This window comes from Strongylocentrotus purpuratus, unplaced genomic scaffold (genome assembly GCF_000002235.5).
Source record: "Strongylocentrotus purpuratus isolate Spur 01 unplaced genomic scaffold, Spur_5.0 spur5_scaffold_16, whole genome shotgun sequence".
Classification (NCBI taxonomy): domain Eukaryota; kingdom Metazoa; phylum Echinodermata; class Echinoidea; order Camarodonta; family Strongylocentrotidae; genus Strongylocentrotus; species Strongylocentrotus purpuratus.
Genome location: NW_022145601.1, coordinates 2,790,992 through 2,935,170, shown reverse-complemented (window position 1 = coordinate 2,935,170; position 144,179 = coordinate 2,790,992). Strand labels below are relative to the sequence as shown.

Genomic DNA, 144,179 nt, shown 5'->3' with positions numbered 1-144,179 from the left:
ACTTAAAAAAAAACATCATCATCAACAAAAACAACAAAAACAAAATCAAATAAAAGGTAGGTAGGTAGGTGATGATCTGCATGAAGTAGTTCCATGAAATATGCCTATCAAACCACACATAGGAAACTTAATTTGTTGGTAAATATCTAGTAGATGGGAATCTATATTTCCCATATGTTACCAACCACATCTAAGATTTCAGTTGATCTGATGATAATGATATCAAGCTGATAGCCCTACTACTAACGCTTGAAACGGACACAAGTTAAAATGATTCTTCTATTTTTTAAATTTATTTTCATAAATCCCTCCTTTAATTCAGAAATATTTGGTAATGAATGGTACATACCTGAAATTGCCCAGAAACAGGTGTCATTGCAGGGCATTAGAATCCAGAGAGTTGGAACTAATGCCTTCTGGTTGAAATCTGCAAATTCAACATTCAGTTTTTCTGTTTTTCTGCAAACTAAATCCTTTATCTTACACCTACACTACCATAACCATAAAGTGAACTGTATAACGTACATTTTTACAAAACATGATGTCAGTTTATTTTACATCGATTAATGGGTCTAAGGAAATAATTATCTGTAGGTGTATATGCTTTAGTACCTCTTTAAGATTGACATAGCTACAAATGTAACGTTCAGGACACACTGTTCAAGATATGCATGCAAATAGGTTTCATAAAATGACCTACATATTGTATGATCACCATGTAAATGTAGTATGTACCGTGTTAGATATTGTGCAAATTTCTTTGATCCCTCTATGCATCTCCTTGCAACTCTACTAGTGTACATTGCATGTATATAATAGATGTTTGTGTATTTTTTTCCAGTTCTTCAGCTATTGCACCTGGTTAATATTTGCAATATCTGAAACTTAGTCTTTTAGATGCATAGTCTGTTAAGAGCCAGAAGGGCATTAACTCATATACTAGTACACAGAGTTAAGATCCTTCTTACTCTATGCAGACTATGTGTATAACTATCCTTGTCTTGATGACTGTTATCAACTTGTCATGGTAATGTAAGATTGTGATGTAAGTTGTTTTGTGCCAAATATCTACCCTACACGTTGGATAATACATTAAAAAGACTAGATGAGGTAACATCATTTTTCTAGATTTGATAAATGTTTTAGTATATAAAGGTCAGTCCCAATAATGATCCTGTTGTTGGGTCAACATGTTTGATTTGTTCCTTTTCTGCCTTTTCAGACTTTCAGCATCCAAGTCAACATTTTAAAGTTTTTGAACAGTTTTCATTAAAGATTGAAAGTGTCGTAGATAAACTGATAACAAATAAAGTTATATATTACTGAACATAGTACATGTGAAAATGGCAAGAGTTAAAAAATGTCTTCCTTATAAAAACAGTGTACAATCTTTATTCCCCTTAGAATATACAAAGTATAATTGGACTGGACTGTCTTAGATAACTGAAGGATTGTCGTAGAAGTCTACAACTGTGCTGTAATTTTAAAATCAAGCAGAAAACATGGATTTACTTTTCCCTCCTCTCCCTCCCCCATCATTTACATATAGATGCATGTACCTATACATGTTCTTGTTATAGAAAGCATCAGTAGATGAATATCAAGTTTGTATTATCAGTCGTGGAAATGCATGATCATTGTCTTTAAAATGTTTGGTTGTGGTGGTAATATTTTGTATTTGACATGCATGTGTTTCGGTGGATCTTGCTTCTTTTATTTAGGGTGCATCCTCAAATAGTTCCCCCACAGCATCCCTAGACTATAAACGTGCATCAGTGTTTGGCAGACAAATTAGATTGGTGAGTTTGTGCTTGATGTTCCTTTGTTTTGCATCTTCCGCGCCTCTCATCATTATCATCATTGTCATTATTATCATACATGCAATCATCATCAACATCATCATTGTTATTAGCATTATCATTATCACCATCATCACATTACCATAATAATCATCTTCATCATCATCGTCAACAACATCAGCAGCAGCATCATCATCATCATCATCATTATCACCATCAACATTGTCATCATCATCATCATCATCATCATTACCATCATTATCACCATCATCATTGTCATCATCATCATCATCATCATCATCATCATCATCATCATCATCATCATAATCGTTGTCATCATCATCATCATCATTGCTATCATCATTATTATCATCATCAACATCATCATCATCATCATCATCATCATCATCATCATCATCATCATCATTACCACCACCACCACCATCATCATCATCATCATCATCATCATCATCATCATCATCATCATCATCATCATCATCATCATCATCATCATCATCATTACCACCCTCCCGGCTCTCAAGAGACAAACGCATATCACCAAGCTCAATCATAATTATTATTTACTCTAATCTCTTAATTTTTGATTATATCAATTGCAAATACTAGAAATTATCAGCATATAATCAATTATTGCTATATTTCATAGTTAAAAGAATACAATTTGAAAATGAAGGCTCTTGTACATTGGAATGGACAAAACAAAATGTCTGGAATTTTCCATGTTTCTAGCTGTTTCATGGTATCAATGATATTGTCTAGATAGAGTCACTTCATATCGTGCCCATATGTACAATTGCTTTTAATCATTCACATTTTTAACCATATTTATAACACTTGTTTAAATTACTTCATTATTTGAGTCATGCCTATATACAATCACTATTTCATCACTCACTATAGCACTCTAGGCTATTTATAGTTATGATGCTTGTGTGATAAAAGAGTTAACACTTTTTCTATACACATAGGCATATGATGATAAACTATAATACGAATTTATTTCAATCATGGAAATTGATTTAATGTTTAGTGAATCCAACAATCTGCATATACATGTATTTTTTCAGTGCACACATAAATCATGCAAAGCCTTTACTTTCTTTAGATGGATGTAGCTTTTTTTCCTCTTTGAATTAACTCATGTGAGACATGCCTTAAATTCATGCAGTGGTATATTTATTGACATTAATGTAGTGTACTGGCATATTTCATAACTGCCCATTCGATAGCTAGTATGTTGTTGTTGTTGTTGTTGGTAATAGTTTAATGGCATTCATTCAGTATTGAATATATACGCCATAATGTCTTCAATTTTATAAGAAAATCAGTTATATATATAAGAAAACTGAGAATAAAGATTTGTAATCATATAATTAATTAATAGCTAGTATACTATGAATGTGATGAGATTCATTTTATATGTGCTTGTAAAAGCTCTGCTGAATGTCTCACACATTTTTCAAAAATTTATGAATTTTGTTTTCACCTTCACAGTTGCAATAATCCATTAGTATCTTTGATAATTCTAAACTACTCTATTTTATGCCAATAAACTTGATTGAATGGTTAATGTGTTGTAAATGTACAATTTTGCTTCTAACAGTCCAACACATGTACCTCAGTCTGCTAGCACTCTATACAAATATAGAAAAGAAGGAAACCAAGGTTTTGTTTTGAATTCAAAAGAGATGAGAGATTATGTGTGGGGTTGTTTTTCCGGGAAGTGTTGTGACTTGTCCCCCACAACGTTGCCTCTTGCCATTCATCTACATGCAAGTTTCATGCAACCTATTACCACACTTTTGTTAATAGGATGTTTGCTGTGCCATGTCTGAAAGTCATTTTTTCTGTATAAACGCTACCTCAGTCACACTGCCGAATGGACTCCAATCCAACTACCGTAATCCTTGAGTCGTTCTGTTATCAGGCTCATCAGTGCGACTGGGCCATGGCCTCTGGGTACTGGGCTTGTTGTATTCAAGTGTAATCAAGTAGTTTTCACTTTAGCACTGCTTTTTTTTCTTTCTATCTTTCTATTTGGTTGATAAATTATGTGTGTTTCTATCTTCTACTCTACTACTAGAATTCACGGAAAGTAAGTAGCTTTGTTGATTTCTGGCCTATAATCAAATATATATATTTCCTTTATGACAAAATTACAATGAAAGAATGCATGAACACTTCATGCTATTATCATATGTGCATGTATGGAGTGTGTACTTGCTTTGCATGGCTTTCAACTTGGAAACATAGTATTCAGTCATGCCCTGAAAAATGTATTTTAAGTTTTTCTCTGACAAAACGAATGTAATATAAAACATGCAGTGGTGAATCCAGCAATCTTATCTGAGAGGAAGGGGGGGGGGGGGGGGAGATGTACAGATACATGTTTACAAACGTTGCATGTAGCTCTATCCCTGACATGCTTCATATTGATTGCCCAAAAGGTTGAAGGGTATTTTTTTTTTTTTGAAGCAAAATGTTTCAACCAGTAACATGATACCCTTCTTTGGGATCATAACCTCCTGCCCCCTTCATCCCCTCCAGTAAAACTCCTCACCCCCTCACCCCCTCCCAGAAGGAAAAGTATATAACTGTATATATTAACCCCCTACCATAAAAAAGAGAGAAAATATAGGGAGAGTGAAACGATCCTTGTCCCTATCACCCTACCCCCCAATAGGAAAATGTGTTTCCCTTTCTTTTTATGTCATATGCTTAAATGCCTGCATGTATACTTAAATATTGGATTGTGCTTGGTTGCTTTTTCTGCATTAATCTCTTAGTAAAATACATTTACATCATACATGTAAATATACACATCCCGTGCAGGGCTCCAGTTTCCAGTGGGACGTGTTCATCGGTTTGTTGTATTTGCATTACTCTTTGTATGGATAAAAGTATACCAGTAAACATGCAAAGGTGCATGGTAATTTTTATTTACTGGGTATGCGTGTATATGTGTATGTATCTGTCTGCTTTAGCAAAATTAAACATGAAATTTTGTAATTATATAGGAATAATAATATAACAATTATATATTCCATTATTTTTCATTTTCATTCTATTGTAGATGTACATGTATGCTACATTCCTCTGAAAGAAGTAGTTTTTCATGTATTTTGCATGGTAAAAAATAATATTTAACCTTGTCATGAAAATACATGTATGTGACATTTTTTTTGTCTATCTGCCTTATTTAGCTTGAGGTAAATTACTTGTGAACTAAACTTTACATATATATTATTCTAAAGTTTAAAAAAATGTAAGCATTTTTATATAAAGTAACATTCATGTCAATGTATGCATGAACATTTTGTAGATACTTGCTTGCTTCTACTAAATGTTGAAGACATATTTTATTCGAAATTATTTTGATGATATTATATCATTATTTTACTGTTAATGAACAACACCAAAATGTTTGAATATATTCAGTGTTTTTTTTTTCTTTCAGTGTCATTACATAAAATATCACAGTAGTACTCAAAAAAGTTAACAGTTAAACGTTAATGGGTTTGTTATGTTGTTCAAGTGTTAAGCCTTTCAGTCCTGCATTAAAGGTACTATGTCCCATTTGCAGGCCAAAAAAATGAAAAGGTTAAATTCCAACAGCATTTGAAAGATAATACTGGTTAAGAACTTCCCTTAAAAAGGGGGACTTGAACATTTTTTAAGTGGGAAAATAACAACTATTTGTTGTCAAATCAACTTGAGAGCTACATGTATAGAGCCAATAAGTAATAGTCTGATTTCCAGACCATTGTACCGAATGGTTGTACGTTTTATGCTGCACAAAGATTCAATCAGTTTAATTTTGGCCATTACAAGAAGTGGGTTATTGATGTAGACAAATGCTCATGTACCTTTTATAGCTCATTTTATGTATGTTATTACCAAAGCAGAAAAAAGCCAGACAGTCACTCAATGGTGTCTGACAGTGAAGTCTAGCAAGTAAACGGGTTTCCTTGCCTAATTTGAATATTAGGACACTGCTAACGTTTAAATTTCACAGATAGGAAATACATGACATATTCATAATTCCTGCAAAGTTCTACAGAATTTGATGTTGGCTGCAAAAGGGACATAGTACCTTTAAAGCTTCATTGATACAGTGTGTACATGTTGTGGTAAACTATTTCCCCCCCCCCTCCCCCACCCTGAAAAAAAGTCTACCAAAATGAAAGAAATTGTACATATAAGTGAGTGCAAGAGGATCGACTGTACTCATTAAGAGGAAGAATAATGCTAGAGGCAGTACAACACCCTCCTTCACCCCCCCCCCCCCCCCCCCCCCCCCCCCCCCCCCCCCCCGGAAGGAAAAGAACACATACCTGTAGCTAACTACAATGATAGATTATTTCTTTTCTCTCCTACTGTTCTGATCTTTAACTGATCTGTAATAAGATACAGATATTTAATGCACTCAGTGCTATGTCATTTTATTGTGCCACATGTTTTTTATGCCTCCGTTACGAAGTAGCCGGAGACATTATGTTTTTGGGTTGTCCGTCCGTTCTCGTGATCGCGTTATCTGATCAGATTGATGGATTCCTGCCAAACTTTGGTCATGTATGTATCTTGCAGAGCCGATGAACTGATTAGATTTTGGGGTCACAAGGTCAAAGGTCAAAGGTCACAGGGCTCATTATGTATGCAAAAGCAGCTCGTGATCGCGTTATCTGAAGAACCGATTGATGGATTCCTGCCAAACTTTGGTCATGTATGTATCTTGCAGAGCCAATGAACTGATTAGATTTTGGGGTCATGAGGTCAAAGGTCACAGGGCACATTATGTATGCAAAAAATAGCTTGTGATCGTATAATCATTAGAACTGATTGATGGATTCCTGCCAAACTTCATTTATGTATCTTGCAGAGCTAATAAACTGAGTAGATTCTTGGTTCATAAGGTCAAAGGTCATGGGCTCATTATGTATGCAAAAATAGCTTGTAAATGCATTCTCATTAGAACTGACAGATGGATTACTATTTAACTCAGGACATCTTGCAGAGCCAATGAACTGAGTATATTTTAGGGTCATGAGGTCAAAGATCAAAGGGTCATATATGTATATGAGAAATTGCTTGTAATCACGATATTCTGAGAACCTGTTAATGGATTACAATTGAACTTGAATTAAAAAAATTTCTTCTGTTTTGGTTTGTAAAATTGCTCTATGACGGAGGCATCATATTCGACTGCGCGCAGTCGAAGTTCCATCTAGTTTCAAATTAGCTTAATTTAATGGTTTACTGCAGCAGGTCTTTATTAGGCATTACCATGCCGACCATAGAAACATATATTAAGGTAATAAATGGCCATGACATTATTAATAGGGAATATGATAAATGGAGTCTACTGTCTGTAGCACATTAACCTGTGGACTACCCGAATCCTTTCATACTCCTGTTTCTCGTACTAGGTTATTAGGATTGATGGACCGTCCAGGAGGCAAGTTGTCTCTTTGTCTTCCCAAAATATCCTTTCTGGGGGGTGTTTCACAAAGATCCTAAGTTGGACTTAATTGAAAGTTATGGAAAGCTGTTAGCATCTTTGAAAATAGTTTGTGAAAGTTATTTTAAAAGGCATAAAATGTTGACTCAAATCATTCATATTTTCTATTATCAAGGAGATTTCATGTTCTTGATGTGGAATTTATAAAAAAGTCTAAAATACTTAATTTTTTGCTTTTGAATATATTTTATTTGAAGATTACAAATGGCTCTCCATAATTTTTAAGACCAATTTAGAGTTAAGTTCGACTTAAGATCTTTGTGAAACACCCCCCGGGGGGGGGGGGGGGGCAGGTTCATTATTGGAAATACAGGAGTGTGATTGTGGCTTGCAAAGTTGGTCATGTTCATGCACTTTGATGGGCAACAAAAGAAAGAGAGAGAGAGGGAGGGAGGGAGAGAGAGAGAGCTCCTCTTCAAATTTGATAGCATGTGCTCATTTCCAAATGCCATGCTCAATATATTGTATGATCAAGCATTTTAAACCCATCACTACTAATATACAAATACTCTGTTGCTCTTGATATGTTAACTGCAAGATGTCTGTCCATCACTTCATGAAATCCATGTATTTATGATTGCATCTTTATCATCATCATATTAACCATTTCACCATTTTCTCCTTTCCTTGCACCCTATACAATCCATTTTCAGTACGAGGTAAGAATGACATTTAAAAAAAATGTGCACAACAAGATTTGGCACTGTGTAAGAGTTTGTGTTTTGTTGGTGTTTCACCTTTAAGCACACTTTGCAATTGTTGCCTTATTCCTTATATCATTGTCAGCGTTTTGTTCAAATACCTTTGAAGAATTTATTTGCATGGGCTTTAGATAGAAAAAAATGGGAAAAAATGGAAAAAGCAGTGAAAGGTTGAGAAGGAGAATGGGAAGGAGAGGAAAGGAGAGATGAAACAGAAGAGAGAGACCGAGAGAAGACAGAGAGGAGACAGAGAGAGAGAGAGAGAGAGAGACAGACAGACAGACAGACAGACAGACAGACAGAGGAGAGAGAGAGGGTGAGAGAGTAAACAAAGAAAGCAAAAATGCATTTGAATTCTTGTTGTGGCGAATCTGTGGAAAAAAGTTGTTTCAAATTAAAATTTCATCCCATGTAATGTAGTAGCAGTAGTAGAATGGTTTTTTATTAGACAACTTCAAAATGGTAGCCTGAAAGCTAAATTACATTGCAAGTTTTACATGTATTAAAAATCTTTTCAACAAACTTAGACATGGACAAGTACACATAATACACAGTCGGGTAGATCATAACTAATGTGTTAATTAGATAGTCTCTTGCATGGAATGGCATGTTTGTTTCATTATTGCCGTGCGTGAAAAAAATTACTTGCATGCATAACTGTCTTTGTGATGTCACAATGGCAAAGTGGGTACATCTGTTTGTGCATTATGTGTGACCTTCATCCGTCTCTCTTTCCGTACAGTATTCTCAGATGAATGTTAATACTAGCACATTAATGACTCATCAACCATGTGAGAGCTATATCAGTCTTAATGTTCCAAGGCTTCCAAAGATATTTCTTCTTCAAATGGCTTGTGCATTTTTGACAGCTTTGATGTTTGTATTTGTAATTTAATAACCTTAAAATTAATATCTAATCCATTTCAGACCCTTCAATTCATTTGTAGACCCTGCATATGTTACGGGCCAAGGATTTCAAATACAGCTGCTACTGCTAGTTTGATCCTGCATGATACACATTCATGACAACTTTATTTCCCCATCTTTCTTTGCTCATTGTGTTTATACACTAGTTTGATTTATTGTAATGCTATTTTCCATCTTCTCCGGTTGTGAATAACAGGCAAGAGAGAGTTAGAAAGTATTTCCCCATCTTTCTTTGCTCATTGTGTTTAACACTAGTTTGATTTATTGAAATTCTCTTTTCCGTCTTTACACAAATTCAAGATAAAGTTCAAATTAAATTATTCAATGGTTGTGAATAACAGACAAGAGAGAGAGAGAGAGTTAGAAAGTGACTCGGGTCATTTTTCTGTAGCCCCATCAGATCTTGATTTCAAGTTCACAGCTATTCAATATGCAAAGGATTTAGAGGATCACACAATATTTGTTAAGTACTATGACACTCAATGTGAAAGGGTTGACAAGTGGCTGGTGATTAATGTTATGTGTGTGTGTGAGCATTCAAGAGAAAGAGGAGAGAAAAAGACTGAGAGAGAGAGAGAGGGGGGGGGGGGGGGGGGGAGAGAGAGAGAGGGAGAGAGAGAGTGTTTGAACATTCAAGACAAAGGGGAGAGAGAAAGACAGAGAGAGAGAAAAAAAGACAGAGATAGATAGACAGAGAGGGAGAGAGAGAGAGTGTGTGTGAACAATAAAGAGAAAGGGGAGAGAAAGACAGAGAGAGAGAGAGATAGACAGACAGAGAGGGAGAGAGAGAGAGTGTGTGTGAACAATAAAGAGAAAGGGGAGAGAAAGACAGAGAGAGAGAGAGAGAGAGATAGACAGACAGAGAGAGAGAGAGAGAGAGAGAGAGAGAGGGGGGGGGGGGAAGAGTGTGTGTGCTTAGAATTGTAAAGAAATGTCCTTGTATCTTTCTACTGCAACCTATCTTGTGCAAAAGCAGGTGTGAAATGAGTATATTGTTGACTTTTCTTGTATTTTTGTTTTGCTTCGTTATTGGTATTTTGTGAGCTGCCATTTTCCCCTGAATTTGTTCTCTCTTTTCAATGTCAACTAAATTTTAGCCATTCTACTAACAAAGCATATTTTCTTATTTATAGTTTGATGTTTTTGTTGCACACTATTTTTGTACTGCTTCAAATACTGTTGCAATTTTTCATCAGAATTGTTTGATACCGTTATTTGTGTGTCGCCCCTTCATTCAACCCTTCATCGATGTCTATTAGAACAAATATTGTAATAAAATGCCTGCATTTAATGGATTATGTTGTGTTTCATTTGTGCCTACATAATATGAGGGACAATAAAGAAATTGTAGTAGTGATACATGCTTCTTTACTATATTTTTCAAATATGTTTGTGTATCTCGTCACCTGAGAGCATAAAGGCCTTAACTCTCTTTGTGAAACATTGTAGGTTAACGCCCTTCTTGCTCTTAGGAAACAATATGTTTTGTTGGCCATAAATTTGGAATATTTTTTCTTACCTTTTTTCATGAAATGATTGTGAAAACATGACTTATTCTTGATGAATAAAGTTGACATCTTCTCAGAACTTTATTGCTCAATCACTTTAACTCTTTAGACTTCAAACTTGATTTGTCACAATTTATGTTTCTTGAGAATGTGACGTGTTAAAGCTTACTTCTAAAAGTATTTGACAAAGCCCCTAAAGTCCACCTTTCATTCTTGAGTTAGGGGGAAAAAAGGTACAAGGGGTATGAATAATTTAATTGTCAACTGTAAGACAAATTTATTCCAACTTTCTGAGCAACAGTTACACGTGGGATCTAAACTCTACATTGTATTGACCTAAATTTGAACTTCTTGTAAAGCTCACGAGTGTATGACACATACTCTTGCGACAGTTGCTCTGCGGTCAATCTCCTAAACTAACTAAAGCCCTAACTTCAACCCAGGATCCACCATGTACCTAACCCTTACCTTTATCCTAGTCTAAAACTCAATAGACCGGTTTAATATTAAACATATTCAAATTTATGAATGTTTCTTTCCTGGGGACCTAGTAATGAGTCATTCCATTGTCTTGTTATTAATGAATGAACTTCAATACTTGGATTCCAGTCTGCATGCATTACTTGTTGCTATGTCAGACAAGCCTTAGACGAGCTTTCGGTTGTCAAGAACAACCTCTGGTTAGAAAGTAAGCCTGAAATTTGAATATATATGGGGCCTGTCACCACGAAACGAGTCCAGTTGGTCAAAAATGTAATTCCTGTTTTTAAGTATTATATTAATCTACATTAAGTAAGCTTTAAATTAAGGGGTCACACATTAAAATTGATAAATTATATCCAGAAATATGAACAAAAACCTAATTGGACTTTATAACAATGGGATTACCCAGTTTTGAGATAATTAGGTGTAAAGTTAATGATGCGTAACATATTATAGTCTGGTCAACAACAACATAGCAACAACACACTTCCCATCATTAGATTTCAATGAATCTTTCAACAAACAAAGAAATAATAAGTCGATTTTTGGAAAAATCTTAAATGTGGTAGGTGGGTCAATTTTCAGTACATACAAACTATACATCGCTATTACTACGATTGAGCCTAATGCTACACTGGACTCATTTCGTGGTGACTGGCCCCATATGTTCGTAAACCGGTCTGTTGAAACACTAACCCTATGGCCCGAATTCACCAAGGTTTGTCTGAACCTTGGTCTGAAACGCATCAAAACGCATCATATGACGCACATAAACCTAGGTTTGTCGACAAACCTCCTTTGTGAATTTGGGCCTATATCTTTGAGAAAATAAACCCAGGGGAAATGTCACCTGAGCAATTGGTGGATTACCAAATCCAAACCCCAAGCTGTTCAAATGAAAGAGTGATTTCAGTAACTTAACATGGTATATTATTTACAAACATACAACAAATCAAATTCTAATTTCAGACAATAGTTAACTCATATCATTCTACACAGAGTTCATGCCTTTCTGACTCTGATCAGACAATGTGTTCTAAAAGATACCATGTGCCCATCAAAGATAATTATTACAGGCATGTGTTACCAAATTAGCAGTCCTACGATATGAGTCGGGAAGAACAATTGTAGTTGGCATTAGATGTGTTTATATTGCAATATATCGTTCCTTGCTGGCAATCATTAGCGCTTCCTGTTTTGCCATGTTGGTTTCCTTAGGGATTTAAAAATCTTGAATAGAAATATACTGGTGATGATAACAATATTATGAACAAAAGTTAAAGTCTAATCTAGTTGATGGTTTATTTCTCCTGTGGGGGATAATAATAGGAAGTTTGCTATGAATATATTTCTAACTTTACAGTGTTTCTGTTTCTTCTCTTTAATATCTGTTGATCTGCCCCCTCTTTCCTCTGTCTCCTTTGCTATCCACACCCCCGCTGTTTGCAACCCCTCTATCTGTCTGTGCCTTTTTCTGTTTCTGTCTCCCTCTCTCTCTCTCTCTCCCTTTGACTATTTCTCTTTCTACCTGTTTCTCTCTTTATTCCAATCCTCTTGCTTCGTCCTCCACCCTCTCTCTCTCTCTCTCTCTCTCTCTCTCTCTCAATTATGCTCTTTTCTCTTTATCTCTTCTCTCTTTATTCCCCAATTCTCTCTTTTTCTGTGTCTCCTCTCTCTCTCTCTTTCTCTCTCTCTCTCTCTTTCTCTTTCTGTTTCTCTCGCTTTCAACCCCTCCTTAACTTCCCCCTCTCTTGCTTTCTCTTATCCTCATTATCTCTTATTCTCTTTATCACTCCCCCCCTCTCTCTCTCTCTCTCTCTCTCTCTCTTTCTCTTTCTATTTCATTCTCTCTATGCAGTCTATTGGAACCTTTGAGGACATGACAGAAGAAGAGGTAAGTACTGAACCCCATGCATTCCCAATTGAGGGTTGGCCATCACTATGAATATGACGGACAAAGAAAGCGGACAAAATATACAGTTCCTCAGGTAGACAAAGGAACATCCCTTCACTGCTATTATGTAAAACTGTGTAGAACAGGTGTCACATGCATATTCACCCGTTCTACACATTTTTAAAAAAACAAAGGGAAAAAAGGGTGTAAATGTTCTCACAAAGAATACAAAGAATACAATGCTGATAATAACAAAAAAGGGGAAAATACCTACTTGTAAATAAACTATAGGTCCTAATATGGAAATAACAGCATGAGGAATGGACATTCCTGCATCGGAAGTGTGTGGTTGTAAGTTTTGTTTAAGTGAATTTCTTTATTTTGCTTTAAATTCCTTTATTTTGCTTGAAATTCCTTTTTTTTTTGCCATCTTGGTTCCTGTTTGTGGTTGCACAAGGTTGGCAGCTCTGATTATCACCCCTCCCTTCCCTTTTCAATATCATTAACATTTTTATACTGCCATATACATGTACAACGAGTCTGTGATATGGCAAGAAAGTAAACCCTAAGAATAACAACCACAAAAAAGGGGGAAAATACCTACTTGTAAATAAACTATAGGTCCTAATATGGAAATAACAGCATGAGGAATGGACATTCCTGCTTTAGAAGTGTGTGGTTGTAAGTTTTGTTTAAATGAATTCCTTTATTTTGCTTCAAATTCCTTTATTTTGCTTGAAATTCCTTTTTTTTTTTGCCATCTTGGTTCCTGTTTGTGGTTGCACAAGGTTGGCAGCTCTGATTATCACCCCTCTCTTCCCTTTTTAATATCATTAACATACTGCCATATACATGTACAACGAGACTGTGATATAGCGAGAAAGTAAACCCTAAGAATAACAACCACAAAAAAGGGGGAAAATACCTACTTGTAAATAAACTATAGGTCCTAATATGGAAATAGCAGCATGAGGAATGGACATTCCTGCATCGGAAGTGTGTGGTTGTAAGTTTTGTTTAAATGAATTCCTTTATTTTGCTTGAAATTCCTTTATTTTGCTTGAAATTCCTTTATTTTTTGCCATCTTGGTTCCTGTTTGTGGTTGCACAAGGTTGGCAGCTCTGATTATCACCCCTCTCTTCCCTTTTCAATATCATCAAAGGGAAAGTCCACCCCCAAAATAAGTTTGTTTCGATAGAGGCAGAATAATAAGAAAATCAGGTGAGTGAAAGTTTGAGCAAATTCTGAATGAAAATAAGAAAGTTAAGAATTATTGAAGTTGTGATCAATCAAATACAAATTGGCAACTCTGTGACTTATTATACGAGCTCTCCTTCATTTGCTTTGTGCATAATATTCCATAAAATCATGTTTTCTTCGTTATTGATGACGGAATATATATTTTTTCCTTGCAGGGGGAGTATAGAAACATATTTGCAATTATTATATTTAGGGTGCATGTATGGTTGAAATTTTTCTTGAGGGAAAATGAAAATGTTAGATTTTTTTAGTACTGAGCAAATGGAAGTTGAGCTCGCATGATACGTCATAGAGTTGCCAATTTGTGTTTGATTGATCACAACTTCAAAAATCCTAACTTCCTTATTTTTAATCGGAATTTGCTCAAACTTTCACTGACTTGTTTCTCTCATTTCTCTACTCCTATTAAAACTAACTTAATTTCAGGGTGGACTTCCCCTTTAACATTTTTATACTGCCATATACATGTACAACGAGACTGTGATTTAGCAAGAAAGTAAATCCTAAGAATAATTGATAAGTCATGTGAACTTCATCACATGCAATCATGCATGAATATTATCATAACAGGGAAACACTTCACTTTCATGTGTTTAAGCAGTTACAGTACATAGGAGTAAATGCATTTACATAAAATGATTTCAAGGATTGTAGGACAAATTACGAGAGACGATGATTCTGTCGACAACTAATCTAAGGGATGGTATCAATAGAAGGGCAGTTATCATAAGGGGGTAGTTGTCCTTGGGGTTGTTGTCCTGGGAGTCATGGTCCAGCAAGTGCACTGAAGTAGTAGGAAGAAGGGCAGGGGACAGTTGTTCTGGTATACATGCATAAGCGTTATGCCAAGTTAGTCCAGTGATACATGACATGTGCACGTTTGTCTTTGCTCAAATTTTGCTTTGGCAATTTATTGTTTGGATGTCGTCTATCAGAGTCCTGGGGGTGTTTCACAAACCCTTTTTTCAATGACAAATATCAAAATTCAGTGACAAATCTGCTGATAACCAATCAGAAGCAAGGATTTCAGTAGCTTATAACATTTATCACTGATGAAAAGTTTTGTGAAACACCCCCCTGGATGGAGAATGTGCCAAGAATTGACCTGAAAGGGGTGCTGGAAACCTTTTAGTCTTTAATTAAGGAGAGGGGGGGGGGGGGGCATTCTTAGTAAAATATCCTCTCTTCATTTGAATGCCTGCCATATCATCTAATAACTAGTCTGTGGTTTGATTGAATGATATTGAACCCAACCATTCAACTACAGTGGTTGGAAAACTTTGCCAATGTTTCTAAGTAATACATTTCATTAAGTCCAAAGAAACAATATCCTTTTTTCTCTCCTTTAGAATAAAAGGAAAACCGACATATTATCTGATAAGTCAAAGAAGGGGTTCTCTCAGCTGAACGAGATAAATACAAGAAAGTTTACTATCATTATGTCTAAGACCATTGTTTGTTTTTATTATCAGCTCAAATATGAAACAAGTAATCTATAACATTTTATTTCTACAGCTACCTACACTGTATTAGCTGAGTGGTATAATCAGGTTCATATAAAAAAATGAAAGGAATTGTGCAATACTTACATTGGTAATAACTTCAAGAGAAAATCATTTTATGAACCATTCACTTTTTGTCCTCTATAATGGAATCAGTTTAGTTGTTTATGTTTATTATTTTAAAAGGATTTAGTGTAGTAGGTTAGGGATTTTGATGGCATTGCAATTCAATAGAAACTAGCTTTAAGTGATTTTGAATTGTGTATCATGCAATTATCAAAAGATATATACCGCCAGCAAAATATATACTATGGAAATGGTAATGGTAATAGTTTTATTGAAAATTCATTTGCAGCCAGATGGCTGAATTGCAGAATTTTGTACATTGTGTAAAAACATAAATATTTATACAAACATAAATCATATCACATATCACACAGTGAATGAATTTTCTCAACCTGATTATACTACCCAGCTTATAGGTTCCTTGTTTCATATTTGAGCTGATGGTTAAAAAAAACTGATGGTCCCAGATATAATGATACTACCAGCTAAAGACAAAGAAACAAGTAGTGAAAACCACTTTCACTGAATAATAGAATAAATGCACATGCTTGAGTTTCAAAGAAATCAGTTTCTTCTTTTTCATTAACAAGTTGCCCAGCAATTTTACATTTGTATCCACAATCTCCTCTCTATCTATTTTTTTTTTATTTGTTGCTAATTTGCCCCTTTAAATTTTGTTACCCAGTGCTTAAAGGCATCGTTTAACAATGTTAAATCTGAGATACATGGCACCACTTGTTATCAGTGTCTTTGATATGGTGTAGTATTGAAGTCCTAAAAAAATTGCGCCCTTCAAAATGATCATGAAGTGCCTCAAAATAAGTAACAATCTATGAGTGACCGGTTTTACCATACTCATTTTCCCCAACAGACGGTAGTGATATAAAAACTGTTAGGAAAACAGAAAATTTGGTTTTGATTTCCAATCATAAATATCTTGATAATCAGACAAGCGATCAGCTTGTAAAAGCATTGGGGCTCCTGACTGGCCTAAATGTTTATAATTATGATTGCAGCATGAGCTAAATCCAGGATTTTGTTTCAGAATCTGAGACAATGTTACCGAGTCACTTTAACCAATTTTCCATCCTTTGCTTCTTCCTGTCCATGCAGAAAGATGAATGGGAGGATCAGGAGCTAAGAGATGAATTAGATTTCAAAGATTGTCAGATTGATCCAGCACCATTCCATTTGGTAGAAAGGACATCCCTGCATAAGGTATCAACATCATTTTAGTGGATTTTTTATGGCTCGATATCATATTTCTGTATTTTTATGCATGGTCGTAAAATCACTCTACATAAACAGGTACGATCAGATGTCAAGGGGGGGGGGGGGGTTTCAAAAGCACCTAATTAAATGTTTCATACTGTATGATGTAATGCGCATCTTAGCTGTCATTCAGTTTTACAGAGGAGCAAGGATAACCCTACATTGTATGCATCAATCTTTTGCAACTCTTTTTCTCATCCTATGTCTTGAATCGTCTTTTTAACCCCCACAGGTACACTCCCTGTTCTCTCTTCTTGGTCTGAACCACGCCAATGTTACCACACTGGGTAGATTGATGGGTGTGGTCACTAGGACACACGCTATAACTTGAATCGTCTTTTTAACCCCCACAGGTACACTCTCTGTTCTCTCTTCTTGGTCTAAACCACGCCTACGTTACCACACTGGGTAGATTGATGGGCGTGGTCGCCCTGAAAGAGGTAAGATATATTACATAGATTCTCTCTCTCTCTCTCTCTCTCCCAACCCCTCTCTTTCTCTCTCTTTGTCTTTCTCTCTCTCTCTCTGTCTCTCTCCCTCCCCCCCCTCTCTCTCTCTCTCTCTCTCTCTCATTCCACTCTCCTCTCGCTCTCTCTCTCTCTCTCTCTCTCTATTGTGCATCTTTTGATACCATACTTTAATAAGTCATGATTATTCAAGTTGTCGTTTCTTTGTTGTTTTTCTTATGGGTTGTGTCATGGTTCTAGTCGTCTTAAACCCCTGTATTAAAAATAATGTAGTGCTATTTTGCCAATTAAAATTGAAGCTTTTAATTTTCTCATCTGGATTTTATTTTGATATAAGCTATATTTCATATTACTCCCACACAAAAATTGTATTGGTTGAAATTTAAAGTATATTTTCTTGATAAAATTTAAATTTTCTGTGCATTGCAGAGGATTAAAGAAAGTTGGAATTGCCTAATACAAATTATTCCTTTTTTTAAAATAGGTAATTAACTAAATTGCCCTGATTCTTTATCATTTCAAGTATGAAAGGCTTTTAAAAAAAGGGAAGCATTCGAGAACGGGAAAGTATTTACCTAGCCTTATATAGCACCTTAGATTAGTGATAGGTTACTTCAAACAACTTTTCCCCCAATCTTGGCCCTTGGCCAACATAATAGTTCATCTCGTAATGATAATAATAATCTGGATTTATATAGCGCTCAATACGGAATACTGTCTCTAAGTACTTTACAGATATTATTACCCCGGTCATCAGTTTCATTCATGCACAATGTGTACCTTCTCCACTCCCTGGAGAGTATTCCTCCATATGGTTACCGTGAGGGCATTGGCAATTATAAAGGCTTTCGCCAACCTACCATGTCCCCATTTCTCTCTTGGGTATTGGAATGGCTAATGTAGATTTATGCCTTGCCGAAGGACAATAGTGCTGTGTCGGGATCGAACCCACAACCTTTGAATTTCAAGTCAAGTGCTTAAACAACTCAACTCCGACACTTCTACAAGATAAAAATTCAAATAAAACAATATGGGACACCCTCTATGGGTGATTACTGGTCACCTTGAGTAACACCTGGCTTGTTGTCTTTGTTTCCAGATCCGTCGTGCCATAGAAGACAACCAGTACAGGCAGCATGAAGAGATTCCCATCCAACGAAACAACTCACCGGTAGAAAGCGTCCAGACTACTGTCACCTCATCTCTATCCATACAGTGAAACAATGCTGCTGCTATGGGTTACGATGATATTCCATGACAGGGGCAGAGCCAGGATTATAGAAATGGAAGAGGGGGAGGGGGGGGGGAATTATCTTGACAATTATTTTTGTCAGGAGATTTCTATTTAATGTCACAACTCAGCAGAAGATACCTCCATACTACTGACACTGCAGGAGGGTGTTTCACAAAACTTGTCATCAGTGACAAATGACAGTTTTCTACTGAAATACTTGCTTCTGTTTGGTAATCAGCAGATTTGTCACTGGTTTTAGTCATTTGTCATTGAAATTTGTTTCTGAAACAGGTTCCAGCTTTATTCACCCGGGGAGGAGACACTCCAAAGCATTATCTTGATATTGTATTCCAGGGGCAGATTAAGGGTTGTCTGAAGGGGGGGGGGGGGGGGGATTTTCCTAAGATATTAATTTTCTTAGGATGCAGTAGGATGTGGTGGTTATCAGTGTATATTTATTGTACATAGAGAGCAGAGTGGCTTGGTTCAGTGAGCATTCCAAATAAGGGTGTCTGATTACGGTAGTGCAAAATGGAAATGGGCATTTATTCACTTTTGAAGTATTTAATTCATTAGACCTTAATCACCATTGAGACCGATAACAGACTGAGACAACAGACAAAGAAACTACATTACTGGGATCAGCCAAGACTTGGTCAGTGTGGAGTCAGTATGGTGGTGAGACTGAGAAAAGTATTCAAATACTTCGAAAACTTATCTGCCATTTCAATATGTACTGCCTGTATTGTCCCAAATAGTTCTGCATTATTAGATCCATGTGACCTACCTATTTATATATATATATATACATGTATAAAGAAATCAAGCTCATGCCTATAGCTACTACATGTATGTGCATTTTGAATGCTATGTAAATTTCCAACTTTAGAGACTGAAAGAAATACATCGTCTGTTTCGAGCCAGGACCCAGCTTCGTAAAACTCGCTATTAATGGCAAGCTGCAAAAGTTATTATAAGCTCCAGATATCGCTGCATTTGATTGGCTGAGAACAGATTTGTTAAAGAAGTTTGGCAGTTGCTACTGGTAAGAATTTTATGAAATGGGAGAGGATTAAAGGTATACCCAGTTCTGGTCATGCGATTGCATTGTGAAAGAAACGTTGTGGAATCGATCAGAAAAGGTTGATCATCTAGCATATAAGTATTGGTGTGTACTGCAAGGTTCTGGAAACATCAAATGGATAGGAAATTTGGCCCAGTCTTGGTTAAGTTACTTGAGAGGGGGGCGCGTTTCCAAAACTGGTCTATACCTTTAACTACTATGAGTTTACACAGTGTACAGCCTTCTGGCTCCAAACAGACTATCGATGTATATCTAGTATTGTAAAAAGTGTAATATACCAGAATGACTGACTGAGCTATCAGTGTTATATAAAGCTTATAGACATGTATATCACCCTACTTCCATTGGTGCTTAATATTATATTTAAAAATAACCCCAGTCTAGATTTTGGTTGGAGTAACTTGCATCATGAAATTGTAAATGCTCTTAAAAAACCTGATTAATGAATATGATAGTATAAAAGTTATAAAGCAGTGTAAATCTGTGATTTATTGTCTTGACCATATTGTTTGCATGATTGATTCATTCTGCCATCTACAAACACTGGATTGTTTTTCTTGTATATGTATTACAGGAATGACTAGTATAGATGTTCTCAAAAAATCTTGTTGTTTCAAGGTATATCTATATGTACCTGGGCTTCAGAGTAACCTTTTTCCTGCCACTGTCTGTATTTCAGAGGTCTTTGTATAGTCTGTCCTGGTGTATACATAGCATTGCTTGATTACATCTATTTAACTAAGGTCAGGTTACGTTGTAACTTGGAATCCTTCATTTAAAGATAAAGTTGAGTTCTGGTCATGCGATTGCATTGTGAAAGGAAAGGTGTGGAATGGATCAGAAAAAGTTGAGTATGTAAGTATTGGTGTGTACTGCAAGGTTCTGGAGTCATCAAAATCATAATAAATTTGGCACAGTCTCGGTAAAGTAACAAGCACTGTACACAGAAAGATGTATATGAGACTACGCAAATGGTGTCGGGTCTACTTACCTTGATTTCCTTATCTTTCTATGCTCATTACTCAGCCAGTATACATTTTCTTCCAAAATTGTTTGGCACATGATATTTATTTGTAATCTTGAACATTCAGTGTAAGTTTTGTTTGATTCTGTGAGAATTCATTTTCTTTATTTGTACCAGAACTCAAGTTTATCTCTAAAAGGAACATCAGAACCTTGATAACAGCATTAATAATAAGTAAAGTAAGTCGATTATAAAAAATGAAACTGATTCAGTGTGTGTTGCACCGCATACCACTAATGTTGACTCTAACCCATTTGTGTAAATTCAATATCGTCTGTTCAGAGCACGAAGGGCATTAACTCTGTGTTTAGGTATTTTTATTATTATCATTATTTATTCAGAAAAAACAAAGAAAATCATTGAATACAAAACAAGAGTACATTTGAAAAAGAGTCACATGGATACCAGGTGGGTGTTTCACAAAGATCCTAAGTTGAACTTATCTCTAAGTTGGATTTAACAATTATGGAAAGCTGTTAGCATCTTTGAAAATATTTTGTAAAAGTTATTTTAAAGGTATAAAATGTTGACTCAAATCATTCATATTTTTATTATCATGGGAGATTTCATGTTCTTGATGTGGAATTTATGACAAGTCTAAAGTACTTGAATTTTTTATTTTGAATATAATTCAAAATAAGGCTACAAATGGCTCTCCATAATATTTAAGTCCAACTTAGAGTTAAGTTCTACTTAGAATCTTTGTGAAACACCCCCAAGGAAAAGAAAAAGTTTTAAATAACTGTAATCTGAAGGTTTTCTTTTCCAATCCATGTGACTTTACAGAATGGTACACATGTACTACTTCATGCCCTTCTGGTTCCAAACAGACGATATATCAAATTCATGAAGTAGTTAGGAAGGATGATATTGTATCTGTTTAGTCCACTTCTGCTGGTTTGACTGACCCCTTAGATTCGAAATGGTCAATGCAGGGATGAGAAGGTCTTATCATGTGATACTGACAAATTATCATTGCCATATAAAGTTTGATATATGTTGAGATTAACATGTTAAAATTCAGAATAACTTTATTGAAACAAATATATGATGCAGTAATTTACTATAAAAGGACATGGTTTTGTGAAGGGGGTTCAGCACTTTTGGTATCCTTTTAGTGCAAGTGACTTCCGATTAATATATTTATTTGATCACAATCCATTATCATGTTCATTTCATTAACTCAGAGCCTGAAAGGGGTTGACTCATATACTTGAAAACTAATCTTGAGCTCTGGTAAGGATATTGTATGTCGAGAGAACATGGCTATAATTCATTCAGGATTGTTTATCCTGCAGTAGGTTGATTGTTTGAACCAGTAAAATAAAAACAGACTCACAAAAACTTGCCTGGAATCATCTTCAATAATAACCACAACTCTCATTTGCACATGGTGCCAGGCCTATTTACCTTGATTTCCTTATCTTTCTATGCTCATTAATCAGCCCCTATATATTTTCTACCAAAATCGTTTGACACTTGTCATTTATTTGTAATCTTGAACATTCAGTGTAAGTTTTGTTGGATTCTGTGAGAATTTATTTTCTATTATTACCAGAACTCAAGCTTATCTTTAACACACATTTAACATTCTTCTAGCTCTGAACATGAGATGTAATTTAGCTTTATGATGATAATTTCCACTAGTGTAAACACATCTTCTGCTGAAAGCCAGAAGGGTGTGAACTTACATACTTCAACACAGCAGCCAATGCCCTTCTAGCTCTTGATTGGTTTAGGATCATTATTTCACCTATTATCTCCTGATGAGGGCAAGAAGGGTTTTAAAGCCTGTCTGTACTAGTTTGGCCAGGAGGGATTATACCCCCCAGCATGGTCACTAACAGGAGGTTATCTCATCAACTCAGCTCTCAATTAACATAAGAAAAAGAGGATCATGGGGGACCAATGGACACCGCTTAGGTACTGTTTTCTATATAGAGGGCAAGTAGCTACAAGTAGTACAGTGGGCCTTCAAATGCCAGCAGGTGACATAATATTGTGCTGTCATTACATGGCAAAATGCAACTGCTTGCATTTAGTAAGCTTCATTGCTATGTGCTACAATATGCTCATGTGAACATGTAAAACAAAGATATGTGAAAAAGTTGAATATTAATGTATGCTATTTATGACTGAAAGAAGATTGAATAAACAAAAGTGTTGCTGCACATTTATGTTTGGCTTTGTTTGTTTTTTAATTTGTCAATTGAGTACTTTCATGAGTTTGTATGAGCAGTTATGAGTTTGTATGAGCAGTTGGTTTTTATGAGCAGTTATGAGTTTGTATGAGCAGTTGTGAGTTTGTATGAGCAGTTGGTTTGTATGAGCAGTTATGAGTTTGTATGAGCAGTTGTTAAGAGTGTGTATGAGCAGTTATGAGTTTGTATGAGCAGATATGAGTTTGTATGAGCAGTTACGAGTTTGTATGAGCAGTTGTTATGAGTTTGTATGAGCAGTTGTTATGAGTTTGTATGAGCAGTTGTTATGAGTTTGTATGAGCAGTTGTTATGAGTTTGGAAGAGCAGTATAGAGTGCTGTGAAGGTCTCAAGCTCTATTTTAAGTTTCATGGTATGTTTCATGGGGAGGATAAATGTGCAATAGTAGAAATGAATAAACTTTAACCTTAAAAACGTTATCAATAGAATCATTGATGAGTATCCAACATTTTCAAATCAAGTTGGATTTGTCAATGGTACTTGCTTTAGGGAGGAAAAGTGTCCCTTTGATTTACTGCGTTTTATTACCATCGATCATGTTTACTATTATTTTGTTGTTGGGGGAGGATGGGGTTGGTGCTCTGTCTCTTCTCTTCTCATCTCTTCTCTCTCTTATTCTCTAAAAAAATATATAAATGAATTATAAAAAAAGATAAATTGATCCTCTACCACCTCCACTACTACTAAAACTACTACTACTACTACTACTACTACTACTACTACTACTACTACTACTTATGTAATGAATTATTCGACCGATATATTATTATTTGTCCAAACGGAAGCCTAAGTCAATGTGAAAATATACTTTGTGACAGATTCTGTACACAAATTATTTTCCTTTCTCGTCTCACTGAGGCGATCAACTAAGGCCATTATCTCTCCGACCTCGATAGAATCAAAACTTTGAATACCATCTCATCAAGGATAACATTATTTGGGATTACAGGGCGTACATAATCTCCCGTTACAGTTGGGTAGATATAAAGCATTCTAAAGCTGATAATCCCACCTTATAAAAATCAGACATAAACAAGTTACATGTCTGGCGACTGATGTTGTGTTTTTTGTTTGTGATCTATTTTTTTGTTTGCAGTGTCACATTTGGAATACATGAATTTAACATTTTGGGTTGTTTGAAATAGTTCCAACCAAGAGGAAGGGGGGGGGGGGGCAGGCTCCAGCAGAGCCATCTATACACAGAGTTTGGCCAACTTGGTTTCACTGGGTCACAACATGGTGTATATTCTTTTGTTTTGTGCTTGCCCAACAAAGCAGTATAGTCGCCATATTGTGTCCAACTCGAACCAGGTTGGCCAAACTCTCAATGGCACTGGGCTCCAATAATTGCGAAATAACCAATATTCTGAAGGTGAGGTGGAAATATCTTCTTTTTTTGTTTTGTTATGAAACCATTAAGCAACAATTTGTGTTATATTGTGCTTAGTGTGTACGTGTCGCCGTATTCGGTAGTATACGCGGTGCATGATAATGTCCAGAAACAAAATGTTGTACATAACTTCCGATTAGGATATAATTCATAATCGTGATAACAACACATATACAAACTTTATAATGTGCTTCAAGCAATATAGGTTAGGTATTCTATCGCCATCTAAGTAACAATAAAAACATAAATATCACAAAGTCTCTTAAAACCAAACTTTACATTAAATTCTATGAATTATTAAAATGTGGATTATTTGAAGTGTGATAGCAATTATCCGATTATTAATGAGTTTTCTTCTCAGTTGTCGAGGTATTCAAGAGATTGAGGGAGGGAGGGAGGGAGAGAGAGAGAGAGAGAGAGAGAGAGAGATGATACGCTAGCTTTGCCACTGATTTGTTTTTCTCTTATGGATGTATTCCTGTGTATTCTATAAAGTACATTATATCACATTTGCATGTTTTTTTTAAAACCTGGAACGTGGAGCAAAAATGAAATGATTTCTTCTTTGGTCTAATGCCAATCTGAGGTCGATCTCTTTGTTTTCATGGGTGTGACTAACTAATATAGGTTATCTCAATCACGATTGTATTCACTGATATAGAGTTGTCCATACCCTGTGACTGTATAGATAATAGGGGGGTTAAGGTGATAGGCCTTCCCCATTAAAAACCCTTTGGAGGCTATTAGGCCTAATTAGTTAAATGTATAACACATTATGTAGCCATCATTATCATGAACCATCATGACTAATGCTTACATACGAGACGCTACTTTGCTGCTGATATACATGCATGGCGGTGATTAGCGCGGTCTTAATTGGCGTAACACGTAGAGATCTAAATATAGGAGTGACTGTTATACAAAATAATGAAAGTGAATGTACAACGATGAGGAACATTGCGTTGAATTATTGACTAAACATAATAGGATAATAATTCTTTCATAACCACAGGCTTAAACAGGTTGATATTTAGTAAAGATGAAATGTAATTTGTCAGCTTTTTCATTCTTTGTTTGTCAGTTTGGAAGAATACCATAAAGTAGAAATGACCCCCGAAAAGACCGCTCTTAAAAAATATCCTAATATACATTTTAGAAATGTGACGATAAATAATTTGAACCAAACTTTCGCATGATGTGTGTAGTCAAGATTCAAGATTTATTTCATTCAATACTCGCAACCTTTACGGTTGAATTAATACTGAATTTAGATATTTAAAAAACATTTAAAAATTACAAACGGAGGGAACAAAAACAGATCCAAGTATAATACTGTGACTGTGTACACAAATTGCAAATATAAAATGACAATAATAGAAATTAATCTAGAAATAGAAACCATGGCAATGTTATCAAAATAGTAACCAGTTGAAATTGATTGAGAAAATAAAAATCATATTTAAAAAACATATACAAATTAAAAATAGAGGGAACAAAACAGATCGAAACAAACTACAATGACAGAACTTAAAAAAAGTGTAAAAAAATTGCAAATTATAATAACAATAGTTCTAGAAATGGGAAATCAATCATGTGTTCAGTGCATTTTATTACTAGAAAGATTTGGGTATTTCATTGAGAAATAATTGATCACACGCTTGATTGGTCGAGGTCAGGTCACTCTATATAGAGCTTGACCCACCGATATAGTGCTTGACCCACCGATATAGTGCTTGACCCACCACTATTAAGTGCAATAGAGTACCGAAGCTGTGACGTCATAAAAATCTATTTTTAGAATTTCTCAATATTTTCTTCATATTCCGAAAGAACATCAAAAATAATGTCCAAATGTCGAAAACCAATTGAATATGTTAAGTATTGGCTGAGATATGACCATCTGAATAAATATATTCCCCATAGGAACTCAGTGTTATATGCTCTGGCTCCTAATGGTTAGGAGCCAGAGCATATAACACTGAGTTCTCATTGGACATATATTCATTCAGATGGTCATATCTCAGCCAATACTTAACATATTCAATTGGTTTTCGACATTTGGACAATATTTTTGATGTTCTTTCGGAATATGAAGAAAAAATTGAGAAATTCTGAAAATAGATTTTTGATGACGTCACACTTCACCACTCTAAAATTATTCCACTGCAAATCTGCAATGCATTTCAGTAAGCTCTCCTGAACACAATATTAAAAGTCTCAAGAACTCCAAGAAAATATAGCGATTAATCGCTTACTTATATTTGTGTTACGGCACCCAGATTTGATATACTATATATACATAATCAACCCCCGCTCCCGGTATCCTTTGCAATTAAATCGCATGCCAAGTACTCAGGCACGTAGCCAGAGTTTGATGTTTGGGGGGGGGGGGGGGGGCACATACATGTAATCGATCGAGGTAAAAAAAAAAAAGGGGGTCTAAAAGAGTTTAACCGATCTTTGGAATTTAGGGGGGGGGGGCACGTGCCCCCCCCCCAGTGGTGCCTTGTTTGCAACACCTAGGCATTACCTTTATTCTTTATGATAATGGAAGAAGGGTATCGTTACTAATGCGGTGGGCGGATAATTTTTGATTAATTATAAATAATACCAAATGCGCTATTATAATATAGCTTCAAGGTTAGGAAGCCAGGCTGAATAAAAAAAAATCTTCATTAATTTGTGTACACAAATGCCATTATTAAAGTGGACGAGTAGACCTAGAGCAAATTTTAATAAAGTGAATTTGATATTGCTCGGCCATTAGGTAAAGAGCAGATATAATTAATTTTTGTTTCATTATTGTTATAATGACCTGTTTCCAGCTTCGAGGATACGAACGAATCATTTGACATACTTAGGCCTATATAACATTGAACGGCTTTGAACGGGATCCAAGGGTGTATCCCACGAGCTGAGGAGCATATTGCACGAGTCGGCACGGAGAGTGAAATATGCTCAAAGCATTTTGTAACTCAAGAAAGAAAATATATGCCGGTTTTCCTGGTCAACGCAAAGCATTTCATACAAACGATAAGGTAATATAAGCCTAAGGCATGAATTATGTATATTTTAGATATTGTAATATTCTAGATTTATAATTTAATACATTGCTTAAAACATCAATGATGTCTCTGATCTTGTTCTCCTTTAATTTGGGTTTATTCCAACCAACATTATTTAGAAAGGAAATAATATTTAGAAAAGTGTTGAACGAAATATTACAACACCCCCCCCCCGCACACACACATTAAAAACAATGTATATACATTTTCCACTCCCTAGAGCCTATAGAGAATTCCAGCGAGGTGCCGTTTTAAATATAACATAATTCAAGGTAAGAATACGGATATATTCATTATAAATTTTCAGTGTATAATTTATAATTAGCTTTAATGAAAGAGAGTGGAGAAGAAAGAGAGAAAATTGAATAATTGCACTGTTTCCATTAATTTAAGATTTTTCAATAATGCATTCCGTCATATGAAACGACTTTATGTAATTAATTTGAGAATTGGTGTTAGTAATGTACTCCGATAACTAACCACAATATTTTACTCACTTCGTTTGATTATTTAGTCATTTTGGTGAAGGTAAGGTGGGGCTTCAGTAATGACAAACATCTGACAAATATAACACTTTAAACAAACAATATTTATTGATGAAGTTCTATTTCATAAATGTTACTTGTGAGGTCCGGAGCACCCTTATTAACACATTTGCCTCATTTGAACCCCCTTATCTCCTGATAAGTTGTCTGAGGGGTGGATGTTTGTCATTAATTTTGGAGGAATTACATGTAGCCCCCAAATTTTGCCAAATCTCGAAGCAACCCCTGCTAGATTTGATTCTCTCCTACCAATATTTACAACCCAAGAACTTGTTCTCTTTCTCCTTCATACGACATAGTCGTCATTGGGGCGTGTCTCTCGTTTCTGTTGGATTTGATATACATGTATACATTGCTAGTCCATTTGTAAGGGGTCTAATTCAAAGAAAAGAGTCTTTTGTTCGTAATATTCTTGCTGCGGAGCTTGCAATTATCTTTATCCATTACAACTTGGAAAAGCATTACGTTGATTGGTTATAATTAATACACATCGCTTGATATACATCACTCTTTTCATCAGAGACTATTGCAAGGGCATAATTACGATTATAATTGTTACCAATTTCACCAGTTAGATGAGTTCATTGCTTTTTAACCATTATAAAAAATACTCGATTTGTTACAATAAATAGTTTGCTAACATCAGTGGAAGGCATTGTTGGATAATAATACAAACACATTTGAATTTGCCAATAATTCCCAACGAGATACATAAATAGACACACATTCACGGCACCGTGAAAATAAAAAAGTGTAATTCAAAGTGTTATAGTCCTTTTCGTCCATAATTCCCAGAGTTGTTTCATATGCAACATTGGTAGATGAAAGACAGTGAATAATTTATGATAACTTTCCATTTCCTTCTCTCCCATTGGTAAAGGTTGCTCTGATTGCTTGGCCAGATCTGAAGCAATAAATCCTTTCTGGTTTGTCAAGCCTAACCCTGCTTTCAAACAACACATTCCTACATAGACATCGGACCAAGGAAACAGTGGTGTGTCTCTACACGCTTTCGAGATCTTCTGTGCCATGTCCATTGAGAACATGTAAGCAGGGCCCGTGAAAAAAGGCGGGAACTTTCTTCTCGGCCATAAATGGACGGGTGTGAAGAACTTTCCCCATTCGCTCTTGGGATCGCGTACGATCGCGTGCGCATGGAGATCACCCATGCTAAAGGAATTCGTCGGAGCCTTAAGAAGGACGTCAGCGACCATGCGCGTGTTGATCAGGACGTCATCGTCCAGCTTCATCACGTATTTCGCGCGACTGCAAAACGTCGTTGACCATTTGAATCCCATCACGGTCTTGAGTGTCATGTTTAGGTAATCGTCGATGAAGTTCTCCTGGACGATATCCCCGAAGATTACGGACTCGTCCCGTAGTCGGGATTGCATAATGATATCATCGACCGCTCCTACTGAGAAAACGAGACGCATGGTTTGGTTACGACTGCTGTAGAATGGCCATGAATCCGCTCTGGCGAAGGTATTCCGTATTAAATTCCTCTTGAGAAAATGATCAGGAGCGGAGTTCACAAAAATAACCAGCACGAGATCCTCACCTTCGGATTTTCTTCGATCACACCAATCGGTAGGGTTAATGATGTAGGAGTAGTTGTGTACATCTATCCTACGAATCCAGCTCTGTACACCACGTTGGATGCGGGCCACATTAGCTAGATGGTTCGTATCCGAGGCGTGTTTCAAGCATTCTGGAGCCGTGTCGATGAGGGTCGCATTGAATTCTCGACGGCTCAACGACAAACCACTCTGAAGCAAACGATCTCGTAAGAAACACAAAACCAACAAACAGAAAGTCACTTGAAAGAAGAGTCTCTTCGGAATCCTCATTGTACTAACAGCCATTGCACAGAGCACTCCTAAACGGCATAATTCTCTTAACGCATTGCTAATGGTTACATGTAAATACTTGCAAGCCAGGGATCCTGTTTCAGTACTGCATCTATATCATGACTTGCCCTTTCCCCCACAATCCGGCTGTTCCAATTATTATGTTTAGAGCTCACTTCCGTAGCTTCATCGACTTCGCGCATCGTTCTTATGATGACACATGCACCTGATGCAGGCTCATTAATCACAACATCCGTAGTGATGATATTATATCGGAATGCTTGCTTGGGGTAATTTAAAGTTCAACTTTATGTGAGGAAAATTCATTAATGTTTCATTAGTAGTGTTTTGGGGAAAGGCTTATGAAAAGTTTCTTAGCCACCGCAAAGAAATTAAGGTCTATACTCAAGAAGAGAAACGAACAGTTTACTCAAACTGTAGCGAAAGTAAAAGTGTCGTCATAATTATTTGCAAAATAAACTGAAATCAAATTAAACGTTCAAAGCGAGAATTTAAATCTTTAAGTACAAAATAATGAGGGGAGTCTGCAATAGTAGACCGTCCGAGACACGATTTTTTGTTTACGATTGGACAGAAAATACTAAAGATCAACATTTGAAAGAATACCCAAAATCATGATTTTTCATTTTTAGACCGAATATAAATTTATAGCTGATAAAGAAATTTCAATTGATATGGTTTTCATTATGAGTTTGAAGTAACACAAATGTTGGATATTACACACATAATGTATGGCGCAATTAAACATAAAAATGTAATTTACTCAGAATATGAGGTTATAAAAACTAATTATATTTTAAAGTCTTACACACTATAAATCCTATACCATTGAAACTCTTTTTCCTGATTAAATATATAATATATTTTATCATGCCACACACAAAGTAAAGAAATGATCAGATAATGTGATGAATATGTCAGTTTATGCTATCCCAAATGAGTTGATGTCTTTAACAGGATGACGCGTAATTTGAGTGGTAAACACACTGTCCAAACAGAGGAACCTACCAGCTAACTATGAAATTCCGTGTCTATCATGCCAATCAGTCAACTCATATGACCTTGAAGATGTCTCCAATTTATGACCGTAATTGACCCCAAACTAGTTATGACTTCGGTCGTCCGCCGTCTGCAATTTAAAAAAGATAAATAAAAATTGAACAACAACAGCAACAATAACAGCAACAATATAACACAACATACAAGACACTAGAACATAGACTTTATTGCATGCGTCCTATATCATTTACCCATTCTTAAATCAGATTTCAATTCAAGACTTCGTAAAAACTTAATGGCAGAATGATTCCTTTTTCAAAATTTTATAATCTAACAAATGAATCATTCAATTGCCAAAACATTAATACGGCTATATCTATCAGAAGCGGAAACGCGCCAAAATATAAAGCAATGATTTCATTTTCTATAAATGGATCAATGTTACCGATACTTTTCGGACCCAGTCCCGGCAATTTAGAATACAACACTTTTCTATAAACAGGTCAAAATGTACATTGTAGAGTCCACTATTGGTAAATATTTGAAATACTTTTCAGACCTGGGGGGCGTTCCACAAAACTTGTCATCAGTGCCAAATGACAGTTTTTGTTATAAGCTACTGAAATCCTTGCTTCTGATTGGTTATCAGCAGATTTGTCACTGGTTTTTGTCATTTGTCATTGAAAAAAGGCTTTGTGAAACGGGTCCCTGATCAAATGAACATGCTCTCTGTTAATACTTTCAGATGCAGATGTTATGAAAACGAATAATGATTATAATAATAATAACAATTAATGTAACTTACATAGCGCCAAATCCATTCTATGGAGTGCTCAAGGCAATTTAAGAATTAAACAAAAGCGTTTTTACATGATTTTTAAAGGAATCAGAGGTTGTACACTTTTTGATAACTTCAGGAAGGATATTGTTTCACTCTGCAATGTTTCACTCTAAAAATAGATCATACTCATTTTAACTGATTCATGCAAAGAGGAACAATTATATAATCCAAGTAAGTAATGAATCTTAATATCTATCGATTTCAATTGAATCGAATCATTTCAGAAATAGATAATTAAGATCGTTTAAGAAATGTCATCGTCTTTCGAAACTATAATGAAATAATGCGTAATTACCTGTACAGGGTTCTTGAGAAAAAGGGAGCGTATTGGCTTGTGTACCAAGCTCCACCACGTGCGTGAGCCTGCATTACTCATGCTGACTCCTCCTGTACATTTAGGTATCTCCTCTTCTCTCTCCAAACTTAAATGCTTCCCACCATACTTGAATGGCTTTCCAAACTTAAGTTCCTCTCACGACACTTGAATATCTCTCAAAAATTAAAGTTGTCTTTGTCTCTCTGCCAATGTAAACGTCTCTCTCCACATTTAAAACGTCTCCCTTCAATGTCTTTATCAATGCCAAAGAGAACTGAAGTGCTTTTCCAAAAGAAAAAGGATATAACAATGATATTGTAACCTGAAAATACAGGCCTTCTCTTCTTACCCCGTAGTGTTAATGTCTTCTCCAATAAACATCAGATATGTCCTCTTCACTTTACATTTTGATTTATATACTGGTAGACCAAGAAATTACATTTCTGCGTTATCAGAAATTGAAAGAGTCTTCAAACAGTCTGTGACCACAAAATAAGAATTTTAATTCATTCTTGTTACATTGGCCTTTTTGTGTAAAGCCGGTGTAATGAAATTGGTAATTTAAAAACTACTGTGGGACGCAGTCCACAGCCCCCTTCCGCTCTATATATGTACATACCCGGTACATAATTATTTCTACTAATATGAGAATTTTGATTATGATCTTTGAGCTTCCAGGAACTTTCGACTGTATTCCACATTGCTAATAACTAGCCTTCTACTCCAGCCATTTCATGGTGAATCATGAATATGCCATTCAGTAGTTATTGTTATGATTATGCAGCTAAATATTGGCGCGTTATAAATTCACGTATTTGATAGTATTGAATCCGCCCCTCTTTTATGTCAATATACCTTCTGCTTTATGTTCATTTCATTATAAGAAGGAAATAAATGTATTTTGATTCCCCCCCCCAAAAAAAATAAATATGTTTATTAGCATGTGTATGCTCGAAAGTGACCGTCATGACGTCATACGGATGAACATCAATTCCGTCGCTATCCAATGTAAGGATATTTTGATTGCGAACAGTAGCTTTCAGGGCTGAATTGTCCATTTTCCTTTTTTTACCAACGTATCTAGGGGCAACATGATAAACAAAAAATAAAATAAAACTTGAGTGTCATTTAATGGGTAGTACGTTTTAAATGTATAGATATAGGTTAAAATAGTATGGAGTGCATGATGTACATCGGGAAAGGCAACATGCATCGATATATATTCATATTTTCCGGATTGCTTTAGATGTTGTTTTTTGTCATGATATAATTCTAATCATTAGGAGAAGCATATAGTAAATCCGAACAAAATGTTAAGAATCCTGTAAAGAAACATCTGGTGCTTATAATTATTATTATAATTACTTATACCGCGCGTTTCCCATAAGGCCCAAAGTGCTTACAGTGAATGAAAATAAAAGATTAAATAAATACATATAATTAGAAAAAACAGTCTTACAACTACATACCGCAAAAAATATGTGTTTTTAAGGCCTTTCTGAAGGTAATAACTGGTGGAGACTGCCTGATTCTAAGACGGTGATAGATCATTCCAACATTTTGAAGCAGATACAGTAAATGTTCTATCACCGGCTAATGTGCGGGTAACTGAATGTGTGAGACGGAGAGGATCACTGGCTGACTTCAATGCCCTGGCAGGTGTATATAAATTCAAACAGGTATCTAAATATTGTGATGCTTTATTATTAAATATTTTAAATACAAACAAGAGTAATTTAAAAATTATTCTTTGTTTCAAAAGAAGCCAGTGTAATGATCTCAAGAGTGGCTGAGATGGATGGTCCCTAGAAACCTTAAAGTAGACACACGAAGAATTAAAAGTATTTTGAATTGATGCAAAACTCATATCATTACGAAGGGGAAGCCTTACTGATCAAATACAACAACTCTCCTCTTCAAAATATGTTTGGGGCCCGCAGTATAATCAACTCTCAAAAATGTTTGTTTCGAGATCCAGATTTTCTGCCTTCAGCGGTCCTTTGTAGAGCGTCAATATTTGTGACGTCACACACGGGACACGGCTGGCTAGCTGCAGACTAATACACGCGCGACTCCGGTAGGCGGCCGGTACTGAGCTGTTTGTCCAGTGTGTGACGTCACTATTCAGAGCTCGCTACTCTCCTGTGTTTGGCTTACGTTCAGGGGCGTTCGGGGGTCTAAGGGTCTTGAAAAATTGCATTTTACGCCTTTCCATGATATCTATGTGATTTCTCAGCAGATTATTCGTGTTTTTCAAGAGAAAATCTTTCCATCCATATGTTATTTGTTCTAATTATCAGTTGTAGTGAATTTTTCTTTGTGTAGCTTCTTTAAATATAAATAGGGCTGCCCAATAACACAAACGATAAATCACTGAATATGAAATATTCGGCTATTAGCAATCCTTATTCACTCAAAAGATGCTGCTTGGATTCAACCGAATATCACGTAATAGTGATAAAAGAAAATAGCTATGATGATGATGAGGATGATCAAATAATAACGAAATTTATAATGATGATGATGATGATGATAACAATAATAATTTTACGGCTAATAACTATGTAGATATACATCAAATATTGTTATTATTTCAATATTCTGAAACCAACATGTATACTACAAAACATTAAGGAATAATAATGCATTCATAAAATGCACTGCGTGTATGTAAGTAGATAACCATGTTAGCAAATATAAACAATTATAAAAGTTAGTGTGATTCGTTTTATATTCTATGTATATTGATATTGTAATATTTTTGTACCCTGTACCAAAGCCAATGGAAACAGAATTTCAATGTATTACCATGGATCAATAAAGTCGAAAGGAAACAATAATAGGTGGTATTCTCTTAAGTTAAGCCGGGACTAAGTCCAGACTAAACAAGAATTTTAGTTCGCACTTCTATGGAATGCTAGGTTTCATCTTCCTCCTTCAATATTCATGACAAAGATAGTCTACCAATGACTTTGTTAAAATTTAGTTTATATTCATATTATCTTTTTCTTCCTATTTCAGTGCAAAATTAATTTTTTGGACACTTTTCATTGAAGGATTAAAATAATCTGTTCAGGGTAAATTAGTTCACAACAGGCACTCCATAAAAGTGTGAACTAACTAAGCACGCGCTAACTTAGTACGCGCTACCGGAATACCACCCAATGGCATTATATTTTTCCTTTTCATAAGCCATTACATCAATTAGAAAGACCCATCCTTCCGTATATAACAATCTCTTGATTGTTGACTGCATTATCAATAAAACAGGTTGAATGATAGCTGGACAGTTTACATGTTTATGGTTTGTGCTTGCAAACTAGTGTGACTGCGGTATGAGTCCTTTAATAATCTTTCCCCTCACTTCGACGGTGCTGATAAATGTCTGCATTGAACGTATGTGTGAACGTCGAAATCTTGCGGGTGTGGACTGGCTAATTAGCCAGACTATGGATTATGCAAACTGTTATAAATAATTCAGAGAGATAGATAGAGAGAGATAGAGAGAGAGAGAGAAAGAGAGAGATAGAAAGAGAGAGATAGATAGAGAGAGAGAGAGATTACGCCTAAAAGTGTGATTCATTTACCTTCCAATTAGTTGACCTCTCTTAGTCATGAACTATTTTATATCAATTGCTTTATACTCAGTTTTGTCCGCCTTTATCATGTTATAGCCACTCTAATCAATGTGTTAAAGATAAACTTGAGTACTGGTAATGCGATTGCATTGTGAAAGAAAAGGTGTGGAATGGATCAGAAAAGTTGATCATAATAGCATGTAAGTAATGGTGTGTAATGCAAGGTTCTGGAGTCATCAAAATCATCATAAATTTGGCAGAGTCTTGGTAAAGTAACAATTACTTACACAGACATACGTAAATGGACAACACACATGGTGTCGGGGCTAGTACTACCCTGATTTCCTGATCTTTCTTTGCTCATTACTCAGCCAGTATACATTTTCTTCCAAAGTTGTTTGGCACATGACATTTATTTGTAATCTTGAACATTCAGTGTAAGTTTTGTTAGATTCTGTGAGAATTCATTTTCTTTTTTTACCAGAACTCAAGTTTATCTTTAACTTGTTCAAATTGTAAAAATCCCTTTTCTAATTCAGTCTGTATATTTTATGTAATCGACACCTGGATAAAAAAAAAAATCAAAAAAAAATCATATGATTATGGCAAAGGAACTGGAAGTAACTAAGGTAGCTCTTATACGTATATAAGTTATGCCTACTAAGGGCTTTAACTTGAATAAGCCAGTTCATAGATACAATCTGCGCATGGGCAGATAAAGGTTATTTGTACCAAAATCAGGTAAAACCCACAGAGATGAATACTGGATATGCGCTCATGAAAGTTATGTAACATTATTCATCTACGCACCAACGGTACATTTTATGATACGCAGGTGGAAGTATTCTTTTCAAGAGGACAAACAAAAGGTATTCATGAAGCACATCTAGGACTTTGGCAGTTGTTATTTTAAGATGCTCAAAGTGGAACTTCTCCATGTGTAAAAGATCTGTGGATATTTGGGGTCATTTGTACCATGTGCTATCTGTAAACTCCCTTATTATATCAAATATGCAGTCTCAGGGTTGTGGTACATAATTATGAAAGAAGCCTCCTAAATCTGAGGCACTGAATAATGTGACCCTGTTTTGGCGGCCAGTCATTATTTGAAAATACGAAGCCCTGAGAATTTTTTTTTTCAATGTTGGACATTTTTCGGCAAATAAGGCCCCATCCCTCCCACTTTACTTTTTTTTTTCAATAGTTTTTTTTCAATTTTTTTTTAATTGATTCCAAACAATGCAAATTAATCTTAGAAATAAAATACAGTTGTTTTTCCTTTCAAAACATTTTCATTACATAGATTGTACAATTGATGAAAACAAAAATGAAATCAGTTGCAACATAAAACAAATAACCCCATCCAACTAAACACACTACTACCCACCACCACACCATGCGACACACACACACCACCCGACCACACTTCCACCACACACTGTTCCTAGCCTCCTCTGATTACCCCAAATTGGAGCGACAGACAAACAGAAACAATCTATTTAAAACATTTAAAAAAAATTATTTAAAACAAGGCTACTATAGCCTCAATAGCCCAGTGTTAAAAGTTCATGAAAACTTCACTTGTTCCCACTTCTGTAAATGTAAGGCCAATTTACCTGCCCTCCCTGCAATATTCTTTCCTTTTCCCCTCAATTCTAACAGTTCGTTTTGAAACTCCCCCCAAGACAATATTACAGGCTTTGCCCTGCATCTATATATCCAATATTTCATTGCAAAAATAATTGTAGTAAAAATCTTTATTTGTGGGGGATTACCGGACAACCCTAAATGAATATCTATCCAGTCGATAGACCTTAATTCCCTTAGCTCAAACTTAGCTATTACAATTTGCCATAATCTTTGAACATGTACACACTCCCAGAACAAGTGTAAATATGTTTCTATCTTTTGCTTAAAAAATGAGCACAAGTTATATACAACAAAGCCCAATCTGAATAAGTGTTCTCTAGTATATATTTACATCTACCACACACGCACGCACACCCACACAAGTTCACAATGGTTATTTTAATCCACTGAAATAACATTCAGCGATGTCATCACACAATTTACGCTTTGCATTCTATAAGGATTTTATTCTTCAAGTCCGTATATCGTTTTTTTACGATTCGTATCCATTTCTTCCGGTTGAGCCATTAACCCGGTTTACACTGCTTAATTACACTGAGATATGAAAGCAAAATATCATCTTACTTGCACAGGAACTATCGTGTTTATAAATCGTCATGTATTTAAAAACAAAATTAATGGCCATTGCATATCATCTATGATCAGAAGCTTATTCTTTAATTTTGAAAGATGTAATCTAGTCATTATTATTGTTCTTCTTCTTCTTCTTCTTGTTATTATTATTATTATCATTATTATCATCATTTTTAATGTTATTATTAAATTTAATTTATTCACCACTTTCATAAAAACATACAAAGGCAAAGAATACAATAAAATATTTCTTGCAAACATAGATAAACCAATGAAGTGGAAAATACACTACAGGAAATTACGAAGTGGTTGGGTCATCAAAAAGGTTACAAAAACTTATAGGTAGATGATCCTAAAAATGTACACACAAAATACAAAAAAGGGACAAAGAAAATACAATAATACAATGTTAATTACACACATAACAAATTTCGTTTGTCAAATTTAACTCTTCTGCATCAGGTGAAGTTCGAAAGATGTAATATTATCATTATTAATATTATTATCATTATTATTATTATTATTATCATTATTATTATTATTATCATTATTATTATTATTATCATTATTATTATCATTATTATTAGTCTTATCATTATTATTGTTATTATTATCATCATTAGTATTATCATTATTGTTATCATCATTACTATTATTGTTATTATTATCATTATCATCAATATTATCATTATTATCATTACTACTTCTACTACTACTACTACTACTACTACTACTACTAATAATAATAATGAAAATACTACTACCTCTAATTGTACTACTATTATTACTTCTCGTTTTTATTTGTATCATTATATATGCATGATTCATTGAATAAAGAACAGATTTATAATTTGTGTGTTTATTATAAGTTTTGGTAAATAATTTTTTAGTCAGGCAATGGTGCGCTTGAGGACACCTGTATTAAGCGCCTAATTATGTTGTGTATTATTATTATTATTATTACTTCTACTGCTACTACTACTCCTACTACTACTATTATTAATATCCTCAGCGTCATCATCAGATTATCATTATCACTGTTATTATTACTTGTGCTTCATTTGGTAAAGGAAATCATTAAATCAAATAACAAACAATAGTTTTGAAAATGGAGAATACAAAAATTGTAACGGCAGGCAGAGGAATTGCAGTAGTAGAAAGCCTACAGGTCGAATCCCGGTGGATGTAAAACAAAAATAGATAACGATTAGATAATTGAATATTAATTGTGCACATCACCGAGAGTGGAAGTAATTAATTGATCACTATACTCTCTAACAAACAGGATAATGCTGGTTAGAACGTGAAGGCAAGATGAATTACAAGGATACGGGTAAATCGCCATGATATCAGATTACATAGAAACATTATACAGGTGTAGAAAATGGCATCGAGAAATGGAAGACAGATGGGAAGATAGTAAGGTAAAGATCTAAAGAGAGAGAGAGAAAGAGAGAGAGAGAGAGGAAGAGAGAGAGGAAGGGAGAGAGAGAGAGAGAGAGAGAAATAAACATACTGAGAGAGGGAGAATGAGAGAAATGGAAAGAAATACAAAGATCTGAAAGAGAGAGAGAGAGAGAGAGAGAGAGTGGGAGGAAAATGAGATCCAAAATTCAATCTCATTTTAGAAAGACAAATATTTTGTTCACGAAAAATGACAATGTATCCAGTATCACGTGGGAGTGTTATCTCATAAGACGTTTCATTTGATATCATATTTAGATGATATACTTCCTGTTTGGATTTATATCACTTATTCATGTCAATAATTGAGATAAGAAATGTCTAATTGAATGATATTATTGTAGTGAACGGTAAGACTTCCTAATCAGATTGCCATCGCAATTATTAAAAAAAATGAAGAAGAAAAAAAAAATTAGTCATAGGGTCTATGCATAATAAAAGCATCAAGTATTAATGATACTTGTACACTCACTAATGGAGAATCCTCTCGTTAATCTCTCTCTCTCTCTCTCTCTCTCTCTCTCTCTCTCTCTCTTTGTCTCTCTTTGTCTCTCTCTCTCTCTCTCTCTCACTCTCACACTCTTCTTTTAAATCGATGATACGTTTTCGCATTATATGCTATTCGGAATAAACACATCATCAAACACGCTTAAATGAATCTTCTTCTCACACTCTCCTCTTTTCTCTATGTGACTTTTAAATCTGACTTCTCACCTTTTCCTCCTTACTCCAACACTCTCTTCCTCCCCCATCCACTAGCGTAGCTAAAGGAGACACGGGAGCATGTACTCCTTCTCCCGACACACCAAGTGATGTACAATATTAAACGAATTAACAAGTGAGAAAAGAGAGGAAGAAAAAGGGAGAAGAGAAAATAAGACGCCACTCCGAAAACATCACGCACCCTGCCCTAATCAGTAGCTTTGTAAATTTGCGTTTCATTTTCAGAGTAAGACTGGTGCCCCCTACCAGTCATTCGAGTGCCCCTCCCTCCCCCACCCCCTCTCATTGAGTGGATTTACGCTACGCCTCTTATAAGGGCATTATATATATATCCATGTGTGAGATACTTTGTGACTCTAAGGAAACGGTTTCATTAAACGCAAATTACTCTATCATAGCCCGAAATATCGGGGTTTAATAATGTAAACAAATTCATTTATCAGATACAAATCTTTGCATTATGTATGAACTTTGTTTTTTAATGAAGGAAACATTGCCGTTAAAGAAGCTTTAATAATATTTGATAAAAATCCAAAATACCAAAATATAGGTCTTGTAAAAACAGTTTCTGTCATCCAATTATTTTCATTTGCCATTTTATTATGTCACATTTCGTACGATTGTCAGTAATAAAATATTAACCAATACTGACGAATACAAATGCATAACTGTGTCGAATTATATTTTACCTCTGAAATTATTCATAAATAATTCATTCCCTTAAGAATAACCACTTATTAATCAAAGAATTGATATCCGTTACTGCGTATATTTCCTTTAGTTCAAGTTAGAGATTTTCAACAACATGACACCAAATCTACTGAATAGAATAAAGATAGAATAGAGCTGCATCGTGAATAGCCTTGTGTACTAATGTTTTAAATGTATCCACGCTCCTCTTCAGAACTCAGGGGTTTCTATTAACTATTGATTCACCTGCCATACACCATGGCATCTATACAGATGTAGTCCATATTCATTATTGCTATGTCTGACAAACCTCTGGCAATCTCTTTAGTTGTCAAGGTAAATATTTCTTCAAGAAGCATTCATAAAATTAGTAAACGTGTCTTTTCAGTGATTCAAATAATCATCGAAAATATACGAAATTCCTATTTCAAAGGGTTTTCTGTTCCATTGAAAGACAGTGCATTTATAGAGGAAGACGGGATGAACATAGAGACACATCAACAAGAATAGAGGGAATACAACGGCAATGAAAACAGCTGTTGCACAAAGATATATTTACCCTAAAGAACGAGAATAACGATTTTAAACTGTAGCAGTACAGTATCAACTACACACCAGTATAATAATTGTAAAGTTAAGTTAATTATCTTGATAGCCTTCAGTGACTTTGGTGTTTTTTTGACGCGCTACTTTGTTTGTTTGTTTGTTTTACATGACGGCTAAGAAAGCCTGTGTATGCTTGTTAAAAAAGCAATCATGCAGTGGACCGAAGGCTTTAAGTCGTCTCCGAGGATTTGGTAAAAACGATTAATGCCTTACCAAAGGGCACTACCGCAACGAATTGGTTTCGAAACGGGGACCTCCCGGTTACCAAACCACTGCTCTACCACTAAGCCATCGCGCCCCACTCTAACAAATCTGTTAGAAATACTGTACCAAACATTTGGAACAATATATCACAGGTCATACGATAAAGATAAACTTGAGCTCAGGTAAAAAAAAGAAAAGAAAATTAATTCTCACAGAATCAAACAAAACTTACACTTAATGTTCAAGATTACAAATAAATGTCATGTGCCAAACAATTTTGGAAGAAAATGTATACTGGCTGAGTAATGAGCATAGAAAGATAAGGAAATCAAGGTATAGTAGCCCCGACACCAATTGTGTAGTCCCATATACATCTTTCTGTGTACAGTGCTTGTAACTTTACCAAGACTGGGCCAAATTTCTTATCAGTTTGATGATTCCAGAACCTTGCACCAATACTGATATGCTAGACGATCAACCTTTTCTGATCTATTCCACAACGTTTCTTTCACAATGCAATCGCATGACCCAAACTGATCTTTACCTTTAAGATAAAAAAACGAATTAAACTAAATACCATAGAGAAATCCACCTAGTCTTATCACATTGACAGTGGTAATAGACAACCTTTCAAAATTGAACGGACATGTTGGTGATGAACTTAAGTATCTGAGTCTGATCGTCGTGTTTTATCAACAGAAAATTATTTCGACTAAATATAATTATGGGATCAAACATTTGCTCTTTCGATAATTGCTCTCGACTTTAATAATTTGTATTGTTTGAACAGATGTCAAATGTGTTGTCAAATCGAATGAAAGAAAATAATTGTTCATTTGAATTGAATTGAATGAATTGAATTTGAGGTGTCCATACTTGTGCAAGCACTGCTTGTTAGTGGACCCCTCTGTTTCCAATATATATTTCAATCTACATTTGTTGTAAATGTTTATAATTGATTTGTAATGTTTTGTTGGAAACATGAATAGATTGAATTGAAGCATGTGTACGACTGAGGGAGGGTTGCAATAATATTGGGCTTCAGAATAGGTTTAAGTTTAGGGTTAGCGTTAAGGTTAAGGTAGGGTTAGGTGTAGTGTTTGGTCCAGGGTTGACGTTAGTACTTCGGAAAGAGTAGGATATTGAGGCGGAGCAAGTGTTGTTTATGCCAAATAATAATAATAATAATAATACTCAGTTTTTATATAGCGCTTATTAGAACCACTAAGCGCTTCCAAACTTGGAGATTATTACCCCGGCTTTAGCTGTGCTTCCATTGCCGCGCTCTAGCATTTCAAACATGTGTAACATGGATAGAGATACATGAATAACATGGATAGAAGCAACTGTTCCACTTCACACAGACATAACCTGAAGTTACTCTGTGTAACATGACAACAAACATGTACAAACACTTTAGTTAGAGTGTTGGTCCTCAAACCACTTAGTCCGACGAAATCTTACCCTAACTTTGATCATATTGGTACGAATACATTACATTTCCTATTGGAAACGGCATAGTTGTCATGCAAAGAACCTGAGATCCTTTGCAAACGAGGCGTCATTCTGCTTAGCGCTACGTCATCGATTGGTGTGGTCTCTGACGCGCCATGCGGTTAATTATGAATACCAACAAAAATTATTAATAATAATTGCAAACTGAACAGAACCTCCATTGCTTTCAATTACTGACGTATAGGCTGATTGCCTCCATAGGCTCGATTAGTACAGATATTATCATCAACACAACTGAAATAACGCATCGAGTGCAACAAGCATCGAAAACAAACATAAATGATCGTACCATAAATTACTGGTTATGCCACAAATAGGACTTAGGCTATACAGCTATTGCAATCGTCCCTTTATCGGAATGTGAACAAGGTAAATGATGATGTGTATTTAAAGCTCTCGAGTCCAAATCTCCCATAACTGATTCATGATCGGCACAGTGAAATGGAAGACACTGACGTATTCCCGGATTTCATCTAAGGCATTGTCGTTCTCTGCCAGCTCCGTCTTAGTAGCCATCGGGAAACCTCCGCTCAGAAAGCGGCTCGAATGGCGTAACCGAATTCCAAGTTTTTTAAGACACATGCCAACAAAGACGTCGGACCAAGGGAAAAGATCCGTTTCCAAGGAAACACGGTAGATGTTCTCTACGACGTCTGTGGAAAGTAGGTATGCATGTCCGTTGAAGTACGGCGGATACACCTTATCAGGATAGAGTGATTCTGGGGTGAGGAACTTCCCGTACAGTCCTCGTGGCGAACGAACCGGGGTCGCAAAAAGAACTGTCCCAAGGGTGAACTTGGTAGGAGAAGCTGTCTGGAGGATGTTATACACCAATGGAGCATTGATGATGATATCATCATCGACTTTCATGGTGTAACTGGCTCTCCTGCAGAAGTGGGTGACCCACTTCATACCCATGATAGTCTTCCGGGTCAAGTTCAGGTAGTCATCAATGAAGGACTCCTGCACGATGTCTTTGTAAAAGTCAGATTCAAAGTTGATGTCTGCTTGCAGTTTGTTATCACGAACTGCACCAAGCAAGAATACAATCCGCATGGCGGACTGTCCCTCGCCCTGTGAAGGCCACGCGTAGTAGCTACCGAAGGTATTGCGTATGTACGCTCTCTTCCCAGCATTTCCGGGAGATGAATTCACAAAAATGACCAAAAGAATCTCGGACGGACCTTGAGCATTAGAACACATACCCAATGGGTTGTGAAGGTAATGAAAATTGTGCGGATCAGGGCTCAGTTTCCAATTCTGCACTGCTATTTGCTGGTCGGTTAAATAATATCTAAACCACTGTGACTTTCTTGCTAGGTTTGGAAAACTTTGTCGCTGTGGTTCCGTTGCATTTGATCCAGAGTTGTAGTCACGGGAATTTTCTCGCCTATAGTCATCAACGGGTTGGTATGTTATTATATTGTTTAGAGTTATAATGAAGGCTACGGCAAAGACAATAACGATTGTAAGCCGTCTGCCAAAGCGAAAGCATGTATGCACCATGGCCATGGTGAGTTGAAATCAAGATTGACACCAGTGCAAAAGAATCCTCCTGCTATAGCGCCCTCTAGATTGACCTAAGAACGTTTACTGTAAACCTCTACACACTCGCTGTTCCATCACGTGGGTAGAACATATGTGAATTTTAAAAATCCAATTGATCACAAGATTAAAACAATAATATATTCACCATGTCGGATTCGTATTACTGTTCCCGCATTTCATTAAAATTGACTCCATATACAGACGTCTTGTAGTAGTTCCTAAAGTTAAGCAAATTATTATTCTCGTTGTCCAATACACACAATGACTAAGAACAAATGATTTCAGTTCTCTGTGGAAGAGAATAATGCATTCTGATGAAATGCTACGGCTTGCATTCGACTGAATACTAAATGCGTTGAACTCCGGAAACAAGAAGTCAACGCTCCTTTCAACTTTCAAAGGATGTATCACTTAATCACACGGGCAGTCAGTATATTACCGTGGTCTGTATTAAAGCAACACCGGATCTTCCATGTGTTAACGTTAGATAATGCTAAATTATATACGCAGTATAGGCCTTTGCGTTGTGAATCAACCCGGGTATTTTAATCTTGCTGCTCGATAAATATGAGTTTATGACATGGTTGAAGAATTTTAGTCAATGTCAGAAAGCATAGAGCTTCCCTAGGTAACATATCGTTGAACTAGAACTATGTAGTCTGTAATCCAGGAGTTATACTTGAAGTTTCTGCATTCCTCATGAAGCTGGACAAGACGGCTTTCCAAGACTCAAAAGCAAAAAAAAAGCTCCTTTGATTTGATTAAAACTGCGTGTTGCAACACCGAAAATGAAATGTCTTCAGTATGACGAGAAATAAAAAAAATTATATGGCAAGTAACAAATTATTTCTAACTAGCTACGCATCTTTAGTTTGCTGTGACATCAAACATAGAGCTGTAATTCGAACTGGAAATCACAAGCGAATGACGAAAGCGACATTTTCCCTCGAGATATCATCTACTCTTGTTGATGAATAACCTCCATTTTAATCCCGCACTTTATCCACCAAATATCGTATGATCCGGTATCTCTTATGTCGCTCCAGTTTCACTTTTTAACCTCAAGATCGTAGTCTCTGATTATGATCCGAAACAACGGGAAAAAGAAATGTATTTCCTTGGCAACCCAAAGGATCTCTCCCATAATGCGTTTCCGGAAATGTTCATGAGAGATAATGAGTATAACCGTTTAGGAGAGTACGATTGAAGAAACACAAGGGAAAAGTACCAGACTGTAATAGACTCGACAAAATAATTATGCAAAGCATAGCAGTGCGGTGTCCTGTTCGCGACGTGTAGCAAACAAGTCCGTAAATATATTTCCTTGTAGTTTCATTCTATCACAAAAGGTGTTGTGATAATATCCATAGGTATGTCAAGGACTAGTTAATAGCTTCATAGTCATCCGCATGCATTTATCGGCCAAACAGGAACATGCAACCCCGACCCTCCGATCTATTCGTTATTATAACGGTCCTCTTCAAGTCTGTATTTAGAATTTCTAAATTAACTCAGCTAATCGCAAATATCCAACTAGAACCCCTTATCGTGTGCATATTAAACAATAGCCACTATAGCTGCCCTATATAACAGGTATTTCTATAGCGCCGTCTATACGACCTATAGGACTCTCCTAACCCTAATAATCAATTCATTCAATGCGCCGAACCAAATATGATGTGAACGCATGCAAGGCTGCCCATTGTCGACAGCAGGCACTCCCTCATTACGTTATTACTTTGTTGATGAATAAATGGTGTAGGCATAGTAACGAATTATGTCATTATGTTGGATCTGTTTTTTTTTTATACCAAACAATATAAAGTACCCCCTCTTACGCTCGTCGCACTATGTCTGTAACCATTTGGAATAGTTCCTTAATTACCATACGTATCGATCAACCGCTTCTAAGAGACAACCCTCTGTAATAAGCAAATAATAAATGAATATTCTTATAAATAAATAAATAAATATATATATATATATATATATATATGAATAAATAATTGAATGAATGAATAAATTAGATAGATGAATATAAATAAAGATAGATGAATAGATAGATAGACAGATAGATAAACAGATAGATAAATGAATAAATAAAAATTAAAAAAACGTCCACAAATCTTGAACTATTCAGACTCCTTTGGAAGTGGTTACAGAATATGGAATTGTTTTTATGTTCACGTTCAGGAAATGCCTATTCACGATGTGGTTAGCTAACGGACTTGTCCTTTCTTCTCTCACTCCTTCTCCTTTACCTTTCATCTCTCTCACACTTATTTTGTTTCTTTCTTTGTTCTTTACATTAAATGTCTATTATCAGACCGTGTTGTGTACGTTGTATACTGTTTAGGTATAATTTAATATTTCATAGGAAGCCTCCATTAAAGGTTACAACGGTCCTTTCATGTACGAGTACAAGGTTCAAAGGGGAAGTCCACCCTGATATCAAGTTGGTTTTAATAGAAGCACAAAAATGAGAGGAACTTGAATTACTTTTGAGCAAATTCTGATTGAAAATGACCAGCCAAACACAAACTGGCATCTATGTGACCGATCTTGTGAGGATCACTCCCCTTTGCTCTGTACTAAAAAAAAAAAAAAAATACTAAAAATCCGAAATTTCTATTTTTTCCCTAAACTCAATGCATAATCATACGTCCACCCTAAATATAGTTATTGCGAACATTTTGTATACATCCCCTGTATGGAGCAAATCTTTTTCGTCATCAATAACTATGTCAGAAAAATAATGAATTTCTGTACAGAGCAATATAGCAATATATGTGTTTCTCTGATGACGACAGTTTACCCCCTACTTTTAATCGGATATTGCTCAAGTTTTCAATAATTTATTCCCATTGTTTTTCTGCTTCCATACTTTATATACAAGTGAAATTATAATATTATATAGCTTTAAGATCTAAGATGAATATCATGATCTATGGCTATTTTAAGGTACAGGCGGCAATCTTGGACGCCATTTTGAAAATAATCACTTTCCGGGGTCCGATTTTCTAAGATATTTAACCACCTAAAGAGGGCGTTTTCTTCTAATGAGCTCCGAGGCTACCTGCTCAAAAAGATTTACTTCAGAAACTTTGAGAAACTTTCTGACGCAAATGAACAAACAGGTATCACGCCCTCATGCGAGATATTTCAAACATTCAGTTCCCCTACTGGAAGACCTGAATTAAGGGAAAGTCGTGTAACGAGTTGGAACTGAATCTTCTGATGATAATGGTAATTTCCCTTTAAAGCCCCCAAACTTTAATTGCAAAGTTCTACTTAAATTATATCATAATGTGAAAGAGGATGTCATTTAAAACACAATCATGCAAAGATTTTCAAAACAGATTTGTTGAGTTAATTGACATCCTCTTTCACATTATAATACGTCAATTTAAGTGAAATTTAGCTATCAAAATTTTGGCGAATTGGGGCTCCCAACAATTTATAAGGGCTCTAACTTAAATGATTAATGTTCATATAATATTTACTGAGAATTTCGTAAAACATCATTTTTATCAGATTTTTAAATAATAATAATAACATTTTTTAACGCGCCTAATATTATGTTTCAAGGTGAAATGATGCCGTTGTCCCAGCAGCCATTAGGTAAAGCATAGTACAAGTCATGTTATTTACGTTATGCACTTTTATTTGAAAAAAGTGAACACAAAGTTATGAACATGAATCTGAGGTCAGTGTTCGAACCACCTGATTTTGTTTTAGCGACCGATCGGGCTTACCCCCCAGTACGTCACTCATTAGGCGGTTTGCCAATCGGAGTTGGGAAGTGAATTCACTGAGTGGACTCGCTAGTAAGAGGAACGTTAGGAAGGGGATACAACTGCCCTGAGACATTTCAAATCACAGCACTCACCGTGGACACTCAGTGGAATAGTATATATTAAGGATTGCATCGGCATTTAACTCGATTCCTTTTTATACGATTTTATTTAAAGTAAGACAAGAATAACTAACATTGGAATATATTGGAGCCTTTATTATAAATCCAAGTGTTTAACACTCCTCATGGAATCGTAAAAGAATAAGCTGTTGAAGGAAAAAAAAAGAGTTTAAAAATGATCAAGTTGCTCGTGAGGAAAGTGACTGCGCATAATGTGAGATTGCGTCGACGGTCTTGGAATATGGGTACAGATATTGCTTACCTGTTCGGATGTGCCTTTCTGGTAGTTCTGATGAAAGATCGCATCTTCTGTGATGCAACAAGGACCCAAGGGGAAGGGGAACCGGTAGGGGGAGAGGCTAGAGGAGGTGGTGATGGATTCAGAAGGGGTGAGCCAGCACCACCATACCCCCAGAACCCGAACCCTGTACCCCAGCAACCAGCGGCTTGTGCTCAAACCGTCCAGCCAGCCCAACAATTCTTACCCAGCTGGCTACCAGTTAACAATATCCACGTAAGTGATTGTTATGTGTCGTTGTTCATCTTCCTCCTATATATTGGTATTCATAGATTTTATTAGATTGTGTTTTAATTTTCGTCTTTGTTTTGATGAAATCAGATAAATAGCAACAACAAAAAAAAGCAACAAAAAAAAAGAGCAATAATTTTGCATTTCTCTCTACTTTATGTACCGAATTTTGTATCATATATTTTTTTAATATTAGTTTTTTTTCTTCTTTATTTTGTAGAGCTTTGATATCACCTTCATCTTTTTCCCCACCTGCTGAAAAAGATTTTAATTAATGAACCGCGTTAGATAAAGACAGAAAGAAAGACAGAAAGTTAGAAATTTATCAAAGATGCAATCAATATCTATACATGAGTCAAGAATGTCACTGTGATATATTATTATTTCGTTTTTCACCCATTTCAATTTGTTAGAAGTGTTGACATATAATGTAACATCGGGTCATGAATATGTCTTTGTTGACAGGTGGGCGGGGCTTCTCAGACAAATTGTTCGGCATTGGAAGAACTGGTTGCTAAGGTAACGCGTCAAAATGAACTGTCGGAGCGAATTTTATCCGAGCTTGAAAACATCCCAAAATCACAAAGAGGTAAGTTAACAAAAATTAATAGAAAATTGATATTAGTTAATAATATTGATGGAACGACTTGCCATTTGGCTTTGTATTTGATTCAAATCAATTAAAATGTAAAAGAAAAAAGTGAAGAATGGAGGCACACGACTTTTAGATTAGATTAGATTTGCTTTATTTGTTTCAATATAAGCATTGTATGAGGTACGTTTAGAGACATAAAAGAACCATCGGAGAACTGGAATGATAATCGAACATTGGTGACCTAATTCTATACATTGAAAAGTTTTACCTACATGAGTGAGGGGCCATGGTTTTATCAACAGATCTCGAAGATCAAAACAACTTATTTTGGTTTGCCCATTTCTGTTGATGAAAATACGTTACACAACTTGGCATGCTCAGAAGGGGAGTGAAATTTCCTCATAAATGAAGTTCAAAATGAATGTAACTAATTGTTACCGAGGGTAGGGGGAGGGGGGGGGGGGCTGGTTCGCCGCTTTTTTCTATAATTGCTTTTTCTTGTCTTTAAAATGGTAACATAATTATGTCTATTACCATGCAGAGCCTTCTAATTTCTCAAGGTTTTCCGAGATTGGAAGGAAACCATTATGTTTCTGAAAATATTTCCCATTCATAATGGATTATATTTCAAAATATGATCAAAGGTAAAAAAAACAATAACCTGATTCAATTAGTCTACATTTCTTTCCTCGAAATTAATTATAAAAAACAGACATTACTTAAAGGAATTCGTCTCCAGAGGATGACCAATTGTACATTTTCTTTAAAAAAAATTCTTTACAAAATTGTTTAGACTTGCGAGTCTAGACCCCTTGCGTAAATATAATACGCCAACATAATTTCTGTTTGGACTGAAACCAAGAATTGCGGAAACCTAATTGACCTCGGAACTTCTTCGGAAGATATATTCTTTTAATTCTTGACGATTAAATGTTTGTATCGTTAAAGTGTGTTGATCTCTTGGGGAACAAAACAAAACAAAACAACTCCTCTCCCACTCGGAAAGTTTACTTCTGATTTGGACTGAAATCAAGATATAACCAGAAAGAAGTAACCTTTATTTTCAGCATTGTCCACAAGAAGGCCGAAGACCTATGTATTGTTAATGGCAGTAAGGGCCTTTTGCGGTCAGCCGACGAAAATTATTTGTCGCTTTCAGATTTTGTCTCTAATTTGATAATATCACGAAGGAACCTTTCTGGTTAGCTGCCAATATAGTAAAAAAACATCTTACAAATCACAACTTAAAAACTATTACTAGTATGCGACCCATCTTCCTGCCCTTTTCCCTCTGTTTTGAGATTTGATTATTCCTAACTTCTATTTCTAAATTTGAAGAAATTATTTTGTAGCAAAACAGGATATTGTATGTTGAATGAAATACCTAACGGAAAAAGGGCTATACGTGTTCATATTTTTTTTTTTACAAAATAACACGATTAAAAAGTATCGAAAACATGAAGACAAAAATGCTTATAATGTACTACGTAATCATGATATTTCATTCTGAATTAAATAAATTTAAGCTGCCATTCTGACAAACGTGCAAAAAACAACAACAAATACACAATTCAATGGATGCAGGGATGCCTATGATATTGAATACATACCTATACATTTAAAATAGAATAATACAAGTCCAAGAAAATTATAGGATTTTAGAACTTGATAGCGCTAATCGCTATAACATACATTACTTTGTATCAATTGTATCTGATTATTGACCTGTATAGCGGGAAAGAATTCCGAAATCCAATTGGGCAGGGGGTTGGGCACTCATTTTTTTTTTTTTTTTGGAGGGGGGGGGGGGGGGGGCATACTTGTTTATAGGCCGGAGTAGAAACTTTGTCGGTGCAGTAATAATAACAATACTAATTTTGTTTACCCGGGGAAGCCTGTTCTTCGCGAGGACCCTGCAATTATTATTACCCCAGCAATAACCAAAGTAGCAAATGTGGATTAATGTCTTGCCAAATGACATAAGTGCCGGGCTGGGATTCGAACCCTCTAAACCTTTGATTGAGAATCGGGTGAATGGACCACTTCACCACGACACCCCTGCAGTAAAATGCTACATATAAGCTTTACATCATGTTAGAGGTTAATAACCAGCTACCTTTAATTAAAGAATTGGAGGGAGGGAGAGATAGACATCTCCTTCACATTTATATCTGTCTATGTTCATGCCAGTTAAAACATTTTGAGGCAAAATTTTAAGAAAAATAAAATAAAGAGGAAGGATATAATCATGATATCTTTAAAAGCAGACACCCTTTTTTTGTACATGTTAATAACCCAGCGGTATCAAGGAGATCTTATCAATCGCAAAAATGTCATCTCAATTTGAATGCATCTTCCCTGGTTGTCACTGTGCAGATGTTCAAATGTAATTCGTTTCGTGGGAGGGGATGGATCATATTTAATGTGCCGACCGTGCCTATGATATGGACCATACTCCCGAAAAGGAGTTGGATTTTGAAAACACTTTGCAATTCATGCTTCTACCCATCTGTTTCAGTATTAACACTCTCGCATTTTCTCATTTTGTTTCTCTTGCTTCGTCTGGATTTTTCCTTTTCTTTGCTTTCTGTCTTCTACCCTCCTTCTCTCTCTCTCTCTCTCTCTCTCTCTCTCTCTCTCTCTCGCTGTCTCTCTCTCATTCTCTCTCTCTCTCTCTCTCTCGCTGTCTCTCTCTCTCATTCTCTCTCTCTCTCTCTCTCTCTCTCGCTGTCTCTCTCTCTCATTCTCTCTCTCTCTCGCTGTCTCTCTCCCATGGTCTCTCGCTCTTTCTGCTTTTTTCCGATTTTATTAAAGATACACTCTTTTACTTTTGATTCTACCTCTCTATATTATTTACGAACGTTAAATAAAAGAAGAAAAAACCTCGTGAATAAACAGCGCTTTTAACTTCTCTATAACTCGATAGACTCTAATGAAAAGCATGTCGTTTTCACATAATACTCATGAAGGAGTAATGTACTTGTAAAACACGACTTAATACGCCACGTATATGAAATGAGAGAGGGAAAAAGAAAAAGTTGAAGTGATCATGAAATAGAAGTAAAGATGCCATAAAAGAGAGTGGATTACGCATTGTTGATCGCGAGGTATAAAAGGAATCACGAAATAAATAAATGGAACATTTAATACATTTATTTATTAGGTGAATAGGCTTATTTTGTCGTTTTGAAGCTTGAAAATTGTGATATCCATTACAAAAATAATTGAATGAATTTAGAAATAATGAAAGAAGAGGAGCAGTATATTAAAAAGCACGGCTTGTATTTTATAGACCTTTTGAAAAAGAATGTTCTTGACATATGACACATGACTTCGGTATCCCACTGAGTAGTTCGCTCTGATTCATATAAATATGAATATCTTAATCATACCGCTGTAATTATTCCGGAAATAACGGTGAGTAAAATATCAGTGAATGTCAAAGTCAACTTGAAAAATTAGTCGGAATTTCAAGAAAATATTTAAGCGTATATAGAGGAAGAAATATTGCAAGAACGCATATTGCATGAGTCTCGAGTCATAGCTTTTAGTCTTGCGCCTTTTTATAGGAATGAATTGAATATTCTAATATCATTTCGTCGCAATCACCTGCTGGAGTGCAACATATTTACACCATGGATAAAATCACATAAACAATTTAAAAAAAACGCACTTGAAAAATATCATAGACAATTAAAGGTACAACATGAATATGATAGATATATTCATATAATTTACTTTACTACCATTTTGCATAAATCATTGAAATATGTTACATATCAGAACACCATGAAATACATATATGAGTATACGAGTTATATTATGATCCTTTTTCGTCCCCTTATAGGGTTCGATGGAATATAAAGCTTTTATCATTTCTTGATTCTGCCAATACACAAACGTCAGGATTAGAGAAATGTGGAAAATTAATAGCAAATATGATTTAATCTTAATGAACTACAACCATGAGAATTACAGACCTTATAAATACAAATTATATTTTATGATATTAAATTTTAGGATATGTTATAATTATGGCGATTATTATTATGGATACCATTCAAATTTTAACAAAATAGCACAGACTTTCATCAAATGTAAGATCATTTCAACCGCCTTTTCGTCTTATACTGAAGTTTGCGAACATTAAAATGACATAAGCGCAATACGAACCTGATTTCGATTGGACATGCAACATATTACTTCTTGAAAGCCATTGATATCATTGTGTTTATACGCATGCCACAGCTATTAGAGACTAGAAATTGGAAATGGGGACGGAGAGAGGGGAGGTAGGGCAGGGAGAGAGGGGAGGGAGAGGGAGAGGAGGGAGACAGCGGAAATTCAATATTGGATGATTTTCGTCTGACCCGGGAAGCTCAATCTGGTAGTCCTGAGGAAACAGGTGTAATTTTGAGTGAATCCCCAAGTAATGGAGTATAGACCTATCATCATCCCCTGGACATTAGAGGTCTAAATCAGATCGTCAAAAATACATTGAAATAATATCGGGATTCAACTGAAAGAGAGCGTGTGGGGGGGGGGGGGGGGGGGGGGGCGGTGTTGCGGTCTGCAAGAATTTGCCCGATGTTTTTCTCCTTTCTACCTAAATCTGCTTCGTTGCATTACCATATATTGTCAGTTAACGCTACTCAAGCGCTGGAAACATATTCACCAACACCCTTTAACTTTACTAAACATCATATCATAACATTAGCTCGATTTGAAAACAAAACACCAATAAATATACTTTTATGCCTGCTTTTCTCTCTTTTTAATTAAAATTAAAATTCATTTATTTCCACATAACTCATTAATGTAACAAATCGCAAAAGAGTGTACATTAAAGATGATATTATTCATAACTAAAGGCATACAATATTAAAGTATACAAACAAAAGCAAGGAATGAAAATAAAAAGGAGGATGTGATTTATTTATTTCCTCATTCCTTTACTTATTATTCATCCGTCTTTCATGATTTACATCTGGCATGTGGAAACATTACGACAAAAATAAATCACGTTTCTAGTCCTTTCATCTAGAATGATTACAAATATTTTTGTAGAATAGAATACAGTATACAGATGAGTTGTGTATAGAGTGTACGTAGTTGAGATCTCGTATTTTTGTTTACTCGCCCCGTCACCTCTAATAAAAACCTTGTCGCGAACGAGCATGACTGGTATAAATTTGCAGACTGACCCTCGGTTTTATTATGATCAATCAGCCAAGTTTACCGGTGATAAAGTATGAAACGGAAACACGGTTTCACAACGATATCAATATTCAATTAGTGTATGCTTGAATAGAATTTCAAACGCGTAGAATGTTTTCGTTATCAAAATTGAGTATACAAGGCTGTATTCATATTGGCAGTTTCACGTTTTTAATAAATTCGTACTCTATAGAGCTAAAAATAGGTAACGACTGAGTATGAGCGTAATGCCTCTACCAAGATTAATCATTGCTCTTTCTTAGAAAGCTTCTTTGGATGAAATTCTTCAATCCTGCATATAATCAATGAGACTTTCGACAGAGTGGAATCAGAATTATCAGGACTGGTGATATCGATGGATAACTAAATAACAACATTATTCAAGAATTCTAGAACTTGATTTACTTATCAAACTGCTCAGAGAAAGAGAGAGAGAGAGAGAGAGAGAGAGAGAGAGAGAGAGAGAGAGAGAGAGGGAGAGAAAGGACCGGGAGGGTAGGGGGTTCTATTCTACTCTCATATATTGAATGTCTAGGCTATTCAGCGGTGATCACTGACTTCCAAGCTAGATAATCTCAAACAATCTAACCGCAGTCACGTACTCAATAAGCCAATATTTTTCGGTCTCGTTTTGGATCAAAATTCCACTTCCAATCTAAATTATCATTAAAAGCTGATAAAAATGACCACTGGGACAAGCGGAGCCAGGGCACATATTCACTAACAAAACAGTAACTATATTCTGTTATCTTATACTGATTATACAACCAAGCGAAATAGTAGGGTCTGATTGAATAATTGAAAAGAAAACAGACATGATTGAAGTAAAATTCTAAAATAATATTATCAGAAAAGTCAAACCGAATGGTTAGTGAGAGCAGTGTAGTTTATTGGCGAAGGCTCTTGACTCTCATACGAGAGGTCTAAGGTTCGATCCTCCGTCTGTCCTTCCAACCTTGGACAAGGTGTCTTGATAAAACTTCCTCTCTCCACCCAGGTGCAGTACATGTGCCTGGCAGTGCTGGGGTAATAATAAATGCGGGGCCTGCAAGAAGAGCATTTTATACTGGTGTGGCTACCTTGGATAAATAAGACCGAAAAAAAATATTTCGATACATTTTCAGTTACTATATCAAATTGGATATACATTTGTACTAAGATATTGCAATGTCGTTAAGCCGATTGGCCTGGTCTAATTATTGTCAGTCTTTACCAAATATTATATCCTACGAAAACAATGTATTATAATGTTTTCGTAGGACATACAAATGCTTTTCTTCGACCTAGCTGTTCTGATTAATAACAAATGGCATTCTCGCAATTTACCTCCAAAATGGATAATAAATGTTTTCCGTGGTTTTGAAGAAAAAGTATTCCTCACAAGATGCAAGGAATTAATAAGATAAGGTTTTCAACATGTTACCATTTAGTCTGGCTTGCACGCGGGTTAAATATATTAACTCGTTAGGTATTCCGCATGTTTTTGATTTATACAAGAGATGAGAAAGAGAGAGGGAGGAAGAGAAAGGGAGAAAGAGAAAGGGAGAAAGTTGTGTTGACCATGATGTCGACAGAGAAAGAATCCAGGGACACACAGAGAGAAGAAAGATCGAAAGAAAAACTGATATAGGGTGTAAGAAAACTAAGGAGGAGGGGTGAGAGATTGAGAATGAAAATTATATATATATATATATATAGAGAGAGAGAGAGAGAGAGAGAGAGAGAGAGAGAGAGAGAGAGAGAGAGAGAGAGGGAGAGAGAGAGAGAGAGAGAGAGAGAGAGAGATTGAGGAGAGGCTGAAAGGGAAGCTATATGACATGCAGGAAAGGAAATCATAATGATTAGTGTATGTCTTAAACTAGGATCAAGGCGTGTGGTTTGTATGGTTCATGAGCGGTGCAATAGGTCGATTAACTCGATAAAACAACTTGGTCGTAGAGGCTATGCGTAGATAGATGAGTGGGGATGTCGGTTTAATTAGAGTTTGCCTTCTATACGATATTTCACAGCATTATGTCATTACTGGTCATAGTAAACAAGATCGAAAGAAAAAAGGGTACCATAATTAGAGGCAGAGCTTGTGTCCTTGGCTCCGGGAAAAAAATGAAATAATAGGGGGTATGTGGCATACAGGCCGGGGTAGATAATAGCAACGATAATAGTGGGTTCTTATATAGCGCTCACAATTATCACCCCATATTTAGCTAGTCTGCCATTATGGCGCTTTCTCATTTCAAGGAATGATTTTATGCTATAGTGAACAATTGGAACAAAGGTGAAAACGTCATATCATTTTATTTTCTAATTATGTCTTTTCTTCAGCAGTTTGTGAAAACCATTCGATGGCCTCAAAAAGCCTTCCACGCGATTGTTCCGAAGTCTTGTTGTCAGGGGCAACAGGAAGCGGTCGTTACATCATTTATCCTCAAGACAACGGAGATCCATTCTATGCATATTGTGATACAGAGACAGACGGAGGAGGATGGACGGTAAGAATCCAGGCACACCAAAGAAACCAACATCAAACCAACCACAGAACGAACAAAATAACACATTACCCTAAATGTCTAAGAATTGGTCGGTTTGGAGTTGAAATTGAGGTGTGGCTGAAGTAAAAAGATACGTGAGAGGTTGATGTTGGATTGGTTGAAAATGGACATGGACAGGAGGTTAGGGAGAGAGAGGAAAATATAGAAAGGGAGGGAAGGGGAGGGAGGGAGGGATAGAGGAGAGAGAGAGAGAGAGAGAGAGAGAGAGAGAGAGAGAGACAGAGAGGGGGGGGGGGGGGTGAAGGGGGATAAGAAGGGCGTGGAAGATTAAAAAGGAGAATAAAAAACAGAAAAGGAGGGAAGAATATAGCAGAAGAGAAGATCACAGGATGATGGACGGAAAATGGGGGAAAGTGAGGGACAGTTGAAAAGAGAGAGGGGAGAGAAACAATAATCTGAAGATGATCATATATTGGCACAAGAAGGAAGGAGGAAGAAATTATTATCTTTTTATGTTATCTATTCTCTTTATTTTGATAAAAGAAAGAATATTAAGAATAGTCGAGGGGCGAGTGAGATGAAATTTCAAGAAAAAAGGTCCTACGAAATTTATCCTCATATTTCATATTCCAGGTCATCCAAAGACGAGAGGACGGCAGTGTAAGTTTCTATCGTGAATGGAACGACTACAAACACGGGTTCGGCAACGTCAACTCAGAACACTGGTTGGGAAACGACAAGATACATCGCCTATCAGCTCAGACCTACTACGTCTTGAGAATTGAACTAGAGGATTTCCAAGGCGACCGGAAGTATGCCGAGTATGACTACTTCCGGATTGGTGACGAGGATACGGGCTATAAACTCCTGCTTGGCACCTACCAGGGCGATGCAGGTAATAAAAGGGGAGGGGGGGGGGGGGGATATGTCATCAACAGTCTTCGGACTAATTCACTTCCCAATAGGTCCCCAAGACCGAAACCATTAGTCCAGCTCATGAACCGTTAGTCATCTTATTTATCTCATCGAGATTTTATCTTGAAACCATTCTTTCTTTGTCCCGTCAGCTCGCTCTCTTTTCTTTCTTGTTATCTTATCCTCACTCCCCTTCTCCTCATCTTTTTTTAATTTGTATATCACTGACTCTTTTCATATCTTCATTTTCAGAGGATTCACTCAGTTTCCATGGCAACAAGAAATTCTACACGCTCGATCGAGACACGGACCAGGAATGCGCCATGAACAGCAAGGGGGCGTGGTGGTATGGGTCGTGCTTTGAGAGTAATCTCAATGGTATGTACAAGGGGCGACCACGCCCTGCTGGTAGCCAGAACATCGTCTGGGCGGGATGGAAGGGGTACGAAACGGCACTGAAGAAAACCCAGATGAAGATAAGACCAGCTTCGTACCACAGCAGTCAGCCGACGGGCGGCTAGGATGCGTATTCAGGGCTAAGAGACTTCTAGACATTTGGTATTAACATATATTGAACATTTTTGGCAATATAATGCAGTTGCATCCAGGAAAGCTGAAACCCATACCAACAGGTTTGTATTTTCTACTTTCAATTAAAAATATATTGGTATCTAAACGAGTAGTTGACTTTAAAGAACTCAAAAAATATCTACAATGTATTACGTTTGTCTTAATTCAGTGAATACTATTTTACATCAGTATGAGGAATATTAGTCTTTTATGTCACAGTCTATGAAAAGCCATGACAAGTTATATTAGATGTAATGGGCCCTGTAGCCATGCATCTGACTGAAAGTTTCAACTTTTCTTCCACATTTATTATAATTACTGAATGTATTGAATTTATTGATGTTTAAATTGAAAAGAATACCTCACTAAACTTAGCTTCTTAGGTTGTTAACTCTCCAATTATAACTGGAAAGATAACTAATATCACCTGTCAATGACTCTGAATCAAGCGTGAAACCATGGACCTACTGATGATGAAACCAAGTTATTTATACAATTTTTTCCATATAACAATGAATCTCTTTATCGCAGGACTGGAATATATTAGTTCGTCATCTATACTTCCTTGCCTGTGAGCTATTACCTCTTTGATTTGTGCTGTATATGACCAACAAAAAAGAAAAAAATACCTAAATTGATAATAAAATCAAATGGTAACCACTTGTGTATATATTATTCATATCAACATATACATATGTTATTTCTTGAGGGAGAGGGGGGGGGGGGGGGGGGGGACAAATTACGCAATATAATCATGACCTTTGATTTGAAAAAAACAACACCAACATCTGACTTATTTTACCAGTTATAAGAAGAAAAGAAAAAAAAAGTTATTGCCTATTTAGAATCTTTTGTATCAATGCAATTTTTAACCGAAAATGAAATAAATGAGAATTGAATTGTTTACTATTTGAGAAGGAATTATATGAAAGCATTAATTTTTACATTTGTGATAGGTGCCATATATGCCAATGTTCATTTATACACAAGAGCAATTATGTGTTTGTGCACAACAGAATATGTTGATAATCTTTCAGACTTTCTTTTTATACCAATGTAAAATATCGTGCTGTACATGTGTATAATATACATTGTTCACTCGGGGACCAGTATCTTGTACAATGTAAACAGTATTAGATATTAAACAAATATTGAATGTGAAATATTTTGTATACGAATTACAAAATTAATATGCATGAGTCAGAAATATGAGAAAATTACAAGTTCATTTGTATATTACATTTTGTCTTTTATTAGCATTTATATAAAATGTACAACTGACAACATTTCTATCAGCTTGTAAATCTGTTTGCATCTATGTCTCTTCAGTGTTGATAAACTTAATGAAACAAATCTTGTCACATCATATCTCAAATACATAAAAATCTGCATTGTTTATGTGTACCAATCACCTACAAATAATCTTATGTTTAGCTAGAAAATATAAAATCAACCTCAGAAAACTTCAATGTGGCATTCTATTGGCTAATGATTAAGGAGTATGGAGAAAATAAAGAATAAGATAACGAGTTCTTCTCCTAGTCGACTTAAAAATCACTTTAAAAAAATAAATCTTGAATCAATTGATGGTAATTTAAACTTTCAATATTTCTTTAAAGAAGTAACATTTGCAGCTCATATTTTGAATGTACAGTCAAACCTGCTTCAGGGACCACCTGTCTACAAAGACCACACCCCCCCCCCCCCACCTGAAAATGGTTTCTCATTGAAACATGAACTAAAGGAACCTGTCTACAGAGACCACTTTGAGTGTTTCCCTTGGGCGGTTGTTATAAACAGGTTTGACTGTAGTATCTGGAAATAGAATCCCTATCAATAACATACAGAGTGAATTAATTGGGGTGATTGGTACAAATAAACCCAAATTGCTGGTATTCATAGGACGATATATCAGATATATTCCTATTTTCTGGTCCAAAACAATGATGGTCTCAAACTGCATAATCCATGGACCCATTTTGAATTTCAAGAGAGGCAACCTTTCCTCCATCCATTAGTAGGGCATTGTTTCACAAAACTTGTTATCTATAACAACTGTTTAATTTCTATGACAAATTTGCTCTCAGCCAATCAGATGCCATGATTTCAGTAGCTTATAACAGTAGCTTGTAACAGTAGCTTATAACAGTAGCTTATAACAGTAGCTTATAACAGTAGCTTGTAACTTGTTATTGATATCAAGTTTTATGAAACAGGGCCCAGATTTCAATCAGCAATGACAGAGAGATAGGCAGCACATCCTCAAGATAGTGGAGAACAAAACTGAGGGGAGGGGGATCAGCATGGGTACAACATTGCAGTTACCATTGTGCTCTGGTAGGACTATGAACAAGACCATCATGTATGACAATGCATCGTTCATATATGGCACAAGGTACCCTGGACATGACCGTACTCATGAAACTCTCTCTCACTTTACTCGACTTGTGGAACATGAAACAAACTGCTCTAGCTGACTCTCATTACGTATACAGTGTCTGTGAACATAAGTCCAGGACAGAAGCTTGTAGGACAAAGAGTTCATATCAGGGATGCCAGAAAATCACCTAGAATGAGCTAGTTTGTAAGCAAAAAAGCCTTAACTATGGTCTGCAAATAACTCGCCAGGGCCTGAAAACTGGCATCCCTGTCATATAATTCCACACAATGGCACACACACCAGAGTTGGTTGTTGACGAGACCTCGGTTGCTGATGAGACCACTATTCTGCCACACCCTGTGCCTCTGGTTGTGTCCTTGCATTCTCCCATGCTTGTAGGGCTAGCTCTAGCTTCCCTGAGTGATGAGAGTCCAACCTGATGTATGCCTGCAACATGTAAGGTAGATTAGGACAAGGAAACAGAAAGAGTTAGCTTACACATGGCATTATGGCAATCTTGAAAAGAAAAGTCGACTCTGATAGAAACTTTGTCTTACTGGAACACAAAATTAGATTCAGAATTAAATTAAATTCAGAAAGGTCATGGATAAGACACAGTTATGACCTTTTCAAAATTGAATCAAAATGAAGACATAGATTTATTCATTTGTCTATTTGTTCAAACATATTTAATAAGGATAACAAGGTCAGGTGCAGGACTGTTTTACATCGTAGTCCTGGGGAGTGTTTCACAAAGACTAAGATTGACTTTAAGTAAGACTTAAAGGGGAAGTCCACCCTGAAATTAAGTTAGTTTTAATAGGAGTAGAAAAATGAGAGAAACAAGTCAGTGAAAGTTTGAGCAAATTCCGATTAAAAATAAGGAAGTTAGGATTTTTGAAGTTGTGATTAATCAAACACAAATTGGCAACTCTATGACGTATCATGCGAGCTCAACTTCCATTTGCTCAGTACTAAAAAAATCTAAAATTTTCATTTTCCCTCAAGAAAAATTTCAACCATACATGCACCCCAAATATAATAATTGCAAATATGTTTCTATACTCCCCCTGCAAGGAACAAATATATATTCCGTCATCAATAACGAAGAAAACATGATTTTATGGAATATTATGCACAAAGCAAATGAAGGAGAGCTCGTATAATAAGTCACAGAGTTGCCAATTTGTATTTGATTGATCACAACTTCAATAATTCATTACTTTCTTATTTTCATTCAGAATTTGCTCAAACTTTCACTCACCTGATTTTCTTATTATTCTGTCTCTATCGAAACAAACTTATTTTGGGGTGGACTTTCCCTTCAACAATGGCAGGCCATTCATGCCACTGGTTGCTCTCACCACTATGATCTTTAGATTATATTTTTTCCTTCAACAATGAACTATCAAAAAAAGTGAATTCTGTAGATTTGTGCCAATGATTTGTACGTCCCTTGAGAGACCAATGCCAGTAAATGGTGAGAGCAAACAGTGGCATGAACAGCCTGCCTTAGTTTAGTCCAACTTAAAGTCAATCTTAGTCTTTGTGAAACATTCCCCTGGTATATTAATCATGAGCATATCAACAATTAGCAACTTCATGATTTCCTTTATAAGCAGCTTTACAACTATATATATTTCTCTTCCTGGATTTTTACAAAGGAATGGATCTACCTAATCCTGCTCTGTCATGTTATGTGAAGGAGACTAGTAGATGTTTGTTATAGGACAAACATATCATTCTCAATACTGTATAAGGCAATATTTTTAATACAATATATCCTTAGATCACAGGGACACAGACATTTCACAACTTGTTTTTGCTGTATTTTAGGCCAATTACAATGCTCACTTTATGTTTGAACATGTATTACCAGTTTATCATTTTCAATTCAATTCAATTAAAAAATAATTATTCAGAAAACAAATTTTGCACATTTGTAAACAAAAATTGTGTTTAATTTGCAGCCCTACATCAATTTGGTAAATTATAGAGTTGGTTATTGAATGGTAGATTCAACGTTTGTCTTACCTTAATGAGGTCGATGGAGTCCAGATTAAGAGTTTGTGCCTCCTGGGCTACTGGACTGGTTGGATGGATGATGTTATATAACCTGATAAGATCTACTGCATCATCAAACCTAGGAGGGAGAATTGGAGTACAATGTAGAAAATGAAACAACGTTCAATAATGCTGGCGGAGCAATGGTAGAAGAAAAGTAGGTAATCATGGATGAAAATTTCTCATGTATGATGGCAAGGAATTATGAATTTAAGTTTAAAATGAAAGAAATTTGAGAGGGACAAACAAGACTGATACATTTGAAATTTCAGAACTTTCCAAGAATTTGTTGGGGAGTTATTTGTATGTACTAGCTGTGCAAATATGTTCCTGGGAGATCTAGCAATGAAGCAGCATATTTTTGGGGTAATTAAAAAGAAAGGTATTAATCTAAACACTTATGAGCGATTCTGGACATTTTAGATATAAGCAATCAAATCAGAGTTTATAGAAATTCACTAACCCTGCAAATGAAATGCTGAAGCAATGCACTTCCATTTTTCTTACTCAACCTGTAAAGCTTAATTAAAACAGCTTTTCTTCTGAGGTCCTCAGCCCCTTCAATCCATTTATAGATCAACTTTTTTATTGAATACAGATTAAAATCCCAGACTGCTAAATTGGTTATAAGTTTACGTAACATATGCTATGTATTTGTGTCAAAAGTTGATTGTCGCAGCCCACCGTTTGTTCTATTAGTCGATCAAAGCGAGCAAAGGGTTATAATCCACTCATTTTTTTTGTGTGAGAACCAACTACAAACACACAAGTACAAGTACATGTATCATGCAAAAACTAATGAACTCACAAATCTCTTTGAATCATATCTGTCAGTAAGCCGTCTATCCTCTTATGTTTGCTGAAGTAGTAAGCCATACCAGCAAAGTGCCTGGTGGATCGGAGGACATCATACATTTCTGTGCTGGCTAAGTCTTCATAGGCCTTTTGATGAACCTGTAAGACAGAAAGAGATAGAGGGAGAAGGAGAGAGAAAGAGGGAGAGAAAGAGAGAGAGAGACAGTGACATAGAGATATTGTGTGTGTGTGTGTGGGTGAGAGAGGGAGAGAGAGAGAGAGAGGTAGTGTGTCAGAGAAAGTGACACAGAGAAAGGTAGTGTGTGTGTGTGTGAGGGAGAGAGAGAGGGAGAAAGAAAGAAAGTGTGAGTGTGTGTTGTGAGAGAGAGAGAGGGAGAAAGAGAGAAAGTGTGAGTGTGTGTTGTGAGAGAGAAAGAGAGAGAGAGAGAGAGGGGGGGGGGGGGGGGGGGAGGATGAGCCATTGAGTATAGAGGGCATTTCTAAGAAAACGGTGCCAAAATGTCACTTACAATGTAACACAAGCATTCTGAGGAGAACTTTGTAGGGATAGTGTTTAAAATGTGCTTCTATACATTTTTATATTATAAAATTCATGTGTCACATTTATGCTATACTTCTCTTATGGGTAGTGAAGTAAATATGTAATGAAATACACCTCTAAATACATGTACATCTTACAGAAAATCGTGCATTAATACTTTTAAGAGTATTTACATTTACTTTTAAGAGGATGCACTGGATCTTCTCATTTCATAAATAGGAGTGACAGAGAAGGAATTATGAGATTCTCCCACATGATTACTGTGGAAGTACACTAATAGGTAGGGTGTGATGGGGCTGAACTATCTCCATGGTAACTTATAATTTGTTTGTTAACTTACAGCCAAGAATCCTGCTGCATCAGGCTCAAATTGCACACATGCTGCATCTAGCAGAAACTCATGTCTCTCGTTGGCAAACACAGCCTGTAAGGGTGGAGAAAAGAGAGAAATTAGAATAAGAAAGCTTAGTTAACCTTAACAAGCTTAACCTTTTGGATAAAACTTGACTTTTTAAAATCTCATTATCCATACATGCCAGCCAGAGTTATATTGGGCTCAACTGACTCTAGGATCAAGTTCTGTATCAGTTTTCTTATCAACAATTTTAATTTCTTATGTCATTGAAACTGCATTATTGTATTTCATCATAATTTAAACTTCCTTGCTGTACTTTTGTCATAATTGATAATTGCTTCAATTTCTCTATAAGCCCTAACAAAATATAATATTGTATTGCCCTTTGCGACCGACCCCAAAATCTTGAAATCTACAGTCTGCTTTTTTTTTTTAAACAGTTTTTTTGAGAAAAAATGTAATAAAACATTCAAACTGAAAAATACCAGACCAAAGAGGGAGTAAAAAAAAAGAAAAAAAAGAAAAAGATTTCCAACCGACTGACCCATGTTTTGGCACCTAAAGGGCAATACAACATCTTTTTTGTTAGGCCTAATTGAGTGTTACGATTAATCTTGTTCTGATTCTGACATTTCTTTAAGTTCATGAATTAGCAGTTATCTGTAATTTTGTTGTGCTATAGAAGCCGATTAATCTTGTTCTGATTTTGACATTTCTTTAAGTTCATGAATTAGCAGTTATCTGTAATTTTGTTGTGCTATAGAAGCCTAGGTTAGTATTATTATTATTAATTATCATTACTCAACTTTGTAAAAAAGTATGCTAAAGACAGCTACCTTGGCCCTAACTATGCAACTAAGTTTTAACATACAGTACATGTAGATATCACTACAATTTAATAAGACAAGATTTTGGTTTTGGTTGTCATTGTAAATCGTGCTACAAACAATATTCCACATATCTATAAATGATGAACCACATTTTTTTTTTTTACAGTTTGGGTGGTAATCCCCCCCCCAAAGCATCAAAAGGATTAATTTAAATCTGTTAGGACCACCATTCTCTAAGTGTAACTTGTAGTCTATTGCCAGGGTAAATTTCAGGTTTTGACTTTAGTTGAAAATGGGCTTACTGGAAGTTGTTCGTCATGGAACAAAGGTGGCACTTCCACTTCTCTCCTCTCTCTTGGGATGTAGATTTGCATGATTCTATCTCTTTCTTCCCAGGTTGCCTTCCGAAGTCTCCCGCTTGGTTCTCGAACAACAACAAATCGTTTCTGGATGGGGAGAAAAAGCAAAGAAAGGCTTATAATGACAATGGCCTTCCTTTTTTTTGTTAACGCCTTTGATTAGGCAACTAGATATCAGCATATTGCATGAAGAGGTGTGATGACTCCGTGGTAGAGCAGTAGTCTTGTTACCGGGAGTTCCAGGTTTGAAACAAAGTGAATGTGCTCATGCCGTTTGGTAAGCCTTAAAGGATTTAGTAAAGCATAAACATACTTTCTTAGCAGTCAAATAAAACAATCATGAAACAAAAGTAATCCTGGGCCCTGTTGCACAAAACTTACCATTTAAGGTTACTTTGCCATCAATGGTAACTACCATGGAAACCTTGATTTTGATTGGCTGTTGAGCTCTGTTACCATGGTAGTTGCCATTGATGGCAAAGTTACCATCAATGGTAAGTTTTAAGCAACAGGGCCCTGGATTTGATTTGATGGTATACTTACTCTATCGTTGAGTCCATACGTGATATCTGTGAAGACCACATTGGCTGTGTCGAGACCAGCCAAGCCTTCATCCTCCTCCAGCACCTCATCTATAGGTGTCCTCTCCTCCAGGACGGGGGGCATCTGAAGCCTCATCCTAGCCTCCTCCTCCGCTGATTGACGCATCTTTTACAGAGAGATGAAAGATAAATGTATACGGGCAGGTCCAAGCTATTTGGATTGTGACGTACGGGACATTCAGAGACTTTAAACAAGAAATAACAACAGATGAAATTATTTATATGGCTATCTTTTGGTATGAGTCTGTGGCTATTATGGGCTAGTTCATTTGTGGAAAGTTTTGGTTTTGACTAATTTTTTAATTAATTGTTAATGTAATTAATGTGCCGCGTGACGTACGGTTCACAGCGTCCCGTACGTCACGCGGCACATTAATTACATTAACAATTAATTAAAAAATTAGTCAAAACCAAAACTTTCCACAAATGAACTAGCCCATAATAGCCACAGACTCATACCAAAAGATAGCCATATAAATAATTTCATCTGTTGTTATTTCTTGTTTAAAGTCTCTGAATGTCCCGTACGTCACAAAACAAATAGCTTTTAATTAAAGCCCCACTACACTACTTATAGCTACTTGCGCCCTCTATATAGCAAACCACGCCTAATTGGTGACGGTGGGTCCCCCATGATCCTCTTTTTCTTATGTTAATTAAGAGCTGATCTGATGAGATAACCACCTGTCAGTGACCTTGCAGGGAGATCTAATCCCCCTGGCTAAACTAGTGCAGACAGGCTTTAAATAAATCAAGGACTTCATCTCATTTATTGTTCAGCTTTAGTAGAGCTGGAAGTGAGTTAGTTCTTTGTAAAAGTCTCCATTTATGTGTCCTAGCTCTCAGCTGATGATTACTATTTCTATGGTCTTGTCAAAGGTGAGACTTGGGTTATGAAAAAGAAATATCATCTTCTTCTTAAAAAGTCTGTATGAATCAAATGAGATGGCAAAATTCAATTCATGATGAAAATATTTAGGATTGGTCAGGCAAAACTAGCGAATGTATCAATACAAAGCTTGAAAATTAGTATAATCCTTATGCAAGTAATTTTTACAAATCCAAAAAAAAATAGGACATATGAATGATTTTATATTTATAAACAGATCTATTTCGAATCTCGAAACATCAGCAAAACAGCATCTGAAAAAAAAGACTGGTACATTTCTTGTTTTGGATTCCTATATACAATTTTCACACAGGATTTTCAGTCTCACCATTTTACTCAAACTTGACCTTCATATCTTTTCAACTAGGCTTACATTCTATTTGATCCCTACCTCTTCTAATTTCTTGGAGCTGACGAGTTTATAGCTGGGAGCCTCTAAGGTCTGTTTAGCAGGCTTGAAAACCTTTTCTAGCTGAAGACCTGTAATCCGCTTCAGTAGCCTCTGTACTTCTTCATCCTGAAAGCCTAGAAAATAAGAACAAAGACGCTCAAATCAAATGGAAACAAAGCTGCTCAAAATTAAACTATATGTAGGCCGAGATGGTTTAGTGAGAACAAATGCTCAAATGTGAACACAGATCTTCAATTGTCACAGTTGACATCCAAATTTGGTCAAAACTCTACATCTTATGAATTGGTGAGTCAGCAAGGGAAATGGGCCCGTTCCTAGAAACCTACGACAAGACAGTCATAAATTTATCCGCCAACTACGGAGATGTCTCTGATCTTCCTAAACCGTTTCACGAAGAGCTATACTAGCTAGAATCTCGTGAAATTGATACTATCGGCGAGAAGAAGAGCCAAGCTATAGCCTTGGTCGCAATACCACTGGATTATAAAAAAAGTAATTTGAGGAAAATTGCAATTATTTAAATAATTAGGAATAAAAAAGGTTGAAATTATACCAGAAAATAAGAGATGCAATATACTTCAACATTTATGTAGATTATACATTGGAAGTACTTGTAAAATATAATTGTGAGCATAAACAAAATCCTTCTCTACTATTTTGGCCCCAGCAGCTAGCAGAAATGTAAAAATCGGGCCGACCAATGTGGACAATTTAGGGTAGCGCGCCCAGTATTCGGTCAATTCCCAGTATTCGGTCAGACAGCCGTTTCGACAGCTGTAACAATTTTAAAAATAATTTGCGAGCCACGAAACTTGCACAAATCAAGCAGCTGAACAACTTTTCTTAACTCTCAAAATTAAATCAGATTTAGGGCCCCGGAAAGATCTCCAACTTAGCTCAAAATTGGTCAGTGTCGCAAGACTTTCTGCACTTCTGCGTTCTCTTAGCACATGCGCTAACGTGCATAGCCATATGTAGAAGTCTATTGCGAAACAACTGCGTGTGCTGTCGCAATGAATTTAGTATGTGTGTGAAGAGAATCACTTCCGTGTTCACTCCATCGCAGTGAATTTGCAAATGACGCATTTGCCGATGTGCGAGAGGTATTTATACGATACCCTTGCCATGCGGGATCGCTCGGCCAGTATTCGGTCAACGCATTGACATTCAGTGCTTTATCGCGCAATTGTGTGAAAATAGTGCGCAAATACGCTTCGCTCTTTGGCAACGGAGATACCACGCACAAATCACGTGACCGAATTCTAATCGGCGCGACCGAATTCTGGGCAGAAAAATGCTCCGTCTTCTTTCGGAAGTATTTTGCTTATCGTTATTCTATATTTAAGTGACTATAAAATCCTGTTAGAGGAATAAATTTCTTTTCTTTTGATGGGTAGATTGCCAAATAAAAGAGGTAAGAATTCAAAATATTAGCGATTTCCCCTTAAGTGACCGAATACTGGGCACTCTACCCTATATGATTTTTGGTGTATTATATGGTCTAGTAAGGTTACCTCCACGCAGGAGATACGGATCCTAGTATGGTCACAGTTGTGAACAAGCGCCGACTTTTACGCCTAAAACTGGCTGTCAAGAATGCGTAGCTTATGAAGTTCTGACAACCCACATCGAACTTACATTTAAACATTTGAATGGGACCGAGTATAAAATTTAGTACAGTTTTTACGATATTAAAATGTAATAAACAGGCGTAAGAAAAGTATATAAAGATTTGAATTACTACCTCTACTATGAAGTGAGTCACATAGTTTACGTCCAGTACCAGAGTGTCCTAGAGATAAACGTATCGACGAAAATGTCGATAATAATTGGCGACTTCTCTGCATCATCATGAGGTTTGTGGGTGAGCTCCTTAAAACTAGCGACCAATAAGCGGCAAATGTTCAAGGTGCACCGATGTGTGGGATTGCCAGTTTTGATGAATGTACAGATCGTTGTACACATAAACGAGTGTCGAGTGGACCATGGAAAGCCCCTCACATTTCTATAAAAATTAAATAACAAAACAATATAGGCCTACACGATATACAAATTAATTATTCAATGCAATCATGACATAGAACTAGATAGTTTATTCCTCAGCACTACATGGATCCTGCTGAGTATCGTCGTAGAAGTAGAAGTAGAAGTAGGTCTAATAAACATTATTGGAAAAGAATCAACAATTATGAACAAAACAAAAATACAGAATGACGAGTGGGGGATTATAAAAAGTTGTGAACTTATAATTAATGTTTAATTTATATTGAACAAAAAATGAAATAAAAAAAATAAGGTCACAATAAACAATAATGAAGTTGAAGCTGAAATTAAGGAAAATAACCTGATCGGTAATGGATCAATAAAGGAATAACATTAAATATAATATTTATCGAAAATTAGAGGTCTTTTATTATTACCCTCATCTTCTATCCAACAATTTAATCAACATGATATATTTCTATGCCGACTACTTTTCCCGGGGGGGGGGGGGGGGGGGGGGTAATTACTCAGATATGGTTTGATTGGACAGGGTCCGGGCCGGGGCCGGTGACCTGCTCAATCCTCGAAACCCTATTAGAGCGGCACATGATACATCCCGTGTGTCATGTGAGTACCCTGGGAAATACTCCCCTCCCCAAGAACTTTACCTATTTGCCATGCAAATTTTAAAGAGGAGGTGGACACTGAAAATAAATGATGTCAATTTGTAAAAATCATGAAAAAATGGCTCAGAGAACAATAGTATAATATATACTTTGCCAATTTGAAAAGCAAAATAGAAATGCACCGAGCCAGAGATGCGGCATAGACCCCCCCCCCCCACACTCCGGGGACCAGTTCATGTCAAAATCTCTGGTAAAGGGGTACATTTCATGCAACAAGGTCCGGCCCGTAATACACGAAAATCTGGCCGGTATTGACTTTATACAATGGAGATAGGGGGTGCTTTCAATGGGGGGGGGGGGGGGCACGAGGGGGGGGGGGCGGGTCGGGGACATATACAAGAACGCTCTGTCCCAGAATGGAACAGCTAGCCTTCCATCAATATGGCCTTATCCCATTTAAAATCATTTGTCTTCCTTCCACCACTTTTAATCTTTAATTCATCTTCGTGATAGACTGTATAACCCTTTAAAGATTACCAGAAGAACAATTAGTAGAAATTGTAAATCATTAGGATAGAGAAAATATAAGCCCTAGCTTGACTAGCTAGTACCGCATGAATTACGGCAATAGTGGTTTATTGAAAATCCGAAAAAATATATCGGCTAACTTCAACTCTTGAAAAACACGTTGGCCAATATGGGCCGTAAAATGCATGTATGCGCACCCGGCGCTTACGGGCCTCACACCGGTGGATTTTCGTAGGTACGTAGCGCTTTGTGCATGTGCATCGTATACGTACAATGTACGTTGTGATATTGCACTTTCGAAGGTAGCTAGTTCACTCACTCAGTGGTTGAGAGACAAGCATCGAGTGAGAAAATGGCGAATGTAGACTGGGATGCAGCGATTCAGGAGCAAGAAAAGAAGGTGAAAACGATTAATGTTTATTTAGACTTCTTAACTGTTTAATTAAAAATTAAGATCTAATTTGAACTAAATAAATAAGCTTTGACTTGTCTGGATGAAACCGAGTCTGTCATTCTCATTGACTCAGTCATTGTGAACTGGTGAAATGCAAATGAGTGTGGACTGAGAATGAATGTTTAGACAGGGTGAGAGATGGACCATGTATGTACAGAAATGACATTACATGACTGATCAATTATGAATTTGCTGTGTAATGTTGGCAGGTAATTATTCGGGATTCTGAGCTGCCCTACTTTAAAGCCAAGGCCTAAAAAGGCTAAAATTAGAAATGCTAGATCTGAGAAAAATAGCCTGGAACTGGAAGCGGAAAGTCGTTACGCACTTGCGATAACTCAGAACGCCCTCAAAACACCTAAATTCAACCAACCTAAATTCAAGCAACCCTTACCCTAATCCTAGCATTGGTAGACTATTTAATTATGTTATTTGATCAGCTGAACTGGGTTTTCTTCATTGATCATTAAAATATCAAATTTTGGGCGAAATCCTGAGAATTATCCGTTGCGTTGGTAGACTATTTAATTATGTTATTTGATCGACCGAACTGGGTTTTCTTCATTGATCATTAAAATATCAAATTCATATGACCAGTGATTTGATGTTTGACAATACTCACTGACACTAAACTAGACTCGAGACTAGACAGTAGACTCAATTCAAGGTCTAGTAAAAAGTTTAGAAAACCCCATATCCATGAAAATGTAATAGGGGCCTAGAGAGTCTATGTAAAAAAAAAATTCTTCAATATTCATGTTACCATGGTTAGTTGGTTACTGATTACTTTATTTGTCATAAAACTGGCAGACTCGATCTTGAGACACTCTCAATTAACATTTAATGAAGCACTTTCTGTTTGAAATGTTCATGTTATACTTTACTTGTCTTATAGATTACTACAAAATGAAATATGGGGGATTTATTAATAATTTTGTTGTTGAAATGCTATTGTAAGGTGAACATACCAGTGCAATGTTTCATACACCTGTGTCAATAGATTGCTGAACTTGTCACAAACTTAATAATAGTTCTCTAATAATAATAGTTGTCTGTGTCCAGACAGATGTCAAATAGTAATTTGAAGTTTTTTTACAAGCGAACTTTCATAGATTATAATAATATTAAATATGTTAGAACATATTTAAGATGTTTGGCAATTGCTATTTCAGAGTATTTGATGCTTACTTTTTGGAAAATCCAATGGCAAAAATGACAGATTAATTTTTTATAAAATTAAGTGTCCTGACACACCCCCTCCCCCACCCCCTCAGTCTTATGACATAACCCTGTAAGTTGGGCCTTTGATCGGATCGGAAGATCGGAGCAACACCCTCGCACCTTTGATCGGTATCGGCAATTTTTTTTTTTTTTTTTTTTTTTTTTTTTTTTTTTTTTTTTAGTGCCAAGAATTTTCAAGTTTTTGGCCATCAAATGCCTTCAAAAATGCATAGCTGGGATTATTTTGTCATTTGAAGTTGTTGTAGACCATGTTTGTTGATATTTACCTGTACTCCGGTAGTGCCCTTTCATGACTTTGAAATTAATAATATTGGTCTAAGAAAAGAGGCACAACATGCGGGCCGCCATCTTGGATTATAATGCATGCCTACATTATAACCTTTTAAAATTTTCCCCTATATTATGTGGTGGAATTTCTGCTTTAAGCCCGACTGCTGAGAACACAGCATTCTTCCAGAATCTCGGGTAAAGGTAAAGGTAAATGTACAGAGTGAGTCAAAAAAAAGTTTACACCTAGAAAATTGCTAATTATAAAAAAAATCATTGATGAACATTAAACTGTTATATGTCTTATGAAAAAGTGTTTTATCCCAAATCATTTGGTACCATTTTTGTGTGGTATGTGTTCACGCTTGGATGAAAAGGAGACATTGTTTGCGAGAGTGCAAAAATCGACTCGCACCAAAGTTGCCTATGTGATGTTTGAATAAAACAATTTGGATTTGGGTATTAATTCGGTCTTTGCAGATCCAAATAACACCCCTAACAGAATTAATCATGCCACACATATCAAATATTGAATATCAAATATCAACAAACATTTGTGTGCATGTGTGTGGCTGTGTGTGACTTTGCCCTTTGCAAAAAACATATGCAATGCATTTCATTTGATACATTCGATCCATTCTCTCATTCCGCTAATCCCAACATAATACATACTGAAGGCATCACTTTGGCGCAAGTCGATTTTTGCACTCTCGCAAACAATGCTACTTGTTCATCCAAGCGTGAACACATACTACACAAAAATGGTACCAAATGATTTGGGATAAAACACTTTTCAATAAGATGTATAATAATTTACTGTTCATAGATGGTTTTAAAAATAATTAGCAATTTTCTAGGTGTAAACTTTTTTTGGACTCACACGGTAGTTGTGTACAATGTCAAAAACATCCTCAATATGTCACAAAATCAACATGCCTACAAAAACGATCTTATGGGAGACATAAGTTGGTCTAGTGGTCGCCGGTGACGTCCATGGTCAGCTCTTGGATTATGGTTTGAAACTCAGTCGCATCTTTCAGATGGTGACGTTAAAGGACGGTCCCTAGACGTAATAATCATATCTGATTGATACACATCTGTAAAAAATCCAATTACACAAGGGCCTACACCTGTAATATCTCCACATCAGTTGCCACTTAGCCATACTACATACTAGTATTGCTCTATTGATGTGTTTTTTTTAAATTGATCAGGTAAAGAACCTTGGTATTGGAGATGAAGCGCCCCCACCTGCCTATCCAGCGGCCCCCTCCCCAGCCGCTACCCCAGCTGCTACCCCAGCGGCCTCTCAGGCACAGAGTGCCACAGCTCCAGCCCCTGCCGCTGCTCCAGCTTCAGCTGCTGGTGGTGTAGAGAAGGAAGATGATGGTAAGTAATACCTGGGGGCTGTTTCACAAAGATCTCAAGTCCAACTTGACTCTAAGTTGGACGTAAAACATTATGGAGAGCCATTTGCAGCCTTAAAGCTACTATGTCCCATTTGCAGGCCCCCCCCCAAAAAAAAGGTTAAATCCCAACGGCATTTGAAAGATAATACTAATTTAGAACTTCCATAAAAAAACGGGGGCTTGAAAATGGTGTTAAGTGGGAAAATAACGACTATTGGTTGTTGAATCTTAAGAGCTATAGAGCCAATAAGTAATAGTCTTGATTTTCAGACCATTGTACCGAATGGTCGTACGTTTCATGCTGCGCAAAGATTCAATCAGTTTAATTTTGGCCATTACAAGAAGTGAGTTATTGATGTAGACAAATGCTCATGTACTCTTTACAGCTCAGTTTATGTATGTTATTACCAAAGAAGAAAAAAGCCAGTCAGTCACTCAATAGTGTCTGACAGTGAGGTCTACAGTAGCAAGTAAATAGGTTTCCTTGCATAACTTGAATATTAAGACACCGCTAACGTTTAAATTTCACAGATAGAACATACATGACCTATTCATAATATCTGCTAAGTTCTACAGAATTTAATGTGCAAAAGGGACATTGTATCTTTAAAATAAAATATATTAAAAAGCAAAAATTCCAGTATTTTATATTTTTTGTAAATTCCATATCGAGACCATGAAATTTACTTGATAATTGAAAATATGAATGATTTGAATCAACATTTTATGCCTTTTAAAATAACTTTAACAAATATTTTCATAGATGCTAACAGCTTTCCATAAATGTTAAGTCTAATTTAGAGATAAGTTTAACTTAGGATCTTTGTGAAACACTCCCATGCTTTCAAGGCACTGCTCCAGCGAGGCAGTGAAAATTGCTCTAGTGCTTTATTTTATCCAAGATATAGGTTAAGGGTTGTGATTGGGATTTAACTGAGGTGCAGGCTTCAATTTAGGATTAGGAGTAGTGTTTGGTCTAGGGTTGAAGGTTGGAGTTAAGTTCATGAAGAAAAGTTACTTCAGAGCAATTTCCTGCTATCATAAAGTTAAAAAGTCAAATTCAGGCAAACGCTTAATACCAGTAGATCGTAGTGAACCAATATTTCTATGCATCTAGATGTATGCAAAGGCAGTGCAATGTGGGGGGGGGGGGGGCTTCAATAAAGTTTCAAGACTGCAGTCACTGATTTTTGTCAAGCTTACATACTTTGCTCTATATGGTTTGACCTAATTCGGTTTTTTGGACCATCCAGTAACTCATTAATGAACACATTTCACCCATGATAAACTTTGAAACCAATTTTGTCTGTTCTCTTCCTGTAAGGGATTTCTTTCATTACATGTATTGTAACTTTTATAACAATACTCTAGGTAGCCACATTCATTATAGAAATGCTCACATATATTTCAGAAAAGTAGGCCTACATTGCATATTTTGGTAAAAGATAATAAAATCAATATTTTTTCGAAAAATCTTTTCTTAATGGATCTGTCTTGAGTTGACATGATTTCATCTATTGTACATGTATGTCTTGCTTGGGGGAAGAAATTTTTTCTGACGAGTTTGAAAGTGGTTTGGGTTCCAAATTGTATACTATTTCAATCATATCTGTATATCTGTCAAGCTCTTAAGGACACTGACAATGTATCAAGCACTAAACCAAGAACGTTGTTATTGTTATTATCTTGCTATTTCTTTTTCTTAGCTAAGGAAGCTGCTGATGCATCTCTTCTCAACAAAGCTCTTCATTCCCGTCTCATCCAACACACATCAACCTCACAGCTAGAGGTCCAACAGAAGGACCCCAACTCACCCCTTCACTCCGTCAAATCTTTTGAAGAACTTCGCCTGTAAGTATTTTCCTGAATCATCAATTATGTATGAGGTACATGACTACATGTACATTAATTTGGAAAGTTAAATAACATAAATAATTGTCGACTTGGAGCTGAAGGAATACTGTGGTGTTTTAAATAAATGAGATATGGTTATAAAATTTCACATTTGGCGTAAGGTTCTCTCTCAAAAGATTAAAGTTTGTTAAGGTTGTCCATGTAGCTTGGATATGGCTGACATGTTATCTTTCACCCTTTCTCTGCAATAGGGAATGTTCTTATTAGATAGTTACCATGTAGGGGTGTCCTGTTGTAGTGGATAAGTTACTGTACTGTGCACCACCAATTAAGATGACTGATGGTTTTTAGCATTAAATTAATGAATATTTGGCATTATTTGACCCAGGTGAAGTAAAAGATAAATATATACCCAGAATAAGATAATACCTTCAATTCTTTACCACCTTATTTTAGCAACTAATGCCAGTTTATTTCAGAGATATATCAAGGCATTGCCAAGTATGTGATACAGTCAAACCTGCTTTAGTGACCACCTGTCTACAAAGGCCATATTTGTCGTTTCCCTTGAAAATGGTTTCTCATTGAATCATGTACTAAAGGAACCTGTCTACAAAGACCACCTGTCTACAAAGGCCACTTTTTGTGTTTCCCTTGGGCGGTCACTATAGACAGGTTTGACTGTATATGCTATACACAATGTTCATTTGATTGTACTGGTTTATAATCTTTTGTTTGTTTGTTGGTTTACACCCTCAGGAAGCAAGCACTTCTAAAAGGAGTGTATGAGATGGGGTTCAATGCACCTTCTAAGATTCAGGAGACGGCACTGCCTCTTCTTATGGCTGACCCGTGAGTACATCCACTAGGTTCTTGTAGAGGCGTTGGTATACATTAAAAGGGGGTGTAGCATGGCAAATACTGGTTAATGCCATCTACGACTTCTTTTGGACAACTTCACGTAAACAAATGACTTGATTTAATAATGGTCAGCGCGCGCCAGCGCTCGCGAAACAGACCTAAGTTCTCCTCACGCTTTAGTTTCGCGTATGTTACACTCACATTACTACTGCCGTAGCGGCTTTCGTAGTCGTATCATACCCGATTGGCCCTTTTGTCTTTTTTTCCTTGAAAATTTTGTAAAAATCTTGAGATAAATATAAACCAAGCCAGGGGTATCTTTAAAGAGCTACAACTTCTTACATTATTTCTTTATTTTTCATTTTAGTATACCTTGGACCATATACATATATTAACTCTCACATCTTTTCTTTTTTATTCCACAGGCCCAAGAACATGATAGCACAATCTCAGAGTGGTACAGGAAAGACAGCAGCTTTTGTATTAACCATGCTGAGTAGAGTAGATAACAACCATTACCCACAGGTACATGTACATACACATCCTTTCCTTTGCCATCTTTTTTGTTAGCGCTTCTGGTTAAGTATGTCTTCGATATACAATGTTGATTGATGTAAGGCTGCTGGGAGCAAGTGGTATGTCCAAACAAAAGATCTTTGTCTTAATGTTAGAGATTGCATCATTGATAATAAAGATATGTGTTTTAAATTTCAAACAGTGCAGTACCTGTACAGTGCAGTACCTGGTTCTTTTTCTTAAAGGCTGATTTATTTTTGTTTTGTTTTTCAAACCCTTAGGCCCTTTGTCTAGCACCAACCTATGAACTAGCAATTCAAATAGGAAAAGTAGTGGAGGAGATGGGGAAAAACCTTCCTGATATCAACGTGAGGTACGCAGTCAGAGGACAAAGAGGTAAGACTTGTTCATTCACATGTATCTTCTTAAATGGTGTTAAACTCGTTTTTGTTTGTTCGGAAGATGAGGGCAAGATCAAGAATTTTAATGTAGAGGTGTTGTGGTGTAGTGTATAAGTCTCGTGACTGTGAATCACAAGGTATGGGGTTCGAATCCCTGCTGCAGCATTGACGGCCTATGGCAATACATTGTATTTTCCATCACATACTGTACACTTGCTCCGTTTACCGTTTATTGCTTACTTCAGTCCTTCTTCTTTCACATGGTTTCAGTAGAACTATGTTATTTTATGCTATTTAATTCAGATTTCTTTTTAATTCATGTTTCCATGATTATGTTGCAATAAGCTATATTTCTCGTATTTATGCTGGTTCATTCTTCAAATTCAATATATCATGTTATGCTATGTTATATATTACATCATGTGTATTTAATTTTGTTTGTAAACTTTTATAATTTGGCTAAAGGCTGCAATGACAGTTTTATTTGAAATAAACCATTTTAAATTTAATTGAATCGAATTAAATTGTTCTACCTTTGCCACACTTGACCCAGGTTTAGTTAATGGGTAGGTTTAACTCCTTGAATGTAGTGAGCGCTACGGTGGTCAGAGCTAAAGGTGCGGGTAATAATACCCAAAGTCCTTTGGAAGCACATATAGTATAATGTGATATGCCCTGAACAAGAACAGCATATTTTTTATTAAATATTCATGTCTTGTAAATGAATGATATTTATCCTGCCTTTTTGGTATGAACCATATTACCATGTTTCATGAGACAATCTCTTTCAAAAATAAAAATAAAGGCATTAAAGTAATGTTCCTATTTGCGTTTCGATACTCGATTTTAAAGTTTGTTGACTCTACTTGTATGTGGGGATGTAGATTGTAAGACAAAGGATAATATATTCATGTTACTATTCATTTAGAAAAGAAACATCATTTTTTTTCATCAATATCAACAAGTTTTGACTTGCCTATTTTGGAGGTTAGTAGTGCAGAATAATAGATTTCCTTGCCCTTGTGAGATTTTGAAGAGGGAGCCCACATTTCTTTAGAATCTTGAGGTCCAAAATGTCCTAACAATTTCCCTCTTGATAGGTTTTCATGATTCTAAGAACTTTGTCGTATTTATTTAAATTTCCAGTTCAACGAGGAGAGAAGGTAAACCAGCAGATCATCATAGGAACTCCAGGAACGACGCTCGACTGGTGTTTAAAGCTCCGCAGCATAGACCTGTCAAGGATGAAAGTATTCTGTCTAGATGAAGCTGATGTTATGATAGCAACGCAGGGCCATCAAGACCAAAGTATCCGCATTCAAAAGTAAGATATGGGAAATGATTAACATCTGACATTTGACATATCTGGAGAGGAGCTAGATTTCAATTGGTGGTCATATCGTTACACATTCCTTTAAAGTAGAATTCTCAAAAATTGATGATACACCCTTGACTCCTATTCCCATTACATTAATCTTAAAGCCTGTCTGCACTTGCTTGGTCAGGAGAGATTAGACCTCCCTGCAAGGTCACTGACAGGCTGTTATCTCATCAAATCAGCTCTCGATTAACACAAGAAAAAGGGGATCATGGGGGCCCAACGGTCACTGCTTGGGCATTGGTTGCTATATAGAGGGCGTAAGTAGCTATAAGTAGTGCAGTGGGGCTTTAAAAGGTTGACCTGGACATGTACTGCAATATATGTTTGAATATCATTTTTTTTGCGCCGTGAGTTTCCGTGACTATATCGCCTAGAGTCTTGCATATGCTTGGTAACCGATTTATGCAATTTAACCTACGGATATCGCGCAGATCAAATCACTACACGGCCAAAATGGACTCCTCCCCATTATTACCAAAATTAAAAAAACACTGCGGTTTTGCTGGATCATATGTGAACAAGCCTTGACTCTTCAACGTCAAAAGTTATGTATTATTTCTGCCCCTGTCAGGAAACTTCCAAGCGCTTGTCAAATGATGCTGTTCTCCGCCACGTACGACAACACCGTCATGAAGTTTGCAACGACGGTGGTCCCTGATCCAGTGGTCATACGCCTCCGTCGGGAGGAAGAAAGTCTTTCCAACATCAAACAGTACTACGTCCTATGCTCCAACAAGGAGGAGAAGGCTGAATCACTCTCTAACATCTACGGTACCATAACAATCGGTCAAGCAATGATATTCTGTCAGGTAAGATATGTTTGAAAATTTTAGGCTTATGCTATGGTCACAAAGGTTTGTACGAACGATAATTTTGTACAAATCTCCGTTTTTCCATGGTCTTCTTGAATTTCCATTGTCTGATAATCATTCGTACAGTGTTCATAGCAGTTCGTGATGGCATTTGTGGCCAAGGCATTTATACAATGAAACCTGTCTATAAAGACCACCCAAGAGAGACAAGAAAACTGGTCTCTATGGGCAGGTGGTCTTTATGCACAGGTTCCTGTGTTACATGTTTCAATTAGAAACCATTATAGAGGGAAACATAAAATGTGGTCTTTGTAGACAGGTGGTCCCTATAGCAGGTTTGACTGTATGAAGAATAAAAGTCTTGTGGCATAATTGAATGGGCAATCATGAAGGTGATGGGGTCACAAACCTGACTTAGAATTAATAATAATAATAATGTACAGGTATTTATATAAAGCCCCAGTCCCATATAAAGCCGGACCAGCACGGACGAGCATGGACCACTCCGGACCATCCCGCACCATGGTCTGGGGTGATCCGGGATGGTCCGGGATGTTTTGTTCAAAAAAATCGCAACCGCCGACCGTCTCCCCGGACCCAACACGGTACCACTACTAGGGACACTGATTTTCCGTTTCAAAAAATGGCCTTTTCCGTTTCAGAAAATCTTGAATTCCGTTTCAGATGGGCTGAAAAACAGAAATTCCGTTTTGCCATAGACTTTGTACACATGAAAAAACTAAAATTCCGTTTACATAAGATTTTCATTAAAACATGAACTTGCAGGGTACAAATGTACTATTAAAGCCGCCACCTTTGACAAGCCACTGATAACCACTCAAAAACATACGGACGGGACTGGATAAACTTGATGCAAAATACTAGTGAAAATATAGACCCCTACGGGCCGTACAGTCTAGGCTAGACCTACGAAAAATTATCAAATGTTTAGAAATTACCAACTTCAAATTCGAACTTAGACAAGCAGACTAAAGTCAGCGGAATGTGTCAGAACACGACATATTCCGGACGGAAAGGACGAGTACCGACGTCAACGAAAACATTTCAGTCTGGGCTGTCATGTCCGCGATCGATTGATTTTAGGCGCACATGCCAGCCCCTTTTTCGAACTGTACATCAGCGTGTGTACAATCTCGCCGCACGTAGCGCCCGCTGCTGGCGTGTGTGTGCCTAGTATTACGTCTGCGTAATACTAGGCGCCTAGCTGGCATAATAGGATCGTTTCGCTGCTATTTGTACCGTGTATGTATTATGTCACGATCTCTATTGGTACAGCAAAACAAAATGGCAGCGCCCGGTCTCCTAAGAATCTGACGAATATCGCTAAATATTCGGAATTATTAACCATGATTTGAGGCCCAATATTTTTTCACTGCATAACGAGTCACAAAAATAGTGTAAGTTTTACGATTTTCTTCTTGAAAAATGAAAAATTTTGAGGTAAAAGGGGTTTTCCGCGATTTTCCGTTCGAAATTGCATTTTCCGTTTCAAGTGGTCAATTCCGTGAATTCCGTCCGTTTTCCATGATCGCGGAAAATCAGTGTCCCTACACTACAGACCGCCCCGGACCGTCCGGGCATAGCCCCAGCAGCAGTACAGATCATTCCAGACCCAGCACGGAGCCGCCACGGACCGTCCCGGACCACCCCGGTGCCAACACGGATCATCCCGGAACGCTCCGGTGCCAACACGTGTCACCACCGTGCTGGGTTCGGGATCATCCGTAGGGGCGCCGGGGTGATCCGGGGTCAATAACTCACTCCCGGACTGCCACGGATCAACACGGACCGCCCCGGCGCCACTACGGATGATCCCGGACCCAGCACGGTGGCTACACGGATCACCCCGGATCAAACTATTGTCCCGGACCGTCCCGGACCACCCTGGCAGTTTTTGACCGTCAAAAACATCCGGGGTCGACTCCCGGACCGCCCAGGACCATCCAGGACCATCCAGGACCACCCCGGTGCCAACACGGTGTCGACACGGACCGAATCCCGGATCACCCCGGATGGGGTCCGGGATGGTCCGGGACGGTCCGGGACGTATATGGGACTGTAGCTTTACATATCTTTACTTACAAACAAGCATTTATGCTTTCTTAGCAGTCAGGTAAAATAACCACCACTACATATCATAACTTGCAGAGTTTCTTTCCAAAGCTATGTGCATAAACAGTACCTTACTTTATATTTAATGATGAATATCATTGCATCTATTGGTTCTGTGCAGACGAAGAGAAATGCTAACTGGCTTGCGGAGAGGATGACACGAGAGGGACATGCGGTGGCGCTGTTGAGCGGTGATCTCACGGTGGAACAGAGAGTGGCTGTTCTGGAGCGGTATAGAGCAGGAAAAGAGAAGATCTTAATCACGACCAATGTCATGGCTAGAGGTAAGGATAGGAGAAGGAATGTTTGAACCCTTTGGCCCGAATTCACAAAGGAGGTTTGTCGACAAACCTTGGTTTTTGTACGTCATATGACGCGTTGTACGCGTTTTTTACAAACCTGGTTTGTAAAGAACAAAAGGAGGTTTGAGCTCAAACCTTGGTCTGAGGTCAAACCTTGCTTTGTGAATTCGGGCCTTTGAGTGCCCCTAAAGGTATCAAAATGTAGCAAAACCAATATTTCATGAAACCATTTTAAGTCCTTGTCTACTGGATCAATGAGGGCCTCGTATCTATTCAGCATATGAGAATGACATAATTCAGTGGTCAAGGATTCATCATTGCTCATGTTTTACTTGTTCATCATAGTTCCATTATCTGGGGGATGTTTCACAAAGACTAAGATCGACTTAAGTTGGACTTGAACTATGGCAGGCCATTCGTGCCACTGGTTGCTCTCACCATTGGTCTCTCAAGGGCAGGCAGGCCGTCACAAATCTACAGAACTTATATTTTGTATAGTTCATTGTTGATGAAAAAAAAGTTACTTACATTGTAAACTATTTGTACATCCCTTGAGAAACCAATGCCAGGAATGGTTAGAGGCCTGCCATAGTTCGAGTCCAACTTAAATTATCTTGGTCTTTGTGAAACACTCCCCTGGTGAACAACATTTCAGGAAGATCAAAGAAGAAGTTACAGAATTTTTTCATTGAGAGTGGTATATTACCAACTATGCATTTTTTGTTGTATGAATGTATTTATATATCTGCGATATGTTTTTTAATGTGTTTGTCAAACGGCAAGAAATCACCATGGCAATTTAATAACAGAGTAAGCATTGACTGAAATGAAGATAGATAGAATTGAAGAATGCTCATATAGTTTGAAATTTTCTGGCTGATGTATTAAGCATAACAATTATTGTCAATAATGTAAATTCAGAGAAAATATCTATATAATGAGAATGCTAAAGTGATATATGTTTATTTTCTCTATATACTTGTTTTATGTTGTATGTATCATGTCACATGTACATTTTATATAGTTTTCTCTGTGAATAATGCATGTAAATGCAACAAATTTACTTTTGGACCAACAAATTTGAATTTGAAATAGGAGAATTAGATACCATATTTGTCTTCTTCATTATTGTCACACCTCTTCTGCTCCTACTCTTGACAGGTATTGACATCGAGCAGGTCACTGTGGTGGTGAACTTTGACCTTCCAGTGGACATGAACGGGCAGGCTGACTGTGAGACATACCTGCATCGGATCGGACGAACAGGACGCTTCGGCAAGTCAGGTCTAGCAATTAACTTTGTAGACGGACCCAGGAGTATGGATATTATGAAGATCATCGAGAATCACTTTGGTAAGAATGGTCTCTTTTTTTTTGCAAGGATTATTCATTTTTTGAGGCTCCATATTACATAAAAGAGGTGTCGAGGTCCAGGAGATACATCACCAGACTGTGGATCTCATGGTTTACGGTTCAAGTCCAACCGCGGTAGTAATATCCTGTGGCAAAACATTAACCTACATTTGCCACTCTCGACCCAGGTGAGGTAAATGGGTACCTGGCAGGAATCCTTGTAATGCTAGAGTGCAATAATGGCAGCCATGCTCAAGGGAGGGTAATAATTGTGGAGGTCCAAGAGAGGCAAGTCTGAAAAACATGAGCGCTTTACAAGAACCCACAATCATTATTATTATTATTATTACTATGTTTATGCTACAAATTTGATCAAGCCCAGAATGTGTTGTACACGAACAGTGCTTTTGCGAGCATGAGTCTTTGGCAGATTTTACGAGTGGTTAAGATTCCCGAAAGTTTCATGCTGCAATGTAATTGAATCACAACTGACATAGTAACTAAATTTTTGCGAGAGGGAAAACTTTTCTTTCTAAGAAGAGAGCTGGTCTACAAGTTGTGAAAGAAGTTTCTATTGTTACATATTATTAACTCTTGTAATGAATGAATGAATAACTCTTGTAATGAATACAGCTCAGAGCCACATGGCTAATCCCCATTGTGCCAAGCCACAAATCCCCCAGTGCCAAGTTTAATTTGAGATAATCTGATAATCTGATGGTGCGATCTAAAGCGTGGGAAGCACTCAGCACAGTACAATGGGCATGAACAATAACTGCTATGAGGAATGCAAGCAAACATGCATGATGCACCGGAGCGGTAGCTCGCTCGTATGAATAAAGCAGACAATCAATAGCGCGCTTGCGTGTACAAAGCACTTTAGTGGTAGCGTGCATGCACCCTTATGGTAGGATATGAGTTAAAGACTCATGGTAGTGTGCTCTCGCTCTCATGGGCAATTTGACACCATTCGGGTGTTTACCCGATAACAAGTGTTGTCAATCACAAGGATTAGCCTTCAGGTTTATGGCCAACAGACCTTATCTAATGCTCTGCATATTCCACCCATTCCCCGTATGGTAAACTCCTTTTCTTACATTTCCCTCACCGAAAGACTTTCCTAGAGACTAGGGAGTATTTCTTGATAGGACCACTGGTTTGCTGTGTGCAAGACTTGTACACCCATTAACCCTATTTTAACTGGGCTATTTCAGACCAGGTTTTTACTGGGGGGGGGGGGGGGGGGTCAATTTGACCCCCCCCCCCCCCCTAAGATCTCGGCCGTTTCACCACCGATCGCCGCGAAAATTTGCATGCATGTCAAGTGAAGTGTATAGAATACTATGGTAATTTCAAATTTTTGAAAAATTCACTCATTTGCATATTTATGGTAATTTATGCAAATAAGGTCATAAAATTCACATTTCGGCCCATAAATCATAGATTATTCATATTTAAGTATTCTTTTTAACTACATTTATTTATTAGACCATTTGGAATAATAATACAACACAAAAAATTGGAAGAGCCAGGTTATTCCTTATGTTATCTCTTGTTTTTATAATTTCTTATGTAGTTCATTGTTTTTTAAACTTATGTATTTTATTGTTTTTGTTGTTTTATTTCATTTTATAACTACAATTCAACTATTTTGACCCCAAAACAAACATCTAAACTTTAAACAAGACTGAATAACCAATGTTTTATCTATTTTTAGGAAAAATGACTTTTACATATGTTTTGTACACAAATCACGAAAATGAGCGATTTTCGGGCTGACATGCAGAGACAAAAGGTCATGCGACCTTGTAACCGTAGATCCGATTTTCAAAAAAATTGTTTTAAAAGATGCGTAAGACTCGAAAGTAAAAAGTCATGAGAGGAAAATTTTATATCTGCCGCGGTTTCGGAGTAGTCGCGAAATTTCTACAGGGGGGGGGGTCAAATTGACCCCCCCCCCCAGTTAACGTAGGGTTAATGGTATTCCGACAAGGTCTGAAGTTCGCGAATTATGCCCTTCTGCACATGGAAACTGATAACCCTCCCTTTAAAATAGAGCATCGTAATATCGATAAGCCCATGAAGGATTGATTTATTGTTCACATTTTGCAACTTATGTACATTTGTATATGAAGGGAAAAAAAGGACTTTTGTGTACGATACATATTGGATTTTTTTTGTTTCTCCAATGTTACCATCATTTTAAACTTATGAATTTGGTGTCAAAAGATGAGTTATGACGTTTTAAAGTAAAAAAAGACATTTGGCAGAATAATTTCAAATTTTCAAATTCTTTATTGAAAATATTGTTGTAAACCTGAAACTTTATTTCGCACCAAGAACTTTCGTAAATTGTTTGAGACTTTGCAAATCTAAAAAATGTAGTGATGTGTCAAAACTGTCAATTGTCATTCAATTAGACTTTTGCAAAATTATACCACTTGGGAAATTTGCGAACATTTCGTGCACAGGAAGTTTCTGGTTGTACAGAACTTGACCTGAGTTCATCATACATGTATGTAGGGCCATAGGGCCTATTCTTGTTCATATCTTTGTTTTTCTTTCTTTCTACTCCAGGACGCCAGATTGAAAGGTTGTACACGGACGATGCAGAGGAGATTGAGAAGATTGTTTGATCGCTGCATTCAATCATCAAATCATCCATCATCGTTTTCATAAGGACACCACAAAAAGTGACATTTTTTTTTATCCAGCTGCTGTCCCAAAAGGCTCATGACATCTATTTCGCGATTAACGAGCTTCAAGCATAACCAAGGAAAGAATTGTATTATGCAGGTATGGAGATAAGGAGAAGTTTGCGGCTTTCCCTCCAAAGATAAGTTTGTTTGAGAACTTTTGAATGGCTACAAATGTCAACGCAGTTAGTATTCCTTTAAAATAAAAATCCTGATATTCCTGGTGAGCTATTGTGAGTTTACCAAGGAAGCCTTCTTTTGAGGGAGTTCCTAATGTGCCAGTATCCCAAAATAGAATACATTCGTGAAGGTGTTAGTATATCAACACAGGGTATTTTGGGAGCAGGCTGTTTGGACTATTACAAAGGTACCAAATATGGATAAAGTTAAACTAATGCTCAAATATACAATTTATCATTTGTTTTATAAAATGTTGATAGTGATCATTGTCGGTCATTTGATAAATCACCATTTATGAATCGTCTACATCCATTGTTGACTGAAGAAATTGCTTTTTTAAAAGGATTTGTTAGAAAATGCTAATGATCAGTCATTAGGACTGCTAATATGAACATTCATTAAAAAATGGTAGTGACCAGTCTTCAGAAGATGCTAATGACTAGTTATGTATTAGGAAATATAAATTTCTGGTCATGTGTCCATGCTCAAGCAATCGTTTGATGAGGATCAACATCAGCATTTTGAAATGTGAAATGATAAGACGCTTGAAAGAGGAGTGTAGTATGGAGGCCTGGACGCTGCCTGTCTTCATTCAATTAGACGCTTCCATTTCTTGTTTTAGCCTCATGATTATTTAAACCTCATGTAACTCCTACATTGTCTCTGTATTCTGTAAGAAGTTTGAATGCATATCACTGAACATTGCCATTAAGATTGAAGATAATTTTGTATTATTTTCTGCTCAAGCCTAAAACAGTGATTTCATTTTGTAAAATCGATAAAACTGAAATTCTAAGTTGAAAAGAGTGATATGTAGAAGTGTTATGAATCAAAGGTGACGCAAAGAGATTTAGAATGTATGGTCTTTTTAAAGAATGTGAATACCAAACTTGATGAACAAAAATTTATAAAAAACTAGTACAAGTATTATGTAAAAGTGGTAAACCCAGAAAGTAAGCTTTTCTTGGTTTGTTTTTGTCTACAGAATATAGGTTGTAATGTCAACTTTCTATTAGTTACTGCCCTAAAAGATGCTATTTGCCTGTAAACAATACATGATGAAAATCAGTCCAAAAGTGATTGAAAGTGCGATTTATGGGTGGTGACATTAGAATGGAATTAGTTCCACACTATTCCTGTAATGACAGTGACCTCCTTGACATTCAGGTTATTTTGTGCTGTTGTACTTACAGATTTTTGTTTTGTTTTGGGGGAATGAACATTCAATATCCCATACCATAATTTCAATTTTTTTCTCTAAACTTCTGGTAATGTTGAAATATTCCCAGGGCAAATAAGCAACACTTCATTTGTTAAGAGTCAGAAGGGCATTACCATTGTGTTTATAAAGTTTACCAGTTAATGCCTCTATGGCTCCAAGCAAACACGTACAACCACTCTCATTGTCAAACGGAAACATAGGACCTTTCAAAGCAACCTTGATAAGCAAGAGGTGGTAATTATGAGTGAAAAAAGTGGGTAGAGGTATTGCATTAGTGACGAGGAGTCTCGGACGGGGACATGGGCCTTATGATTATCTACCCCTGTATTATACAGGGGTGGGGTGCAAGATTCATAAAGGGGCGAGTCAAGGGTGTTTGGTCTGGTATATAATACCAACATCATACTATTTATTGCACCTGATTATTCTGTCGAGTTGATAGTCGACAAGAGCTTGAATCAGACTAGAGAAGAAGGAAAATGACACTTGATAATTTAAAGCCCCACTGTACTACTTGTAGCTACTTGCTCCCTCTATATAGAAAACAATGCCTAAACAGTGGCCATTGGTCCCCATGATACTCTGCTTATGTTAATTGAGAGCTAAGTTGATGAGATAGCCACCTGTCAGTGACCACGCTGTGTGGTCTAATCCCTCCTGGCCAAACTAGTACAGACCGCCTTTAATATTTTTTGTATTTTGGTAGCATATGCAACAGAAAATGACCAAATACCATGGACTTGCTCGAAACTGAATCCCACAGAAGTGCCACAAAATTGTTGTAATCTTTCTACTTTATTGAGAGTTTGAAAGTATGATGCAGTCTGTAGACCAAGTTCAGTGGTATTTAAAATTGTAAGAATTGGCTTGAATCTAGATGCATGACAAGAGGGAGAGATATAAAGAAAAGTAAACAAACAAAAAGAAGAACAAACAGGTACTTGTAATTGCACAATTTGCACTAACTCCCGGAACCATTTGAAAATTCCATTTAAATTTGGAGAGTGTATTTCAAGTTGCTGTAAACTGATGTTATGTTTTCAGTGGTATTCCAATTTCTCAACATTTACATTGGAATATGTGGTTCATTATCTGATTGCTTTTGATCGTAAATTGAGTCGAATAAGTGACTAACTGCAATATCATTTTTTGTTTATTTTGTAACACAGCAGCATTGGATTTACATTGTTGCTATTTTCAACAACCTGTGATGTTCACATTCGAGTCTGCGCAAAAAATTCCCTATCAGTTTCCAAAATATGTCATGTTTTTGCGATGAACATTATTTATTTTCTCCTCGATAGTACCGATGTTAAGGAGTAAAATTGATCAGAAAGAGTCTTTGTATTTAATTGTAATGCAAGTGCATTAAAAATATATGAGAAAATAAACATGTAATGTGATAAAAAAAAGGTTCATTTTTACAAAGTACTTTGTTAAACATTTTACTGAAAATAAAAGCAAAACAATATGTTACCATACAATATGTTTTTTATGGTTTGATTTTGTAAGGAGTTGTGAGAAAAATATTTGAGATTATATTAGTCCTCAATTGCAAAGACTTTCAAGAAATCAAACTAAGGTTTTTTCAACATCCTTCTTTGTCATTTATCAAAATGTGCAAATATTGCAGTGACACATGACGTAATCTGAACATTATTTATGTCAAGGCATTGAAATAGTGTATTGAAACTGCCCTTGAGTTGATTTTTTAAAGTCTTTGTGATCGCTTCGAAGGACAACGTAAACAGGTAGAATCTGCAAACAATATCAACATTTTGGTAACTTGTTAGAATAACTGACGCTGACAACAAATAGTATTTATTAAAAAAAAATGTTCTTCAAACCCCCTTTTTTCCCCACCGTAATATATTTTGAATTAGATTAATGCGTCTGCAAGAATACTAGCCGCATTTATCTATATTATTTCTTAATATATATATATATACAATTCATTAGACGCATCATATACAGAAGAGACCGCACACCTTGAGAATATAATGGAATTTTGAGAATATCCATTCAACATGATCAGAGGTCCTGAACCATAGAGTACCGAAGCTGTGACATCATAACAATCTGTTTTTAGAATTTCTCAATTTTTTCTTCAGTTTCCAAAAGAGCATCAAATATAATGTCCAAATGTCGAAAACCAATTGAATATTAAGTATTGGCTGAGATTTGACTATCTGAATAAATAGATGTCCTATGGAAACTCAGTGTTATAGTGCTCTGCTTGATAACATTAGGAACCAGAGCACTATACCATTGAGTTCCCATAGGACATCTATTTATTCAGATGGTCATATCTCAGCCAATACTTCAGCAAATATTCAATTGGTTTTCGACATTCGGACACTATATTCGATGCTCTTTCGGAAAATGAAGAATTTTTTTTAGAAATTCTAAAAATAGATTTTTGATGACGTCACGCTTCACCACTCTATTATATCGAAACTGACGGGGTATTTGAAGCATGGTTGAATGCGTAGACTCACTAAATATCTTATATCTTATATCTGAATTATAAATAATCGTGTAATTTACTACTTGGAAGCAAATAATTATCTTGTTTGAACACGAGCATGGTTTCTGTAAGAAACATAGCACTAAGTTATCATTGATTAATCTTGCAAATACACTATTGAATTACTTCGATGAAGGTAGAACAACGGTTGGCATCTTTTTTGACCTTCAAAAAGCATTAGGTACTATAAACCACAGCATTCTCCTCCCAAAAAAGTCATGGAATACGTGGGTTAGCCTTGCAATGGTTTGAAGATTATTTGTGTTTACGATTACAGTTAATACAATATAAAGATATATGTCTTTTAAATTGAATATATAACATGTGGTGTCCCTCAACCTTCCGTTCTTGGACCAACATTATTTGTACTATATGCAAATGACTTACCTAACTCCACAAACATTTTCAATAACAGATTATTCGCTGATAATCTATTTCCTACTCTTAATACTAGACAAAAAGAATTTAATTCAGAAATTGTAATTGAAATTTAATGAAGGTTAAGGAATGGTGTAATGCAAATGAAATCACAATTAACACACAGAAAACAAGCAAGAATGTCAAGATCAGATATTAGAGATGTATCCGTTGCACCATTTTGTTGGAATTGAAATTGATGGTCACCTCTCGTAGAAAGAACATATTCAGACAATAAACAAAATGCATACGGAAAAAAGTAGGCATTCTGTTAAAATTGAGACATTTTGTTCCCAAGAATAGATTTGTGTTATCATATATATGGTTTATGTACAGCCTCATCTCTCTTATGGAGTAGAAGTATGGGGGAGAACTTACAAAAGTAATCTAAATTGTATTTAAGTCAAAAATGACAATGAGAGCAATTATTTTCAGTCTACTTAGAAATGACTCCAAAACTCTTTTTCAAAGTCTATAAATAGTAAATATTGTTAAACATCATGAACTTCTTGTGTCAACATTAATTAATGTATGATTTGGTAAAAGGTGTATTACCACACTCTTTAGTCGATTATTGTCGGATGATACAGGACAGATATGCAACAAGAAGAGAAAGTGGCTTCCTCTATCAACCAAAATGTTAGACGACGCAAGGACAATTTTGTTTTTTGTTTGTAGGAACAAAGCTGTGGATTGATCTCCCAGATGAAATTAGATTAAAAACATCGAGGTTATCTTTTCATAGACATCTTTCCACCTACCTTTTACTGTAAACGACGTGGGCTGACGAACCGCGAAACGACGAACCACTATTAAACGCGCTGCATGGGTGCGCTCTTTGTTCGGGACACGAATTCGAATCTCAAGTTTCAAAATGTAAGACAAACACATTTAAATTTACCTGGCGGGCCCCAATGCCTTTTTTTATTATTAATTATTCTAAGTCAGTCAAATCATGTTTTCCCTTGTCGTGTGAGAACCATATTATCTTGATTTGACCGATTCGAACATAAATATCTCATCAGTGCTTCCGCTGCACCTATCCCAAAACTGTAAATATAAAGTACATAAAGCAAGAATCCATAAACATGTGCAATGAACCAAGCTCCCAAGCCTTTAATTTGAGCTCAAATAATCTCATTCGTAACATTGAATGGTAAATTGTGTAAGGTACGCGTACAATGCCAAATATAAACATAACATCATGCACGTAACAATTAAAACGAAACTAGTCAAGTGCATTTCAATACAAGTCATTTCAAGTGCTTGTGACCAACGATTTACATCTTTCATTGCACTTTGAGGAAGTTGGCCTCAATAAAAACAGTGCACCTTTTCGACTTACGGCGAGGAAAAGCAATATTTGATTCAGGTTATTGGTACGGGGGGAAACTGACTACGTCTACCTACCAATTGACATTCTAGGGACGACAGCTTGGTGGAAAATTAGAATAAGTCTTTTACTTTGCGATATCTTGCGATATCTTAGATGAGCCTCGTTTCATGGTATCATGGACATCCTTCATCGAATCATTTCTGTGTCTATGCAGATGTTGGCCATCTTGGTGTTGATGATCAGCCTTCACGGAGATACATGGCAAGGTAAATACACGCATTGTGATGCGATAGTTTATACCGCACTCATTACGATCCCGTTGGCTTTGATATCACCTTTTTGAAGAGGATTCTTCGTGTTCATGCCTTCATTTTCCAACTTTACCTATTCCTTAAGCTTTGGTCACAAATCAGAGCAGCGACCGACCGATCACTACAGTCCTGGATCACTAGCCTGCTCGGTCGCTGCTGGAATTAAGCATCGCCCAGCAATTAGGTCGGTGCCCGGGCGGCGACCGCCCAGGCACCGAACGTATTTTGGGCGGCGAGTGAAAAATGAGCAGGCGCCGCTCAAATTTTAACTCCGCGCTTAAACTTCAGCGGCGACCGAGCGATGCCCTAAAAACGAGCGGTGCCTGGGCGGCCGCCGCTCGGTGGCCGGGCAGCCGCCGGGCAGAATTGGTTAGAAACTCGCCGCTCGGCCGCGGGGCAGGCTACTTTTGAGTAATGTGACCATAGCATTAGTTAACAAGTACCTTAAAGCAAACCAAAGTGCTGTGTAGGCGTAGATGTGCCTTGGAAAAGGCCATTGTGGAGGGGTCGTGGTATAGTGGTTCGTTCAATTGACTCTCAATCCAAGGGTTGAGGGTTCGAATCCAGACCCGGCACCATAATGTCCTTTGGAATTTGCTACTCACCATCCAGGTGTATATTTTATGGGTCACTGACAGTTGCTGGGATAATAATTATTACAGGGCCCTCAAGAAGAACAGCATGATCATGCTGATGCTGGGCTTTCCCGGGGAAACAAAATTTGCATAATTTGCATTATCATTATTATTATCATTATATTCTTTATTATTCGTATTAGTGTTATTATTATTATTATTATTATAAGCATGCCTAGATTAGTAGATTTGTATATTATTCTTAATATATAGTGTTCTCATTGTTCTAATGTCAGATGGTAACTCAAATACTAATACACATGCCGTTTACCACACAGCAATACCCCACTTTATTCTCAGTTTAAACACAGACACCTGCCCCTGCAGAATACAATAAGTTCTGATTTTTCAACAAAGAAACATAAACAAGGTCCAGCATAAATCTATAACTGTCACCAAAAGTTAACTTCTAGGGTTACCCTTCAAATATAACATCTAAATCAGATTTTTAACCCAAGACTTCCAAGTTTTGTTGTAACTCCTACTCCTCCTCTCCTCATTTGACTCTCTGGAACTTGGTCCTGTAATTGACCTACACCCCAGGGCGGATCTACGGGGGGGGGGGGGGGGGGGGGGGGTAATCCCCCCTCGGGCTGCCAAGTGAAAATGTGATGTGCACTATACACAGTGGCATTGTGTAAGTAGATGCCAAGAAAACACCACTTACGGGGGTTCGAAATAGCACACACGGCTCTGGGTCAACCCCCCCCCCCCTTAGCAAAAAAGATAGATACGCCCCTTGCCCCCTTCCCCCACAAACTTCTCTAGCTTCCCATCTTTATGTCTCACACATAACTCATTTTTACTGGGATTAGGTCCTCAACTTACTTAGCTATATCCCCCAATAATGCACTTACAAAGTGAATCCTTTACAGTCATGGCATCTTCGGGTTTTTTTCTCCCGCATGTATTATATGCTAACCTTGGCACATTATATCCCTTATGAGATAACCAACCAAAATCTCAATTTACTTCGCATCCTTTGTTATTTTAACGTAGTAGATACACATCTCAATTTTAATAAAATGTTTACCTTCTTACACAGTAAAAACGCTGCTTAAAAAAGTGATGTTCACTAAAGCGTTGGTCATATCCCACCGTGCGTGTTTTTAGTCCGTACGGTTTTTGGGGAGGCCACGGCCGCCACGTTTTCTGAAAACGTAGGGAGGGAGTGGCAAAGGCAGGGAGGGAGTACCGGCAAAGCACGTCACACGCACGGTGTAAGTACGTGGCCCGCACGCCACGCCTGGCCGTGAGCGGTTGCATGCATCGTACGTTGCGCACGTGGTAAGTGCGTTGTACGTACTTACAACGTGCTTACAACGTACGGTCTCCGTGCGGTTGCCACGTTGTCTTACGGAGGCCTTACTTACACGTGCTGCTCACGTACGGTGTCCTTACTCACTCGCACGTTGTAAGTGCGTGCACGTGCGATGAACTCGGTGAGTCGGGGTATGTCGGAGCATATAGGACGACATTCCCATTTTCTCTAGAAGTTGCTGCTGCCTCAAGATGCCGCCCATTCCACCGCAGAGACTCCGGGTTCTGATGCTGCAAGAACACCTTCAAGTGGCAGTGCATGAGTACGACGTGGTATTACTTGCCTTGATACGGGAGAGAGAGAGGCAACAGAGACGCCGACGCAGAAGATGGTGGGTTCGCCCATGGATCGAGAGGAGGAGGCTTTTCGGGCAGTACGAAACGTTGTTCCAAGAGCTAGAGCGTGAATCGCGGGGGGACTATGTCGGATACATCCGAATGGACCCCAATCTCTTCGCCGAGCTCCTGCTCCGAGTGACCCCTCGAATCACCAAGTGCCCAAGGTGTGTGTCTTCATTTCTGCCATAACGAATTCTTGGTTTTGCTTTGTATTTGCTTTAAAATGTTGTCTTATTTCTATTAGAAGCTTCCCGTTGCCTATTTAAGAATAAATCTCTGACAGAAGGAGCAAATTTTGCAAATCACAACTTTTCAGTAAAATGGCCAAAGAATCAAAACGCCTTCATGTAAATTGATGTTTTTGGTGGCAAATAAAAGTGTTTTTCTATCAAATATTATAAACAATAATTGTATTTAGTCATTCATGTATTTGTAATTAAGGTAAGTTTTTGTAGCACTCTTTCTGGGCCACCCAAACGCTATTAATACATTTTATGTTTCAGGAGTCGCCGCCCTCTTGAGCCTGGCCTGAAGCTGGCCATCACCCTTCGCTTCTTGGCGACGGGGAACAGCTACAGGTCCCTTGCCTACGACTTCCGGGTGGCACACAACAGCATATCCACGTTCGTGCCGGAGGTCTGCACCGCCATCTACAAGGAATATAAGGAGGAGATGTTCAACATGTCCTCCACACAGGACGAGTGGAAAGCCGTCGCTCGCCAGTTTGGAACGCGATTGAAATTTCACCACTGTTGTGGGGCGATCGACGGGAAACATATCGCCATCAAGAAGCCAAATAAAAGTGGATCGCTCTATTACAATTATAAGCGCTTCTGTTCTGTGGTGCTCCTGGCCATCGTGGATGCTAACTATTCCTTCTTGTGGTGCAAGGTGGGGGCCAACGGCTCTTCCTCAGACGCAGGCGTGTTCAACGAGTCCACCCTCCGGGGGGCACTGGAGGACAACACTATTGGATTCCCAGCACCGGATCCACTTCCAGGCGACGACCGGGACTTTCCCTACTTCATTGTAGGCGATGATGCTTTTCCCCTACGAAAGTGGCTCTTGAAGCCATACAGTCGCCGTGCCATGACCCACAAAGAGAGAGTGATGAACTATCGGACCTCTCGGGCACGTCGGGTTGTGGAGAACAGCTTCGGGATATTGGCTCACCGGTGGCGGTGCCTACTCACCACCCTGCAGTTGGAGCCTGGCAGGGTGATTTGCGTTGTGTTGGGCTGCCTCACCCTTCACTATTGGCTGCGAATGCGCCGGCCCGGACTACAGGACCTTAATTTGGACCGCGAGGATGAGGATGGCAACGTGGTCCCCGGGGCCTGGAGGGAGGATGTGCAGATGACCGAACCCAACCAGATGGTCGGCCAACGGGCCTCAAGAGAAGGGAAAACCCTGAGAAACTATCTAGCGGACTATTACAGTTCCCCACTTGGCCGCCTACCATGGCAAGATCGGGTTGTTTGAACACATGAACTCATGATACTCATGATTTAATTTTATGAACTCTGGAGACATTCTATGAACTCTACAGACACTCATGATTTTAAAGAACTCTGGGGACATTCCATGAACTCATGATTTAATTTTATGTATTTATGTGTGAATAAACATGTAGAAGTCAAACATAATCATTAAATGTATTTTTGTTTTTCTTATTCAAAATCAACCTTAACTTTAATATTATATACCAGAATGGTTCCGGTCTCACCTCTTACTTTCAAAGCCCCCCCCCCCCCAAAAAAAAAAAATAAATAAATAAAATAAATAAATAAATAAAACAAATCGGTAATTTTTAACAAATGGTTATAATAAACTTTACTACACATTTTTTCATAATAGCAGTGAAAGGATGTTCCTTTGTCTACTGAGGAACTGTATATTTTGTCCGCTTTCTTTGTCAGTCATGTTCATAGTGTATACTGCATAAATCAGTGCGCACAACGTGCGTTGTAAGTGCGGAGCACGTGCTTACTCGGTACGGTCCACGTGAGTTCTGCGTGCTCATTAGACAGTTGAACTGGGGAAGTGGCGAGTAAGCACGGACCACGCACTTATCACGTGCGCAGCACGCACGTGCTAAGTGCGTCTTCCGTAGAGCAAGTGACCGTGGGATACAAATTTAAAAACGCACGGAGTCAGTGCGTTGTGCGCTCGTTGGCAGTACCGGGCACGCACGTCACGCACACTGGGGGTAAATCGGTAGCCCGAACGCAGCGAAAGTTCCTCATGCACTAAAAGCGCTACGGTGTGTCTGCGTGTTCATAAATCCGTACGGAGGCGGTACTCACCACGTACCGATACCCACATTTTGCCTACGTTTTTGCACGTAGACAGCACGCACTTGCAAGTACGGCGGGATGTGACCACCGCATTACAGTTGTACACTATCTTTAAACAACAGTTGAACAAATTGTAAACAATGTTGCTCGAAACGAAAGTAATTTTGTTAAACATTCGCTGTTTAAAATTTAATGACTGCTATATTTACTATACGAGAGTTTTTAGACAGTGTTGTTTACATATGACGTCATGTGTCTCGTGCCAGTAAAGTGCGCGTTGGCTAAAAGCTTTATTTCACATTGTTATGTTTAGAAACAGGTTCCTTGAAACTAACATGCAATTGAAATTAACATGCCACTTAGAAATGCAGTGCAGCTGTTTAGGCACAGCTCATTGTTATTCATATTAGATGCATACACACAATGCAAGTGTATGCAAGGGTCTTCTGTTGACTACACAGATTGATACATATGTAAAAGCACATGGATATTGGGTCTGGATTAAACTACCAAAGCAACCACACGTGTTTCTGCAGGCTCCATTTTGTTTGTCTCTATACTTACATTTATTTAGCTTAATATTTATTACTTTCCAACCCACAACACAACACACATCATGGCCGACCAAGCTACCGACGCGCTTCTAAGTGACTGGGGATTCAATGGCTTAATTGAAATCACTTTTCTATTAACCAATTTGAAGTTTTTAACTTATAGCGTAAGTTCACAGTTAAAATTTTCAGTATCTGTACGCAAATGTCAGAATATAGGTAGACTTAAATTAAAATCGTCGCGTCATGCAGTGCGGCACTGATCGCGCACTCGGTTATAACGTGTGCTAAATTCCTTGCCATAGAGATTGCATGCATCCCTATATAATGCAGTTTATACGTGCGTGCATGCGCGCTCATGCAAAATTGTCACTGTTTTGGCGCTAATTCATGAATTGCAGAATTACCCTACCATATTGTTAGTCTTCATATACCTATAATATAGAGACCCAGAAGTAGTGGTGCACTTATTCAGAGTATCAAACCCAAATTATACGCCATTATACAACCCTTTTGTTGTAAACAACCCCCACTGAACAACAGCTCCTTTTTAAACAACTTTCTTTAATCAACCCAGTTGGTGTAAACAACCCCCACTGAACAACAGCTCCTTTTTAAACAACTTTCTTTAAACAACCCAGTTGGTGTAAACAACCCCCACTGAACAACAGCTTCATTTTAAACAACCGTCTTTAAACAACACCAGTTGTTTAAATTGTGATTTTAAACAAGTTGTTCAAAATTTTGATCAACTAAGTGTTTAAACTTTAAACAACTCGAGATGCTTAACATTTTAAACAACTTTCAGATCAGGTCACCCGTTAATCAAGAGTTGTTTAAACTTTTAAACAACTTGTTCACAAAATTTTTAACTGTGTAGTATAATTTCTTTTCAACCCGAAATTTCTTTTGTATCATTTTAAAAGATGCCACAATATTGTTCAATTGTCATTACAAAAGAAAGAACAACAACAAAGGCCAACATCATTGTCAAAAAAAGAATTCAAGTATACTCTGCTCTAGAAAGTCTGTAAGAAATATCACACATGACTCTCTTAAAAATCATATTCAAGCCAGTCAATTGCAATGGAAATACTCTTCGGATAATAATAATAATAATAATAATAATAATAATAATAGTTAGTTCTTATATAGCGCTTTTCAAGACCGAAGGCCCTCTCAAAGCGCTTTACAGATAGATATATTATTACCCCGGTCATTGGATTCAGGCTTACCTGCACACGATGTATGCACATTCTCCACTCCCTGGGGAGCATTCCAGCCAGGCGTCATTTTTACATGCGCACACTTGCTAATCTAAGCACATTAGCTTTCGCATCCTACCGGGTACCCATTTCACACCTGGGTGGAGAGTGGCGAATGTAGATCAATGTCTTGCCAAAGGACATTAGGCCCGTGGTGGGACTTGAACCGCGAACCTTGTGATCCACAGTCCGGTGACATATCCACTCGTCCACGACACCTCTACAAATATAAAAAATATGATCCGAATTAACCAAAAAACGTCTTCGCAAACTCCACACATTTAAACTCGTTTTGTACTTTTAACTCATGTTGTCTTCACTACTTTTCCACCATTTTTTCGCTCTATGTCTAAAAGTGTCATTTGTAGCCAAATCAATGTGGCATCACACAGCTTATCATTGGCGCTGAAAAAAACGTCCGTTCATTATTGCGAACGGTCGAGCTCCACTACTGTATACAGCCCTCTAAAACCACTGACGTTTGGTTCTCAAGGTCGGACGTGGTCTCAACATTATGTGCCATCTAACTTTAAAAACTCATGCATACATTTTCTAGTCTAGGCTTATACTCTAAACATAAATGAACACGACAAATCTCATAGCTTCATTTCCCTGGCATTTTGAACGCCATCATACAAGAACAAACAACCCAGTGATACAATGTAAATATTACATTCAAATCGCTTACCGATGGTTGCAGATATCAAAAACTACAGATACCAGCCATTTCTGCTAGGCATCAGTGATCAAAGTCAAGAGAAAAATTGTTGTGGTGATGCCGCCTCCGTATGTTATTGTATTTATTAAACTTCATTGATGTTCATCAATAACCTTTTTATAAACATGTATATTACAATGCAGTCTAGAAAAATAGAAGGAAACTTATATACGGCAGAAAAAATATTGATTCTTCTTGTAATAACATGACACATAATGCATAAAATAAATAATATAATGTACCATAAAACATCAAAAGACACGTAGCAATGTAAATTTCTCTTGATGATGAAAATATGCCGAAAAGTAAGCAAGAAAAAAAAAACGGACAAAAATATAAAATACTAAAATAAACAAAATGAAGAAAAGGAAGACGGGTCAAATGAATATTCAGACCATCACACTCAACTGCAAAGTATTTTGGACTAGGTAAAGATCGCGAGAAACAAATGTTGAAATCATTCCTGATAATGTAATCACAGTGTAGGGGAATTTACAAAAGACTTAACTCCGTTTCGTTGACATTCAGCCTTGCATGAAGTCTTTCGTCTACGGCTAATTGTCAACGAAATGGAGTTAAGTCTTTTGTTATTTCCGTTTGCTGCTCCGGCATCCAGTGAACACGAATTCGTTTCACAAAATTATGAAAATGCAAGCACTACTTTAAAAAAACAGAACTTTGTTACTCAAGCTCATTTTTCTTGACTGAGGTGTCATATGCAAGGACAGAAACTCAACTTTCTAGAAATATGATTTTCTCTTTGAAATTCAGATACCGTCCGCCAAATGACTTTTTGGTTTCCTCTCTTCAAATTCATTTGAATCACTCATGCGTGAGAAATACATTATATGAGTTGCATCAAATGAACGATTATAATTGTGATTAAGTTATAAAAAACATCGATAATTCTCGGTTTCGTTTTTTCTGGGACGCGCTGTTTAATTTTTGACAATTTCGAGATTTCTTTATTTAAAATTGTTCTCACATTTATTCAAGCTATTTAAGAAATTCAAACCAAATTATGATGTTTTTCTTTAGGAGACAAAAAAAACGTTTTTATCAAATATTTATATGACTGCAATGTATAAAACAAAATATATAATATATATATATATAATATAATATATATTATTTATACACATAAAATATTACAAACAAAACTATAAAAATAAAAAAATAAACATAGAACACGATGATATGACAACAACACATTTTTATTTTACAGCATAAAAAACTGTCCATCTACTATTAGACAAATAATGCACTGCAGTGAGGGCATTAGTAAGAATTACCCACATGCAAGGTACCTTTGGAACAGTCTAACACGCCCGAGGCGATGTCCGAGGGTGTTTGGACTGTTTCAAAGGTACCGAATGTGGATGCCCGAACAAGTGCTGTGTATTATTTGTTTTATACAATTATGACGTGGATCCTTGTTATTTGATGAACCACCCTCATCTCAAAGTCCGTATGATCTAGATCTAAATTAAATAACTAATCCGTTTTAAATTCCGCGGCAGCCATTTTCGCGAGTAAAGTAAAACGATAAATCTCAATGGTTGCGATCGCAAAACATGATCGCCAATGACCGGTAGTTATCCAAATTTCGCGTTAGGCTAAATAAATGCATGGTCACGTGTACGCTTTTAACCAATCAAATGATTAGGATCTACGTCATCATTTTATAACAAATGATATTTACTTTTTGTTTACATCATATTATTTCCTAGAAGAGGTAAAGGATTTTTAATACGACATATTCATATTCAGTCAATGGGCAGATATGTAATTCTCCAGACTGGCTGGACTTTGGTGATTCACAGTATCTCATCGTTAACTTTGGAAAGACCTGGCCTGATGCAAATCTTTACTGTCAAGACCAAGGTGGACATCTTGCTATCATTACTTCTCATGAACAAACTGTAAGTGAAATAAAATTCAATGATATGTATTCATCAATATGATTTATCACTAATATTTCCTTTCTTCGTCATCCCCTGTTTCACCGTTTTATGTAACGTTGTTATATGTAAATTAAAAAATGAGCAAAATTTTAATCTGAATCACGTAGATTTAAGTTGGTCATTTCAAAATGTCTAGTATATTAGGTTGAGTAAATAAAACCACTTACACCAAGACAATTTTTCTCCCTAAAATGTGTATTTCAGTTTTGTTTTTTGTTTATAAACTCATTTTTTTTATTTTGAATTGGTGTAACAACCACATAACCCCTGACATCTGATCATACTTGGTATATCAGTGTGTATACCCTAGGTAAATAAACATGGTTACTGCAGATCATTTTTGATGAAGTGAAGTGTGATTTAACTGTTTTTTTCCCTACGATTTGTCGAATGCTCAATCAACCAATTTAAATTTGACCATATAATAATATGCGTATGACTTAAGAAATAATTCATAATTATTTCAGGAAAAAATAGATAATACCTAAAATGCATGTATAAGATTACTCCGTAAATAATTTCTTTTTTAAACAATCGTCTCTTTTTCATTTTTCAGGCTTTTCTCATCACCTTCACGTTGAAAGCAGATTTAGGATATAACTACTGGATAGGACTTCATGACTCAGACGGTGATGGACAGTATACATGGATTGACAACACACTACCAGAGTGAATATACAAAAATAATGATAATAATAATAATACACTGTTGGAAATCTGTATTAGTTCGCCTCTTTTTATAAATTCATTATTAGAATATGATTTGTTCGTGATGAATATTTATTTAGTTTATATCATATTAGAGCTCTACTGATCAATCTAGAGCGTCATAGAGATTGATTTATTAAGTTCTGAGAAAATGTTATTTATCAAAGATAAACTTTATAATACTCAAAATCAATTCCGGAAAAGAGTAACGAAGAACTTAACCAACCATTTGTGCAACACTGTAAGAATAATGACAATATTAATGATAATGATAATAATAATATTGATAATGATACTCATAATAATAATAATAATAATAGTAATAATAATAATAATAAAAGTAATAATAATGATAATAATAATAGTAATAATAATGATAATAATAATAGTAATAATAATGATAATAATAATGCATAAATTGATAATGATATCAATGATCATTATCATCATGGAATCACGTTTACATAATAACAAAATAAAAGTATAGGCTGGTAAAAGATTCAGTTAAAAGCGCACGTGGCTATTCAAGCCTAACCTAATAAAATAATAACAATTAACCATTATGATATCAATATACTAATAATGGTGGTGATGAGAATGATGATGATCACATTGATACAATTTTTATGATCATTTCACAACTAGGTGTCAAGCTGACCTTTTAAATACAAGAATTGAAATACTGGTCCTCACACAGCAACTTTACTGTCTACTTATGTTGTTTGTAAGGCTTTTGGTGTACAATTTTTATTATTATGATTTATTCTATGATTGTATCCAAAGGAAATATAGCTGTAATCGTTACTTTCTAAAAATAAAAAATAACACTGTCCCTCACCTTTTGAAATGTGCCAATATTACAATGACGTATTACCTAATCCAAACATTAATTTTAGGATAGTACAATAAGGTACAGAACTAACCTTTGAGTTGATTTAAAAAAGCAGTTGCGATCGTTTTACTTCTATATTCCCTATGTGGACTTACAATGTGAAGGTCTTGTCCAATAGAAAGTGTATAAAACAAGGCATTTTCGGGATAATTAAAGGAATTTACTCGATTTTGAAGAACGAGTCGATAGTACACTATTTATATTTTATTTCCTTGATAGCTACTCTAATTGGTCACCTTCACAACCGTCAGCAAGTAATGAATGTGTCCGCATGAGATCTACATACAGCTTAGTAGATCAAGGGAAATGGCAAACAAGCTCCTGTTCAGCTCCGCGCGTCCACATATGTCAACGTCCGAAAGGTATATATATACATGATGATATATGAATATTTACATCTAATTCCAACGCCATTCATGTTGCCTCGTCACTGAAAACTTTCTCACCACCACCCTAATGCAATAATGAAGGAAAGCATAAATGAATAGAATAAATGAATAATATACAAACAGAAAGAAAGATAAAAGCAAGATTTGTTTTATATGAAATGAGAAAATTTAATACCGGGACCGTTGTTAATTAGCATCCTTATCAGTAGTATTTGTTATCTTAATTTCCAACAAATGTCAAGAGTATCTTTGTACGCTATTTCGTCAGCGTACATAGATACTTTTAAATTTTGTTTCATTTTATTGTATTAGTACCAGCATATTAATTTATGTGAACTTGTTTTATTTAATTGATAAATATAATTAAATGCCCATGCTTTAGTTGGTTCATTTTATGCAGTTCATCTTTTCAAGCTGAAACGTGTTCTGTTTTAACGTAGGCCTACTTAATTTTTTTTGTAGTAAATAACTATGTATTATGTATTTTGTATAATTTACGTTTCTATTTTTTGTTGTTGTACATTTTACCATGTACTTGTTTCACTTGCCTAAAGGGCTCCTTTGAAAAACCCTACCCTGTATTTCAAAGAAGACTAAATAAGTAAATAAATAAACCTGTGTCATATTTACATCGTCAGATTCTCGTTGTTCGTGGCATCGTTTCGGCCAATCGTTATATCGTTTCTACGGAGAAGCAATGTCTAATGATGATGCTAGAGCACACTGTGTGAGCAATGGCGGTGACCTGGCCATTGTCAAATCAGAAGAACTCAATGTAAGAGAAACTAACCTACGCTTTCACATTTATTAATCGTATCGTTCATGTTTTTTCTCTGTAAAGAAGCAGACAGTGGCGTAATGAGCAAAAGCTTTTTTTGGGGGCACAAAAAAGAGGAAAATCGTCATTCCAGCAACATATTTTGTAAATCACTGGCATCGAATTAGAAATAAACCACGTTTTATTTGTATTTTTTTTTGGGGGGGGGGGCAACTGCCTCCCCCCATCAGTACACCAGTGGGAGCACACAGTCACATCATTGGATGATTTTATTTAGCCATAGGTAATACAACTCATAATATGAGAGTGTTAAGTTCAAATTCTAAAAATTATTTGGAACCGATCTTTTAGCATTTAGATTATTCAAAATGAATGTCAAGGAGATGCTTAGACTGGAGAATATCATTGTATGATAGTCTATAATTGTTATGCTTAATTCATATGAGAAAGAGGGGGAAGAGTTTTGTTATTTACGTTTATTATGTTGTTTTGTCTTCTTTTCTCACGTATATTTTCTAGAATTTCCTGGTAGGAATCATGACAACTTCAAACCCGTCTGACGCTTGCTATTGGTTAGGACTTAGGAGAGACATTGGCGGCAGTTTTGTATGGGTAGATGACACTGTGGAAAGGTGATTTCATATCATTCTCTTTTCATTTTCTTTCGAAATTCTCCTTCTGCTTTTGTTTAAATAACTTATTAATAACAAACCAGTCTTTTATCTATAACAATCAATCATAACTTCACAACAATCTCTTTATTTGTTTCACTTAAAGCATTATTGAGTACACCATAGGGTTTCGTGTAAGAATTATAATGCATTTCCATATACCAATGCATCTTTTTGCAATATAAACCTTATTCCCGTTGAGATTATGTAGAATACGAGTGTCCGATATACTAAGGGTAATGCCTTGGGATATTGAACAATGATTATCTTGTTTCTCATTTTCCAAATCCACCCTTTGGGATAATAGAAGAGATGAGTCTTCTTGGGCTCCAGGAGAACCTAACAATTACAATAAGACGGAAGACTGCACCTGCATCAACTCTTTAGTGGATATGGGAAATGGTCGTCATGGGAAATGGAATGACATTGAGTGTTCATATGCAAGACCATACATCTGTGAGAGGCCTCAGGGTAGGTTAACTCTGCTATAGGAAAGATGAGTATTTCAACTGAATGTTATGGGCTATGTAAAGGGCAGGATATTGAGCTTACTCAATGTTGTGTGTTTTCCTAAAATTGTATTGGTGAATGTTTTAGATGTTAATGTTTTAAGTGTTTGTTTTAAGCTTGATGAAACAATTAATAACCCTAACATATCCCTAAAAATACGCCTTTGCATTGGTATCATTGTGTAGCGTTAAATTACACATTATTAAAATTTTGTTTGTTTGTTGTGTTTTTAGATGACATTATTATATCTGACACATTAAGGCCTCATCCAAATTGATGGTTAGAAAAACATTTTTTTCATTTCAGTTAAGAATGACGGATGGACCGATTATCCAAATGTGAGGTATTATATGCCATCCTTCTCAGCAAATTATTTTGATGCAATGGAATACTGCCAAAACGTTGGCGGATCGCTGGCTCAACCGAAGACCGCAGAAATAGACGTGAGTATACCAAACAATCCTTCCGTGTTTATATTGACTGGAGGGGGGTCTTGTTTAAATGAATATAGCAATGGATAATATTCCAATTGATAAAGGGGATTGCAGTTTTAGCACTGGTTCCAGCAAAGTAATATACCCAAATAGACAAACCTGTATTCTATCATCATGTAAGGTCTGTAGGTACACCTATAGTTTGTTAACGATGAGGTAACTTCCTCCAAACAGTAATCCTTCGTCACATCATCCAAATCCTGGAGCGAATCTCGGAATTCCTCTAATTTCCATATTTTTGTAGTGTGTTTTGGTGATGAAATACAATTCTAGAAAAGAAAGTATTGCCATGCCCACTCAATGCATCCGCTTACGTAATGTGAAACTGGAAAGTAGAAATTCAGGCAAGAGGCATGAACCTCCCCCTCCTCCCCGAATGCCTATGAAAAAATCGACAAACTCTGTTTTGTGTTTTGCAAACTAGGCTGTGCCAGTTTAAATGATTATAACAGTTCTTATTTCAATTGAGGGATAAAAGATCATCAAACAAACTGACCATTCAACCAGTCCAGCCCTCTGCATAGTGAGGAAATATTTAAAAAGAAGAAAACATGTTGTAGCTGCAGCGAGTTGTGTGAATGTGTAAAATGTATTCATTTTATAGTGAATTTTGTTCAAGGAAATACATTTTTCCACATCAAACTTTATTCATATTTTCCTGTGATCATCATTGTCACTCGCTTCACTCGCCTTTGTAGAATTTAGAAACTATAAGGTTGACATTCAGACAAGATATATCACGTGGTATGACCAGTTTTATGAAGCCATGTTTCTTTTATCACTATAAACAGCTAATTCTCACAAACAGCCTCAGCGGGGTCGAGTTCTGGTTCGGGCTTGATTCACTAGACAACGAAGGTGTCTTTCAATGGGCGGATGACACTTTGCTTCGAAACTCAAGGTATTTACATTCTAAATGATTTAAGGTTAAAGGGGAAGTTCACCATAATACTAATTTGGTTTTAATAGAATCAGAAACATGAGAGAAACAGGTTAGTGGAAAAAATTAGCAATAAATAGAAAAAGAATAAATATCGATTACAAGTTGAAAAAACTATGAATTTTTGAAGGTGCAACAATACAACCCAAATTGGCATCTCTGTGACATATCTTGCGAGCTCCCCTCCCATTTGCCCTGTACTAAAAAAAAGGCAAAAATTTATAATTATTTTACCCTAAAGAAAATCGTCAATCCTACATTCATCCTAAATAAAATTATTCCAAATATAAATTTGATACATCCCGTGTATAAAACAAATTTATTACGTCATAAATAGATAATTAAGAAAATAAAAATTAAAGACATTTTCTTTACAGAGCAAATTGGAGAGGAGATCAACTTGTGTTTCACTGATGATAACTTCAGCAATTCATAAGTTTTATATTTTAATAGGATTTGGGTCAAACATTCACAAAGTTTGCTCTCTCAATTTTCTGCATTTATTAAAACCAACCTAATAACAGGACAGACTTTCCCTTTAAGAAAGGGTTACGATCCGTCCATAATATTTATGAGAGATGAAGATGAAGAGAGAGGCGAGAAAGAAATAGAGAGAGAGAGAAAGAGAGTGGGATGACGGGGGAGGGGGGGGGGGATAGAGATAGAGAGGGAGAGAGAGAGGAGGGTGTGGCTGGGTAAAGACGTTTTTTATTTATTTTAAAAAATCTTATTCTACATTCATCCCAGAAAATGAAAAGAAACCAATGTTTAGGGACCTACTATAAAACAGTAGCAATTTAAATACTTGTAATTTCTTTCTTTGTTTTAAGGTTTACCATGTGGATGTCGGGTGTACCTGATAACTTTGATGGGTACCAGTTCTGTGTAGCACGCTTTATTGACGGCTGGGATGATCGGTTTTGCAATGAACTACGAAGATTTGTCTGCGAGATATCAAAGGGTATGTATGTATTTATCATCAATGTCATAATACAATTCGTGTCAAAATTCACATCAATAAAAAAAGAAGGAAATGTGATATCTTTTATGATATTCATAATAGATTAAAGTAAGTTGATTAGAACCGATTAATTAAGCATGAGCCAAGAAATATTGTTATCGATGATTTTATGTAAGTTTTTTAGATCTTTGTATGTCAAACACAAATCCCTTTCAATACAATGTGTGTAGAGTCATGGCAAACTTCAGCAATGGCACAGTGATGGTTAAAGAATGAGTTCTTAGCAGTTTGACATACATTTGATACATTTTATTTTCTGAAAGTAGCGTAGTATCAGTTGTTAAAATTAAAAAGTGTAAGATTTGCTAAAACTCAAATGTGGGAATTAAAAACATTCGTCGTACAAATTTGTCTTTATTTTCATGTATTGACCTTAAAATATTTCTTTTTTCTTAAAGGGTGCCCCCATGGAAAATGGGATGTGCCTATCTGTGATCGTCTGTGTGATAACTGTTACAACGGAGGAGTGTGTAACCCACAGACAGGAGCATGCATCTGTACTCCTGGGTTTACTGGTAAAAACTGCCTTACAGGTAAGTCGCACATCCTTATATATTCACGTTGATATAATCAGGGGCGGCGGGGTGGCTTTCAAAGTGGGATGGCACCAACAAAAGAGGGAACTTCTTTTGAGAAAAACATGGGCACCGATATAGGGTAACCTCAATCGACAAAAATACAGTTTTGAGAGAATGATACATACCTCTACATTCTAATTAAAACATTACCAAGAATCGCTGTTACTGTTTCTTCGCGTATTTTTTTTTTCTCATGTAAACAATTCCTGAAAAATCGATGTAAACTCTACACAAATTATTTTTAATGAAAAACCATTGTCTAGGATGTGTTATGTTGATTGTATGCCATAGTTTATATCTGGAATTTTAACTGTATAAACCTACGTCTTAGTATATCAATAAGTATTACTATTCAGTTATTGTTTTAGTTATGAAACCAGCGGTCTCCCCCTTCTTTTATCTTTATTAATATAAATTCACTCTCTTCCTTCCATATTTATTTTTTAGTTAAACTGAGGGCGTCAATAGCATGCTTTTATACGCTTTAGCGCCCCCTATATGGCATGTTTATCTTTTTTTATATACTGATTATGCATTAAGTGTGTAACTTAATTTCCTACCTGTATCAAATGCAAATGAATCAAAATTAAATGTCACAATTAGGCACATAAATATGCATGCTTGAAAAGATGACCTGTTATCAATTACTATTTATCAATAACAGCATGTGGCGACCAATGGTTTGGGTCTGAGTGTGAACTTGTATGCGGTTCTGCGGTAGCTGATGATTCTTCTTGCAGCGACAACAAGTTTTGCCTTTCTGGTCCAAATGAATGCAGCTGTATAGCTGGCTATGCAGGAGCATTCTGTAATGAAAGTAAGGTAGCACAATGTATTGTTTTTAAGGTAATCCAGTATGACAGTGAGATTTCTTTGATATGGGTTGTTGAAATTTACTATGAGCAAAGTCAGCAACATTGCTACCACGGGCCATGATCTCTTATAAATCTTGAACATTTTATTTCATAGGGTGTATTAAATAATAGTTAAAATCAATCATAATTCTTTATTAATAATTCGATTCATAATTCATTTTATTAAAGTTCTTACCTTTCTTGGGGGTTTGTTTTAGCGTGCCGCGGTGGAAATTTTGGCTCCGACTGTCTCCAGGATTGTCACTGTATAAATGGAATGCCGTGTGATGTGTTTACTGGAAGATGTAAAGAGGGCTGTGCGGCGGGATGGTCAGGAGAAGGCTGTCAAGGTTAAGTATCATACTGGGCGTATCCAGACAGGGGAGGGTTTAAATTGATTGATTGATTGATTGATTTTATTTATTCATTTCATATTACAATTGTTTGCACAATAAAGAATATAGTTGACAAAGAAAGATCAAAATTATGAAATGAAACAGGAACCTACTGGAAAGCTTGTTTTTGTAGGTTCCCAAGAATAAATATAATATGAACATTATCATCATAAATCATTTTAAAGTGTCTTAATAATCACAGTAAAATAGATATAATATAATAACATATTTTCGTAAACTATTTTAAAGTATCTAAATAATAAAAAAAATACAAAAAGAAAAGAATGACAAAACGGGACACAAAGGACAGGAAAATTACATAAAAGATAAGACAAGACAAGACATGAAAAAACAAAATACGATAAGATAAACAAGACAGGATGGGACAAGACACACAAAAGGACATGACAGGACAAAACAAGATAAAAACAAAGCTGCACACAACAGAAGTTAGAAGAAGAGGGAGAGAGGGAGAGAGAGGGAGAGAAAGAGAGAGAGAGAGAGAGAAACAGGGAGATGTGAGAAGTTTAACCTATAGGAGACACATATTTTTGTATTACATTCTTTTTGAACACTCTACTAAAACTATAATATGTGGGTTTATTTCTAACTGGATCTGAAAGAGAGTTCCTGAGTTTTGGACCTGAAAATACAAATGATTTATTTGAGAGCAAAGTTCTTGTTTTGGTAGATTTAAAAGCTCGGCAGACCGAGTAGGATAATGATGAATATTGACATTCTTTGAAAACATTGAATTAAAAAACAATTTAAAGAGATTTGTTTCAAATATAAATATACAAAGGGTAAATGAACGGGCGATGTAATGATGTCTATGTAATTAAAAAAAAATGTATTATTAAAGATGCAAAATAATTAGAGGATACACCGCTAAAGATAACCAAAAAAAAAAAAAAGAAGAAAAGAAAAAAACATTCGTATTTGTCTGTCGGTGAGCTGCTCTTTGCATCATTAAATCACTGCTAAGAGCCTTCGATTGGGGAAGAATAAGTCTTCGAGGAAGCTTCAAAGTTCAAATAGTCATTTTTTGTTGTGGCCATGATGGTATCCCACCGCTGCCACTAGCCACATGGCCTCATATAGTGATAAGGACTTTCCATTTTATAGCCATGCCAGACACGGAACTATCAGCCCATGTCGGCCGTAAAAGACGGAACACGGGAAGAAGAAGAAAACGGAGGAGAAGAAGAAGAAGGAGAAAAAGTCGAAAGAAAGATAGAAAGAGAAGTTTTTGATTTTTGATTTGGAAGTTTCAGAGATATTCCATGTCGCCGTTGCAACTTAAAAGCTAAAAAACTAATAACCAATAAATCGAGACCAATATAAATCGAATCTTATGATGCAAAAATGAATAGGCATAGTATTTAATACAGGAACCATTGAAAATACTTGCATAAAGCTTTTAAATACGAAAACAAATTTATTGTTGTGCTCGTTTTACAGTGCCATCCGTTTGCCCAGTGGGTTATTTTGGTGTCAACTGCACTGACCATTGCAACTGTCCAGAAAATGTTGGTTGTGACAAGGTCTCTGGATTATGTAGCACAACAGAAGGTCAATGTGAAGTAGGATTCACAGCAGACTCAGTGGACATGCCCGATAGCTGCAACTCATGTGAGATTCCATTTCTGCATTAAATTAATTTGTAAATATATCTTTGGTTTTATGCATAATTGTTCTTATCATTTTCTGCCTCCGGTCCTACCATGATAGGAATATTTACATTAATAATCTACTATGTCCCTTTTGCAGCCAACATTAACTTCTGTAGAACTTTGCAGGAATTATGAATACGTCACGTGTGTCCTATCTGTGACATTTAGACATTAGCAGTGTTCTAGTATTTAAAATATGCAAGGAAACCCGTTTAGTGACTGACTGACATCTTTTTTCTTTGGTAATAACATACATTAAATGAGCCTTGACAGGTACATGAGCATTTGTCTACATCAATAACCCACTACTTGTAATGGCCAAAATTAAATTGATTGAATATTTGTGCAGCACAAAACGTACAACCATTCGGTAAAAGGGTCTGAAAAAGTCAGATTATTACTTAGGTGATTGCAATCACTTAATTCGATTCGAAATCTAATGGTCCTTATTTTCCCACTAAAAGCCATTTTAAAGCCCTTTCGTCTCGTTCTACATTAGTATTGTCTTTCAAATGCCGTTGGAATTTAACCTTCTCTTTTTTATTGGCCTGCAAACGGGACAAGGTACCTTTAAGAAATGGTTAAATAAATAATCTTTCACCTTTGTTTTAGTTACTGGATGTTACAATCAGTGTTCCGGTACATGTCACTGTCGAGATGGGGAGGATGATTGTAACTCGGTGACTGGTTCTTGTAGCTCAGGTAGATGCCATCCACGATGGACAGGGGAAAGCTGCCAAACAGGTTACTACCATTACTGCTTTGTTCATGTTTTTCATTTACTTCGATAGAGACTTTAATGAGCGCACACATGCGTTCACACTATTGTGTCCCCATAAGGTTATTATATTATTAGTGTAGTTAGATTATTATCGTTGGTGTTCTTGTTGCCACACTGTTTCTTTAATATCAACTCACCATATTCCTTATCTCCCATTCTGTATCGATCTTTTCTGTCTTAGCACTTTTATCATTTAATATTTGCTGTGAAACTACAACGAAGACCCTAATTATTAATGTCCATATTTATACAATTGTCTTATACTTCTGAGTTGATGAGTTAACAAATGCTTTTCCCTATCTGTCTTTGTTATGTTTAGACCGCTTACAATCTGCACGTGAGAAGACAAACCCGGATATTGCTATATTTTCCTGTGTAATCTCGCTCGATTCACCAACGAATTATGAACCTGACTTTGTGAAAGCTACTACAGAGGACTTTTCAATAGACAACTGGAAAACGGCCAAAGGTCCTCCACAAATCTTCTCGTCAACACTCCTCAATTTCATATTCAACATCCAAGATTTTTCGGATGATAGTCCTATTTACTGTTTCATCGGAGACCCTTTCAATAAATCGTCCGAGTTCGGCTATATAAGGTTGGCGTCTGCTGCTTTTTATGGTGCGTATGTTTAATATACTTTATGAATAATATAGATTTATGTAATGGTAATGAAATTGCTAGGCACTGATAACAGCGGTTTTATTCTAATGTATGTTTGATTCGTATTAAAAATTGGCAAATTCTATAACTCTTTTAAAGCGCAAAAAGAAAAAAAAAAGAGAACAGAAACTGTTTAAAGAATAGTGCGTGATCTAAAAAAATAGAACAAAAAATAATCACCTGGTCAGCTCATGTCTTGTTTCTTAGTCTTTCAAAAAGCGGCCTTTAAATATCCAAAAGTTCTTTTAAACAGCGATAACAAAAGAAACGTAACTTTTTAAAGAAAGAGAACATAACCTGTCTCAAGATAACAAGTGTTGATAAAGAAAGGGAGAAGCAAAAAATGTCAACAATAAATAGCCCAGTTTGTTTTAATTTTTAGGAATTAAGAACCTTAAAAATTATGATATTTAAAAAAACCCAGTCTCAATCATAAAATAGTTTTGAAAAAAGGCGACTTTTGTGTTATGTTAACGTCACGGGTCACATTATTAGTGCATCATATTAGGGTCGGCAAATAAAGGGAACTGGGGCCTGTCTATTCTTTGACATTCTCGAAAAACTCCAAAACACGTTCATTGTAGCGTATATGTATAGACCCGTGGCGTATCTATATTTCGACGTTAAGCGTTTAACTTGCCCCGAGTGAGAGGTTTTTGTTTGTTTTTTGTTTTACTTTATTTGCCAGAATAATGTAAAGGTGAGCTTCGATAGCGTGTAATTAGGGTAATGAATTTCATATTGGCCGTTTTGCAAATGAAAATTATGCCGGACAGTTGTAAAAATTTATTTCACACTTTTGTTAAACCAAATAATGAACCAAAGTTCATTTTGAAAAGATATACTGTTGTTTATGGATGTAACGCTTGAACAACATCAATTCAGCTTCATAAGACTCATCGTGAGGGGTTCGCCTTTTCACTTCACTCTTTAATGTTCGAATATCTTAAGGAAATATCGTGTAAATGCCAAACATTAGAGTATTCATATAAATCTCACCTACTTTTGGCAATCTCAATAATGCTCTATCAGATAATGTATTTCCAAAATTATGGTCCTCTATTGCAAATTATATAGGTAAAATATTTCAAATTAGTTGATCAAAACGCACAAAACCATTTTGCTCAAGAATAAGGGCGCATGTAAATGTAACATAATTTAGCTGCACGTGACTATCGCGCTAACAATGTAGTTTGATTTCAAAATTTGAAAAGTAAAGGTTAATAGATTACATGTTTTTAAACACCTAATGAATTAACTTATTATCTATTAATTCAACGTTTTTAGTACAGCGTGGTGCCTTGCGTGAACATGATTTATTTTTATTTTTAAAATCAAACAAGTGCTTGTAGAGAATATGAAAAATGCACCAGTCTGTGAAAATGGTAGTCATTTGTTTCTTGAAAGGTTGGTTCAGGGTTTTCATCCAACATGTACAAGCAAGATTTTAGTAAAATCCACCTGATAGAGGGAATTTTATGACCCCACGGATTATTTCGGCACCGTGATGATCTAGAATTAGTATATTCTTAACGCAATCTGTATTCCTAAAATTAGTTTAGTTTGGAAGTTCAGGAAATATCAGATATAAGAACTTGAGTGTAGCTTGGGGCGAAATCTTTTGCTTTCTATGAGGAACAGGGATAAGAAAAAAGGAAGGATCACTAAAAATGTTTCCATTGCTGTGGGTGGGGTAGTAAGAAGAATATCCATTCAACAACTAAAGCTATATCCCACTTTCCATCAGAGAATTGACCTGTCTTGCCTCTTTCAAAAGATCCCTTAAAACATACTTCTTCCCTAAAAAGTAAGTAAATTAATGTGATTTACCAATTCTGTGTTTTTCATGTTTCTTCTTCACTATCTGTAAGCGCTTTTTGTAAACGCTAAGTGTGATTTTTAGTGCTCCTAAATGTTCGATATTATTTTTATAATTATATTATTATTATTATAACTATTATAATTACTATTATTATTTTATTATTATTAATTTTTTTTTGTGTTCGTCTTGACCCCACTTCTGCAGTTTTACCAAGTTTTAGTGGTGTACCGGAACTACTTGAATTGGGATACCACCATGCAGCCATTGGTTGGAGACAATGGGACTCTAGCTCTGAAACAGGGGATGGACCTATTGTTGGCTACAAGATCTACGTGCGATCAGGTAGCAATGCCGTGTTGGCTAAAGAAGTACCACCTCCAAGCATGGTCCCAATTACGGACCGTTCCGTGTTGAAGAGGTCTGCTGAGAATGCCAATGAGATGGTCATGTATAACGTCAGTGGACTTGAAGCAGGATCAACGTACTCTGTTCAGATTGCAGCGATACGGGATGGTATCAACGGTGAAGGCGAACAAGGACCAGCATTGACATTTACAACAAAACAAGGTTGGCATCTCAAAGAAATGAAATGTAAAATACGCGTTATATGACGGCCCATGATTATACAGAAATGCTTGAACATCATGAATCAAAGTAAAAATGGTACAGCTAAAGTATATTTCGAAAAAAAAAGAAGAATGTAGATATCGATGATTACAATGGCAATATATATTCCATTTATTAAGCCATAATCACACACCCACACACGCACGCACCCTGTGGAGCGCGCGCGCACACATGCACACACGCTCGCACACACACACACACAACTTTCCATACGCGAATCATCAATATCTAGATGTGCAAGTAAGCAACCTCCTGCGACCGGTCCTTTTGCATGTAATTACAATTAATCAAGATTTTATTCTAGTACCCGACTTATTTACCATGTATCTATCAACTGATGCTATCTTGGTATTTCTAACTCCTGTCATTTCTTTTCACTAACATCCGCCTTCACACACCATCCTCTTCACCTACCACTTCTTCTCCACCAAAATCAACTTCAGCTGGAGGTTCGTCAAGCTTCATAGCAACTGTCGTAGGAAGCGCTGTTGGTGCTATTGTTGTGATTGTTATCGTTATAGTTCTCATCATCATCTTTTACAAGCGAAGAAGGTAAGAAAGTAACCTTGTACTTAACTTGTCCCTCTTATCAGTCCATTCTCATCGAACTCCTCCACAAAAGAAGATAAAACCGTATGGTCATGAAAATAAAAGCTGAATTATGATTGTTTTTTTATAATTAAAATTATTTTAATACTTTCTTCTTCGTTATCAAATGCTATTCAATGTAAATATTCTAAAGCATAACACTTTTTAAATCTTATGGCAACCCGCTTAAACGACTTGTTATGTTAACGACATGTACTTTGAAAGTACCATACCAATTCCCATATGTCATGTAGTTGGACTTTATTTGTTATTGTTTTATCTATTTAATCGATGCAATTTATCTATGCTTTCCTAATAATAACTTTCAGGAATGAATCAGCCACTACTAAGTCTAAAGGGAAGGAGTCCGATTCGTCTCCGCAGTATGAGAACCCTGTATTTGATCAGTCAGGGACAGACGTCCATACCTACCAAGATTGTAATACCGATGCTGAGAGATATGTGAATCGTACCGACCCTCATACCTACCAAGATCTTCAGAAACCTGATCAAGAGGCTAACTACGAAAAATTGAATGACGCCATAAAGAGAGATTATGTCAACGTGCCAGGCATTTAAACAGTTATATGATAAAACATTAAATACATTATTAAAGGTATTATGTCCCACAGGCGCGTACACAGGGGGGGGGGGGGTGGGTGGGTGTCGAAATATCGATCGGCCAAATTTTCAAATTTACGGGACAAATAAAATATTAAAAATGTGCTGTTCCCTTCCCCACCCCCCCCCCGCTTATTCAGCGGATTTTGGCGCGATTTTCAAATTTTAACCCCCCCCCCCTTTGAAAAAATCCTGCGTACGCGCCCGATGTCCAATCTCCAGGCCACAATAATGAAAGGTTAAATTAAAACGGCATTAACAAATAATACTAATTTAGAACTTCTCTCAAAACAAAAGCGCTTGTAAATGCATTTTTGTGAAAAAAAATAATGACCGTTAGTTGTGAAATCGAATTTAGTGATCGCCGTCGTTTAATTAAATAGTCTGATTTTCAGACCCTTGTACCAAATGGTCGTACGTTTTGTGCTGCGCAAAGATTTAATCAGTTTAATTGTGGTCGTGACAAGATTCGGTTATTGATGCAGACAAATGCTCATGCACCCTTTATAGCTCATTTGATGTAGATTATTACCAAAGAAAAAAGACGTCAGTCACCCACTCAATAGTGTGTGACAGTGAAGTCTAGAAAGTAAACGGGTTTCCTTGCATAATTTGAATACTAGGAGTCTCACTGCTAACGTTTAACTTTCACACTTAGGACATACGTGACATATTCATAGTTCCTGCAAAGTTTGACAAAATTCGCTGTTGGCAGGAAACGTGACACACTACCTTTAATGTGCCGATTGAGAATTACATTGTAAATACATGAGGAGAGGAAAGATCCAAGTCCATCAAAAAGTTTGTAATAATTTTCAGTCTCAAATTATTACGTAAATGTGTCCACTTCAATGATAAAATATGTACATATCTCAGTACATTGACGAGAAATTGTAATTTTGCCAAAATGCATGTAGTTATACGAAATACAGTAACTGTAACTGTTATAAAGAGTAGTGCTTTTTAAAAGAAAAGTAACGGATGAGGGTGCTTTACTACTAGTTTGAAAAAGCAATACCTTCAATTAATATTATGTCCTGTATTTTAATGTATGTAATCATGATAATCATATACCGGTATTGTTTTATGTATCCTTTCCTCTTTGAACATGATATACCTATTTATATACCATATTTTGTTTGTATTTGTTTGTATGCTTTTTAATATTTGGTTCACATAATGTATATTTTGTACACTTCATTAACATGTATAATTCGGTTGTGAAATAGCTTTTGTTATTCCTAAACCAATATATAACATTCATATCATATCACAGTGAAGAAATATTTTAGTAATATGATTGCATGAATAATTGAGTCTCGAGATAATCCTAGAAGAATCATTCAGAACAAAATGTATGGTTACCTGGCGGTGTGGGTTTACAAAACAGACATTTTCAGTACCATGAATATAAGGAAATATAATTCCGGTGTTGTATTTCATTTTAATCACACCTACTTGAAAGACTACACCAATGGCAACTCATGATCATTAGTAAATTAATAACTAGTTTACTTAAATTACTCGTGAATCGCTTGAATTCAAAGTTGACGTATAAAGCTGATCAGAGAAGACGTCATTATTTATTGATTCGTAAACCACAAGAGACGATATAGAGTAATGGTAATTATCCTTGATTAGAAACGGTTCTTGAATCTTGTGAATCCTTGCATAAACCCTTGATACATATGAAGTATTTACTAAAGATGAGGATTGAAGAGGATGGGTAAGGTTATTCAGGCCAGCGAATATGGCGGGCTAAACTGGCCAATATTCGTACAACTATACGACTATACATCTATCCGATGGCTGGAGAGACATATAGTCGTATATAGGTGTACATTATATTGGCCTGTTTAGCCCGCCATAAGCGCATACATGATTACAGCTAGGTTTGGATAATATTGCAGTTTAAGATTAGTTAAAACAAAATTATAAACAAATTAGGTCCCGATAAAAATCTAGCTGCTGGGGTATATATGGGCACCGCCTCGATCGTATGGCGAAAAGGGGAAAATTAAAGACAACAAAGAGAAAGGGTAAAAGGCACACTTTATAAAGCTGATAAGACCCCTCCTACCGCATATTCGGTGGCTTTGTTAATTCACACTCCATTTATTGGGTACAATTGAACCCCCCCCCCCATACTAGTGCCTCTTCAATGCATGGAGCCACATGACACCAATGGTTTCATTATGGTTGTATTTGTTACATATGTCATAGAAAAAAACAATTCATAGGGTTTATTTTATCCCTTAGTTCTGTGGTTGACCCCCCCTTTTTCACAACTGTTTAGCCATTTTCGCGAAAAAAATCCAAGAAGTGCTCTGGTGAAAGAGTCTAAGTCGTCAGCGCACTATTATGTGCAAGCACGTACACCCAGGGAAAGGAAAATGATAGAAAGGGGAAAACAAGGATGGTGGAGAGGATATGGAGAAGGAAAAACAAGGAAATACATAAAGAAAGAGAAGAGAATAGGTCAAAGGAAGAACATAGAAATACATAATTGAAGAGCTATAAGAGGATCATAGATCTAGACTAAGGAAAAACAGGGACATAACTGAGAAGGAGAAAGAAAATCTATCAAATTAAAACATGTCAAGAAATAGATGACGAAGGAGAAAAGGATAGATTTAAGGAGAAACAAAAGAAATACATAAAACAAAAGAGAAGAGGTTAGAATGAAGGGGAACAAAAGAATAACATAACATAGGAGAACTGCAGGGGGGTAGATTGTGAAAAAACAAAGAAATATATACAACGAAGGAGAAAAAGGATAGATTGAAGAAAAAAAGAAGAATTACATGACAAAAGAGAAGAGGATAGATTGAGAACACATAAATAAATGAAACAGAAGAAAGGATAGATTTAACCCGAAACAAATAACGAGTATGTCATGTGCAGCTCCAGCAATGCAACACTGCTAAGAGTAATGTTAGACTCTGTCTCTAGTCGTTTGCACTGTATATTTTACTTAAGTGGCTAAACAGTTGTGTAAAAAAAATATGCGCGGCCGGGCGTCCTAGTTTTAGGAACAAGCCATCTTCGGCTGGTAGCAGATAAGTAGTGGGAGGTCACATTGTGTTGGTGTGCAGGAGACCAAAATGAAATAGACCAGATTCTGGACTACAAAGATTCGCGATGTCACGATTCGTGATGTCCCTTCTGGGCCACCATAAAATACAACAGAAGAGGAGACTCTCTATGATAACTGTTAGGTAATGGACTTACTACTAACATTTTGTGTAATTATTTTACCTTTCAAAAAAATGTTATTCATAGGGTATGTCCTGGTCTCAGATTAATACATTTATATTGTACTGGTCACTTTTTAGGGTGCAATGTTGGATTCACAGAAACAATTTTCCAATGGTGTTTTTTTTTATTTATTCATTTATTCAGATATATGTAATCGGGATTAAAGATCACTGACAAATTTAAATCTTGGTCCTCGCATTGAGAAATGACAAAATAAACATGATTGAAAAATTTATGCAATCAAAACAATCATGGAAATAATAAAAACAGAGACGAAAATGAAGGGAAAAAAAGTTTGATGACAATTACGTAGGTACAGATCAGTTTGAGTACCAGCAAAGGCATACGTCAATAATGACGTCAATAATGTATTCATATTAATAATTCTTTTTTAGGCCAGCTTCATTTGTTTCCCCTTCTTCCAAATTTTTAATATTCTAGATTGAAAAAAGGTCGTATTTCATTTAGATATTTGGGTCTGCATGTGAATGGATCTGAAATAACATGTGATTAGTGTTAGGCAAAGTACTCAAAGTAGGTGCATCTAGCATATATTATTTCAAACAAATGTGTATAACCTATCTAGAATTCAATAAAACGCAAAAATAATCGATTCTAATCAATTCTGTTGCTAATTATCAACTTTTTATTCGTTGTCGTAATAAGTTTACTTGTAAGTTTTTAGTTACTGCTCACTCTAAGAAAAAAGGGTGCACAAAAGGGTGCAAAATAAGAGTTTGCACCCTTTACATAAAAATGAACCCTATTGAAGGAAAAGGGGTTCAAAAAAGGGTGCATAAGATTTTGCACCCTTCCCACAAAAATGAACCCTATCGACAAAACAAAGGGTGCAAAATAAAAGTTTGCATATTGCATGCATATTCATGATTACTTTCCACGTGTTCACATAAAAATACATTTATCATGATCTGTTAAGCAAATTATAACAATGCACATCTATTTGGTGATTTGTATTTTCCTTTGGCAATCATTAACCAATAGATTATTTTGTCTGATCATGTTACAATTACATATACGTTTTAGCAATATAGATATATTGATTATATGATTACTAACCAAGAAACATCATGCATGTTTAATATGTATTGGTGTACGAGCAAATTTTACCATTATTCCTCGATGATGAGTGCAGGATTGCACCTTTTAAAGGGCGCAGGATTGAACCCCTAAAGGTGCTGCTATTGCATCGGTTTGTACCCCTAATGGAGCAGGATAGAACCATTAAGGGTACTAACCTGTCTCCTCAAAGGTGCAATCTGGCAACCTCTTAAAGGGTGCAGGATTGAACCCATAAAGGTGCTGCTAGTGTTGCATCGGTTTGCACCCTTAAAGGTGAAGGAATGAACCATAAAGGGTACTTTTTCCGCTAAAAGGATCAATCTGGCACCCTTTTAAAGGGTGCAGGATTGCACCTTTAAAAAGGGTGCAGGATTTAACCCCTAAAGGTGCTGCTATTGTTGCATCGGTTTGCACCCCTAAAAGTGCATACTTGCACCATTTTTTCTTAGTGTGCTCAATATTTATAAAATCATGAAAATCATAAAACCATGTAGGTTATTTAGAGTTTGATTAGTCATTAACACAAGTTTAGACAACATATTGCTTTAAGAATTGGTTAAAATAGCTACGCATCATAGTTCGTGATTTTTAAGAAACATGTTTATAATAAGTTTTAAAACCCATTGCATTGTTTTAACCGCTATTGTTTTACCTCCGCTTTTAATTTGTGTCACTTTTACTTCCATTTGTCTGCTTTTGTTTGATTACGTATGTTTGTTGCGTTTTTTTTATTTTGTTACATTCTACCTTTTAGTAAATTTTTTACTAATCTGCAATAGCAAATAGTATCATTGATTGTAAATACACTCTAAAAAGTGAAGTGCTAAATCAAGGGTGCTGGGTACAAATTTGCACCACACTGCCAAGTATAGCCCTTGGCGTGCATGCAGCGTTTGGGAAGCGATGACGAGCAGAAAAATGAGTGCTGGAAACACGTGCTATTCGAGAAATTGCACCCGAAGTGTGACCCTGCCTGTTTTAGCACTTGCAGAAATACCAGTAGTGCTGGCGCTCCATGCGCAGGCGCACCATCGTTCTAGGTGCTAAGGCAGTGCTTCACACAAAAGAAATTCAAAGTAATTTAAAATTCAAATGAGATAGGTCGCCACTCGGCTATACAAGAGCGGGGATCTAAGAAGGTATTCTTTTCATTGCCTAATAATTCTGCTTGTGCATGATGATACCATTCAGCTTTAATGTTTTATCAGTATGCCTGAAACAGTTTTGGGTTTTTACCCTTGGATACAAATACGTGTATTACTTTTTGAAGGGATGTTGTAATTTTACAATGGTTTTTGTCAATAAAAAAGGGAATCTTTTTAACTCATATATGTGACTACCCATGCGTTACCATGAGTGTAACATGTGGCATCTTGAGGGGTATGTTTTAGGTGCTTAAAGTAGGCTGGAAATAATGTTAGGGCTGTTTAACGGAAGGGTGAGTTTTAACCCGTTCCTTCCGGGAACCTGGTATACCAGGCTCCCGTGGAGCCCCGCCCCCCCACTCAGTGTTATTTAGGGTACGCATATGCGTGTTCCAACCGACCCCCCCCCTTTTCAGCAAAAGTCCGGTGTGTAAAGTCAATACGGCTCGACCTTTTTTTTTTTGTATACGAGCCTTTTTCAGCACCCACCCCCCCCCCCCTTTTCAGCAAAAGTCCGGTGTGTAAAGTAAATACGGGTCGACCTTTTTCTTTTGTTACGAAAAGGACATTTTGGCAACACGCATGGGGTCCGTCCGTTCTCGGAGTGGGGGGGGGGGGGGGGGGGCGGGCGTGGAGCCCACTACCAGGTTCCCATAATAGGCAGGTAGACGACGTCTTTACAAGCCTAAAATTGCCTTTCCCTGCCATTAATTCAATAAACTAGTGGATTTGAGGGTTTATCCAGAGTATATGCTATCATTATCGATTACTCCTGTTTTGTTTACTTTAATATTATTCATTATATTTGTACTTTTTCATAAGCATGTCAAGTTTTCTCTCACATGAAATTCGTACAGCAGCGTATTGGAGCTCCGCGATGTCTGTCCCACAGATATTGACTTTCTTTGAGACCTTCCATGCACAGAATACCAATACTGCTGGTATTTCAATTGGGAGCAGCGCAAAGCCAAAGCCTATAACGGCACGCGGCACCCGCGGAACACTGCACTTCACTGCACATGGAAGGAAAATCCAACGGTCAGCTCTCTATTGTCAACAACAACAAGCAGTATTATAAGTCTAAAGCAAGATTGCGAGGTTGTACTCGATTTAGTCTACGAAAACGAGTTTTGATCAGGTGTATGTTGGATTTATTATTATGACATTTTGTATCACCGACCCCCCCCCCCCCTCAAAGCTCAGATTTATTATTTAGTTTGTCTCTCTTTTTGTTTGTTTATATTTTCTGGCTAAAGAATGATGTCTGACGTATAGTAACGTCAATATAGCATAATAAAAATTTTGTATAGCAGTTTGATGCAACATAGATTTACATTCAAAAGTTTTACTTTTATACGTATTGGACAGTAATATTCTTCTCATTTCGACTTAATCAGCCGCTCACTCTCTATAGCGTTCCCTATACTAAGGCATATGTGACAGGGGGAGGTATATTTGAGAGGAGATATAAATTATTTGAGAAAGAGGGGGAGATAGAAAGGTATCTCCGATCCCCCCCCCCTACTCTGATTGTTTTTCTTTTGTGTACGTTTCTGTTTTTGTTTGATTATATCTTTTCGCTTAAGTATAATGTCTGACGTATAACATCAGGGATATGTTATAATAATTAATCTCAAGGAAGGGATGATGCTATTCCAGAATCTGCACGGTCCTTTATAATTTCCCTACACTTGATTCAAGCCGTCGAAGATGGCGTTATCAACAAACTCATAATTATGCTCACCAGCCCAGTCTTTCGCCGGGCGTCCTAATTTAATGATCACGCCATCATCGGCTGGGAGCAAGTAAGTAGGGAGATGTTAGCGTTGGTGGTGGAGATCAAAATTAAATAGGCCAGATTCTGGACTAGGATGATGCCGGCATGCAAGTAAATGGCGGAAGAGTAGACACAATTATGAAAGATGAAGATGGAAAACGACGTAGAAAGAGAGATAGAGATAGAGAGACAGCGAGAGGGAGAGAGAGAGAGAGGGTGGGCGGGGACAGGATAGATAGAAAGTTTGACGTAGTATTTCCCCTATATCATCTTCCGCTCTAGAATCCTATCTTCTTTATATTTATTTATTGTGTATTTGTCCTTGTCTCCCTCTCCATTATTCTTCTGTTTTTGAAAGAGAAAGTTTCATTCTTTCTCTTCTTTCTCTTATAATGTTATCCACCTACTTCTAGATGACCCTTTTGTGGTAAAGTATAATGTTCGATGTATATTATTTCCGTCGATATAATGAACGTTTCATGCTATTTTGATGCAACAGAGATTTACATTCAAAATCAAAACTTTTACTTTCTATAATTTGTGTACAGTAATATTCATTTTGACATTATCAGCCGCTCGTTCTCTATTTTTGTTCACTAGTATTTGTATGTTTTCATCATCATGGATATGTTATCATAATTTATCTCAAAGAAGGAATGATGCCGGCATACAAGCAAATGGCGGAACAACATTGACAGATAGAGAGAGAGAGAGAGAGAGAGGGGGGGGGGGGAGGGAGATAGAAAGTTGGACGTAGTCTGTACCGTTTTTATTACTATGCTAGTTGTCTATCTGATCACCCCCCCCCCCCGTTCAGAATGTTTCTTTAGTTTAGAGAGAGAGAAAGTTGGGCGCATCGTTATATAGTCTGTACTGTATTTATTAATATGCTATTTTGGCTCTCCTTTCACCCCCTCCCCCCGTTCCGGATTATTCTTGAGTTTCATTTGATCATGCTTATATATTTTCGCTACATTATATTGTCCGACGTAAATTATAACAGTCAATTTTGGCTGATAAAATATTTCAATTAAATTTGATGCAACAGAAACTTACATTGAAATAGTTACTTTTTATAAACTGTGTATTTTCTCATAAAATCGAGTATCAAAATAAAAAGAGATAGATAAGAAGAATAGGAAGAAGAAGAAAAAGAAGAAGAAGAAGGAGGAGGAATAAGAGTGACAAGGAAAAAAAAGAGATACGGAGGAGAAAAAAGAACAAAATAAGTAGGTAGAAGAGGAAAAAAAGATAACGAAGAAAAAAAAAACTACAGTACGGAAGAGCTGAAAGAACTTAGAGCACGGCAGATTGCCAAATGATCTGCGCATGCGCTAAGTTCCTGCTCGTCGAAGCGACTGGCCAGGCTTTAGGTCGCTTCAACGTACACGCATTGTTCCGCGCGCTGAACAGTCGCACGGTATTGTACGGCAGCGAAGGAGTCGAGTTTTCGATTTTTAATCTCGTTTGTGGGGTGGCTATCAGGCTGAATAATTTCGGAAGGAACGGGTTAAGCACTACAGGTGTGATTTTGTGCACGCTGTTTGTGTGTGTTCTTTAGCACTATATTGGGTGCAAAAGTGTTAGCACTAGTAGTGCCGTTTTGAGGGCTCTAAACGGGGTTATTTAATGCACTAGAAGTGTGGTTTTGCTAGCTGCATGCGTCTAATAGCACCAGAAATGTAAAAAGGCTTACACTTAAAGTGTTTAAGGTAGCACTTGGACTGGTGCTGAATTATAGCACGTGTACAAGTGCTACTTAAGCACAATTTTGGCAGCCCCTATGCATGCCCGTACAGGTGCTGCTTCCAAATCTTGAGGTGCCAACATTAGCACTTGATTTTTTAGAGTGTATGCTCTCTCTCAAATGAATCAATAATTAAAAGTATATTTGGATTTTGAAATAATGAAATAACAAGAAATAGAATAAAGATATTAATAATAAAAACCTATTAAAACAATGTAATTAATACTATATAGCCAAGGTTACTATACTTCTTGTTATGAAGTTTTAAAGAGCATGAGAAGAATATTATTTGAATACTAATCGTTTATATCTAAAGTGTTAAAATATGTACCTAAATAGTCGATATGCAGTTAATAAAGTATTTTATTACAGACAGAGTATAGCCCTATAGTATGCAGTGGCTTGTACATGTACTTAAGTTACCTCCATTCAAGACGTAAAGTGCATTTAAAGATAAAGACCAGTTATGGTCATGCGATTGCATTGTGAAAGAAAAGTTGTGCAATCGATCAGAAAAGGTTGATCATCTAGCATATAAGTATTGGTGAGTACTGCAAGGTTCTTGAATCATCAAAATTATAAGAAATTTGGCCTAGTCTTGATTAAGTTACAAGCACTGTACACAACAAGATTTATATGGGACTACCCACACACGTGCACGATACGTGCGTTATATCTATTAGGTCAAAACAGATATAACAATTTACCAAATATATCAAATAATAGGCGGTTTCTCGGCAAAATTTGTATGATCACGTATTAGTCAAAACATATTCTTTCACATGATTGGTAACTAGAGCTTCCATTTCGAGAGGGGGCGTTTCCAAAACTGATCGTTACCTTTAAATATCATGATAATGGTCTATACATCCCTGAACAATTTGGCTCCTCCTTATTTAGAGGAGTCCTTCAAATACTGTTACTATCCATATTCTTTACGATCACAAAAAAATATTAAACTCCCCAAACCAAAGACTAAATGCTGCCGTAAAATGTTTGTGTATAAAGGCTCGCGCGAGTACAATGACCTACCGTTAACTATTAAGCTATCCAACAGCTTACAAACTTTTTGCAAAAATCTAAATGTAAGAAATCAGTTTTGCTCTGATCTGTAATGGAACATGCTTGGGATGGGGGGGGGGGGGGTGTTTATGCTTCTCTAATATGTTTTAGATTTTATATGTATTCAAATTATATTATTTCATGTTGTATTGCATGTTGTATAATTAGTGTTAATGTCTTAATTCCTGGACCCAAGGGAATAACAGTTTTGTTATACTAAAAAAGCTGAATGGTTATCCAGCCATTCACAATACCATTGATTTTACAATGTACATGCATTTTCTTTGTATTGTTGCCAGGATAAACATATTGTGATATAGAAAATATATACCAATACCAATAGCTCGGAAGGCTAGTTCAATAGCTCTTTACCACCGCATGGATCTGAAAGCAACAACAGCAAAATAGAAGCATAATTATAGAAAGAGTGAGTTATAGAAGGGAAACAAATGAGAACTGGGGGAAAAGAAACTTAAATAAAGGATACAAACCTAAGTACATGAAAAATATAACCGAAATAGTTTATTAATAGGGTGGACGACCGGAAAGTTTGCAATATCATTATTGAAGAAACTAACATGAACGAATTGTAAAAGTTAGAATACACAGACACGCACTGTTTCCCGACGAATAGATTACTGGAGTTTGGACGGAACGAACTGGCAAATACCTTAAAAAGACTAAAAAAAACTACCTTATAACTGAAAAAGAGTGATTACTACACGTATACCAGCGACCTGTTAACGATCCACTAACGTGCTGAGCGTACGCTCTTCGTTTGGGACACGATTTAGAATCTGAAGTTTCAAAAGAAAAGACAAGCAAAATTAAATTTATGTGGCGCGCCCCAATGCCTCATTTTATTATTAATTATTCTAAATCAGTCAAATCATGTTTTCCCTTGTTGTGGGAGAACCATATTATCTCGATTTGACCGATTCGAACATTAATATCTCATCAGTGCTTTAGCTGCATCTATCCCAGAACGGTTAACATAGTAGCTTTACGTTGTTTACATGAGGCAAGAATCAACTTTAAAAAAAGTAATTATGCATCAAGTTGAGTGGGTTGACTTGCAAATAACATGTATTAACGTGCAATGAACCAAGCTCCCAAGAATTGAATTTGAGTTCAAATGATCTCATTCGTATCGATTGAATGGTACATTGTGTCAGGTACGAGGACAATGCCAAGTATGCCAAAAAGCATGACAACATGCCAGTATATATTGACAGGGTGGACGACCGGAAAGTTTGCAATATCATTGTGGTTAAAGGGGCCGTTACACTATAACATGTTGAAGAAACTAACATGAACGAATTGTAAAAGTTAGAATACACAGACACGCACTGTTTCCCGACGAATAGATTACTGGAGTTTGGACGGAACGAACTGGCAAATACCTTAAAAAGACTAAAAAAAACTACCTTATAACTGAAAAAGAGTGATTACTACACGTATACCAGCGACCTGTTAACGATCCACTAACGTGCTGAGCGTACGCTCTTCGTTTGGGACACGATTTAGAATCTGAAGTTTCAAAAGAAAAGACAAGCAAAATCAAATTTATGTGGCGCGCCCCAATGCCTCATTTTATTATTAATTATTCTAAATCAGTCAAATCATGTTTTCCCTTGTTGTGGGAGAACCATATTATCTTGATTTGACCGATTCGAACATTAATATCTCATCAGTGCTTTAGCTGCATCTATCCCAGAACGGTTAACATAGTAGCTTTACGTTGTTTACATGAGGCAAGAATCAACTTTAAAAAAAGTAATTATGCATCAAGTTGAGTGGGTTGACTTGCAAATAACATGTATTAACGTGCAATGAACCAAGCTCCCAAGAATTGAATTTGAGTTCAAATGATCTCATTCGTATCGATTGAATGGTACATTGTGTCAGGTACGAGGACAATGCCAAATATGCCAAAAAGCATGACAACATGCCAGTATCCAGGGGCGGCGATTTCTTTTCATGACTGGGGGGGGGGGGGGGGGGGGGGACGAAATGCGAGGAACGAGGGAGGAGTGACGTAATAAGCAAAAACTTTTTTTTGGAGGGGGGGGGGGTAGAAAAAAAAATCCGCATCATCACCGCTCTTACATGTTACATGCAGGCCCCGCGGAACATTTTTCAAAGTGGGAGTGGGGGGGGGGGGGACTAAAGTATTTGCGAACAGATATATCAAAGCAAGTGGGGCGTAAATTGGCGTGGGGTTCAGGGGCGGAGCCCCTTGAAGCTTTTTTTTTTTTTTTTTAGAGTTTTTAGGCATTTAATATGGGTCAGATGAGCATATTTTGGTACCTTAATTGTGACACTTGCATGGAGGTCACTAATCGGAGTGGGCTCCAGGAAGGCGAAGCCCCCCGGAAGCTCAGCGGTTTTAGGCATTAAATTACGATCAGGTGAGCATCCAGGGGCCGCCTTAGGCCCTTGTTGTGATCTAGAGGCGGAGCCCCCGGAAGCCCAGGGTTTTAGGCTTTTGAATATGGTCAGCTGAGCAACCAGGGGCCTACCTTAGGGCCCTTGGTGGGGTGGGGGTACAGGGAACAGAGCCCCCGAAAGCTCAGGGAATTATCATGCCTTTTCCAGCAACATTTGTAATTTATTCACTGGTATCGAATTAGAAATAAACAACTTTTGAATTTTATCGGGAGGGGGAGGGGGGACTGCCCCAAGCCCGAGTGAGGGAGCATAGTGAATGAGAGGGGTGAAGGGGATGAAAGTGAGTACCCCCTCACAGGTTTTGAAGTTTTGTTGTATTACAAAATTATATTCCTTGGCAAAACTATAGTATGAAAACAAAAAATGTACCTTTTTTACACTGCACTTTTCTACAATATTTACATGTACATTTTGAAGGATGTTATGCGAGGGAGCATAGCTCCCGAGCCAGGAGATTTTTGCATTTTTATTTGTCTAAACGCTGCTCTCTTGGGCCCTCTAAAGCCTAATAGTGTGTTGAAGTCTTTAGTCAGTTTTTGCTGTACATTATTTTTGTGCACTTTTTCAAATTTTCCGGGGGGGGGGGACGATCCCCTCCTACAAAAATCGAGGGGGGGGGGGACGTGTCCCCCTCGTCCCCCCGGGATCGCCGCCCCTGCCAGTATCAATGTAACACGAAACGAGTCTAGTGCATTTCAATACATTTCACGGGCTTGTGACGAACGATTTACACCTTTCATTGCACTTTGAGGAAGTTTGCCGCAATAAAAACAGTGCACTGTTTCGATTTATAACGAGGAAAAGGAAGCTATGCCTCAAGTTTTGGTACGGGGAAAACACCACTACCAAACTACGTCTACCTTCCAATTGACATTCTGGGAACGACAGCTTGGTGGAAAATTAGAATAAGTCTTTTACTTTGCTTGGAATATCGTTAAGAATATCTAGGAACGTCAAACTACCTGTGTACAGGAAGCCGAATCAAGAGGGGCAATATCTTAGATGAGCCTCGTTTCATGGTATGATGGACATCCTTCATCGAATCATGTCTGTGTCTATGCAGATGTTGGCCATCTTGGTGTTGATGAACAGCCTTCACGGAGATACATTGCAAGGTAAAATAAACGAATTGTGAAACGAGAGCCTATAATGCACTTATTGCAGTTATGATGGCTTTAATATTACCTTTTTGAATAGGCTCCTCCATGGTTTTCATGTCTCCATTTTTAAATTTTACTTACTCCCTAATTCACAAGTAACTACAAGCAAACCAAATCATCTAGGGTATTTTATGTAGGCGTGGATGTGTAAGGCGGTGTCACACAGAGCCCAAAAATCCGTCTGTCACCGACGTAAATGAAAAAAAAAAAATTTCTAAAATGGTTAATTCAAGATGGGTCGGGATTTTTCTGTGTGACATCGCCTGTATTCTGTAGAAGAGGAGGATGTTTTGTGAAGGTGTCGTGGTTCATTGGTTCATTCAGTTGACTCTCAATCCAAGGGTTGAGGGTCCAATTTAATCCAAACCGGGCAAAAATACCCTTTGGCAAGATATTAATCATGATTAGTAGTAGTAGTAGTATTATAATCATGCTTAGATCTGTATATTATTCATAAAAGGTATTAGTTTTCTCATCGTTCTAATTTCACATGGTAGCTCAAATCATTGTACTTAACACATGCCATACAAAAATATCCTCACTTTATCCTGGGTTAAAAACTCATACACCAGTCCCAGTTGTAAGCAAAGACAATAAGACTTGCAAGTCTTGTTTTAATTCGTACTCCTCCTCCCCTCCTTTGATTCTCCAAAACTTCTCTAACTTCCCTTTTTATGTCTCACCCATAACTCAATTCACTGGGATCAGGTCCTAAACTAACCCAGCTATATCCCCCCAATAATGCACTTACAAAATATATCCTTTTCAGCCATGGCGTATTCGGTTTTTCGTTGCCGAACAAACAGAGTGCAAAACAGCACTATACCATCACTTAAACTCAACACGAAAACAGACGTTTTTCAATATTGCCAAAATTATAGTAGGGATCTGAATATTGTTACATTCCAGAACTTTTAGTACAATGTGACAGCATTTTAAATAGATTTGATATAGATTATATTTGATATCCATACCTCTTTTTTATTCAGACTTGGGTATAATCTTTGTATCTTTATAATGGAAACACTACACTGTATCGAAGTAAAAAAAATCTATTTTAACCATATTTTTTTTAATTTTTTTTAATGACTGCAATTTATCTTCCATGGCAAATGTCACAGTTGTCTCCTCTTCCTCTACCACTTCTACTTCTCCACCTCCTTCTTTATCTTGCCCTTCTCCTTTTTGCTCATTCGTTTTCTAACACTCAAATAACTCAAATCTCGTAAAGTCAATTTCTTTGAATTTTTGCACAGTTATAGGTCACTCCCTTGGACGTGACAGGAACATTTTCTTGTTCATCAAGTAATCGTGACGTCATCAAGGCGCCATTATGTGAAATTTTCTGAAAATCAAATCATTATCATATCTTCATTACGGAATGTCATTTCTCATTCATATTTATCAAGGTCAATATCCGTCCGGTCAATTTAAAACGCACGCGTACGCGTACGTCCGTGCGTCAGTGCGCGCGCAAAATATTTTTAAAAATCGTCTCAAATTCATTTATCACACGTTCTAAGCCACTATGACCATTTCCCCAAAATCGTCCACACAAGCATGATATTTTTATGATATTTTCCAAACTTTTCCGAACAATTTGATACCATATTTATCTCTTTATGACCATTACTAATAGGATGAGCGTCTGTTCAAGACAAATGTCCGTGCGCGCAAAGCATGCCTATACAAAATCCACAGTAGCTCTTTAGGATGCAAGCTGACCGCCATTTTTCCTTCATATTTTGATCAACTTTGAGACGAAAATATGATTTTGTGTCTCATTTGGCCATTCAATTTATTCTGACGTCATCATAATGGCTTTGAACTCAACATACATATTTTCATATTATGACGTCAGCATATTGAATTGATTTATTGTCCATAATATGGAAATTCATTGTTCACTAGTACATGTGTGTTTCAAGGAAATGTACACAATTAGACAGATTATAAAACATAATAACAACATAACATCAATGGCGTTTCATCTAAAAATACGATCTGATTACTTGCATAGGAATGGAATGGAGGAAATCAATAAAAAGGGTACAGTGTCTACATTGCTTGCCCTCTTTTTATCCTACTGTTGAACATGTGAGTTGAATCCGGAACAAATGAGCGTCTGATTTATAGAACGTTGAGCGTATCTCTGTAAATAATGATTGATTTTTTACCAAATTCTGATATGTTTTAGCTGAAACAATTCTTTACAAGATCAGTTATTATTATCTTTCATTTTGATGACGTCATCATAGTGACAATTTCTAACCCCCCCCCCCAATTTAAGTATGTTACAGCTGATACTATGAACTATCGTTAGGGTGCCTTCCTTTTTGTTTAAAATCAGATGTTGGGATCATTTTGAAATTTTCAATTGAAAGTTCAAATTGCGACTATGCCAAGGCCGTTTGTCTGCTTTGCATGTTATGTCTATGGGACATATTTTGGTATAGTGGTTAGAGCAGTCGACTCCCATTCCGGTGACCCACGTTCGATTCCTGGTGGGTCAATTTGTGTTGTGCTTCCTTTGATTATTTGATTTCATCACCTTCTTCGACTATTATAACATAATGTGTATATAATCACAAACAATGTAATACAATTTGAGACAGGAATACCGATTGTATACTGATTCCTTGTCGTGTATTAAAGACAATAGGGACTTTTAAATTGAGTGGACGAGAACACGACGAACGCCGACTGATCATGCGTGTCAACGTACTCAACTGCTCATGTTGACTACAATAAGAAATATTTTAGATTGCACTCGACGATATACATGCATGCAGGAAGTAACACTATGAACATGACGGACAAAAAAAGAGGACAAAATATACAGTTCCTTATTTTACCCTCAACAATTGCTGTGGTACAATGTACGTAGACAAAAGAACATTCCTTCACTGCTATTACGTAAAAATGTGTAGAATAGGTGAATATTCATGTGACACCTGTTCTACACATTGTTAAACTGAGGAACTGTATATTTTATGCGCACGCGGCATATACTAGTACCTTGAGCATGTTTATGTGAAGGCGCTATATAAATATCAATATGTATGTATGTATGTACTAGATTTGGTAAAATCAAGGTTGACGCATTCTCGATCGCCGACTGAGACGACGTGACGCATGCGCATGACGTCACACGTTGCAGTCAAAGCTGTCAAAGTGCAAATCTAAAAGTCCCTAATATACCCCTTGTGCTTCGGGGGCTCCGCCCCTTGACCCCCGCCGGGGCTTTGCCCCTAGACCCACATTGAAAAACGTTCAGCGGGGCCCGCATGTAATAGTGGTGTGATGCAGATTTTTTTCAGCCCCCCCCCCAAAAAAAAAAAAAAACACAAACAAACATATATAACGTTTTTGCTCATTACGCCACTGCGTTGCTGCGGATTAAAGAGAATCACTATTTAATGGAAGAATTCCTCCACGAAGCCAAGTACAAACAGGTTTAATATGCAAAATAGCAATACAGTCCTCGGACGCTCCTCGGAGTGGCATACGCTCCCTAATCTAGCTAGTTTTGTAAATATCATAGTGATTATTTTCATGACAGTTTAGTCTTTCGTGGCTTTAAACTAAGTTGCTCGATAACATCACTCAGTATTATTTGATTCGATATATATCTCATTAACAAAAATGAAATAAGGTTCATAATTCTGAAAATGAAATAAGTTACCTAAAAAGGAGGGAGGGAAAACCGTAACGACTGAGCATCCCCCCCCCTAATAATACCCTCTCCATATCAAAAGTTCAAAAAAAGGAGAGAGATGAAAGGAAAAAAGAAAACTATTACTGAATAAGAGCCAGTGAATTATGCGACCGCCGGATAATTCTATCTTTCCTTATGTTATTCTTTATTTTCATTCATTTCCCCTTTCTATCTGCATTTCCTTAATCTTTGACTTTTCCTTCTATCGTATTCTCCTTTTATCTTTCCTTATGTAAGGATATTCTTTGTTTCTATTTCCTATCATTTCCTCTTTCTATCTACAACGTAAGGAATGAAAGAATTATCTGACCGCCACCAGCTAATTATATCTTTCCATGTTATTTTGCTTTACTTCTATCGTCTTCTCTTTAAAAAGTGAATGAAAAGTAGATATTGCCTGGGCAATCATGCTACTCATGAAGAGAAAAAATAAACAATTTCTATTTTTTTTCATTAAAGTTCTAATTATATTTTTAACAGGTTAAGGTATGGTTCAAAGCACTAGCTGACATTAAAAGGTGGACGTGGTTTGTTTTAAAACGCTCAAGAAGTGCCTGAATGCAGGCGCGGATACAAGGGGGCGAGCGTGCCTTGCCCGTCCCCCCCCCCCCTCGCCGAAACAAGAGAGGGAGATATAGGAACTACTCACATACATATCGGTCTTCAATTCAATGCGAATTTAGAAGGCCGCTAGTTAGGGGGTGATGCAAAAAGGGGTCCAATTCGTCGCTGTTTTCACGAAGTGACGGTAGTGAAAAAAATTGCATTCACTTTGCGTTACGATTTTCCTCACTACCGTCACTTCGTGAAAATAGGGGCGAATTGTTTTCTTTTTTCTTCCTTTTCCCTTTTCCCTTCTGTTCTATTTTTCTCTTTTTCTTTCATATTTTTTGGCCATCAAATTGACGTGCCGTGCCGCCCGCCCTCTCCCTCCCCCCGTACATTCGTAGCTACGCCACTGCATGCACAGTGGTAAAATTTCAAAATGTACACATTTTTTCCAACAAAAATATTTAGTGGGGATGGTGTCACGCCCATATCACATTTTTTGTCCGATAACGATAACGAGATTTGAATCAAAGGTACAACCTACTATTTGTGTGAGCATGTGCATGTCTGTTAATAGTAGGGTAGCTCTCGGGTGTACCTTTAACGAAAAATCTCGTTATCGTTATATTTATCGGACAAAATTGTAATGTGACCGGCCCTTATATGACACCCCACCCCCTTGATATCTACGCGGCTCACCGGTGACAAATGCTAATAATAAGACAGACACGGACATTTCTAAAGTAATACAGACATTCCACGGACATTTAAAAAATGACGCTTTGTTCAAATTTTCCAACCACAGAAAAGAGAACTTTGGGGAGCAGGGTCGAGAATTAACGTTTGGCCACCCTTAAAAAACGGCTTTCAGGCCATTTCCCATATCTCCAGATGACTCGTCTGTCCCTCTTTGTATTTGACCAGAGTACGACATTACATGTCATTTACAGGCATCACAATCTTGAGAATAGACTGCCCAAAAAGTAAGATTGAATGTCATTAGAGGTGCGGTTACTTGCTTCCGACTTGGTTGCAAAGAACCCGAAAAGAGGGGACGGTCAATCCCATGAATAAAATTTTAAAAAAGACGGAGGGGGAGCCAGTAACAAATACCGAATAAAAAGCAACTGGGCAACAAACGAACAAATAAATTTTATAAAGTAGAAAATAAAACAAAATCGGTGAGATGACCTCTATCAATTACCTTATTAGTCAATTATGATACCCCATGCACAAAGTATACGAAAGACTTGATCCATGGCTGATCGCAACTTTTGTCACCTCTGTGTGGTTGCTACGGCCAACAAAATGAAAAATAGAAATGAAAGATTAGTCCCTTATCAAAAGAATCATGGCGATCTACAGAATTTACTCAATCAATGTATAGACAAGTTGATTTGAATTTTTACAATTATATATATATCATCTAGATGATGATACAAGTGATCAGGATCTGTGTGACGCTGGTTGGATACGTAACGGTAATGCATGCTACCAACTAGTTGAATCTACCGTCGACTATACTACAGCCCTTGATGCGTGCAGAAATCTCAATGACTACGGTGATCTGGCGAGCGTAGCTGATCAAGACGAAAGCAACTTTCTTTTCGTATTATCGAGGTAAGCCCCTACCCCCGACCCCCTCCTCGAATACAGGAGCCACATCACGAAATATTCTATTGACAGCAACCCTCACCCACACGCACAGGCACATCTTTAGCCACGTACCCTGCCATGCCACCTTTCACCCACAACCATGCGCAGAGCGTGGCCTGTGGACGAGTATGCTCAGGGGCTCAAACGCCATCACAGTTTTATCACCCAGATCGGAGCCGATGCTAGGGCACCAAATTGCACTTTGCTTTAAATTTGACATAACGCCAAACTCATTGTTCATGAACAAAATTCATTTTTAGATTCATGATATGAAGCCATGATAATTTGGTAGAACTTCTATTTTCAAATACAACGCGCTACAAATTTATGCTACCACACGTTTTAATCAGTACTGTATCATGGGCCCTTTAAGGGTATTACTATGAAAAGATTGTTTAACTTTGTTTCAATTTTTATTTATCAAATACACAGCCGCACCTTTGGTACGAATTATTACTGGATTGGGTTCAATGACCTCAATGAAGAGGGAACTTGGGCATGGACTGATGGCTCAGTTTCATCTTATACCAACTGGTATTCTGGAGAACCATGTAAGTAAATAACAACAAATTCATTTTGCAGAATAAGTAAAGGCGCTAGGCATGGTAGGCGTGGATGTCCCACCAATAAAGAATGAAATACAAGCATAATTTATTCAAGCTTAACTACTTTTCATTTATAATAATACATTATTGATCACTGAACACAATTCTGAAGGTACCATCGTGGCGCTCCTACAAAATTTCTCCGTACTGTGATTCGTCAAAGATATAGAATAAGGGTTGGGTTTGCGTTGCACTAGAATTTTAGTTCACATTTTATTGTAAGGGTTACTTGTATGTTAAGTCGAGTGTTCAATAATGTTGCAGGGCTCGGTTAGGGTAGGATGTTGATCGCGGAGCAATTATTACTGGCGCATGTTTCACAACAACAACAGTTCTTAAAACAAATATGAAATATAGCTTATAAGCTAAGCTCCTCATTTCTGATATTGTTATCTCTTTATTTAGCTGGTGGATCTGAACATTGTGGTGTATTACGATGGAGTTCAGACGGCACATGGTATGATGCAGACTGCTCGTCAACATACGGCTACATCTGTAAATACCCGCTAAACACCAGTAAGTCACACTCTATATTCAGATCCAGAATGTTTATGATAAATATATGGTCTTTATGAATCAGGTTTCGAATTTAATTCAACGTTATACATAGAAATTGCTTTAGTGAACTTTCCACCTTGTAAAAACAAGGTCTCGTAGCTCGAGACTAGCTCTATTGCTTAGTGTGGCCTATCTTCTGAATTATAATGATATAGGTGAAAATAAAATAAAATAATGTCTTTTTACTTAAATATGTCATATATTTTTTGTTGTAAATCCAGGATCAGCGGCATTTGAAGACGTTCAGTAAGAGGTTTAGTCACACTTAACTCATCGATCAATAACAAACCAATAAATCAAATCAAATCAAATCAAATGATACCATGATGACTTAAACTTCAAGTCCGAGTAGAACCGAAGAAAAAAAAACTCCTTGATAAAATGATTTACTCTCCCTTCCTCTTCCTTTCTCTTGATCAGTTTCCTGTGCTGAATGGAAGCGTAAAGGTTATACATCTGATGGATACTACACAATAGATCCTGATGGGAGAAATAATGGAGTCGATCCATACAGAGTATACTGTGATATGACTACGGATGCTAGCACAGGTAACATATCAACGATAAATAAAGAAGTCAAGAATCGGTCATGTATTACTATTCATAAAGAAATTGTCCATGTGTGTACTCATTATTTTTACAATTTGTCTTGGTTATCTCGGCTAGGTATTACGACGTTCGAGCACCAAGAGGCGAATCGATCTTTGGTAACAGATGCAGAGGCGCCTTTTAGTTTCATCCGAAACATTATTTATGGTAACAAGTCGGTTAATCAAGTGGCTACCGGCGCCGATATCAGCGGAGAGTGCTACCAATATATCAAGGTAGGGTAACACCGAGGGTTCTACTTTTTTCTCAAAGTTCCTTGATGGTATATATCTATCTATCTATCTAAGTATCTTCTCCTGGTTCGGAGGTTGATTGCAACATCTCTCCATTTCACTCTTCTGCCATTCTGGTGCACTCTTGCAGTTTTAGTCCACTCTCGTTCTTGACATTCTCTTCCCAGTTGATTCTGGGTCTCCCTCTAGGTCTACTTCCTTCCACTCTTCCTTCCAATACATTTTTAAGAGGCTTTGGTACCTTTAAACATGACCAAAGTATTTGATTTTTCTCTCCTTAACTAACCCTACTAGTGCAATTTGTTTACGCCCTGCCATGTGCAATATCACTTTGTTTGTTTTCATTCGTTTCCAGGATATTTTCATCATTCTTCTGTAGATCCACATTTCAAAAGATGTTATTCTATTTTCCATGGCCTTGTTTATTGTCCATGTTTCTGCTCCATATAATAGGACAGACCATACAATAGGACAGTTTACTAGTCTCAACCTAAGCGCAAATTTCACCTTTCTATTTGTGAATAATCCTTTCATTGCCAGAAATGTATTCCGAGCAATTTTTATTCTTCTTTTTATTTCTGCTTCGCATCTGGCATCTTCTGTAATATTTTGTCCTAAGTAGATGTAATTACTGATTTGCTCAATGATATGTCCATCGAGTTTCAAACATATTTTAGGCTTATTCTCTGTTCTACTAAAAATCAGTGACTTAGTTTTCTTGACATTCATGCTTAGACCAAACTCTTCACTCTTGACTTTTACAATATCCAGTACATGTTGCAAATCTGCTTCATTCTCTGCGCTAAGTACAGTGTCATCGGCATGACGTAAATTATTAATATTTACACCCCCAATACTAACACCTTTCATATCTGAAATGTCCCTGAATACCAACTCTGTGCACAAGTTGAACAGAGATGGGGACATTACGCATCCCTGACGTAATCCTCTTTTGATTTTTGTATAACCTGTAATTTCATTGTAAAATTTGATTGCAGCTGTCTGCTCCCACTAAAGTTTAGATATGAGACGTATGTTCTTATCATCTAGATTTATTTTCTTAAAGCTTTCAATTTGTCGTGGTGAATTTTGTCGAATGCTTTAAGAGTAGTCAATAAAGCACACATATATTTCTTTATTTTATACTGCAATATACCTCTCTGTCATCATTCTCATACAGAATATTGCTTCTCTAGTACCACTTTGAGGTCTAAAACCAAACTGTTCCTTACCTATTTTATTGTCAATTTGAATTTTTATTCTGTTGAGAATGATCTTTAAGAGCAACTTGGTTACATGGCCAGTAAGGCTAATTGTCCGGACATATTCACATACACTTGCCTTAGGCTTCTTGAAATTGGCACAAATATCAATTTTTTTTACGATCTTCAGGCATATGACCTGTATTGTACATCATTTTGATGGTATATATATATAAAAAGTGAGAAAATGCAAACAATACATGGCACTTATCATGGTAATGAGGGCGACAGAATAAGAGCAATACAAAACGTATACCACAGATAATATGTATTAAACATAATGAACTTCAAGGGGAATGTCTGTGGAATAGTTACGAAAGAAAAAAAAAGAGACATTAGGATAATGGGAGTCGCTTTTCTTTGAAAATTGAAAGAGGGAAGACCAGTGATCATTCAGAAGATACATGTAGATATTGATAATGAACGATAAGATGATTGTTTCGAATAGTATACGGTTATTGACTGACAGGGGTGTAAAATAACATTATTTGGACCGCTGAAGGGAGTTATATTTCCCAAGTGGTTATGTTTGCACGAAGCGCGCAGCGCTGAGGGAAATATGGTCACGAGGGAAAATATAACTCCCTCCAGGTCCAAAGAATGTTATATATTTTGTCGGGGGGAGGGGACAATCACAATTTTAGAAAAAAAAGTGAGAACAAAAAAAATGGGAACAATTATATTTCGAGATAATTCAAGAAGGAAAAAAAAAACCTTACAAAAAAAAATCTTATAACAAAATTTATAAAATGGAATTTAAGGGGAGAAAAAAAAAACGAAAAAAAAATTCTCATCACAAAAATCATTTTTGGGGAAGAAAAAAATTGTGGACAAAATAATTTCAAGGGGAAAAAAAATTCATGAAAAAAAAATATTGAAAAAAATTTGTTTACCCTCGATAATGGTGTATTGTGTGTAATTGGTGACATACAGTCCTCAAGAGGGCGACATGCATTAATTAAAAATATATTCATTTCACCAGCTGATTAATGTAACACCGAAAAGTGACCGGCCAGGAATATAACAATTTGGATCCTCACAATTGATATCACGTGACGAGCTCTGGACCAATCACATCATGCTACATCATATCTAGGGTGTAACATTACCTATTTTCCTGTGATCGCAGATTTACAGCAATCTCAAGGTAATATTTTTTTTCCCTCTTCCATCATCGTCTTAGTACGAATGCTTTCTTTCCGTAATAACTGGCTTTGCTGCTTGGTATGACAGAGACGGAAGGCGGAAGAACTACTGGGGTGGAGCCACGGTAGACAGCGGACAGTGCGCTTGTGGAATCTCAGGTATGATTGTAGGTCACCATAGAGGGCGTCCTTGGCTTACTGGATCAGAGCCATCCATGTACAGAGTTTGGCCAACTTGGCATCAGTTGGTTACAACATGACGTATTCTTATTCATCTTTTTTTGGTGCTAGCCCTCGACAAAGTAGTATTCGCAATATTGTAACCAACTAGAACCGTGTTGTTCAAACTCTGTATATTGATTATTCTGCACTGAATGGAATAGGATTATCTCACATAAATGCAACAGGCAGTGATGTCATTGTAAAACATTATCTCAAATAGTGAAGTACTTGTCCACATAAACCGAAGAATTGGCGTTTCAAAAGTTGTCAACATTGCAGCTTTTTGCGAACTAAAGCAAAAACCAAGCACATCGGAGAAAGATGTAAATACGTTTAATTTCAAATGAACAACCTACATAACCCATCGAGATAAGCTATGAACGAATGGATCTTGATCTTCGTCTTTCAGGTTCATGCCCAAACGGTCACCCATGCAACTGCGATACCAATGACTATATCTGGAGAGAGGACTCGGGGTATCTTACCGATAAGACTACATTACCAGTTACTGAAATGAGGTTTGGTGACACAGGAGACACCATCGAGTTCGGGTACTATACACTAGGATCATTATACTGCAAGGGAGATGAATCTTGTAAGTTTTATATGAAAACGATCACTTATTATTACATAGCTTCGTAAAAATTTGTTATCCATAAAAAAGTTGTAAATAAACGTATCTGGCATTATGACTCCCAGAAAGAGAAGTAGTATGAAACTAAATTAAATTTGCGCTCCGAGAAATGGTGGTTTATCATACTTGTTAGATGATAAAGTTGATGGTAACGTTGACAATGCAGATAATGATTTAAATGATGAATATAATGATGATGATGGCGATAATGATGACGATGATGACGGTTATTATTATTATGCTGCTGATGATGTCCATGATGATGACGATGACGACGACAATGTAGATGATACTGATAAAATCCCGATGATATAAAAATCCGGGATTACCATTCTGGTAAAAAATTTGGTGAAATGACACTGACCCTGTGCTTCGTCCTTTCTTTCCATTCCTTAGTCCTTGTGACGGGTCGTACAGATTTCATGTTCATCAAAGAAAGGCATCTTAGTGCTTACAACAACGCAGTCCTGTCTAGCGTAACGGTTGAAGAATGCGCCACGGCCTGTGTGTCAGCCTTCACATTCATATGTAGATCGTTTGACTATACTCCATCCTCCAGCATGTGCTATCTCAGTGAGGAGAATGACTTCACTGTTGACCCATCTAGCGATCATGTTTCTCACCTGTTTGTTCGGATCAGTAAGTTTTCAGTTCCATGTCAGTCTTCTGGATTCTTACTTAGCTCAGAGGGCGCTGATGTGGTGACATTGTATTTGATTTACAACAGCCGTTCGATTTAATTCAACACTCATTCAGTCAGTCGATCTGTCCACAGCCAATACATCCAGGCATTCATTAAACAATCGTAAGAAACCTCCTGTGTTTGCAAATTAATGTAATCGATGTTTCTGGATTTACCGTTCGCTTTTAAAACTAATCCGAAGTGTCCAATTAACTCCTAGCTATAGGCAGAATTCCACCTGACTGTGATACACTTTGCATTGACAAGATTCAATTTTTATATTAATCCAAATCTTTTTTTCCCACCTTTGTCTCCTCAGTGGACCGCATTGAAGACCCATTTACTGGTGGGTAAATCATTTTACTTTTCTTTTCTTTGGCAAGATACGAATTGATAGTGATATGTATTTATGTATTTCAATGTTCGTTACCGTTTGTTTATACCATGAAGTGTATTTTTATCAATGATTAGTTCTTTTATAAATGTTATGCTTCCTGAGAGAAATTTCAATTATTTAGAAATATTTGTGGCTTACACTTAGTAAATGAGATTGATTGATCGATCTGTAATTGAAAAACAAGTCAGAAAAAAAAATCTTGTAACCAGCGGGACTTGAACCTGAATCTACTGCTTGCCGGGCAGCGACTCAACCACCAGGCCATCACCTGTCCATGGCAAAGTCAAGATGAACTAGAAACAAATACCCAAGCTCTCCTGATTCATTCTGACTCATTAATATTCATTAGTCCGCCATATGATAATAACATTTATAAATGCAATGCTTCCTGGAATCCTGGGGGAAATTACAATTATTTAAACAAATTTGTGGCTTACACCCAGTAAATAAGATCGATTGATCACTCCATCTATGATAGATGAAGAAGAAAAAATCATAACCTAACTGTTAGCAATAGATACAGGCTCAAGTCCCGCTAGTTCTACATTTGTTCTGACTTGTTTTTCAATTACAGATCGATTAATCGATCTTATGTTCTGGGTGTAAGCCACAAATATATTTGAATAAATTATTACATTGTTTAAAAAAACGCATGTTTAAAGGATATCAATAAATTTTATACCGCGAGAGGCAGAGTAGTCAGCAGATCTTGGAAACTTACGAAAACAAATTCTCTTTTGATATTATTATTCTTATACATTCATGATAATCACTATTACATATTTTAGAAGCTTTGAATAAGTTCCTACCAAATTACAAATTAATGATGTAATACTTCAGTGCTTTTATAGCTCGTATCACCGCCGTAGCATATCTATGCGCTATTTATATGGTCTATCGTATTCGACAGATCACCTATTGGTTTCGTCAGAATTCTCTTTCTTTATTCCTTTTTTCATTTTTTTAATTTGTGTTTTTATTGGAAAATCAAAATAATTCACATTTACAAATAATTAACATAATTAGAAACAAATTCATTAAACGGAATAAAACAATAACAATAAAATATAGTAAATGGTAGAAAATGAAAGAAAACAAAACAGAAAATTGAAAACGTTAGAAAATAAATATTGTTCATGAACGAAGCCCCCCGAGACAAAAAAAGGTAATGCTTCATTAGGTGGTTTTTCATCGACAGACTACCTATTAATTACGTCCGAATTTTCTTTCTTTTTTCTTTATTCTCCACTTTTCTGTGCAGACGATTACTCAAACTCGGTTCAGC

General features: G+C 36.7%; 9 protein-coding genes across 13 annotated transcripts in view; 6 read left to right on the top strand and 3 right to left on the bottom strand.

Annotated features, from left to right (window-relative positions):
- Nucleotides 1-19,208, top strand: part of LOC588292 (chloride channel protein 2) — a 33,992-nt gene extending 14,784 nt beyond the window's left edge. Inside the window, exons 19-24 of one of the 5 annotated variants that reach the window (XM_030986535.1) lie at nt 1,722-1,799; nt 7,992-7,997; nt 12,816-12,851; nt 16,794-16,898; nt 17,306-17,392; nt 18,519-19,208. In XM_030986535.1, the coding sequence (XP_030842395.1) occupies nt 1,722-1,799; nt 7,992-7,997; nt 12,816-12,851; nt 16,794-16,898; nt 17,306-17,392; nt 18,519-18,638 (432 nt within the window). In that variant the 3' untranslated portion in view covers nt 18,639-19,208. The other 4 variants (XM_030986534.1, XM_030986536.1, XM_030986538.1 and 1 more) reach the window with 4 other exon arrangements.
- Nucleotides 19,209-27,159: 7,951 nt separating this feature from the next.
- On the bottom strand, nt 27,160-30,995 carry LOC100891931 (beta-1,3-galactosyltransferase 1). The gene has a single exon (XM_003728828.3). The coding sequence runs from the start codon at nt 29,844-29,846 to the stop codon at nt 28,740-28,742; it is 1,107 nt and encodes a 368-aa protein (XP_003728876.2). The 5' UTR covers nt 29,847-30,995; the 3' UTR covers nt 27,160-28,739.
- Nucleotides 30,996-40,380: 9,385 nt separating this feature from the next.
- Nucleotides 40,381-46,276, bottom strand: LOC100892014 (beta-1,3-galactosyltransferase 1). Its single transcript, XM_003728829.3, has one exon. It carries the CDS (start codon nt 44,521-44,523, stop codon nt 43,399-43,401), a length of 1,125 nt encoding a protein of 374 aa, XP_003728877.2. The 5' UTR covers nt 44,524-46,276; the 3' UTR covers nt 40,381-43,398.
- A 2,134-nt stretch (nt 46,277-48,410) lies between these two features.
- On the top strand, nt 48,411-58,741 carry LOC752833 (microfibril-associated glycoprotein 4). Its single transcript, XM_030987655.1, has 5 exons — nt 48,411-48,989; nt 49,470-49,593; nt 57,139-57,305; nt 57,939-58,200; nt 58,473-58,741. The coding sequence occupies exons 1-5, from the start codon at nt 48,651-48,653 to the stop codon at nt 58,739-58,741; spliced, it is 1,161 nt and encodes a 386-aa protein (XP_030843515.1). The 5' UTR covers nt 48,411-48,650.
- A 2,189-nt stretch (nt 58,742-60,930) lies between these two features.
- On the bottom strand, nt 60,931-69,988 carry LOC589317 (28S ribosomal protein S22, mitochondrial). Its single transcript, XM_030986533.1, has 8 exons — nt 69,783-69,988; nt 68,018-68,151; nt 66,679-66,843; nt 66,079-66,222; nt 64,932-65,015; nt 64,043-64,188; nt 63,205-63,313; nt 60,931-61,617 (listed from the first exon to the last, which is right to left on the bottom strand). Exons 1-8 carry the CDS (start codon nt 69,889-69,891, stop codon nt 61,513-61,515), a joined length of 996 nt encoding a protein of 331 aa, XP_030842393.1. The 5' UTR covers nt 69,892-69,988; the 3' UTR covers nt 60,931-61,512.
- Nucleotides 69,989-71,391: 1,403 nt separating this feature from the next.
- Nucleotides 71,392-87,287, top strand: LOC589338 (ATP-dependent RNA helicase DDX19A). Its single transcript, XM_030986532.1, has 11 exons — nt 71,392-71,575; nt 74,353-74,527; nt 76,254-76,398; nt 77,161-77,253; nt 77,688-77,787; nt 78,060-78,174; nt 79,326-79,503; nt 80,132-80,369; nt 82,627-82,789; nt 83,969-84,160; nt 86,738-87,287. The coding sequence occupies exons 1-11, from the start codon at nt 71,528-71,530 to the stop codon at nt 86,794-86,796; spliced, it is 1,506 nt and encodes a 501-aa protein (XP_030842392.1). The 5' UTR covers nt 71,392-71,527; the 3' UTR covers nt 86,797-87,287.
- Nucleotides 87,288-94,996: 7,709 nt separating this feature from the next.
- Nucleotides 94,997-96,625, top strand: LOC105444342 (putative nuclease HARBI1). Its single transcript, XM_030987654.1, has 2 exons — nt 94,997-95,307; nt 95,647-96,625. The coding sequence occupies exons 1-2, from the start codon at nt 94,997-94,999 to the stop codon at nt 96,623-96,625; spliced, it is 1,290 nt and encodes a 429-aa protein (XP_030843514.1).
- Nucleotides 96,626-112,559: 15,934 nt separating this feature from the next.
- Nucleotides 112,560-115,719, top strand: LOC115924807. Its single transcript, XM_030987652.1, has 3 exons — nt 112,560-112,605; nt 112,942-113,244; nt 115,313-115,719. Exons 1-3 carry the CDS (start codon nt 112,560-112,562, stop codon nt 115,717-115,719), a joined length of 756 nt encoding a protein of 251 aa, XP_030843512.1.
- Nucleotides 115,720-130,509: 14,790 nt separating this feature from the next.
- LOC115924806 (C-type lectin lectoxin-Enh5-like) lies at nt 130,510-138,596 on the top strand. Its single transcript, XM_030987651.1, has 6 exons — nt 130,510-130,579; nt 136,322-136,511; nt 136,980-137,098; nt 137,558-137,668; nt 138,131-138,259; nt 138,377-138,596. Exons 1-6 carry the CDS (start codon nt 130,510-130,512, stop codon nt 138,541-138,543), a joined length of 786 nt encoding a protein of 261 aa, XP_030843511.1. The 3' UTR covers nt 138,544-138,596.
- Nucleotides 138,597-144,179: the final 5,583 nt, after the last annotated feature.

Bases quoted from the DNA above. Each gene is read 5' to 3' on its own strand.
- LOC100891931 (XM_003728828.3), bottom strand. From the start codon at position 29,846: ATGGCTGTTAGTACAATGAGGATTCCGAAGAGACTCTTCTTTCAAGTG.
- LOC100892014 (XM_003728829.3), bottom strand. From the start codon at position 44,523: ATGGCCATGGTGCATACATGCTTTCGCTTTGGCAGACGGCTTACAATC.
- LOC752833 (XM_030987655.1), top strand. From the start codon at position 48,651: ATGATCAAGTTGCTCGTGAGGAAAGTGACTGCGCATAATGTGAGATTG. The intron at 48,990-49,469 runs GTAAGTGATTGT...CTTTGTTGACAG, and splicing joins TACCAGTTAACAATATCCAC to GTGGGCGGGGCTTCTCAGAC. The intron at 49,594-57,138 runs GTAAGTTAACAA...TCTTTTCTTCAG, and splicing joins CATCCCAAAATCACAAAGAG to CAGTTTGTGAAAACCATTCG.
- LOC589317 (XM_030986533.1), bottom strand. From the start codon at position 69,891: ATGATGATGCAGAGAAGTCGCCAATTATTATCGACATTTTCGTCGATA. The intron at 65,016-66,078 runs GTAAGCCCATTT...CCACCCTTACAG, and splicing joins TCCATGACGAACAACTTCCA to GCTGTGTTTGCCAACGAGAG. The intron at 63,314-64,042 runs GTGAGTTCATTA...TCTCCCTCCTAG, and splicing joins GATATGATTCAAAGAGATTT to GTTTGATGATGCAGTAGATC.
- LOC589338 (XM_030986532.1), top strand. From the start codon at position 71,528: ATGGCGAATGTAGACTGGGATGCAGCGATTCAGGAGCAAGAAAAGAAG. The intron at 76,399-77,160 runs GTAAGTATTTTC...TTACACCCTCAG, and splicing joins TCTTTTGAAGAACTTCGCCT to GAAGCAAGCACTTCTAAAAG. The intron at 82,790-83,968 runs GTAAGGATAGGA...TACTCTTGACAG, and splicing joins GACCAATGTCATGGCTAGAG to GTATTGACATCGAGCAGGTC.
- LOC105444342 (XM_030987654.1), top strand. From the start codon at position 94,997: ATGCCGCCCATTCCACCGCAGAGACTCCGGGTTCTGATGCTGCAAGAA. The intron at 95,308-95,646 runs GTGTGTGTCTTC...TTTATGTTTCAG, and splicing joins CGAATCACCAAGTGCCCAAG to GAGTCGCCGCCCTCTTGAGC.
- LOC115924807 (XM_030987652.1), top strand. From the start codon at position 112,560: ATGGACAGGGGAAAGCTGCCAAACAGGTTACTACCATTACTGCTTT. The intron at 112,606-112,941 runs GTTCATGTTTTT...TGTTATGTTTAG, and splicing joins GTTACTACCATTACTGCTTT to ACCGCTTACAATCTGCACGT. The intron at 113,245-115,312 runs GTGCGTATGTTT...CCACTTCTGCAG, and splicing joins GGCGTCTGCTGCTTTTTATG to TTTTACCAAGTTTTAGTGGT.
- LOC115924806 (XM_030987651.1), top strand. From the start codon at position 130,510: ATGTCTGTGTCTATGCAGATGTTGGCCATCTTGGTGTTGATGAACAGC. The intron at 136,512-136,979 runs GTAAGCCCCTAC...TCAAATACACAG, and splicing joins TTTCTTTTCGTATTATCGAG to CCGCACCTTTGGTACGAATT. The intron at 138,260-138,376 runs GTAACATATCAA...TATCTCGGCTAG, and splicing joins GACTACGGATGCTAGCACAG to GTATTACGACGTTCGAGCAC.